This window comes from Chelon labrosus (assembly GCF_963514085.1).
Source record: "Chelon labrosus genome assembly, chromosome: 19".
NCBI classification, from domain to species: domain Eukaryota; kingdom Metazoa; phylum Chordata; class Actinopteri; order Mugiliformes; family Mugilidae; genus Chelon; species Chelon labrosus.
This window is the reverse complement of record NC_140352.1, coordinates 4,035,147-4,179,325: the sequence shown is the minus strand read 5'-3', so window position 1 is coordinate 4,179,325 and position 144,179 is coordinate 4,035,147. Positions and strand designations below refer to the sequence as shown.

The following is a 144,179-nucleotide window of genomic DNA, read 5'->3' as shown; positions in this document are numbered from 1 at the left end:
CATTTGTTAGTGTGAGGCCGGTTTGTCACCATCCAGAGAGGATAAAGGATGACGTGACCTGTGAAAAACTTGTTATTCGTCTCCGACGGAGCTCGCCAGACGTCAGGACGGATGATGACGGATGGCGGGGGGAGACAAAGAGACGGACGCGGATAGATGCTAGGACAGGAAACGCACATCTTTCATTCATTCCGGGCTGGAGCCTATCCCGGCTGTCATCGGGGCGAGGGGCGGGGTAACAGCCAGGACAGGTCTCCAGTCTATCTCAGGGCTAACACAGAGAGACACTCACACCTACGGCCAATTCAGAATCACCAATGAACCGGACACATGGAGAACATGCAAACTCCACACAGAAAGGAACCAGCCGGCCCATGGATTAGAACCCAGAACCTTCTTGCTGCGAGGCATCAGTGCTGACTCACATCTTTCACACCTAAAGTGGCAACCAATCACTTTGGTCCAAATAGACAAGAAAGATTTAATCCTTTAACTCTGGGAATCGCATAAAGACGGATGGTAATATAATGTTAGCAGAGGCAGACAAACAACTTCTTTTACTTTCTTTCCATACCTTCATTCCGCTCCGCTCCGTCCCTCCCACTCTTGCGGCTCCGGGCTGTGATTATAGCCAGCGATGGGGTTCAGGAGGGCTTTGTCTTGTGCAGTCTATATAATATGCTTCTTATGAGATATTACTAGTAAATAATTCATGCACTCGGTCACACAAACAGCTAGGACATTAGCATGCACGTACCGTACAGACGTTACACACACACACACACACACACTCGTGCATCCACATAATAACCAACAGCCGGCCGCTAAACAGTTTTCCAGTTAAAGGGATGATTCGGAAATTTTTCAAAGCAGTAATGCACGCGGCGGCCGCACCTGTAAAACTGCAGTCTAAGCTTTATATTTTGCAGCTTTATTTAGTTATTTATTTATTTATTTATTTGCCGTCTAGCGTTTTGCATTGCTTCAACCTTAAAAAGGGAAAAGCCTGCATGTGGGAAAGTGGGGTGCGTATGGAAATGAGAGTCCAGGGTTCGTATTAACCGCGCGGATCATTTGCATACGGAGGCAATTTACCTTTAGCGGCGCGCTGCAGAAAAGAAGCAGCTCCAATATTCACAGACCACTGAGTCCGTTTTAAAGTTGCTGCTACTGTATTGTTTCATTCTAATAAGGGAGATTTTCGACTCGGGCTCTGTCGGGGTGCACGGCCTTCACAATACTTTGACTTGGATGGTAATTAAAAGGATTTTTAAAGTAAGCGTGACTAATTTACATTCACGCGGGAGGGGGGGGGGTAACATTTCTCTTCAAATCCGAGCAGGTCGTCACCTCAGCGTGGGTGGCATTTTTAAAGACGAGACAACCGACGTTAATTCTTTCTTTCTTTCCTTTCACTTGTGTTTCGTTTTCTTCCTCTGCTTTGTGATTTCAAGCAGCTTCGAGAAAGAAAACAAGAGAACGCGCATGAAAGTCGGAATTAAAACGTCGAGGCCGTGCGTCGTCAGGTCACGGACGCCGTCATCCGACTTGAACTTGGCACCGAAATGCAATTTGTCTGTCAAGAGCTCAGGCGACAGGAGCTGAGGGCGTGAGACGGGGGAGGGGTGGGAGTAAGTGACAAGAGGCAAAAATAAAAACAACACAAAACGATGACAGCTTTAAAGACTATATATACGGCTCTGGAGTCACAGAGTCGAGATTAATCTTGTTTTCTTTCAGAGTAGGTTTCACTGTCACTGAGAAAAAGAAAATCAAATCACCCATTGCACTATGGTAAAAAAAGAAAAAAACAATAATACAAACATTAACTTCTTTAAATGAGATGCAGCGTCTCAGTAACACACCAGCGACAACAAGAACAAAAAAGTCAAGAAAAAGTCCTTTGCTGTGGAACGTGGAGAGTTTATTACTTCTTCAACTCACTTGTTTGTGACAGGAATTTGATTCGCTGCTAAACAAGTTTTTTTTTTAGTTTTTTTTTTTTACAGGTGACACATTTCTTCTCTCTCGGTGACAGTTTGCTTCAGGCAACACATTTTTGCGCCGCCGCGAATCCTCAGGGGTATCGGTTTGACACGTCAGCTGATCTGCCTTTTTCTGCTTTTTTTGTTGGCGCATGTCTGAAATTCGTGTGCGCGGACGACCCGTGGAAATGTGGGCGGGAAGGAGTCGGTTCAACAGCAAAGTTTTGGGAGACTGGTCGAATAACACGAGACAGGAGACGCTCAAGAGAGGAGACGAGAAAATCTTCTGCAGGACCTGGGTAGGTAGTCGTCTCCCTGACTCTGTCAGATGTTTAATACACAACGTCCAAGGTGAGGAAGGTAAACTTTGTTCTCTGTCAGCACGGAGGTGGCTCTCATTTTATAATTTATGTGCAGTGAGCAAACACACCTTTAACTCCATCTCATTAAACAGTAAGAAGTTGCTTCAAATCTTACACTGCATGCCTCATCGGCTCAGTAGACAATTGCACCGATCAGGCATAACATTATGACCACCATCCTAATATTGTGCAGGTCTCCCTTGTGGTGACTCATCAGAGAATGGACATGGGCCTTCTGAGGGTGTCCTGTGGCGTCTTGAAGCAGGATGTTGCTAGTGGGGAGGGCCTTTGAGGGGAGGGACCTCTGTGGAGAAAGTATTGACCAGCGAAAGTTTCTGACCATTGTGTAACCTTTTGCTTATGATATTAGAAACTACATTAGCATGGTTTCGAACATTTATTCATATAATAGGGAAATGGACACTGTCCCTGACGTCGAATTGACAGCTAACTGGTATTTAACTAACATCTAGAGTGTTTAATTGACATCTTATTGATATATAAGAGCAACATGAAGATGTACATGAGATTAGGAGTGGTTATAATTGTGGTAAGTGATGGATGAAAATGTATTCTACTGATGGGATTAATGTCTGTGGGTGGACACCATTATTGTCAGTAGGGAGAGCAAACCTGATATTAGAAGACACAGTTATTTCAAAAGCAAAAGTACCGTTATTTTTTGATGAAGGGCTGTGTCCAGCCCCGTATGTTAATGAAGCACCACACACTATAAAAACAGATGCGTGACACCATGAAATCACGGTGAACATGCACGGCTCCCAGAATCAGACTCGAGTTTGTATCTTTTTCTGATTCAACTCTGCCTGCATCAAACTTTGACCTCTCCAGTGATTTTATTTGACTATCGATATTCTAGACACCAGTAGACTCCAAGAACCTAAACTACGTGCTGAAGTAAGGAGATACAGGCAACAACTGGCCCTGACCGGTGCCTCGCACTTTTTCTATACTTGCTCAGTTTGGGATCTAGTGAATTTGGAGGCCAGGTCAGGTTTTAGTTGTTCCTAAAGTGTTTTTGTGTGTGTGTCTGTGTCAGGCTGCATCCTGCTGGGGATGGCTGCTGCCATCAAGGAGTGTCATTGCTATGGGGTGGGGGTGCCTGGTCTGGTCTAGGTGGGTGCTACATGTCTAAGTAACATCCACACCAATGAATGCCAGGTCCAGAAGTTTCCCAGCAGAACACTGAACTGTCACAAGATGGTCAATGTTATTCACTTCTCCTGTCAGTGGTCATAATGTTGTGGCGGATCGGTGTATGTGTATGTTATTATCTTAACTTAAAATGATTCATGTCAATGAACAGATTAACAATCAGTCATTAACAAAGTGTCAATTGTCTTATTATTACCGATGCAGTCATGTGTAAGAGGATTATGAGGTAGTGATTGGTTTTATCTACTTTAAAACAGTCCTGAAATAATATTTATTTTTTACAACGCTGATTGTTTTCATTGATTGTGTGAAGAGAGTGAGAATTAAATCACCCAGAGCAATGCCGAGATATTGCTCGTTTTCTCCAAGCAATGGTCCAAACTAAGGAAAGCAGAACATATTCACAACTGGGAGGATTATCAGTCTGACTCCACGACCAGACGGAGTCTACAGTGGACTGAGGGTCCAGCTGCAGTCTGGGCGAGGCATGTGCATAAATGGGTATTTCTTTTGTGAGCTCTACGCGGAATAAATAGTATAAATTAGCAAACGAGCAGCTGTCAGTCACTCGAACTACCCTTCATTTCTCTACGTGAGTCCATGTAGAGCTGGTGAGGCAGAGCGGTCACAAACGTCACTCACGTCCTTTTTCCTTGTTGTGGACATGACATGAAACCACCACAAGAAGACAGAGGGAAGTCATTTCATATTTCAGTGTTTCATGTCTGATATATCCATCAATAAAAAGAGAAAAGTAAATTTCAAATGAAGTCATGGTAAAAGACCCAGACCTGACAGGTGAGCTGCCTCCTGTACACTCATATTAGCTGGAGTTTGCCGTCGTTCTGCTGCTCTCTCTCTCTCTCTCTCTCTCTCTGAATGCTATTTTACATTAATGTACTGTCCTCTCAGGGACACATTGCTTTACCAAGTCCGGAGGACATTTTTCAATTATTAACCTTGGACTCAGGGCGCTCTCCAGCTCACATTGTAATCTGCACTACACACTTTCACTTTCAACGCACGCAAAAAGTGAGAGTGAGAAAACCTGTGTGCAGGTAGCGTCATTTGAGTTTATAAAACGAATGTTTGCAATGATGGAAACTGGAATTCTGATGTGTGGTTCAATTCAAGGGAATAAATATGGAAAGGAAGTGGATGTGTGGATGTGATGGCAGGGCCACAGAGAGGGAGAGAATACCTGTGACTACCTGTCGCATCTGTCACGTGTGATGGTGAGCAGTAAAACAGAGTGAGTGTGTCATATATGTTTTTATCTAACCCTAGTTTTCCGTTATCGATTAATATGCAGATTGTACATTTAAAAAACAGGGGTTTTGTTCATAAACAAATACAAAGCCAGCTTCACTTAGATTATAAGATGTGGAGTGGTGGTACAGCCACAACATTATGACCACTGACAGGAGAAGTCAATAACATTGACCATCTTGTGACAGTTCAATGTTCTGCTGGGAAACTTCTGGATCTGGCATTCATTGGTGTGGATGTTACTTAGACATGTAGCACCCACCTAGACCAGACCAGGCACCCCCACCCCATAGCAATGACACTCCTTGATGGCAGCAGCCATCCCCAGCAGGAACGGTTAAGGAACATCTAAAAAAAACATGAAGAACAGCACAAGGTGTTGACCTGGCCTCCAAATTCACTAGATCCCAAACTGATCAAGTATCTGTGGGATGATGATTCACAGAGGCCCCTCCCCTCAAAGGGAGACCTACACAATATTAGGAAGGTGGTCATAATGTTATGCCTGATGGGCTTATACAAAATGTGCATTATTATTTTTATTTATTTTTTACTGATGACAGTGCTATAGAGTTCAAATTTGCCACAGATGTATGTCGTGCAAAATATCATTAATTTATATATTCAACAAGAACAAAGTTCAGTTCACATTTTTTAATTTTGCACTAAGTTCATTGACTCCAAGTGAGTCTTCGGAGTGTTTTGTGCTGCTAAAAAATGCATTTGAAACATTTATTAGAGTAAAATTTTATTCATGGAGCAGAAGGTGGTGGACTTTAATTTACTGATTATATTCCCAGAATTAAAAGAAAAAAATGGTTTTACTGGATCGCTTGGACAACTGCTTTGATAAAAAGGCTTACTTAGTGAAAGTGACATTAGGTACATACAGTATTTGTGGAGTATCATACAACCTACAAACTAGATTTGTCTACAAAAATAATGGAAAGAAAATGTTTGTTTGTTTACTGTATGAACTCTACATGACCAAATCTATCTGTTCACCCAAGACTGTGACTGTTCACCCTGTTACAAATCTAAGGGCAACAATTGCTCTTATAACCTGACTGCAAGGTTTACTTCCATTCATCCACAGGAGCAGTAATCCCACTGATGGCTCTTAGTTGGCAACTTATCCTAAAGGTGTTGGCTGGTGGGTCGGAGCCCTGTGCGTCCATCTAAACAACACCATTAAATGCTTAAACTAAAAAGATAAACAATAAAGGCAAACAGAAATCCAGCCAAATGGGCAGACGCGAGCCCCCGTCGGGCCCTCGTTGTTCAAGGCACCATCTGCATGCACCCAGGGAGGTCAGCAAACACCAAAACAAACGCACCCTCCAGACACAATTAAAAACAGTCCCTTTCCGAGGGAAACTTTTAATAGATACAGACAGGCCCATGAACCTCCTCCGTTATTCTCCCTTTCCCTCTCAATCTGACACGCATGCATAAAAAAACGCACACACTGAAGAGCTTTACGCCAGTGGTGTAAACAAACAACGAGCAAGTAATATGTGCTAAGCTGCAACCGGTGCGCCACTAAATCTACTCACATAGGATTAGTGCAGTACACCAGGATTTAGAAACAAAAGGAAATAAATATAATAGAAACATCATGACTTGTTGAGTTTGTAGCTTTTAATTATATTAATTTGTGATTTTTTATTCTCTAATCTTTCTTTAAATACCATCTGTTGCTGAAGGGATTTCTAAAGATATTTTCACCTGCCTAGCTTGGCTCAGTATTCATTCACTATTACCATTTTTTATGACATTTAAATGGGAATGACTAGTCATGTGAAGGTAAAATACTGTTTATAGATCATCCTCTATTATAAAATCTACAAACATGTCCTATGGCGTACCCCAAGGCTCTGTTGTAGGCCCTATTTTATTAGTGCTGTTTACGCTTCCTTTGGAGTCTATGAGCCTTGCACAATCTGGCAAGTAAAATGTCCCCATTGTCCTCTTTTTTGTCAGCTTCCGTAGCCATCGTGCTAGCTAACCTAGTCACTGATCGCGTGACAGTAACAACATGGACGCCTCCGAGAAGACTGGTGAGGAAACTAAGCTGCGGTTCATCAACTGTGTGGAAATACTTCAACTAAAGATGAAGCCCATACTACAGCGACAAGTCACACCTGAAATACTACTGCAATGCATCTGAAAAGGCTAAAGCTAACGCTAGCAGAGGAATGGTCCAAATCCTCTGGACAGCAGTCAGTTAACAACTTCACCAAACGTCCTGTGGTAACAGAGAGAAGGAGGCTGCACATCAACTATTAGATAAAGTTATTAGACCTTTAGCGGCAGAGAAATACCTGGCTGTGGAGTGCCTGTTTTTATACAGGCTATACATATCTGAAGCTCACAGTATGTAGCACATGAGCATATGTATTCAGGTCAAGGACATAGATTTCACTTTAAAAAATCATGCAACTCCCAAAAGACACGTCAGATGTTTGCACTGGAAATGCATGACATATATACACAAAACAAATTGACAATGAAAATACAATTTATCATTCGGCAGTAGGGTCTATTTTTAGAAAATCTATTCTAATGTTACGCAGATGACACCCAGTTCAACCTTTGCTGTCACCCAAATGACGGTCAGTTCTCTCTAGTCACCGTTACTCTGTGCAGCATTGTGTTGAGGTTGCAAAATGCTATAAGACAAAAAAAATGTCCTACTGCTGAACAAAATGTTATTAAAACAGTTTCTCCTCACTTTGGTAACTGCTGTCCTCTTAACATAGGAATCAATCAGTCAGCATTACAAAGCCTCCCTTTACTTATCAGAGTGAGAAACAGAATTGATTTTAAGGTTATTTTTACTCGTTTTTAAAGCATTGCGTTGACTTGAACCCTTTTCTATCGCTGTAACCTTCAGACTTATTGAACCCAGTTCAAATCCAAAGGTGATGGGGCGTTTTCTTTTGTGGACCCTCAATTGTGGAATAATCTGCTGCTTGCTTACACTCTTTAAGAGCCGTCTACAGATACACGTCTGTCCTTTAATATTTTATGTCATCAGAAAGTCTTTTGTTTGTCTTTACAAGTTTTCTGTGAAATGTGGTAATAATAGGTTCATGCCTTTGCGTTATGAGTTTTACGCAACTTATGCAATGCTGGTGTTAAATTAAATTCCAATGTGATACCGAGGAGACCCGAGTTTTATTTGTATTTTACTCCAAGACTGAAAGATCTATCCCGGGGGATTTAACAAGATGGTGCCCTTGCCTCGTCTCATTCTGATGGGAGTGTGCGTGAAATAGACTTTGTTTTTCCAGAAAATGAGAGATGGATAATAATCGCATCACTGATCCATCTTCCTCACCTTGTCGACTCTACTTTGGTACATTCTGTCTAGCGCGGACCCAGGGTGACGATGGTATGCCCGATTGTGTTCTGCATTAATTATGACCGAGCGTGCAAACTGATCAGTGCACACACGAAAAGCGACAGAACTAATCTGCGGTGGAAATAGATAATTAAATATATATATATATATATATATATATATATATATATATATATCTTACACTCAGAGGCAGATGTGACCAAATGTCAGAAATGGATTTGCTTATTTTGCAGCTGTCAACGCGACACCAGGGCAACAGTTGTCACTTCTGCTGAAATCAGTGTGCAGCAGCATAATAATGACACTTGACATTAGTTATTGTGATGGCTTCAAGTCCTGCTGGAAATACTCTAATTACAAGTCATGTTCAGATGAATGATGCAGTCAAAGTGGTAAAAATAGTACGTCTTGAAACTAAGTTAACCAACTAAAAGTCGGATTAAAAATGTCAGCATGGCTGCTTTAAAGTAACTGGCTTATGACTCTCCCTTAGCACAAAAACTACACTGACCCCTGCACAGAGCCTGAACATAATCAATGAATAGAACTCAGTTCAGCGGTCAGAGGTCAGACGTATTAAACTGCCTCAATGAAAACTGAGAAGCAGCGCTGACTTCCTTTCATGAGTAGGGAGTAATAATTCCAAACAGGAGCTGAGAAACTACAAGAGATATTTATTAGGAGCCATAAAGGTCAAGGGAGAGCATTAGCAATATCTTACAATTGTGAAAAAGGTGACAATTATTATTTTTTCTGATTCAACAGATTACTCTTACACTGCTCAGTTTGTTCATTTGGTTTTAGGCAATACTCTGGATATTATACCGTTCTCTGCACACTGCTAAAATAAATTTGCAGTCACCATGCCCACCAATCAGGCATAACATTATGACCACCTTCCTAATATTGTGTAGGTCTCCCTTGTCCCTCCAGACCAGTTGGGCCTTCTGAGGGTGTCCTGTGGTGTCTGGCAACACAATGTTGTTAGTAGGGGGGCATTTGAGGGGAGGGTCCTCTGTGGATCGTCCCACAGATACTTGATCAGTTTGGGATCTAGTGAATTTGGAGGCCAGGTCAACACCTTGTGCTGTTCTTCATGTTTTTTTGAGTTGTTCCTAAAGTGTTTTTTGTGGCTGCATCCTGCTGGGGATGGCTGCCGCCATCAAGGAGTGTCATTGCTATGGGGTGGGGGTGCCTGGTCTGGTCTAGGTGGGTGCTACATGTCTAAGTAACATCCACACCAGTGAATGCCAGGTCCAGAAGTTTCCCAGCAGAACATTGAACTGTCACAAGATGGTCGATGTTATTCACTTCTCCTGTCAGTGGTCATAATGTTGTGGCTGATTGGTGTATTTTAATACTGTGCTGAGCCAATGCAACAACATTTGTTGCAAAATAAAGTTTCTTGTCATTTAGTAGCTGACAGAACATTTTCGGTTCAAACACAAAGATCGACGTTGTGTTAGAAAGTGATTTCTTATACTTTAAAGCGCTGCAGATGTAAAAATCAAATGTACTAAAGAGCTGCCAGTCCTTCTTTGCTGACAGTCTTTCTCCCTTAAAGTAATCATCCTAATTACTCCAAAGGAATGTGGTAATGATTTATTGATTTCTAAATGCTTCGAGTAGCGCTACAGTGAGCGGTTCGGTGGAAACAAAGAAAGGACAGGGGAGGGAACACAAATCCTTTGCGGTGTTCAGGGCATGGCTGTCTAAGCAGCGAGATCTTCAACCACACAAACTGATTTCATATGACAAGGAATACCCAGATGGGAAAACATGATGTGGAGACTGATCCATCTCTCTCTCGCTCTCTTTCTCTCTATATATATATATATTTATATATGTGTGTGTGTGTGTTTGTGTATGAAGGTCATACTGTGATTAGTTATTGATCCGACTGTACGCTCTGTATGTCTCCTCATAATTATTTAACCACGGACAACTGTCTCTCTCTGTGTGTTTGTCTATCCGTGGACGTGCCATGTGTACAAAACAACATTATGTCATGCACTAACCTTATTTTTGTTTTCCACTCATAATTATCCTCCATACAGACCGTATAATGATCTGTGATAGAGGGAGTGGAGAGGAGAAATGGAAAATGGAGGTCTGTGTGCAAGAGGGAGGAGATAAAACCCGGCGATGTGGCTCTTTGCACCTGGCCCCTTACACCTCTCTTAACACAACATAATGATTTTTGGAAAAAAAAGATAGAAAGATAGAAAGATAGAAAGATACTCAGACGAACCCCCTTCAGTACAACTGTGTCTTTGTGTGCCTGTGCTAGAAACTAAAATGTAAGTGTTTAAAAGCAGAAAGCTCTCCGATAGCTGGAGATCTTACGCAACATTAATTTATGGATGAAAAACACATGCAGGTCAAAAGTTGTGCATTTTAAAGAAACAGTTCTAACAGAGAAGCGTCTATTACATCGTTTAAGTCAAACCTCTAATTGGATGTATGTTAGGGGATGAACAGACTAGTGGACCAGCCAGTTTGACGCTTTAAGCATCAAGTCAGCTGGTCGCTGATCACGTGACAATAACAACATGGCCGCCTCCTACAAGACAGATGAGAAGCCCAGTGGGTCGTTGCAGCAAACTAGCGGTGGTTCATCAATTATGCCCATACTACTGTGATATGTCAGTCCTGAAATACAACTAAAGTACTACTGCAATGCATCTGAAAAGGCTAACGCTAACGCTAGCAGAGGAACGGTCCAAATCCTCTGGACAGCAGTCAGTTAACAACTTCACCAAACGTCCTGTGGTAACAGAGAGAAGGAGGCTGCACATCAACTATTTGATAAAGTTATTAGACCTTTAGCTGCAGAGAAATACCTGCTACACTATCCTTAAATGCTAGTGATGGTGCTGAGGTGCTGCATGTTTTTATACAGGCTATACATATCTGCAGCTCACAGTATGTAGCACATGAGCTGTCTGTTCTCAGCATATGTATTCAGGTCAAGAATGTAGATTTCATTCATCATCAAGTCGTGCAACTCCCAGTGCATACTTTCGTCATATGCACCAATATTTTTTTTGAAGAACAACAGTTCACTGAAGGACCTTGAGAGTTCTGATGCGTCTCTGCTAAACATCGTTTCGTCTCTTTCTGTTTGTTCATTTCTTAAAATCCTCTGTCATCATTTAACAAAGCGGACAAATAACGAGCAAATAAACCAAGCACGGTTTTGTCAGTCTGACGAAAGACAAACAAAGGCAGGGCCGCGGGGTAAACTAAACCTGTCAAGAAGTCCATCAAACCAAAGTGTAAACCATTTTGCCAATAATGCTGACAACCAAACAAATCCTTCAAACAGTGAAACAATATCTTTAACAAAAAGTGTTTTGAGAGAGATCAGGCTATTAATGATGTCTAAAAATAAAAAATAACATGAACTCCTGCAAAAGGGAGGGCTGTCAAAAATGTCTTTTGCTTTGACTCAAGTCCTTGAAATGCACATTCATAGAACAGGCCAACAATCTGTGCTGAATATGAACAGATTGATGGGGATAACTGAGCAGATCAGTGAGCAAGTTTACTGAAATATGAACTGGTTTCAGACTGTGACCTGCTGAAAAATTAAAATTCAAAAAGAAAGAGTCAAGCACCCATCATGTATCACATCACGGTCCTCCGGTCTCTGGGTCCCTGTCTTCACTCTTGATTGCTTTCTTTTTTTAGACTGTCACCCTGAATTCTTTGTTATCAGGGGTATTGGATAAAATCACTACACTATTGAGACTGTCCTAACCACCTGCATCACAGTGTGATACGGGAACTGCAACTCTATACACCGATCAGCCACAACATTAAAACTACTGACAGCAGAAGTAAATAACATTGACCATCTTGTGACAATTCTGGACCTGGCATTCATTGGTGTGGATGTTACTTAGACATGTAGCACCCACCTAGACCAGACCAGGCACCCCCACCCCATAGCAATGACACTCCTTGATGGCAGCAGCCATCCCCAGCAGGATGCAGCCTGACACAGACACACACACAAAAACACTTTAGGAACAACTAAAAAAAAAAAAACATGAAGAACAGCACAAGGTGTTGACCTGGCCTCCAAATTCACCAGATCCCAAAATGATCAAGTATCTGTGGGATGATCCACAGAGGCCCCTCCCATCAAAGCCCCCCCACTAACAATATCCTGTTGCCAGACACCACAGGACACCCTCAGAAGGCCCATGTCCATTCTCTGATGAGTCACAACTGTTTTGGAGGCCTGCACAGTATTAGGAAGGTGGTCATAATGTTATGCCAGATCGGTGTATGTTAGTATTACATTTATGTATTGTTATTGTAAAATACTTGTTCCTGTTCAATGGCCATAGCTTGTTCCCTGTTGTTGAGTTAATTTGCTATTTGCACTTCTGGTGGTGCACTTCTTCAATTACGTATTGTTAATGTATTTTGTATTGTTGTTGTGTCTTCATTGTATTTTATGTGCCAAATAAATGAAATGAAAATGAAAATATGTACCTGTTCTATATGCAATGACAATAAAGTTGAATAATAATATAATTGAATCGAATTAGAAACCGGATGCTTCTGAGATTTTTCCACCTCTCTCCTGATTTCTGTAGGGTACTCCTCAGCGCTACAGTCGCCCCCCTCTTCATCAAGTCTTCTGTTTACCTGTACCGCATTGCTAACATGAGAATGTCGCCACAGAAACACATAGATTTAGATTGATAGGCTTAATCTGCATTGTGTCAACGTCTGAGAAGCGCTCCAGCTTTAAATAGTTCAGTTTTAAACAGCTTAATGAAAGAAATGGCCAATTGACATGTATTTACCTGCCGCATACTGAACCATTACCTGCGCATGGATGCTCTGTTCACCATCAGTATTTAGATTAAACATTTAATTCCAGTAAACATCTTTCTGTCAAAATGAACTAAACCAAACTGAGCATTGTCTTTAAAAAAAATGAAAATAAAAAATCCCTGTCTGTACTGGGCCAGAAATAACTAATTCTAGATAAGAAAACCAGTGCCAGTATCATCCTGGAGCCCAGATAAACATGGCCGTGCATGCGTGTGCAGACACTTTCACACATTTGCATTATTTTGTGCACGTCTGTTCTCATATCCCGCAGCAGCAGGTGCACAAGAGCCTTGGGGTGTACGCAAGAGCGCACTTCCAATCAGTCTATATGAGGCGTTTACGTGTGTGTGCGTGTGTGTGTGCGTGTGCATGTGTGTGTGTGCGTACCAGCCTAATTATCAGTGTGTTCATGGTGCCGGATGAAAGAGGTGAATTACATACTCATACCTGACGTCTGACAGACTTAGACACAAACACGAACACACGAACGCACATGCACTAGAGATTACCTGGCAAAAACAAGCCTTTGGCGGAGGTTTGGTTTGCTTTAAGCCTCATTTAGAATCTTTTGTCTGTGCAAATGAGAAATGTGAAGAGGGAAGCTGAAACTCTAAATTGCTTTTAGAATGTTAAACCGGGACATGACTCTGTAAAATTAGCCCAATTTAGGTCTTTTTTTAAAAACAAAATACTGGGTAAACGGAGCAGGGAATAGCTAAAAGTTATACAAGTATGTACATCTAAGGGTTAAAATGAAGATATTAACTCGGAAAGCGATGATATTCAGACACCGTGGACCTCTAGATTCACACTAGGGTTCAAAATTAGGCCATTGAGGTTATTTTTTGTAGGCGAAGTAGCCTATGGCCTACTTCGTTCAAGTATTATACAAGGTAGGAGACACTGTACCTCAGAAGAACTGGATCAGTGCTCAACTGCTAAGAAAAACTCCATGGAGACAAACTAATGCTAAATTTTTGCTGTAAGGGTTAGAACAAAAATTTGTTTGGAGAGATGGATTTCATTGAGTGCGTGAAGAGAAGGGGATAATGTTCTGGGAAGTCAACCAAACTTGGCAGTACAGTAAGTAGCACTAGCTAGCTAGCATTAACAGCAGTGCAATCTCACAATTTGAAGTCCAATGCAGAATCCGAAGCGCCACAAACAAGTCCTGTAAATTTCACTGCTGCACAGTGGCCTATTCGGACCTTGTATTAAGATCCAGTCATGTAAAATCACCAATATCTAATCACATAAAAGGCAGGTTTGAGAGTTCTGATCTCATTTGACCTCAGTCCGTTGGTAGTGTGAACACCCCATGTATCCTGAGTCACACTAAAGACCTCCTACTGAACAGGGATGGTCCTGCGAGTTCTTCCTATTTCATTCAGAAAAAAAAATAAATAAATCACAAACTATTTTGAATGATCACCTAAAAAGGAGAAAGTATGAGGTGTGTGTGGTTTATAGTTTTGTGCAGGTCTAACTAATGTCAGGATGGAGATCAATAAATAATAACTTACAATGTGCTAAAGTAATGAGGCACACACATAAAACTGCTCTGTTCTTGGTTCTGAAACAGCAGTAGAGATCCAATAAAGACAGACGCTGTTAAAATATTCAACTGATGTCGGGGTTTATTTGCAAACAGAGAAACTGAGATCAGATCTGGAGATGCATGTTAATGCCAGGTGTGAACACACGTACCTAAAGCTGGTCACTTGCGATTGGATTACCCAGATAAGATCTTAGTGCGAGGTCTGAACAGGCCCACAGACTCAGAGCAACCAACCTCCATTACTCATGACAGGAAGTCATAGCTGAGTAGCACTACAGCATCGTGATGCTCATGAAAGATAAATTATCAAATTAAATTATTAACTCATTGAAAAACTGAGCAGATAAGAGATGCTTGACCCTGTCCATTGTGTCTTCAAGGTAAATATACTAGCAACTCCAGAATGTAGCTAATCAGTTGTACCAGCACCTTGAGATAAATATTTATACTCCATTTAAAACTACTACTAGACTAGACGCAGCTAAATCAGCCGCTGTAAGCCAACACATTCTACTGCAGTGACAGTTGCCATGGCTGTCATGTTGCTATGGTCACAACTGGCCCGATGTCACCATAAAAGGAGATGAATTGTCGTTGGTACCACCTGGACTACCTGCACCAACGGGCCAACCGAAGCCAACTATGGCAACTTGCTACTTTAACGAAGCTTTAACTTTATTATAATCCCAATAAAAGACTGAGGCCAGGGGGGAAACGAGCAGAGAACAGGCTCCTAGATCGTACGTTCATGTTTAGAAATAATCTGAACGACGGTAATTCTTTATATTCTGCAAGAACAGGACCAATGCTCGACAGCACAGATTTTTGATTCTTAATTTCATGGTTGAGGTGACCGGTCTCAGCACTTGGGGACACAATTTGAGCAAAGTGGTTTGATGCCTTTTTCTCGCAGACAAGTCCACACTAAAATCATTACTAAAATCTTTAGTGTTTTCACTTACACCCATTCGTGAACCCCCCCAAACGTTCCATATTAAATGTGGCCACTGCTTGAATGACTTACCCTGTTAATCAAACCAGCTAATTTTGCAGAACAAGTTCACAATATGATACAGTCCATTCAAGAGATCAGATCTGTTTAGTTTTTTTTTGTTTGTTTGTTTGTTTGTTTTTTGCAGAAAATGAACATTTTTGGAATAACTCATTACATTTCATGGTAAGAATGTTTTTCTTTTACAGAATTAACGATCATTTTCACCCATGGTCCACCTACACGGGGTGCTCTCCCTCATTTCGCCTAATTAGACCTCTTCCCGGGACTCTCGGGGCTCTCTCACTCTGAGCAGAGGTCTAATAAACCTGAATGATTAAAAATTGTGTGGGCTCACCTTTCTTTCCTTTCCAGACCTTCAGCTTTAATACCGGTCAGTCTGACTGAAAATTATAACAAACTGGCTAATGACCAGACGGGACTCTCTGTAACATGGTTCATTGAACTCCATTTCATCCATTACTTTGACCAAATAAAGAGAAAGATAAAGAGACGTGAACTTGTTTTGAGGGACGTGAGAAAATATCTGAGCACTCCTTTTGCTATCTCTATTAGATCTCCCCTTAGCACCGAACACTGACATCCCTAAATCCATTAGAAGGATTTGTCTCATGCAGCGGGCCTCACAGGGTATCTCTGATATATTATCAGCTGATTCTCTAAAGTTGTTGGAAAAAAATCTCATTTAAGGAGCCACTCCAGAGACTTTCATGAATACCTTCAAATTCATCACTTCACTGAATCTTTGCTGAATTTTAGATGTAAAAAATATACAGTAGCATCATCAATGGCCACAGTCCAGTTGGTTCCTTGTAGAGTCTTATCTCCTGAGGGACAAACATCCTCCTCAACCTGTCCATGGAGCAGGACAGAGACAGCAGCCTGTCACTGAACCAGCTTCTCTGTCTGACTATGTTGTCCTGTAGAGGGTGGTGGACATTGTTCATGATGGACCAGAGTTTCTTCAAGGTCCTTCCATCTACCACTGATGTCAGGGACTCCAGCTCTGTCCCTACCACAGAGTCCTCCTTCTGGATCAGCTTGTCCAGCCTCCCCAGCACACCACAGTGCAGAAGAGGACACTGGCAACGATAGTCTGGTAGAACATGTCCAACAGCTTCCTGCAGATATTAAACCACCTTAGCCTCCTGAGGAAATAGAGACGGCTCTGACCTTTGTTGTACACTAAGTCTGTGTTAGCCCACCAGTCCAGTTTGTGATCCAGATGTAGACCCAGGTACTTGTAGGTCTCAACCACCTCTACACACTCCCTGTTGATGGTTACAGACTGCAGTTGAGGCCTGGACCTCTGGAAAACTGTTGCGGCCGCATCTTCTGGCCTGAAACAAAGACTTGCATAGGATGACCAAGTGCACCAGCGTTGTGTCGGAAACCAAACGCCGCCGATTAAGATCATGTGCTCAGAACGGACCAGGATCAAATACCAAAGGTCGCCTTGAAATGGACCCCAGCTGGGAGGAGAAGTCAAGGTCACCACAAAACAACCTGGCGACAAACTGTGACAGCTGAGCTAAAGGAGATGAACGTTAACATGGGGCCAGCGGCTGTTAAACCAGTCTATGAAGGACTGATTCACATTGAGCCTGATGTTCAAAAAACAGTGTTGAGGGGAAATGTAAGTTCTCAGTTGACAGTTTTTACTGAGATGCTATTGTTTGGGGGAAAAAGCCCAAGCATGAAGATCTGTGAAAAACGACTGTAGATAAAATGAGCATGTGAAACAATAAAATAAATGTTAACTGAGAGCAACGAGTTCATCCTGATCTTTGATTGAAGGCACAAGCCACTTTTGAGGGGGTGTTTGTTTCATTTGATTTTAAGAGTAAATAAATATAAGAACACATTCTTGAACTCCGTAATATTCTGGGGGCAGGATGGAAAGCTCTGGGGGGCCGGTTGTGTTGAAGTTCACTACTGTATGCGTTGGCTAACCTTGTTTAAACATAAGCAGCTCCAGGTTTTGGTTTTGGATGGGGGTTTTATTAATTTATGTTTTTATTTTTCTAAAATTAGCTTTTTCTTGCCTCTGTGTTTTGCATCTTTAATACAGTGTAGAGCGATGTATTCATAGCATCGGTTTGACCAAAACTTCAGGCAATTTCTGTATAAACCTTCGACACACACACAACATTTAACTTTCTTTAGTCCCCCTCTTTCTCATTTTTGTCTCTCGTTCTTCCTCTTTATCCTCCGTCGCTGCCGCTCTTTGTCACTGACTCTTTTGTACTCAACAAGACGTCTGTTTGCAGACATAAGCCAGTGTTTGCTGACACAAACAAACATGTTCTATGGAAGATGGTAATTTATTTACTTATTTATTTTTTTGTGCACCAACTGTGTTCAAATGTGCAAACGTGTGTACGTCAGCCCAGAATTAAAGCACTAAGCCGGGGATTGTTATTCACACGTATTGCTCTTTGGCACAGGTTTAGCATGTTCAACACATTTATTCTTGAAAAGAAATAAATAAACAAGCATAGAATAATGCAAACTGCCAGTTTTATTGTGTATATTTGAATATTACTGCACAGTTTTACAAATAGTGCCGTTATCTGTTCCCGCCCCCGAAGAAAAAAAGAAGAATCAGACAAATATGGTTTCATTCATTTAGTGACAAATGGCAAATTGCTGCAGGCCAGTCCAATTCAAGGGGGAAAAAAAGAATCAAAATCTGTTCGTTGCACGTTCTTGGATTTGAAGAATAAGAGAAATACAAGCAAAAAATAAAAGGAGGGGGGAATAGACGGATGGATGGATGGATGGATGGATGGATGGATGGATGGATGGGGTTACAATAAAACTTGATGATAGGCTGAAGATTGCTGCAGGACTGTTCAAGTCACTGATCCTGAAAACCACAAAAACAAACCACATCTGTTTTTATCCTCCAGTCACACCAGTACTATTTTTTTTTCTCAAAATCTATTTTTCCCTGATCCATCTACCTTCACCCCTCCATTCTCTCGCTCCTTGCTCTTCATCTATCTCTCACCCCCTTTTCTTTCTATTCTTTTTTTTGCACCCCTCTCCCCGCCCCCCTCGCTTCTTCTCCTACGTACCGGTCCGTCGGGAAATCAGAGAACTCGAACAAGTTTCATGTCGCTGCCGGAACAAAAAAAAACTCACCCGATCGTCGTGGGAAACGCACTCATCCCGACGCTGCAGGAACCATTTCACTCAGTGGCAAAGGAGGGGGGGAAGAACGCAACGATTTCATGTACCTGCTTCCTTTGATTGGCTTGTCACGAGGAAGCGGCAATTAAATATTGCTGTGACCTCAGCAAAATTTAATGAAGTTGCGAGTTCTGAGAAACACAGACATGCAGAGATAGAGAGATTTAAACCTCGTAGGTTTACTTCTACTGAACTTTTCCACTACACCCAGTAAACTGAACTTTGATTTTCTCCAACGGATCGTTCCTAAAGCTAGTTTCAGGAGTTAGTACTAATCCAAGTCTCTGGTTCTCCTCCAAACAGTTGACACTTTATAGGGCGAGGAACCATATCTGGCAACTTCAGCACTCATTTTAAATTGATGATCTGATCCAGATATCCATGTGAACATTATGGGTACAGTGTTGGAGTATCGTACTAGTTCTGCTAGTCATACGACGTTTCCACTAGAAAGCCAAAGCATACTGACATTTTTATTTCTCTAAATGAATGAATTGTTTTGTTTGACATGTTCTGATTTGAAGAATCAAGGCATGTGATGGAAAGCATAGGAAAAAAAATCAAGTTTTTTTGTCCCTAGATTTTCTACCAGTCTTAAATGTCTTAAAGTTGGTCTCCTGCAGCTTCCTAAAGTCTTTCCTTGTCTTCTCCTTGAGTCGACTGGATTCAGTCCAATAAATCTTTCTGTCAAAGTTAATGTAGTGTGGGGAGGGTAGCTGGTACCTTGTGTTCTCTACTCCAGAAATGTTGTGGTCATCCAACGCTGCCATAAACTCCCTAACCCTCTCTGGAAGATTTTTCTCCTTGACGCTGTCTTCAGGAAACTTTTCTCTTCTTCTAAACGTTCAGTGTTTGTTGATGATGTTCCTTTTGGTGGTGAGTATTAAATGACGATCAACTACTACCACCTCACCAGAAGTCCACATTCAACTACTCACTAACTGCTGTCTGACTGACTTCATTTCCCAGAGTAAAGTCCTTCAATACAGCAGACATGTTTAGTTGCGGTTCTTCTTCTTCTACTCTGATTTTTGGCAGCTTTGACGCTAGGCAACCTCCAATAAAACAGAAGAAGAAGCAGCTTTAATGTTAGCCGTTAAAATAAGGGAGGAAGAAGACGTTTTGACGCTACAGGGACATGGTTTTGGTTTATGGCAGACCTTAAAATGAGAGACTACAAAAGACCGGGCATGGCTGAAGTCTGATACCGAGCCGATCATCCGACAACAATTGGGACATCACTATAAAGAACGATCTTTAGTCACAAGAAGAACAAGGAGTCTTGCAACAGATGGTCTGCCTCCCTACAGAGCTCCGGTCTCAGCATCACAGAGTCACTCTGGTTTTACATGAAGAGACAGAAAACACAGAGACTAAATTCACGGAAGAACTCTGGCAATTTCTCCAAGGTTCTTGAACAACCCAAGTGCCAAGTACATCCTCATCTTACACAAAAACAAATTATGTGAGGAGCAGTAAATCACAGTGATTGCCCGGAAAGCAGGATTCATAGACTGATGTCATGGCGGTTCCAGCTGTGACGCGTCACTTTATTTTTACACATGAAGCTGCTCATTAGACCTCCATCAGGTCGTGCTGTGATGCATTAACATGTCTCCTCTTCCTTTACCCCCGTCCCATCTCATTATGTGTTGAATCACCTGAGACAAATATGCGCAGCCACGTGCACGAGCCCACATCCCTTTTTTTTTCTTTTTTTTTCCCTGCGTTTGAATGTGTCTGTAATTATCAGTGTGATAATTAGAGCTGCATTTCAAATGAGCGCTGAGAAGTGTGGCTTCGGATAGAGCTGCTAACCTCGCCATGAACCCCAGACACACAAACACACCCGGCGAAACTGCACCCGGTGACACATGCACACAATTGCGTTGATTAATAGACATAATTTCTGCTCCAGTGGCTCCACCACAACATGACTCTGGTGCATGCGTGTCTGTGGGTGAATGTTCCAGGTTGTGTGGGTGCGTGTGTGTTTGCGTGTGTGTGCTATTGCCAGACATAGAGTAGAAGGAGAAAGAGAGAGCAGAAGTAATGCAACGCTCCAAGTAATTATCGGGCATGACGTTTACTAATTTAATATTCTGATTTAACATGTTTCTTGTTGCTGAGGGTGAAACGAAAAAGTTTACCGCATCCTTTTGCAACTTGAACTCTTAGAAAATTATTGCAGCCACTAAGTAATACATGATCAGCCACAACATTAAAACCACTGACAGGGGAAGTGAATAACATCGACCATCTTGTGACGATTCAATGTTCTGCTGGGAAACATTTAGACCTGGCATTCATTGGTGTGGATGTTATTTAGACATGTAGCACCCACCTAGACCAGACCAGGCACCCCCCCACCCCATAGCAATGACACTCCTTGATGGCAGCAGCCATCCCCAGCAGGATGCAGCCTGACACAGACACACACACAAAAACACTTTAGGAACGACTAAAAAAAAAAAACATGAAGAACAGCACAAGGTGTTGACCTGGCCTCCAAATTCTGATCAAGTATCTGTGGGTATGATCCACAGAGGCACAGGACACCCTCAGAAGACCCATGTCCATTCTCTGATGAGTCTCCACAAGGGAAACCTACACGATATTAGGAAGGTGGTCATAATGTTATACCTGATCGTGTATATACACCATAGTAATTGACCTGGAAAACAGCAAGGAAACACAGAAGTGATAGCGTGCTGTTTCTTCAGTCAGAGCATTTACTAGAATGAGGAAATTAGCGTGAACTCCCACTAACTGGAGCTATAGGCAAAAGCAATCGATAATAGAACAACAGATCAAGGCTTTCTTGCTGATAAAAGTTCCTAGCTTGTTTTAAACTTCGACAAAATTATTAAAACATGGCATTTTCCAAATCTTTTGAACTGGTTTTACAGTTCAAACATAGTTTCTCTCTCTAATGATGTAGTAACCTTCGCAGACTGACTATAAATCCAATATTCTCAGTTTTATATAGATACTTCATATTTGTCTCTCTCTTTTGCCTCTTATATTTTTAACTTGCCACACCTACTTGTGTTTATCCCGTCACATATTTGTGCCACGCCTCACCACTGGTGTCACCACATGAACACCAGGTGCGTTTCATTTAGAGGAGGTGCTATTTTTGTGCATGCTAGTTCACTGTGAAGGCTCACCAGGACGGTTAATGGAATTAAGCCACCGTTAAAGCACCTGAGCGTCCCCTACTGTGACGCATCAAAGTGTCTGCCTTGAAAAAGATCTGCTGCCCTTTCTGGGGTTTTGACCTCACATGATTAGTTGCCATTTTCCCACACATGTAGGGAAAGAAAGGACAGTGCATCACTTTTGGATTCTTGCTCCAGATCTGTGCAAATGCATTATTTGTTAGTTTCTTTGGGATTTGTATCACTGCAAATCACCGTGTTTATACGGACATGAATGCATCTCTTTTGTTGATGATATGCATCTTATATCTGTCCAACAACACCTCCAATTGTCCCACAGAGACACACATGTGCTGGTGTCACAGACTTCACAGGTGACTCATTACTTAACAGATGGCGTTGAGAGATGACAAACATGACCAGACGCACACGAACGTGGGATAACCTGAGCCTCCCGAACGTGCACACATTTCCAAAACCCTCATCTCCCTCTCGCCCTTGGCTGCCCTGTGAACTGAATTAAATAGCTGATACACAAACACAGACTCCCGAATCCTCAAATAACCTGTGATATTTTATAAAACTGCCACCTGCTCTTAAAGATGCATGAGCAATGTTGTCGTGTCGAGAGGCGACAAACACACAGGGCTGAGTCCACTCCTCTATTCCCTGCACACCCGCGACTGCACTCCCGGCCGCTTCTCAAACACCATCATCAATGACAACCCTGTGGTCGGCCTGACAACTGGAGGTGATGAGTCAGGGATGAGGTGAGGGCACTGTCCAAGTGGTTCATTGACCACAGTGGTCCCTCAACACCAAGAAAATAAAAAGAAATGGTGCTGGACTTCAGGAGAAACAGGACTGATCCTTCCACACTCTTTATCAGCAGGGATTAAGTGGAGCAGCAGGACGTTGGTGAAGAAGCCCCAGCAGAGATTACACTTTTTAAGACTGTTCCACAACAACCTGTGGGAATATCTGCTGGTGACGTCCTACCGCTCCACCATCGAGAGTGTGCTGGCATATTGCATCACTGTGTGGGCAAGAAGGCACTTCAGTGGATCATAAGAACCACTGAGAAAACCATCAGATGTCCTTCGCCTTCTCTGGAGGACACTGCCAGATGTAGATGTCTCAGCACAGCCAGGAACGCTTTAAAGGACACTACGACTAGTCGACTAGTCGGTACAAGCCCTACAGCATAGTAGTTTATCGTCATTTATTGCCCTTATATTTGTATTATTGTGGATATCGGTGGCTGTGTGAATGGGTATCGGTTATGTTTTTTTATCGTTGCACGGTTTAGATATGGCTTATACTGATGTACAATGACAACAAAGCATTCATCCATTCAAACGGATACTCTTCAGTATAAAGAGTTGCACACAGAGTCTCCATTTAAAAATTTAATTACATCCTATCTATGTGAACAAAGCTGTGTTCTCCAAACCATGTTTAATATAAGTTGCTGTTAAAAATGAACTAAAATACAACAGACTTCCGAATATACTTTGAATTCTGTCATCGTTCATTAATGTTTGTCTACGTGCAGCAAATCAAGCTCTTATTATGATTATCAGCAGACAGATCTGGCTGAATGCTAATCTTAACGTCTTCCAAATCAGTCCTGAAGGCCTTCCACCTCAATATCCGACTGCGACACTATGTCAGAAAGTAAATGTATTTTACAATTAAGTGTTTGCCAGAGTTGATCAATTTAAATTGCTCAATACGCTGCCTTTCGCCTCGAGAAAGAGCAGCGTCTGGCAGCAAACCAGAGACGACGGAGGGGCTGATGACTATTTGCTGCTATTTGTCATTTGTATTTCTGTTTTTTTGGCATTTCTGTTTCTGTGTGTGTGTGTGAGGTTTTTGTTATTCTTCCCGTGTCTGTGTGTTAATCCTAATGTTCCTCCCTTTGGCTGTATGTGTTCGTCTACTGTACAGCCTCATGCAGTGAACACAGAAACATACATACATGCATTTGAAGGAGTACAAAAAGCCATGGAACGAGGCTGCAAGGGAAACCACACACACGTTTATATGGCTATCTTTGTAAGGACATTTTTGACATAATGCATTCCCTAGCCCATCTCAACTACGTGCCTGACCCTAACCCTAACCTAATTGTAACCTTAACCCTCAAACAGCCTTGTAAAGAAGTGAGGACCAGCCAAAATGTCCTCACTTTGCACAATGTCCTCACAATAATAGAAAAAACTCAAGGTCCCCAGAAAGGTAGCTGTACAAGAACAATCGCACACACACACATATTGCCTCTGGCCCATTTCTCAGCAAATTAAATAAAAAGAATAACATTAAAATTAAATTTTAATAGTTGTCAAAACTAAATCCTGTGGCACAAAAATAGAAGCGATCTAATTTGTACCTTAACACAAAGGCCCAGTTAAAAGACTGGAAGTAAAATAAATAAATAGTCATTCCACAACCTTACAATAGTGAACTGAGCAAATAAATAACTAAATAAAAATATGTCTTTGCACTCCATGAACAAGAAGCGAGGAAGAGTTCATGAGGGTCACAGGGGTTGTGTTCAAATGAGTGGAAACGGCAGAACAAAGCCTGCTTCACATCTACAGTCTGTGGGTGTCTACAAAAGGATGAAGTATTATAAAAAGGAATAAAGAGAAAATAGAGAAGACATCCACGAGGGAGCAGCTTTTCCAGATAGATTACATTACGCTTCCTTCAATTCTAGGCTGTTTTCCCCCTGTAGGATGATTGTAAGGTCAGTGTCACCAAAAAAAAAAAAAAGGAAGGAAAAACAACAAAAACACCACGTGCTCCGAAAATATCAGGTAATATTGGGTCTCGATGTGGCGTCTGGATAAGTTCAAATGTTCCAATGTAAGAAACTCATCCTTTAAATGAATTAATGCCATAATACCCATAAGGTTTGAAAGTTTCTATTCTATTACTGTCTATTTCTTTCTTTATTGAGACTAAATAAACGTTTCGGTGGTGAATATTTTACTTCAGCTACTCTAACACCGTGAGAAACTGTGAAAGCTTTGGTTCCATTTGCACTCGATGAACGCCACCTTCCTGCTCTTTGGTGTTGCACATCAGTCTCCTTTAATGTTACCGTGGTCACAAAATGTCCAAAAATCAATAAGACATGAGTCTAAAAGAGCTGCCTGGCAATCAGCCACGGTGATGAATAGAAAACTAGCCACTCAGTCTCAATGGTTTATTCACACTTACTAAGTTGTTACCTTTAAAAAAAGCAGTGAAGACAGATCAGAGCAGGAGGATATCTAAAATATCTTGGACTCTTTCTGTATTGGTGAATTTTTGATATTCTACCTCTGGTAATCGTTTTGTAGCTGCAATTCAAATACACCAATCAGGCATAACATTATGACCACCTTCCTAATATTGTGTAGGTCTCCCTTGTGGTGACTCATCAGAGAATAGACATGGGCCTTCTGAGGGTGTCCTGTGGTGTCTGGTAACACAATGTTGTTAGTGGGGGGGCCTTTGAGGGGGAGGGGCCTCTGTGGATCATCCCATAGATACTTGATCAGTTTGGGATCTAGTGAATTTGGAGGCCAGGTCAACACCTTGTGCTGTTCTTCATGGTTTTTTTTTAGTTGTTCCTAAAGTGTTTTTGTGTGTGTGTCTGTGTCAGGCTGCATCCTGCTGGGGATGGCTGCTGCCATCAAGGAGTGTCATTGCTATGGGGTGGGGGTGCCTGGTCTGGTCTAGGTGGGTGCTACATGTCTAAGTAACATCCACACCAATGAATGCCAGGTCCAGAAGTTTCCCGGCAGAACATTGGACTGTCACAAGATGATCAATGTTATTTACTTCAGCTGTCAGTGGTCATAATGTTATGGCTGTTCACAGTTATTACTCTCGGGGCTCACAGTCACTGCACAGTGATTTGTGAATGACAAAGTGATGTACATGTTTAATAACTTTCATGTTTAACACTCACACTGGATTTACGGCACATTGCAGCATCCTTGAAGCAGATATTGAATCCACAACTCACTGCAGACTCACTACCTCTGAAGAAGAAGAAGAAGAAGAAGAAGTTCTTCCCCTGGTAGTAAAGAGGATATCACATTATATACACTGCACACACATAAAACCCCAGATGATTACCAGATTTGTGCATTACCAGACACGAAAATGAACAGCTGGGCAGACATTCAAGGGACTGAGAACCATTGTAATTCTGTTTTTTCATGTTCATCATGCGCAACCAATCGCTCCACTGCAGGTATTAAAGTTTTCGTATATAATGTGCTAACAAACTTTAAACGAGCTGCTCCCAAATCGACAAATTATACCTTTTTCTGACTCTGAACAATGTGCCAGACCAAAGAAAGTGAGTAACTCGCACATTTTGACAGTGCAGGTGCATCAACTTTTACCCCTTCATTTATTTTCTTATCACAAATACAAAATAAAGTCCAATACACTGTGCCACTCTGCTGAGCACCACAGAGCTTTTGCTTCCTGTCTTTGTACAATGAATTAGGTAGCTTTGAGCTGAATTTCCAGGTGTATGACAAAAGTTTGAGGACATCCCGGACAGATGATGAACATTTGGCCCAGATTTGAAGTTCTGTTGAGGAACACATCAGGCCTTGACTCAGGATAAGTCCAGCTACCTCAGCTCAGCCACAGCTCCAGCTTGTATGGACCAGATTTCATGAGTATTATGGACCAAATGTGGACCACATCAGTTTATTTTATCCTCACCTTATACTGTATACAACAGCAATGTTGTGGTCCAGGTTTGGATTTGAAGGCCAGCACCTCCAACAGATGTTCAGTTTTTAGATAATGCATCAGTATCTGGACAGTTTTTGGACTCATAATCAACATTTTTATTTTAAAATATTACATGAGTGGAATGGCCTGGTAGCATGGGGACTTAATGACTTGGACACACCAAACTAACAATCAAAGACCTATTGTCAACAAAGGATGACCGTGACAATGGTAGAATTTACTTGAGCACTGTGGCCAATTTCACTAATCTAGAGATCTTGATTTCTTATTTCTTTTTTTTTTCTTTTTCTTTTTTGCCCTGCAAACATCGATTTAACATTAAACTGACTGAAGCATAAGGAGACTTGACCCAAGATTTACTTTTTCATTACAGCCCTAATTAATCTTTCTAAGTTTTGGGCTTTTAAACTAAAAAGAAACTGAAACTCGAAAGGACTGAAATGAAAAGTAATAATACCAGTACTGTACAGGTTTTATCTAATAGTTGCATATGAATTGCAACATCCTGACGGTGTTAAAGCCTCGGGCATCTTTGTTTTACCCACGATGTGTTAAATAAGATCAAACTCTGTCTGACTTTTACCTCACGGTATTTCAGAGCGTCAACGACCTTGTCAGCGTAGTTTGTAACCGGCGCACTTTAATTCAAACCTCGCCGTGGCCACACCGTGTGTAAAACAAAGTTCATAACCCAGTGTCATCTGTATAAATGTATATTGGAGCTGCTGATCTTAAATCCTCTGTAGAAGCAAGGTTTTGACTTGACAGCAGTTTAGGCAGATCTCTCAACGTTCCAGTTTTAATTCAACGGGACAAAGGTGATCCCTATGTTAATATGGTTTAGGAAAGCCAGCACTTGAGAGGATTAGGAAGACAGCGAGCGGAGGGAAAGAGCAACGACGATACAGCACAGAGGCACATGAAAGATACGAGCGAGAAGCAAATCATTACAAGTTGGGGGTACAAAGACAGACGCATCGCTCTGAGCTTTCTAATCTCGTCTTCCCAAAGGTAGCCGACATTTCACTGCACCATAAGCCAGTGCTGCTGCTGCTGCCGCCGCCCAGTCGGGCCGAGCATTAGGGGGAGACTACGGGATCGAATCAATAAGATACACGAAAGAGGGCAGACCGAGGAGGCAGGGGGAGTGTGCCAGACAGAAAGTAAGTGATACGAGACTGGAGTACAGATAATCTCACAGACATAACCGATAAGAGAGTGTGGAGACAGAGATAAGATTGTAAATTAGTCAAAAATTGAAAATGAGGAGGGAGATAATCTGAGACCCCCACCAGAGCAGAAGAGGTGAGAAACTCATTCCCGTATCATTAGCATCGTTGAGGAGCCTCCTTTTTAACGGGTGTTAAAATGTTAAAAAGAAGCCATTCAGAATTTTATACAAAAAAACACAGATGATCTCACCCTCAACTAATCGTGTCATTTTTTTCTTCTTCAGTAAAAAGGTCCAGAGATAAATCCAGCATAGCAATAGTTTCATTTTGCTCGTAATCACATGATGTCAGTTTCAGAAACAGTTTGTGTACGGAAAGGTCAGGAGATTCAACTTCACTAATGTTGCACTTTTTCACTTTCGTACATGTAAACGCGCTGAGAAGCGTAATCAGCGTCTGAATAATGAGATGTTTTCAGTTTAAACCGTCTTCCTGACCTTTTTTTGTTTTGTGCATTTATTCTTTGTGTAGCTATTTATTTTTTTTTGCTTCCTGTTCTATTTTGGCATCAGTGAACGAGCGCTGTCATTCCTACAGAAGCGCCTTGCAACGGTGGTAACAGCCTTTTCATGACAGGAAGCGTCAGGGTTTGTTTGGTCGAGAAATACCTTAACATGTTCAGAATTGCTAATTGGACGGACAGTTTTAGACTGGGCTTGCTCACGTCTCCCTGCAGGATCCTGTCGCAAGCTGATGGCCATACGTTTACACACCAGTGTTAAGTCTGACAGTCATTAAGTCTTAACTCTTGTCTGTCTCTCCCTGTGATAGACTGGAGACCTGTCCAGTGTGAGCAGCTGGGATAGTCTCCAGCCCCGCCTTGACCCTACAGAAGACAAGCGGTTACAGGAGATTTTGACTTGGTCTTACTAGTCTCAGTCACATTTTAGTGATTTTTATCTTTTATAGTTGACAACGGCATCTTTACCAATTTTTAATTACAGCATTTAGTCAAACTGCAATTAACAACATTTTATATGTAAATAGTAATGATAATTTTTCTCACTTTAGATCAAAACACCAGCCTTCTCTGCTCTGTTATAATGTTGGATCAGACGTTACAGATAAATGAGGTAACATACACAAGGAGGATTAATTCCAGTTACTACATTTATGGACAACTTTAACGTAGACGCTGTGACTCAAGCAGGTAGCCTACACCGGTGCGAGCCATTTATACTTGTGTGATCTCTCTGTAAAAACACCACCCTAATGCTAGTCGGCGCCGAGTCTTTTTTTGCCGGTCGGGTTAATTTTTGTTTCTACTTCCTATTTCACTTTCAACAATGGAGACTGAAACTTTCGCCCCGAAGGCGAGTCATACAAATGTTTGTATCTTCGAACCTCTTCAGTTAACCTTTCCTCGATGTGTTCCATTTTAACGGATCAATCCCAAAACCATTTAGAAAAAGGCAACTGGACTTGTAGAGTTTTCTAAGAACTGAAGAAGTTCAACGACAGGTAAGTTCCCAACCGTTAATGGAAATTAGCTGCACCGGTTTCTGGTTGTTAACACAACAAGCAAGTTTCAGTGGGAGTTCCTGTTTAAACCACAAACTTCCCACCAGTCCCCTAGAACTGAAGAAGCTACTTCTCAAAAAAACTCTACAAGTCCAGTTTAAAAAAAAAAACACTTTTTGGATAGATCATGACCTGGATGACTGAGAACCTTCACAGACATATTTTAATTAATCCAAAAACAATTGATTCGAAAAATTGTGGTGATGGAGAAGTAGTTGGAAATGCTAAAGTGCAAACACGCTACCACCAAGCGGACCAATCACAGCTCTTGTGATAAATAGATACTTTATTAATCCCGAGGGAAATTCAAGCATCCAGTAGCAGTTACAAACATTGAACATAAAATACAAAAGCTATATAAAAAATAGAAAGTGACTAGAAATAAAATGTTTATACAACTATAAACTATGTTAAAAATATAAAGTGACCTGTTAGAAAATATAAATATAAAGTGACCTGTTAGAAATATAAAGTGACCAGTAGAAGTAGAAGGGTTTTTTTTTTTTTTTGATCTACATCTCCGTGACGCGTAGTTACATTTCTGGGGAGGTGCATGTCAGGCTACAACGTTAGGGTCCGCATAGGGTCTCTGCTGACGCCGTGAAATTGATGCCGAAGCATGAACTGCCTATTACTTGACAGCTAAGCTAGACAATTTTAGTTAAATGCTAAATGCTAATCCATTATCCACTCTACTGTCCACTAAATATGTGTCAGTGAAAAGTCAGAAGGCAATAACTTCATGTAGAGCAATACAGCAACTTTTAAAGTACTGAGATGAGACTAATTTAGCTTCATAGTTATCTTACTGACCGTGATGGAGGCTGCAGAAATATCAGGGTGATGATTACAAGAGTAAAATACAAGAGCTCTACATCTGCACACCGTCTGGTGAATGCTGCCAGAAGAAAGGGGTTTGTTTTGTGATTTGTTTTTTCCTCTTATGGAGTAAAAATCTGCTTTGGGAGCTCTTCCACAGCCTGTTCCTCAACCTTTTTAGGCTTTGTTTTGTATTTTTTTTTTTCTCAGCGCATTCCTTTCCAATCACCAAATTCTTGCTGCTGACAGGAGGTTTGCATCATGTTGTGTAGTCGCTGTAATTCTGTTGTCACAGTGTTGATTGTGATATATGCTCGCCTGGACTTTTTAGGCAATGTCACTGACTGTTGTTTTTTTGGGGGTTGTTCTTCACACTGACAAGGATTCTTCTGTCTTCAGATGCATTTTATATTTGTTGGGGGAATTGTCTTGTGTTTATTTTCCAAGTTGCTTCTTTATTCTTCTCAGGTTTCTACACTTCTGTTCTTGATATATCAGTTCTCTTTGCTTAGGGATCTCAGTGAAATTATATCTCTTCTTACAGAGGAGTTGTTTTTTTGTCATGGTTGCCAATTGCAAATTCAACAGATCAAAAAACACCCTTTTTAGAACCTTTAGCACCACAATGAATACAAAAAGAATCAAGATATTGGTTTAATTTGATACTAAAAAGGCTTTTTAACATACTGAATATGTCCTTTCCACAGTAATGGTATTACATGACCCCATCTTTCTGTGGTCACTTCACAGTTGGGTATATTTAGGACACTGCAACTGACTCTGCAAACAAACTGGCTGTTCACCAGCGAGTCTGCAGATTTAAACAGCCTCTTCTGCGGTCAAAGAGAGAGGTTTTTTTTTTTGGTTTTTTTTTGCAATTTCAACAACGTCATAAAATCTTTCAAATTGCGACGCTGACCATCTCCTCACCCTGACCAAAGAAAACTCTTTCAGCCACCATAGAAGGCTCTCGGCCCTCAGCGAGCCCTGTAATGAACTGATTTATAGAGAGCTTCACCTTCTCCCAGCTCCCTCTTCACCATTATAGTCCAGTTCAAAGCTTGCACTACCGCTGCGTCGCTGCTCGGGTGCAGCGACTCGCTCCCCAAACAGAAAGTGGGAATCCATCATTTTCCGGTGGCGTGTTGTAGCGGCAGACTCCGGGTGTGCTGACCCTCATCCGCACTCGGGTGCAGACCTCCTAACTGTGCTCTTTAGGTCACGGCCCAGTGAAGCAAGTGAAACTACATCATCAGCAAAAGGCTTCGATGCTCTGAAAGGTGACCTAATAGGAGTCTACAGCTACGGAAAGACTCTATCGATGATAAATTACATTTGTTTGTGGATTTAAACGTCACACTTTTTAACCTCCTTCACTCAACTGTGATTTTTTTCTCTTCTCTTTAAATTTTCAATACATGTGCATTTAAATGACATATTTATTTTTTTATGAATACCTACTTTACATGGAATATTTCGAGGCCAGTGTTAACATGTAAAACTGGCGATCTCCAGCAGGTTTTTGAATCCCGAGCGCCTACAGTCGCCACAACTCTAGTCTTTTGATCTTGTGATCCAATTTCAGATATCAGCGGGATTCTTTGCATCACTCTTTCCCCAACTCTCAGTTTCATGTACACACACACACAAACGCACAAATCTGGACTGAAACACCGACGACGACCTGTTTTCAGGAGGTGATTGACGTTTGTCAGTCCCTTTCTATGTTTGAACCCAGAACATTACACCGAGATTTCATCATTGTCTCCATTTCCTGTTTAACGGCGGTTGTGTGTGGAAAGCGAGGCGGCGTATCTTTTATTGTTTTTAAGAGTAAAGTACATCTCTATACATGTGTGTGCATGTGGGGAATGATAATTAAGCTTGGGCTTTTGTCCTCAATGCGAGGAAGCCTGGGAGATGTCAGGAGTCATGATGTTATGATGATGACACACTTGTTTTCAAAAAGTACATTAGTTTTTTTTTTACAAAATGCAGTCTCTTTGAAACCAGACATGACCACGTTCTCTTGAAACACATCGTATTCTCAGGGGACGACAGCTGACAACAAAGACCAACTGAACGTGGAAACTTTCCTTTTCGCTTCCTGTGCTACTTTGAGTTTGTAACACAAATATCTTATTAAATTCTCCTACAAACGAGCACGTCACAGTTAACCTGGAAACATCAGCTATCTCTAGTCTGACTCTAATTAACTCTGTCTGCCATTTAGTTGCTATTGGTTGCACAAGTTCAGATTTTTAAAAACCCAGTAGAAAGTAATAAAATCTAAATAGCTGACCTGAATACATATTGGAGACTTTTCTGCAAGTTTATTGAAGCATGAACACAAACTACTGTCGGCCGTAGACGACGTCAACACAAACTCTCAGCTCTACAATAACTTCCGTCTCTCACATGGTGTGTTCAATGACATCAAGGACAAAAAATCACGCTCTAAAACCACAGCAACAATGTCAACTAATAGTACACAACAGAACTGAACATAAACATGTGAGATTATCAATACTGTAAGCTGTAGATATGTATAGCCTTTATAAAAACATGCAGCACCTCAGCACCATCAGTAGCATTTAATAGTACTCCACAACGTGTTGTTAGATGGGATAGTGTAGCAGCTAAAGGTCTAATAACTTTATCAAATAGTTGATGTGCAGCCTCCTTCTCTCTGTTACCACAGGACGTTTGGTGAAGTTGTTAACTGACTGCTGTCCAGAGGATTTGGACCGTTCCTCTGCTAGCGTTAGCATTAGCCTTTTCAGATGCATTGCAGTAGTACTTTAGTTGTATTTCAGGACTGACATGTCACGGAAGTATTTCCAAACACTTGATGAATGACCCACTGGGCTCCTCACCCATCTTCTAGGAGGCGGCCATGTTGTTATTGTCACATGACCAGAGACTAGTCAACATGATGCAAGCCCCAAGTGTCTACCAAACAATTAAATTCATATATAATATTGTTTAGTGAACAGTTTATGACATTGTGTATAAATGTGCATGCAATAAAATTGCCAGTTTTTATCAGATTTGTCCTACTAACACTTTTTGCAATGTGACGGCATGAAACACCAGAAGTAGCTGACGTGAATGAATAATTAAACCTTGACCATTTGAAAAATAATCCTGAATTTTTCCCATTTTCCGTGGTAGTTGGCCAAGGTTTTATTTCTCCTCCTTGTTCAAGGTTTTGTATTTTGGTTGACAGCCTCCTCCTCTTCTTCTTCTTCTATTCCATTTATTATGCATAACTTCACCTATTCAGCCCCTTTCTGATGACAGAAGCCTTGTTTATTCACACTCAACCAGATGATGGAAACACACTGAACAATTAGATTTGTCTCCTTTGTAACATATCAAAAGGTTTGCTCCAAATCCGCTTGAGAATTGTACGGAAACGTCGCTGCTGTTCTGTACAAATTACATTTTAACACGAACTACTGAACCTCAGATGATGTTTTCATAATATATCTTTTCCTCTCTCTGCAGTTAAAGTTAACCCAACCACGTTGCATTGCTGGCTGCACCTCAATCAGTGATGCCAAGGTAGATATTTCCCTTTTGGCACCATGAAATTATTTTCTACCAGAAAATTGTTACTGTGCTCAAGAGGAGATAGGTGATTGATGATTACAGAAAAAAAAAAAAAAAACTTCGCTCTTTCTCTGCTTTCCACTTTGAACATTGTTTATTCTGTGGAGTCGCGGTGGAAAGTGTGTTTACTCATAAAGAGGAAATTACAGGCAGCCATCCATCCACAGACACACGCACAAAGTGGATTCAATTAATCAGTATCCACAACACTGACAGCGTGCAACAATTCAAAGCCAGAGATCCTCGTCTCTCGCTGGAAGCACTGAGTAAGAGTCTCTAAACGTTCCCTGAATATGTCAATATGATTTCTGAGAAAAATGAATGAACTCCAACAACAATGCCTCAATGGAATTAGCTTGAACCCTGACGCATGGATTATCACCAGCCATTTTTTTGAAAGTTGCCAAGAGTTAGATGAGAAGACTGATACCATAGATAGCTTCACCAAAAGACAGTAAACAGGCGTAACATTATGACCCCCTTCCTAATATTGTGTTGGTCTCCCTTGTGGTGACTCATCAGGGAATGGACATGGGCCTTCTGAGGGTGTCCTGTGGTGCCTAGCAACAGAATGGGGCCTTTGAGGGGAGGGTCCTCTGTGGATTATCCCACAGAAACTTGATCAGTTTGGGATCTAGTGAATTTGGAGGCCAGGTCAACACCTTGTGCTGTTCTTCATGTTTTTTTTTTTAGTTGTTCCTAAAGTGTTTTTGTGTGTGTGTCTGTGTCAGGCTGCATCCTGCTGGGGATGGCTGCTGCCATCAAGGAGTGTCATTGCTATGGGGTGGGGGTGCCTGGTCTGGTCTAGGTGGGTGCTACATGTCTAAGTAACATCCACACCAATGAATGCCAGGTTCAAAAGTTTCCCAATTGTCACAAGATGGTCAATGTTATTGACTTCTCCTGTCGGTGGTCATAATGTTGTGGCTGATTGATGTAAACGTAATAAAATAGTTAATTAGTAACTTCAGAGGTTCTGCCAGGTGACTTTGTTATCTCTGCACAGAGCCAGGCTAGCTCTGTTACCAGTCTTTATGCTAACAGCTTATTTAAAACTATTCCTTCAAGGCCAAACAGAAAGTCATTCAACAAGCATTATGATATGAAATACTTTAACAATAACTGCTTAATGTTACAAAGAAAGAAAGATCATATTGGAGCAGTCCTGAGATGCTCTAAGAGCCAGGAACAGTAGTTAAAATGACCAGTTTCAACACTGACGTCCGATCGTTAATATCAATAGTGCATATTATTAAAAACCTTGCTATTTTTCATTTCGGGCAGTCACCCTCCCTGTTGGACCGCCTCAGGAGACCGTCACTGCACGCCTGATGTTCAGGAAAATGTCAGGATGTTGGCCAAACAAGTGGCCAGTAGTTGTTTTTATTGAATTTATATGTAGATGTAGTTACTCCCTAAAGGCAATGAAAGTCAACTCCCCTGTACCAAAGTGTGCTGGATTATTACTGTTGATTAATGTTTACTTGACTCCTTCCATAATGCTCGGTGAGCACAGTCTGCATTTCCTTTATGCTTAAGCGCAGCTCTTTCTGCTCTGCGGAGCATAACCAACAATAATTCCTCTTAACAGTGTGCATTACAATAAGAGTCCACAGCCGAGCCGGCACCTCTGAGAGGCTGCACTTCAGCACCGCAGCGCTTTGACAGAAATACTAATGTCGGCATGGCAACACGCAGATGTTTAGCTGCTGTGAAGTAGACCATGTTTGCGGTCGTCATTTAGCATTAACGTTATGTAGCTACACACTTAATGGGAGTCTGTCAAATACTTCATAGTAGTGGTTGGACTGACGCCATGTCTTGTTCGTCTCACCCTCAGTGGTTACCATCTTTCTAAACCACAGAAAGCATTGCCTAAAATACTGTAATACATTTTCAAGAAGTTTTTTGAATATCCGATATCCTACTACTTGTCAAGTGAGTTGACTTTCATTGCCTGTCTTTAAAAATCCCTGTCATGTGATTGGATAAGGGCCGTTTCACTATCTGATCTCAGTTAGCATTAGCCGACCAAAGCTAGCAAACTGCCACAAGCCCTGTGGCTACAAAATAGGTGGAAGAATCATCACTGATATTTCTGCAGCCTCCATCACAGTCAGTAAGCTAACTATGAAGTTAAATTAGTCTCATCTAAGTACTTTAAAAGTTGCTGTATTGCTCAACATGAAATTGCCTTCTGACTTTTTACTGACACATACTTAAACAGTGGACAGTAGAGTGGCTAATGGCTTAGCATTTAGCATTAAACTAAAACGGTCCATAAATGTAGCTCCTGGAATGAATCCCTTTTGGGTACAAGTCCAACTACAAAGTAATACAGTAAACCATTCAACCTGCAAGCCTGCAATTTATTGTTTAAGATTTGAAATGTTAGTTTGCTTCCAAATGTGTTCACCCTTAATGGTTTTACCTCATTATGTTTGTACTTGAACTACCACAACAATAGTTATGAGTACCGTCCTCTGGATATATGTGTTCAGCCATCGTACTGCTTGTACTGTCATCATTCATGGTAAGGGATGAACTTGTTGCGTTTGACTTGAAGCATCTTGTCAAAAATCAAGCGCTACGCAGTGATGCATATAGTGTGTGGAGAGGAAATCCAGGTTACAGAGACCACGGAGAAATTAAAAAAGCCTTTATTGTCATTGTATGCATGATACGGCAAAATTGCAAGATGCTGATGACAGCGGTGCTTTTAAGAATAAAATATAAAGAGACATAAAAATAAATACATGCACTCTCAAACAGTACCATGCACAGACAGAGTAGGAACATAATAAATGTTAAATATAACACAATAGGCCGGGTATAGCTGAATAACCTGCAGTACTAGGCTCCTCCAGCTTCGTTTGAATGTTAGACGGGACTGGCCTCTGTAGGATCCTTTACTGTCCATGCAGCAGCTTGCCGCCTCAGTCTCTGATGTCTGAACCTGGAAGGCTACCACCCGACTCCTCGTGTCAGTACGAGCAGTAAGTCAGTAAGTCAGTCAACTAAGGCGAGCATCCACCAACTTCTTCTGAGCCTCAGCCAGGAGGCTGCAAGCGGCATTAAGCATGATGTCACGAGCAGACAGCTGCCAAGTTCTTTATTATCAGCACCCTGCGCCTGAGCGAGAGATGCGATACAGCAGGTGCTTACACTTCAGCAGCAGCACTGCTTCAATTGCGTGAGACATACTGTACGATGCGAGGGGCCCATTACTCAAAAACCATTCGCTGTCAACCTCACCCTGGGGCTTGCTGGGAGCTGTGGACAAGAAATCACACACACACCACACACACACCACACCACACACATCACAGGGCCTCAGTCTCACCAGTTGATCCCAGAAGAAAGACTTCCCTTTACAGCTAGGGCCCACAGTCCAAATGCAGCCTGTGGTTCATTTTTAATGTTTTTTGGTAGGCTATGACCCACACATGGAACTGACACTTGACTGCATTGTACTATTTATTATTAAAAATAGGTGGATTTATCATCTTGAACACTGCAGCTTCTCCACAAAACAAGATGAATCAAAGACAGCTAAAACCAAAAAGGGCAGAACACTTCAGAGACGATGGGAAATACATGAAATGAAACTGTTGCTGCGACGAAAGAGTAGAATATACGACGACACCGTGAAACCAAACATCGGACCTACACTGGTGCAGAACGAGAGCAGAAAGTTCACCTAATGACAGCTAGTCTGAAGCTCTACAGCTGTTTTATTCATGCAAAACACTGAAAAACACCACAATAGTCAGCTCCTACGTCCTCAACTCATTGCCCGACATGGGAAACCTTTTTCAGATGGTGGCTTCATAAAAGAGTGACTTGCTAAAGTTGCAGGATTAATGTTCCTCGGGAAAAAAAGGCAGCATTCGACAACTTTAGCAGTTGTGCTGTGATTTGAAGGCTTGTTGATTGCATGTGACGCACAGCTGATCTGAACTTTTTATCAGGAAGTTGATGACAACTTACTTTACATTAAAGAAAAGCAGACGTCAACATCTATCTCTGATGTCCTTCAACTTCCTCCTCCAACCATCCTTCAGTACAAACCATCACTGTGATAACAAAGAGTTAAATACATATTGCACAGTATTCAGGTGTTAATAAGTGCAGCTACTTGTTTGCATAACAAATGCTTCCTAACTAAGAAGCTGCCGTTTTGTGAATAAGCCGCCAACTCTTTTGTAATAATATAAATGAAAAGCCCTTAATAGAACCTGGGACGTAGGCTTTTTCTTTCTGAATGCAATATAATATGTCAAGTATCATTTACCTTCAAGTATTTGCTGATATACCTCACCTGAGTGGCACGACCCTTTGTATATTTTTTCCATATGTGGCCTAGAGTGAAAAAAGACTATGACGCACATCCCTCAACCCAAACGTCCGGAGCCCCCGCACGGACAGCTTGGATTTGAAATGAATCCTCCAAGCTCAGTTTTCACGCGTTATTAGTCTGAAAAAGCTTCGCTGAAAATCGATCGGGTCTGGCGGCTGAAAGCAAAACTGATCAATGAAACCCGCAGGGTGATGTAAATGATGACAACGAGCTGTATTTACATGCGATTTGAGCCTCGTGTTTGGTGTGTGCAACTTGCAATTGCAAGTTTTTGCGAGTCAACATGTAAAGAATCAACACCAACCACGACAAGTGCAAGAGTCAGAAAGGAGTAGAATGAGATTCAGACGCATTGAACAGCGACTGATAGACGTATAAAACAAATACAAGCAACATCAGTGGGAATGGAAGGAGAAAGGGTAGGAGCTCCACTAGTTTGTAGTCAGAGTCTGAACTATAGAACTGAATGACCACTATAGATCATTTTAGCAGTTTTAAACAACCCGAGCTCAGACATGACCTTCGCTGTGAGAGTTTTCTCTGGACATACTCGTCAAGACAGTATGGCAGGAATTTAAATGAACGTTTTGTTTGTTTTTGTTTTTCATAGTCACATCAACCCTGAAAACTTTGGTTTATTCTCTTTCTGCAGGACTATGACACAACGCCACGGCAACTTAGAAAAGATCTGCCAAATCTGTGCAACCGGTGCATGGGAGTTAATGTAATGACATAATGTTATGCTTGATCAGTGCACATTTATGTACAAATGCAAAGTTGGTGTGTGCATGCACTCCTCTCTGTAGATGAATACAGTAGGTCTGGGCATTTTAAGTCACTGCTGAATCTCACCAAACTTTTTTTTTCAGCTTGAATAATTCACTGTACCGTGTCCTCACTGTTCATACAGAATATTTATGAGGGCGTGCATGTGTGGGATACAAAGACTGTATACAGTAACAGCTGCGAATAATCCAAATGAGTGTCTCTACTACTGCATCATGCATGTGTGGACGCAGAATCCACAGGAACTGCTTCATGTGCATCTAGTTTCATATTCCTCACAGACACTGTCCTACTGTACACCAGTAAAATCAAAGAGGAACTTTGAAAGCAGACTGTGGTCTGTCATTATCAAACCCACACTGCGGCAAAAAAATGAAAATCAAAGGAAATTCCTCATCGCATCCCTCGTAGCCAATAACATGTACTGGAACACAGTGAAGGGATAGGAGCAGGTCGGTATTTGGAGGCAGTGAATGCTAAATATGGAACAAAGCGTCAAGAAGAATGGCAATTTTAAAAGAGCCCATGGCAATTCATATCTGGGGCCTCAACTACAGAATCACTGATGTGAATCATTTCCAGTTTTATAAATAAAAATGATGCATTTCACCTTACTTTGTTCATAAAAGGTGGATTAACGACACAAATCACCTCCCTGAAATACAAATTTTGTTGGAAACTTCAACACTCTTACTGTGAGTCCTTTTTTTTTTTTTTTTTTAATACTCTTATCCCCAATTAGGGGTGGCTCGCCTTCAGATCTTTAAACTTGATGGTTATGTGATGAAATCTATATTCTTGACCTGAATACATATGATGAGAACAGACAGCTCATGTGCTACATACTGTGAGCTGCAGATATGTATAGCCTGTATAAAAACATGCAGCCAGTCAGCACCATCAGTAGCATTTAATAGTACTCGATGGAATAGTGTAGCAGGTATTTCTCTGCAGCTAAAGGTCTAATAACTTTATCAAATAGTTGATGTGCAGCCTCCTTCTCTCTGTTACCACAGGACGTTTGGTGAAGTTGTTAACTGACTGCTGTCCAGAGGATTTGGACTGTCCCTCTGCTAGCGTTAACGTTAGCCTTTTCAGATGCATTGCAGTAGTACCTTAGTTGTATTTCAGGACTGACATGTCACGGTAGTATGGGCTTCATCTTTAGTGAAATATTTCCACACACTTGATGAACCAACGACCCACTGGGCTCCTCACCTGTCTTCTAGGAGGTGGCCATGTCGTTATGGTCACGTGATCAGCGACTAGTCGACATGATGCTTAAAGTGTCATGGTACAGCAGTGAAGTCAACTTGTCTGTGCAACCCCTACTCAGAATATCAGTGGACTATCTTGCATGGCAGCTCTACTCCTCTCCTCTATCGGACAACACTGTGAAGTACTTTGAGTACAATTAAAGTAGAAAAGCCTGATACAAGTGCAGGCTATTTTCAATATTCTGAAAGTGACAGATAAGGATACTAAAACCTTGATCCCTGGTATGATCCAGCTCCTGCATTTTAAAGCTTGAGGCTTGGAGAAGCTGGAAACAATTCCATCAAAACCTCTGCTGAAGCTTTTACGTCTTTAGCAAAAATATACATGACAGGTCAGAGACTTCTGGTGAGACGCCGCAACCGCTTGAAATTAAAATGTGTGGAAATGACTTCGAAACGGCTTCTCACAGTTTATCAGCAGAGACGCAGACCTGTCAAACGGCAAGATCTGGAGTCTTAAGGTTCTGATTGGTAAGAATACTAAAACTATCCACGCCTTCCTCAAAAGAAGCCAACGCCATGATTAGATCTTTTCAAAAGACTAACAGTGACAAGAAAAATCTCATTCTTAATCACACCGTGGCACTGTGAGACTCTAACCTGCCATCTTTCTCTTGATATTACAGATTTCTGCCTTTTCTCTATGCACCTGAAGGGGTTTCATTTCAGCACGGGAGCTGGTTGGCGTGTAATTATTTTAAAAAGTATTGAGAATCTAGTTAACGATGCTGGATTAGCGGGCCGAGTGTTGCAGAAATGATCAAAACACCAGGTGCTGGAAGCTGACAGCAAGATTTTTTTGACCTTTGCAGACGACCAGATCATCTCGCTGTAGGAAAAAAAAAAACAGAACACGAAAAGGTAATGACTCAGTAATTCACTCTTACAAGAAAATATGAAACTAGAATTAGAAATAAGATTAATTTCTGTTCTAGGCTTCTGACTTGCAGTTTGTATACTCAATACAACAATCTGCCACAACATTATGACCTCTGACAGGAGACGTATATAACATTGATGTTCTTAAATGTTCTGCTGGGAAACTTTTGGACCTGACATTCATTAGTGTGGATGTTACTTAGACATGTAGCACCCACCTAGACCAGGTGGGGGTGCCTGGTCTGGTCTAGGTGGCAAAACGCTTTAGGAACAACTCAAAAAAACATGAAGAACAGCACAAGGTGTTGACCTGGCCTCCAAATTCACTAGATCCCAAACTCATCAAGTATCTGTGGGATGATCCACAGAGGCCCCTCCCCTCAAAGCCTTAACCCCCACTAACAACATTCTGTTACCAGACACCACAGGATACCCTCAGAAGGCCCATGTCCATTCTCTGATGAGTCACCACAAGGAAGACCTGCACAATACTAGGAAGGTGGTCATAATGTTACGCCTGATCGGTGTATATCCTCCTGCAAATCACTTCCCTCTCACCAACCCTGTGACAGATGAGAAATTGAGCAATTGATATTTCTGACAGAAACTCAATTTCATCCTGTGGCCATTGTCAAAAAAAGCTACACTAGACATCTGGGACCATATGTTTTGATTTTTTTTGTTCGTTTCATAAAATCCCACATTCGTGCATTTGATTAAATTCCTACTATGATCCGTTTTGTCACAAGAATCTTTAATGATATTCTTATCTTTCTGACCACACACTTCTTCTCTATCTGCCAGCGGGGACTCTGATTACTTTAATTCTTATAAAATGAACTTTTTCCTAAGCTGTTGTGATTACATTTGTATTTGACAGACAGAGAAGGGCGAGAGAAACGTAAAGGACGGGAAAAGAAACACGACTGTGCAAAATGCAAAGAGGGAAGCAGGACGAGTGAGGCGAGATGAGAGAGAGAGAGAGAGAGAGAGAGTAAACGAAGGGAGAAGGGACAGAGACAAGCTGCCCCTGTGGCACCATGTGATAAGGACATTATGTAGATTGAAATGCTTCATGTAGGTTGAAATCAGCATAAAATGGGGTTGCAATTTTCTTTTTAAACTCACGTCACGGCTAAACCGTCACTTTTAAAGTGACTTCAATGCAAAAAGAAAAAAAAAATGGTTTCTAAATCTGAACTCGTGTGGAACATTTGAACTATGAAGTATCCAGAAGGTTTTGGCAGATGTCAACATCTGAGTGAAACAATAAGATGTTGTTGTCTCAGTCTTTTGACAAGGTGCATAGATACAATTCCTATCTAAAGTACTCAGCTTGGATGTTTCACCTTTTTGTTGCTTTTATACATGAAATCATGGTCTGTATAATTTACGTTGAGATCTGCGCTTTGACAGAACAGTCACCTTGTTCTCTTTGAACCATTTCTGTGCAGCTTTTGACGTTTGCTTGGGGTTGTTGTCTCGCCAGAACATAAATCTTGTCCCAAGTCGTAGTTCTCTTGCAGACTGTCAGATTCTCCTCCAGGATTTGCCGATATTTTTCTGCATCCATGTTCCCCTCTATCTTCAGGGCCTCTTCCTGAGAAGCATCCCCGGAGCGTGATACTGCCACCACCATGCTTCACGGTAGAGAGTGTTTGTGGTGATGTGCAATGATTGGTGTTCGCCAAACATAGGTCACTGGTCACTCAGTTTGTTAGGACGGTCAGCTCTAGTCAGATTTAAACACTCACACCTACGGCCAATTTAGAATCACCAATGAACCTAACTGGCATGTCTTTGGATGGTGGGAGGAAGCTGGAGAACCTGGAGAGAACCCACGCAGACACAGGGAGAACCTGCAAATCAATGGATTGGAACCCAGAACCTTCTTGCTCTGAGGCATCAGTGCTAACCACCACCCCATTGTATATACGTTTAAACTGAAATGGTCATGTTTGTAAAACTGTCATTTAATACAGTATCCATGTAAACCCTCAAATGGCAAACCAAAGCAAAAAGAAGGACGTGACGTACACTCTCTGGAATTATACAAGAAACAGAAAAGAGCAGAAGATGATGAAGGTGGAAAGAGACATGAAAGCTGCCGGTCCGTCAGTAACAACGCAAAAAATAAATAAATAATGAAAAAATGGAAAAAAAACAGGAGAGATTCTGTAATTACAGATTTCCAGTGCCCCACCGTGCAGCCAAACTATTTCTGGGACCCCAATCTCATAATCCCCTCCCCGCCAACAAAGCATTTTCAAACTCATTTCCTGAGAGCGTCACGTCAGCCATAAAACCACAAATGGAGCAGTAAATAGCCTAATAACACCCGACAGTTTGTTTATTTTTTCCCCCTACACCTACATCTGCCTTCCTCCTTAGCGATGGGCAGCCTGACTCGACTCCTTCCTGGAAAACATTCGGCCTCGTTCTGTTAAATCACCAGCAAATGAGCAGACAGGTAAACTGTGGCGCGTTTGGTTCCTCGTGTATAAGATGGAGGGCGTACATCGAGCGGCCAATCGACTTTCAAATGGTGTGAATGAGCGTCGGAGTGTAGAATGATGTCTGAAGTGATGGAGGAGGAGAGTGTGGCGTCCGTGCACCGTGGTTAAGAGGTGGAAAGTTGTGCTGTGCACCGCTTCTTCTGTCGCACTGAAACCGTTAAACACCTTGATGATTTGGCACTTTGCATTTAAACATCTTCTTTAAATTGCAGCACTCAGACGTATGCGCGCTAAAGCTGAGCTCTGGTTTATAGCTCCATCCTTTGCACGCATCTTCTTGCTTTTACAACACTCTTAACATGTGTAAGTGTTCCCTTATTTATTTCGAGATTTATTTCAGTCTGCATCAAACTTGCATCAAGATTCAGACGTTGGGCCTGGACACATATTGCTACCCTATAAACAGAATGGTTAATGCACCTATTGATCACTGCGATAAAGATCTTTGTAAACGCTGACTGCATTCGTGCAGGATTATAACGGCCAGTTAAACACACACGGGCCATAATCACATCCACTCAGCTCAAGTAAAAATACATCTTTTCACTCTGTTACTGAATACATCAGGTGCACGTCTTAAAATTGGATTTTTAACAGTAGATTACAGCCAACATAATGGATTAATTGTGTATTGTACATTTATTTCTTACTTTACTCATCACCTGCACCTATTCTGCTTTATCCTAAGACTCGTTTTAGCTCAGGGGGCCATGTCCAGCCCAGTTTGATTCCAGTTGAACCAGTAACCATTTTATGAACAACCTGCAATTTCTTCAGAGAAGTAAGTTACATTTTAAAAATATTATGTCTCAGTTTACACAGTGGGGTGGTGGTTAGCACTGATGCCTCACAGCAAGAAGGTTCTGGGTCCAACCAATCCATCGGTTTGCATGTTCTCCCTGTGTCTGCGTGGGTTCTCTCCAGGTTCTCCAGCTTCCTCCCACCGTCCAAAGACATGCTGGTTAGGTTCATTGGTGATTCTAAATTGTCTTCCTGTGTTAGCCCTGTGATAGACTGGGATAGGCTCAAGCCCCACCTGCGACCCTCAGAAGGTCAAGTGGTCACAGGAAATGAATGAATGAATGCCTCAGTTTATCATTGACACAACTTCTAGATGCAAACCATTTATTCTCATGCATCTAAAAATGATTATTAGTAATGATTATTTCACTTCATGATAAGAAGATCTAGATATTATTTTAAATTTACATACATTTCCACATCTGTGCCAAAAGCCAGAAGCTCAGGTATCAGGCTACTCTACGCACAGAGTAAAGGCATTAGAGCTCACAGGAACTGGCCGATGCCCCTCGACAGGCTTTTGGAAGTTGGCCAGACACAGAAAAAAAAAAAAAAAAAATGGGGTTTTGAGGAGCAGGGCCTTAGAGAGAACAAAACCTTGTTTCAGACAGAGGAGGAACTGAGGGCTGCATAGGAGAGGCAGGTCAGGAGAGGATAGATTAGGATTTTTTATTTTTTTTGAACCGTGAATCAGGAAGTACTACTCTAGTGGAGTCTCTGGGAATGAAATAAAAGTAGTTCCCTGCTGAGAGAATACAGAGCCCAACTCAGTTGACCTGATTGTTGATTCACGATATGTAAACTATTACCATCCATTAAGCCAGCTTTTAACCGAGGTCGGGTCAAGGTGCCAACAGACCTGAGGTGTTCCCAGGTCAGACGGGGTACATTATCCCTCAAGTGAGTTCTGGGTCCATCTCAGGGTCTCCTTCACTTCCAGAGGGAGGCATCAGATGTCCAAACCACCTCAGCCGGTTTTGATGCGAAGGAGCAGCGGCTCTATTCTGCACTCCTCACCCCATCTCCAAGGCGGAGCCCAGCCACCCGTCAGAGGAACCTCATTTCACTGTAACCATGACGCCATCCTTTCGGTCACTACCCACAGTTCATGAACACAGACGAACTAAGATCGAAATGGGAAATCGAAAACTTGGCCTCACAGCTCCGCTCCCTTTTTTACCACAACAGTCCATATAGCAGCCACATCAAACCATCAGTCCAGCTCCCCTAACCCCCAACTATATCATGTCAGTACTTAATTGCTTCAATCATTAGTCAAGCAAAGAAAAATAAAATAGAAAAATAATTCTTCTCATTCTCAAACATGAGATTTCACTGCCATGGGTATTTCTCACATGTTTCTGCCATTTTAAACACCAGAACATTAATAATTAATAACATAATGATCCATTTAATCTATAATGAAAATAACATACACCAAGACTACTCATCTACTAAACAGTCGACTTGTAATGAAGCCATTTTGATGGTAAATGTATGTTTGGAGACTTTTACTTTTCCGAGGGGTTTAGGATGCAGTGTGTAGCTCTAGTTTATAACCAGCTCTATATGTTGATGTTGTGAAGCTGGAGCCGAAGCCGAAGCCGAAGCCGCATCCTCAAGAAAACGCATTTTTCCTGCACATTCATTATTAGTATTCATGGGTTTTTATACGCCAGCCTTTCATGCCAGCTCAAAAGCTTTGTGTAACTCAACAATGCACTAAATGTCTGCACAGTTCTCTCGCAATCTCTATCGGACGCGCACACACACAAACAAACAAACACACAACGCTGGGTCAGACTGAATATCTTTAATCATTTATGAGTCTGCAGCACTGCGAACACAAACGGCCCACCGATACTCGCTTAATAATTAAAGCCTCAAATTGATTGTTGCATTACAATGCTTGCGTTAAGGGGCATTAGTCAGCGCCGCTGATGATAATAACACGGCTGATTCCCTTCTATAAAAGTAGATTTAATTGAGCTGGTGAACAGAGATCGAACGGGGGAAGGGAAGGGGAACAGGGGAGGTGAAGGGGGAGGGGCGTTGAAATGATGCAGAGACCGACGGAAAGTCAGAGCGACAAAAAAACAAAAGCAAACTATTGAAACTAAAGACGGTGACCGATCTGTAATTGAAGCCAGTAAGGAAGAGAAGGTAAATAAATCAGTTAAATGTGGTTCTAACGTTCTTAGATAATGATGTGACAAAGTTTAACTGTTCCAGAGATAATTTCATTGATTTACTCGTGTTTTTGAGTTCAAACGTCCTCTGCCTGTTGGTGTGTGAACGCTCTGCTACGAGACACAGACTTTAGATTAGAGAAGAAGTTGATATTATGCAGAGCCACGAAGCATTAAAACGTTGCCAGGAAAATGGAAATATGGCACGGAAAACATTCACAAGACCTGACTTCAGCGCCTTCTGACGCATGTCTCCATTTGCCGACTTATAAATGAGTGTCAGAGACATTACAAGTAGGTAAGCTGTCAAACTAATGGACATATTCTTCAAGGATGCAAAGTGAGGGCTTCCTTCCGACACCCTACATCGTACACCGGTCAGCCACAACATTAAAACCACTGACAGGAGAAGTGAAGAACATTAAAACCATCTTGTGACAATTCAGTGTTGTGCTGGGAAACTTCTGGACCTGGCATTCATTGGTGTGGATGTTACTTAGACATGTAGCACCCACCTAGACCAGACCAGACTTATTATTTTAAAACTGAAGACTTGGATGAAACATCTTAAAGAAACTCGTTTTTGGATATAGAGTGCATTGCAAGGGAGAGGGACGTCTGGAAAACCATTCTTGTCATAGGACCCAACTTCAGGTATCAAGGAGTAGTTTGCGAATGTTACTGGTCTTACACAGGCCTGGTGTTATAATAAGGCATTGTTTGCAAGGTTTTGACGAGTTCAACGTCACCTCACAGTTTGTATGTATGGCCAACCTTTGCATGGTGGTGATGTCTGGCAGCAGACTCTTGTTCATCACATAACACTCTGGGTATTTAATAAAAACTATATCTCTGTTTCTGTGTGCATCCGGTCTGACTTGTAAAGTTTCTGACATTTTTTTCCATCTCAGTGGATCTTCTCCGATGAGGCCAGCCTGCTCAGGATTCAGAATCAGGACGCCCAGATGCTACATGTAAAAATTCATCACATACAAACACGTGGAGGCGAGGCAACGGTGTGCGTTGGGTGTGCATGTGCGTACACGTGGATATTAGTGGGGGGGGGGCTACATGTGCGTCGTCAGTTTGCTTGTGAAATCACGGCATCACCCCAAAGATGTGGTATCTCTGAAGCTGACAGCCAGCTCTTACGCCGATGCCGCTCCTTTGGAAAGGCTAAAGAAAAAAAAAATAATTCCCCCGGTAGCGCTACATCATTTATCATCATCACCTTTATTTACCGCCGCGTGGCTTGACTGAGAGTGCTTTGAGGGCCTGGAGCCAGACGTAAGAAGGGTTTGGAAAACTATAGAAAAGAAGCAAAAGAAGAAAAATAAAAAAAAAAGGAAAAAAAAGGATCAAGTCGTTTTTAAGATTATAATGATGTCAAATAAACACAAATGATGAGATACTTTTCACTGATAAATCGATTTCTTCCAGATATTTTATTACATAGGTACTCTAGGTCAAATTAATCTCCAGCACCCACTCGGCGTCATGCCCTGCACTTACTCTAACTTCTACAAGTGGACCATACATTTAATTTAAATATTTTAAATCGGAAACAACTCCTCATATACCAATCAGCCACAACATTAAAACCACTGACAGGAGAAGTGAAGAACATTTAAACCATCTTGTGACAATTCAGTGTTCTGCTGGGAAACTTCTGGACCTGGCATTCATTGGTGTGGATGTTACTTAGACATGTAGCACCCACCTAGACCAGACCAGGCACCCCCACCCCATAGCAATGACACTCCTTGATGGCAGCAGCCATCCCCAGCAAGATGCAGCCTGACACAGACACACACACAAAAACACTTTAGGAACATGAAGAACAGCACAAGGTGTTGACCTGGCCTCCAAATTCACTAGATCCCAAACTGATCAAGTATCTGTGGGATGATCCACAGAGGCCCCTCCCCTCAAAGGCCCCTGCACTAACTACATTCTGCAGACTCAGTCCGTTTGTTCTCCAAGAGACTTCAGTTTCAACTCAAGCAGATCTTCTCTAATAATTCCTGCAGCCAAATGGCACTTCAGTGGTTAAAAGGTGGTTTGCCATCAGGGTGGGACGCCTGACCCGGTGAAGACTGGTTCCTATTAATAGCCACACCCCTCAATTAGACCCGACAGCATGCATTCAAATATGCCTGTATTATGGATCCTACACGTTCACCTAGACATTTAAGAGTTAAACATCTCAAACAGTTCACTGACTCCTTCCACTTTTGCTGCAAAGCTCTTGAAACATCTTTCAGCTTTTTGGCTTTTAAAATGTTGTTTAAAGTGGTTTACATATAGGTAAATAATGGACACTTTAATTTACATTTAGATGGAAGACATTCTTTCATTTATTGTCTGAACTTCAGATACAACATCTCCACATCTTAAAGTCGAGGACAGTCATCGGTCTGGCTGCTTAGACAGCAGATTGTCTGCGTCTGGTCTCTCATACGCATCTCTAAGGTACGTCTAAAGTTCTGACCTTTTGGTGGCCACTTAAAACTTTTAGACAAGAGGCTTATTGACTGTCAGCGATGATTAATGTTAGTAAAGACGGAGGAGGAGGAGGAGAAAGGAAAGAGAGGGACTGAGGAGCGACAAACAAACTGTCAGCAACTAAGATGTGTTACAAGGACAAGACTACATTTGCTTTGCACGTATTTGTGTTATTGCTTGCTTGACTTGATCCATAAAGCTCGTGTTAACTTGTGTTTTCTTTTTATCCTTTGCTTGAACTCAAAAGGTGAAGATGCTTTTTGCTCACATCATCGTCCATGTTCCAGCTACACCCACAGAGCTCCACTGAACAGACATGACCCACTAACAGCCTTTTAAGAGACACTGAAAATGACTTTGATCTCCGTTCCTAAAAGTATTTCTCACTTTTCTGTCCCTCTGTGCTCCTCGTCCTCCATCCATGTCCACATTTTTGTGCGTTTCAAAAAGACACAGTTCACTTGTTGCACCATGTCATGCAGTAGGGTTTTTCTCAGGCGTCTTTTCATAGCATGTAAAAGATTTCGGATATCTTTAAAAAAATTTAGTTTTAAGCATATAAATATATTCTGGAGAATGCACATTAAAGTACTGATACTGCTCCTTATTCTCAACGTCCTCCTCTTCCATCTCGGCCTGCAGCTACATGTCCATTCAAATTCAGCTCAAATAAAAGAAAATGAGGAAAAAGGAAAACATGAAGGTGCAGACTAACAGTCGGTTGTGCTAATTTTGGAAAGAGTTGGAAGTCCAGCATGTGTTTGTTGGAGTACTGATTTGAGAATATTTTCATCTGATTCTGGTTTTCATCAATGGATGCTTGTTCACGCTGCAAAGTTATGCAACTGCCAAGTGTGGCTAACTTCATTGTTGGAGATTCAAGGTTGAAGTGTTTGTCAAGCGTTGGTGAGATGATGTTTGACAAGTCAGTCAGAAAGAGTAAATTATGCAATGAGGCAGTTTGGTGAGGTGGTAGTAGCTGATCGTTGTTTAATACTACCACTTGATTTGACACCAAAAAATTAAAAACGTAAATAACTGTTTCCTTGAGACAAGGTCAAGCTAAAAATATTCCAGAGAGGGTTAGGGAGCACTTACTTGTTGAAAATAGTCATGGGGTACCTTCTCCAGGATAGACCTTCCACCTTCCAGTCCTACGACATCACCAGTTCCCAAGGCAGAAGTTCAGCATCATGGCACAAGCTGCTACCACCTGAAATATCATATATACATTGTACACTGTATACCTCTGTAAAAATAATTAATCCTGTTTGAGTTACTCCAAAATCAGTGATTTCTTACATGAGGTGCAAAGGTGTGGTCCACTTCCAGTGCGTGCAGAAAGATGGAAGCCTGGGACAGCAGGCTCTAATATTATCAATGCTCTGCAAGGATAAAAACCAATAACCTGCAGGATTACAGGTGGGTCAGCTCGTGAGGGAGGATTGCCAAATCTCGCGGCTTGAATTCAGACACGGCAGCTGTTGATTTGCTCCGTCTGCTGCCAAAAAGAAGCCCAGCGTCCTTCCAGCCCTGCAGACCCACGGGTCACTACCAGGAGGTCGTGGATCGCTTTGTGGCGAACGGCCGCTGCCTCCTCGTTGACTCTGCGGACAGCGCAAGAGACGGCCCTTCCACACAATCTGCAGACCACCCTGTGTGCTGTCCCGATCCCCAGCCAGCAGAGAAAACACCTGGTCTCAATTGCGGTGAAGCCATCCATGTCGCCGTTCAGTTTAGAGAAGGTGCCAGCCCTGAGGCTTAAGGCTCTGCTGCTGGTCTGAGAGAGAGAAGAAAAATCATTAAATAACCAGCAAATCAACTTATCTTCCTTCTACCATGATATTTGCAAATGTTCTACACCACTCTAACAGATTTAGGAAATTAAGAGGAAAGTCAAACAGCTGCAGGTCAACAGTTGTATGTATTGTGCACTGTGAAAACACCGCAACTGGCGAGCGCAGACACATAAACCTATGCGTCAAGCACATGCAAAAACTGACAGCCGAATGCTGGCATACATTTATCGATCGTGCAAGTAGCTTCTCTGAGAAGAAACACACACGGAGCAGCTGTTAGTAGTAAATGGCTTTAATGGAATTACCTCCGTTAGTGGAAAAATACAAAAAAAAACAGAAGAGTGAAATGCCACTTCGGCCATGATCACAAATCAATAAACCGTTCTGATGACTTCAGTGTGTGCTTTCTTTTCCCCAACAACAAACTGGTGAAGTATTTGTTCCGCCTCTGCAGCTCCATTCAGTTTTTCATTCATTTTAGTTTGTTCCCCTTAAACGTTCCTGAGCCCACGCTGATAAGATCAGATGCAACTTTATTGATCTTCGGTTGAAAACATCTTGGCAGCAAAGAAAAAAGAAAAAGTAATATATTAAAGTGTCTTAATTTTGTTTCTAAAATAGAAGGAATTAGTGTTTGCTTTTTGCTGAATTTTAGGCCAATGCTTTTCACACACGGTGAGTATACACACTGCCTGGGCCAAACAAAAAGTCTCCACCTGGATTTAACTAAGCAAATAGGTACAAGCCTCCTGTTGGATAATAACTACATGGGTGATTACCTTTCAGCTGGAAACAAGTTATTTAACCCCAACTGATGCAATGAGTAGCTTCTCATTTCTTAAACAACCATGTCTAAAGACACATCCTGTGGTCGTGGAAAAGATGTAAGTCTGTTTGAGAAGGGTCAAATCATTGGCATGCATCAAGCAGAGAAAACATCTAAGAAGATTGTAGAAACTACTAAAACTGGGTTAAGAACTGTCCAACGCATTATTAAGAACTGGAAGGATAGTGGAGAACCATCAGGGTAAGAAGAGAGGCAGATGAAGTGATGCACCCATCATGCCTAGTGTCTACTGTACAAGCCTGTGGGGGCAGTGCTATGATCTGGGGTTGCTGCAGTTGCTCAGGTCTAGGTTCAGCAACATTATGTGTCCAAAGAATGAGGTCAGCTGACTACCTGAATATACTGAATGACCAGGTTATTCCATCAATGGATTTCTTCTTCCCAGATGTTCACGGGCATATTCCAAGATGACAATGCCAGGATTCATGGGGCTCAGATTGTGAAAGAGTGGTTCAGGGAGCATGAGACATCATTTTCACACATGGATTGTCCACCACAGAGTCCAGACCTTAACCCCATTGAGAATCTTTGGGATGTGCTGGAGAAGGCTTTGTGCAGTGGTCAGACTCTCCCATCATCAATACAAGATCTTGGTGAAAAATGAATGCAACACTGGATGGAAATAAATCTGGTGACATTGGAGAAGATTATGGAAACAATGCCACAGAGAATGTGTGCTGTAAAGGAAGGGTTAGGGTTTTTAAAGGCGTCAGAGAGTCTGAAGAGGAGTTTATTTAAGAGTAAACTTTGGTATTTCAGAAAGATTAGCAATGACATGATAACGGTGTGCAGCAGAACATGGATCTAGGTGTAAACATGATTCATTCAAGATAAATCCATGCTGCCTTTGTCATAATTATCTGTATTCCACTTTCTGATTAAGCCTTTCATTCATTTATATTTTTTTTTTCCCCTCTCCTCGCTTCCTTTGCCGCCCGAGTTCAACGTGTCACTGAACTCCAGCGCGGCAATGAACGCCCTAATTTCCCCGGGGAGAGGTTCGTGTGCTCAGCTAATGGTACGATCTCTTTCCCGAGGCTTCGGGGGAAAGAATGAATAATCCCGGCGGCGACTCGAACTCGATGTCCGCGGTGTAGAAGGAGGCGCTGGACGCGATACGTGCAAATGCAAGTCCAAAATAGATTTATTGGTTACGCCGCCTCTGTAGGGATCTTCTGCTGTAGCTTTTCAAATGCTCTAAATGGATGGCTTTTTTTTTTTTTTCCTCCTTCCCAGAACTGCCTCTACTATCCTAAAATTTAATGGCGCCCTCAGACAGGACAAATTTCTGAACTCTGGCTGGATGTCCTAAAACAGTGGCTTCTACTTGTTCATTAGCATTTTTAAAAAAAAATGACGGATGGGTGCCGTGTCCTTTGAGATCGCACCACTCTGACCGATGTCAGATTTTTATATATCTGGGGGAAAAAAAAAGGTCCAGACACGTCTCTGTTCCCCCACTTAAAAATATCAAAGCTCAGTCGAGGACTTCACTTTATGTACTGCAGACAAATAATAGTGACTAATTGCTGCAGCAGCTATGTCTCCGTGAGGTGGAGGCTATAAATCTCTTGTGCATTATCTTGTCAGAGGATTTAAAATGGTGGAGAGTAAGAAATCAGAAGCAGAGCAGGTGAGCTCAGAGGCAATGATAAGATGGTAGCTTAATTAATATCTATAATGTGGCGTCAAAACGTCTTCATGACGATTTGGACAATTTGGACTGGTCCAGGCCCCTGGAGATCAGGGGCCTCATGTACGAAGACTTACGTGGATTTCCTTCTAAAACGTGGCGCATGCTCAGATTTAGAAGCATTTTTACGACCGGCACAGTCCTGATCGGTCGGAGTAATAGTTTTCACATTTATGACAGTTTCCCGGCATCACCTCTAAGTGTCGCCAAAGGATCGACATCTGTAGAATCCAGCGTACGCCAGCCACGGCGTTGGCGTAGGCACGTACAAAGTTCCCGGACATTTCACTCTTGATACATCAGAACTTTTCTGTGAGCGAGTACGTACGGAACGTTTTTGTACGTACGGAACGTTTTTGTACGTACGCAACTTTCGTACATGAGGCCCCAGATTGGGCTGTAGGTGCACCCCGCTGAACTAAAACGACGTCGCCTGATGTCGTCTATTATCAAACGCAATATTTACTTGATTTAGAAGTCATATTATCCAGCAAAGTGATGAGTTAACTTTTGCATTGTTCAATTATTCAAGAGAAGAATCTATTTTCTTTTAAAAAGCCAGTCATTTTACACAAAGAAAAGAAAAAACTGCGGCGTGATAAAACTGGACACTGTATCAGCCGCAGTTTGATTTTCATCAAATCTTCTCAGCTCTAATATTTTTGTTTGTTACAATCTATTCAAATGGAAATCGTTCCCATTAAGCTACTGATCAGTAATCTCGTGCAAAATAGATAACAGTCTGGATTAAAAAAAAAAAATCCATTAACCAGTCCGTGCTGCTGCATTGTTCACATTAAATACTTGTTTTTGCTCATTTTTATCCTTTCTGGATCCAAATATGGGCGCATCCGATCTTCCCGTGTGTTTTACTGCCGAACTCTGCTTCTCTGACACTAATTGAAGTTTTTATAGTCCACATCATCCACCGGCTCCACATACAACCGAGACATGCTGCTTACAGAGCAATTATCTGTGGAAAAGCACTTGTGCCATTATTTTCTAACTGGCTTTACCCCCGGTATGATGCATTGGCTCAACGTCAGATCCATTCAGGGCGGCTCGGGTGCACAGGTGGCGTACGAATGACAGGTGCCGTGTTCGGCGTAAATAAGATCCCGGCTCCCTTTTCAGTGTTTTGTGCAAATGCCAACGAAGTTATGGTGAAATTAACATATCTGCAGTGAGCGAGGAGCTCTGGGGGGGAAGTCTCAAGAGGACGGAGGCAGAATGAGCTCAGTTGGACTGAAAACAACCACTACGCTCACACCAAGTGGGTACACATTTGGAATTCATGACCAACAGTGATTTGCTGATAATACACACACACACACACACACACACACACACCTCCCCCCAGGAGCCCATGCTTTCACACACAGCGCAACAAACCTAGTTTTACCCCGTGGAGGGAAAACCAATCACGTCCGTCGATTCATTCGCTATTCAATTGTCAAACAACGTCCTTTGCCAGTACCACAAATGTTGCCCTGCTCGTGTCTCATGTCCCGCTATCTGTTGGGAGTCCCCGAGTCACATCAACAAACCATCATCGCCTGTTCAGCTCCTTGTAAATCAAACAGGCTCCAGTGAGGGCGATAGTTGACATCGCTGTGCTGCACCAGAGCCAAAGACGCTGTTCTTTTTTCTTAATTTCCTTACTGGTTGCGTCTTCTCAGAGATAATACTACCCCCTAAGGGACACACTGGACATCATTGTTGAGTAAAGTGTCTGAACTCCCACGGTGTTATGAGTTTAGTGGTGAGACAGGACCCTAACACGGGACACGAGGGCAGGCAGGAGAAGGAAATAAAAGAACTTCGAAAAACTTACAAAATCAGGAAGAAAAGACACTGCAGGAGAGTCAGGGTATCCACAAAAATGAATCCAAAAACTGGTGACATCCAAAAAAAAACTAAAACCTAGACAAGAACTCAGGAACACAGAGAAGCACGAAGATCTGAACATAAACAGAGGAGAACAACTTGACAAATGGAAAGGCACAGGAGCTGATGGATTAACGAGACACAGGTGAAACCAATGAGGGGAGGGGCTTGAAGACAAGAGGCACAAGGCAAGACAGGTGAGTGGAATCACAGGGGGTGGGAACAGACAAAGACAGGAAGTAAAAGTTCTCCTCCAACAGCAGGCTGGAACAAGTATCTAGTTGTGTTAACAGACACTAGTGATATTTTTTTTGGGAGTCTGCACAAGGTCTGCATCGTTGAATAGGTGTCAGCAGAGACTCTGAACTATTTCAGGTGTCCCACAGCTAGCCGACTATGAGTCCACAGTTCCTTTGCCCTGTCAGTCCTTTGTCTGTGTGCTCGAAATGCTTTTGTGCGTCCCTGACATCTTTTCAGGTGGCCCCAGTCGGCTGTACCTGCACTCTCCTTACTGTACACCTCATAAATATGGTCAAAAATGATGCTTTTTCAGCCAGCGCACGAAGCACACCAGTGTTCGTTCTGCTGTAGTGTGCAGCGGAGTGATCAGTGCGCGGTACGTGGCTGTGTGACAGTCAAACGGCATGAAAGCGTCGAGAAAGCGTCTTCTCGTGCGGATGCATCGCGCTTCGGTTTGTGCAGCCTGGAGCGAACCTGCGACTCGCTCACATCTTTCCTTTGGCGCGCATACGTAGGAGTGCTTTCCCTAAAATCCGTCTAGTATTCCCTGTGAACACACTACCTTAAGGTCTCAGACATTTTCTGGCACAATTCTACAGAGTTTTGTTTGCATCTCCCCGTCACCAGCGCTGGGGATTTAATGGGCAATGTCAACTGGGGGATCATAGCTGTGACCTGGATCCACTACACTGAGTCTATTTCACGCAACGCAAGATATATGACATTTGAAGAAAAAGTAAATTCTCTGTCTCTGATCCCTCTGCTGTGTCCTCAAGAGTATATATTTTCAAAAATCCATATACAATAAACTCTCTGTGTGTTTTTCTCGCCATCCCCGGTTGCCTCTCAAACCGTTTGGGCTGGGCTAGGGTAGGGGCCGTGTCCAAGTAGTGGTTATGATGAGGCTTAGACTCAATGTAAAGTTGATGCGGTGTCCTCTGAGGTGGTGGAAACAGATGGAAGCCGTATGTATGTGTGTGATCGCAGCCTCTGGTCCAGTTGTTTGCTCGTCGGCGCAGTCACTGGCAAATTGCAAATTGTGTCAGTGTTTCAAAAATGAGTTTGAAGATGTGTGACTGGGTGGAATGTGTGTGTGTGAATACAGTGTGTGCGCATACGAGCATCTTGTTGCACGATTGCAAGTTTTTAAAGTCGACTGTTATGTGAAGAAAGCCGAGTCAATACCGAATACATATGCTGAGAACAGACAGCTCATGTGCTACATACTGTGAGCTGCAGATATGTATAGCCTGTATAAAACATGCAGGCAGTCAGCACCATCAGTAGCATTTAAGGACAGTGTAGCAGGTATTTCTCTGCAGCTAAAGGTCTAATAACTTTATCAAATAGTTGATGTGCAGCCTCCTTCTCTCTGTTACCACAGGATGTTTGGTGAAGTTTTTAACTGACTGCTGTTCCTCTGCTAGCATTAGCTTTTTCAGATCCATTGCAGTAGTACTTTAGTTATATTTCAGGACTGACATGTCACAGCAGTATGGGTCTTCATCTTTAGTGAAGTATTTCCACACACTTGATGAACCAATGACCCACTGGGCTCCTCACCTGTCTTCTAGGAGGCGTCCATGTTGTTATTGTCACGTGATCAGTGAATAGTCGACACAATGCTTGAAAAAAGCGCCATGGTACAGGAGTGAAGTCACCAAACTGACCAGTCTGTACAACCCCGAGCAGCTACGGTGCAAAAGTCCTCACGCATTACCGTCAGGGAGGTCTCTGACTCGTCGCAAATTCCCCCAAACATGCAGTTCAGCAACAAATAAAACCCTCTCACGGCACAGTACTGTCACTGTGTGTTTCATATTGTATTTTATTACACCAGTGCATTCGGTCTCGTCCAGCTGTACTTCTCCTCCTTACAGTGTTTGTGCAGAAGAAATCAACTGGGAGCCGAGGAAGGACAAGGATCCCCTCTCCTTTCACTGAGAACTAACTTTTATTGCAGGAGAATATCTGCACCCGAGCCACAAAACCTTCTAACGTTTCCAGTTATTGTGTTCGTGCTTCAGTTCAAATTTCACGAGGTCTTGCATCCATGCATTTAAACCAAAGAAGACCAAGAATTTGAATCCTGTACACTAAACAATCTTACCAGAAAACCTTCCACTTACTGCATAATCCTGCCTGTACATGAGGTGAGATGAGTTTGCGGTATCTACAGACTCATCAATATCCACGTGTTGTTATTCAAATAGAAAATATAAATGAAACCATTCCTGTTAAAGAGATTGTTTGAATTCCAAACCTTGCAGCTTCTCTGGTCTCATCAAAATTTTACAAATGAAACGTGAAGGTGACAAAATGTTGAATTTATGGAAGCAAATAGAGCCCAATTACTGTTGTGCACGCTGGCAGCATATAAAGTTTTCCTAAGTTCACTGTGCAGCTGACTCCTGCTCAGCAAGAACGCCCCGGGGTTTAAGTTTACCTCAGCTGGAGTTGGAAGAAGTTAAACTCAATTCACTGTATCATAAGAGTTTCCCTTATCCCTCCCAAAAATAAATCTCATTCTCATTGTCACATTCAATCACCTTGTGCCAATCCCTGCTTGTCTGCCAGTGCGTCGACCAAGCATTGCCAGTCCCTCTGTGCCAGCGCTGGCTCAGCGTACAAGCTCCCTGAACGTGCTGCTCAGCCCGTGCATGTGTGTGTGTGCAGATGAAGGTCCAGTACCTGTTTGCATGTGTCTGCATATGTGTCTGCTCATTTGTATGCACAGGTTTAAGTGCACGCCACCTGATCCCGTTTTCCTGTGATTTCCTTTCCATTTGTATTTGCGGGAGCGCGACGGCAAGTTTTTGGCTGAGATGCAAATAATGACACGCTGCCCGGCTCTCTCCCCTCTTTCTCTTCGTCAAGGGAATGGCTTTGTGGCTTGGCCAGTTGCTCAGCTTGTCAGTCCATCATTTCAGCCCGGGGGCAGTGCAAGCAACAACTTGCTTGTGGTGAAAATCAGATCTTAATGATCTGGTTGACATTTTTATCTTTTGCTACCAGCAGAAGCAACTTCTGCCAAATCTTTAAAGGTGACCCATTCAAGGAGTGAATTAAATGGAAATTAACTAATTAACACTGAGTAATGTATTGACGCGGTGTTGGCCTTCTGATTGGTCTGCTGACCACCAAGCAGAGGGTGCCTACCCTTTGTCAAGTCCTGTTTTCTTATGGCCCTGTTCAGACCTCACATTAAGACCAGATCTTGGTAATCTGATTGCAGGTGACCAGCTTTAGGTACGTGTCTTGACACCTGGTCAAGACACATGCATCTCTAGATCTGATCTGTTTCTTTGTTTGCAAATAATCATCTGGGGCGCAGTAGAATATCTTAACAGCTGCCGTCTCTAATGGATCTCTACTGCTGTTTCAGAACCAAGAACAATCTCCATCCTGACTTTAGTTAGACATGACAGACAAAACGACTATAGGTGGTCTTTAATGTGACCGAGGACTCACTGTGCGTTCACACTACAAAAGGAATGAGGACACATGCGACCCAAACCACCTTCACATGTGGTCAGAGAGCAGATTTCAAATCAAGTTTATTTATAAGGCACTTTTCATACCTATTAAAAGCAATACAAAGTGCCTCACAGAGGCTAAAAACAGCAAAAACAAAATAAAAAAACCAACCCTCCCACCCCATAAGAACACAGAGACATGAGACACACACATACACCCCACCCCCACCCCCCACCCCCAACACACACACACACCCACACACACACCCCGCACAAGAGAGACATGGCCAGACACCGAGACCTGGAGCAAGGAAAGAGCCACCTTTGGGGCTACAGGGAGCACTGCCATAGAGAGACAGCCCCGACCCGGGTCGACAGGAGGCCCCACACCAAGGTGCAAAGCCCTCCAGCCACCAGGGCCAGAGCCGCCCATAGGACAGCACCCCCGTGAGTAGACCAGCAGCAACTCCCAGTGTGGTCGGCCCCCATGAGGAAACACTGGGGCTAAAAGCCAAGGACTAAAACTGTAAAATAGGACAAAATGACCAATGTAGATAAAATGCTTTTCAGCTCATAAAATTAAAACATGTATTTGTAACATATAATTAAAAAATAAAAATGGAAAAGAAAATGATAAAAAAGTCTGATAAAAACTACTAAAAGCTAAAAATTGCTAAAAACTGAGGGACTAAAACTAAAACTGTAAAATGGGATAAAAACGTACAATATAGATAAAAACATGTAGCTAAAGCATATAGTTAAAAGGTTGATATGTTAATTTCATTTCCCAAATTTGTCCCGTCCTTTTGTGGGCCCGTGTGATTGGATTGTCCAGATTGGATCTCAATGTAAGGTCTCAACAGGCTATGTTATTGTCGCTAGGTTACGTTTGTATTTCTGGTGAGACTACACCTGCTACCAAGGTGCATAGAGGATTAAAAGAAAGATTAGAAGAATCCAGCAGCTACTGCTATGCGTGTCGGTTCCTGACAAGCTCCCTCCCCACAGGACGCTTGGCCAGTGCATTTCGATCTTTCCGACCCATTGCATTTTGCAGGAATGTCCTGATTTCCACCTATATCTGCTTACATATGGTGATAGTACTTTAGTGCAGGCCCGTCTGGAACCCATGCAAATGTTGCAGAGTCGGCTGTTCAAGAACAATTGTCTTAATTTGCGAGTCAGTGACAGTGGTTTGAAGCAGTTTTGAAATTGCCCCAGAAGGGGTAAACCATCAATATTCAATGCAACAAAGCTTTACGTTGAGTTGACTATCACTGGGTTTGAGTGTCCCTTTCTTTTTGCCTTCTGGTGTTGCATCGCCTGATCTCCCCAATGGGTAGAAACCATGACAAACAGCAAGTCAGAATATTTTATAACGTTTCATTAAATTTGTAATCCAACTGAAATTCACAGCTGTACATGCAAAACTCAAATAATGCAGAACCCTCCCCAGAGGATGCACCCTTTGGATTTTTAATGACCCAACAGCACCATCTGCTGTCAGCTTTACAACTTATATCTATTATTCTAAAGGGGCAAGGGTTTTACTATTGACCATCCTCTGACCCTCTCACCAGCACCGAGCTCAGGGCATCATTTACGCTTCTCACATTGTGATACTCCCTCCGTTGGTAAATTATTAACAAACCTGGGTCAATACTGTGACACATTAGCTGCTGATATATTTGTGACAATATTGATCGAGGTGCATCCTCTGTCAACCATACCTCCAGACAGAAAATACTAAAGATCTCAAATTACAACGGGACTCTGGCTTCACTGAACCCTCATAGAGAATATGGTGCTGGATTGACTCTGTCCTGCCCGAGTATGTTTCAGAGAGGAAACGGTTGTCAAGACTCGTAGAAGCTAGCAACACACTGGGTCACCTTCCTGCTTCCGCCAGAACTTCATACCTTAATGGACGTGTTTTGAAATACACTGGACAAACACTGAATGTTCACTGGTCCCTTAAATGCTACATGGTGTGAGTTAGCCTTCCTAACGTCGTCCTGGTCAAATTTGACACTTCTCAAACTTCTCTGTGTCGTCTAGATTTTATGTTTTAAAAGTTGAAGATGTTTCAGTGGTTCAGTAGGCTGATGGCCTGTGGATAGAAACAGTTTTTTTTTTTTTTTTAGTCTGGTTGTGTTTGCTCTCACACTCCTGCAGCGTCTGCCAGACGGCAAGAGTGTGAACTGTGGTTCTTGATGATGTGTTGTGTTTTGTTACTTGGATTATTATAATCCACGGGGATCGGATTTTTCCGAAATGTATTATTATAATTATTATAATAATCCCACAGCAGTAAACTAAAGTTCTGCTCTGTTTGGTGATGATAACACTAGATTAGAGCGAAAAGTAAAGATAGTGTTAATCCTACTTGGTGGTTTTTGCCTAATATTAAATACAGGATCACCCATTATGGTAAACAGATTGGATTGAAAAGTGTGGGTTCTGAGTTTCACCTTGAGGCGGATTCAGAATCTGAAAACCATCTTAACCGCACAGAAAGACCAGCGTGTTCTGATTTCTTATTTTCCGACAGAAATGTCCAACCCCCTGGCTGAAATATTTCATTTTATTATTTCAGGCTTTAGAAATAGTCAAACAGAGGAGACAAGTTGCACGGGTCAACGGGAAAACAATACGAGGGTCAGAATTCAAAGTGAGCAGCGCAACAAAAACCAGCAGTGATTGAGTGTTTTGTGTTGTTGTTCTGTTGTCTTCACTCTGACCACTCTCTCTCTCTCTCTCTCTCTTCCTGTGTTTGTCTCTGTCAGCAGCGGTTACAGCTTGAAAGGCTCTGTCTTTGTCTTTGTAGATGTTAAAAAAAAATCTTTTTTTTTTTTTTATTTATGTCTTGAATCTCGTCCAATAAGGAAAACAGAGCTGCTGTCTCCTGCTCCATCGCTCTCTGTCCATCCCTCTCTCCTGTCTGTTTTCTCTCCTTCTCTATCTATCTCTGTGTTTCACAGACGTCAGAATGACATTTGTAAGCTCTGAATGCGGAGTAGAGGGGATGCTTTAGGTGCTTTGAAGCGGGGCTGTCCGTCTAACTGTCTGAATGCACGCTATTGAGACCTATTGACTTCTGGATCCCACTCACTAACATTCGGTGACAAGCCTTTCCCCACAGCTACACTAAGTCCTGGAAATGCTGAGGCACAAACAGAGAATAAAAGCAAGTTAAAATCTGAGTTGAAGGCTTTCGACCACCCCCATACTCTTCCTGATTGCCATTGACTGGACTATGCGTAAGACCACCTCAGACAAGCCCAGAGGCATCCAGTGGATTCTCTTCACCCAGCTAAAAGATAGTGATTATGCTGATGACATTGCTGTTCTTCCCACCAATCACATACCCACCTACAAGAGAACACTGACAGGACTGACAGATCTGCACAACAGATTGGTCTGAACATGAACACCTCCAAAACCCAAGAGATGTGCATGAACTCAACACCACACGCCAACGATCACTGTGTCTGGTAACCCTCTCGATTACCTGAGAAGTCTCCTCAGTGAGGATAATTTGTGCAGCAGGGGCATCAGTATAAGGCTTGGGAAAGCTCGCAGCACATTTGCAAGCCTTCAGACCATCTGGAAATCCAACCAGTATAGTCTCAAAACCAAGATCCAGCTGTATAACAGCAATGTTAAGTCAGTTCCGCTGTATGGTGGATGTATGTCGCTTTTTTTGGCCAGAAAAGATCTCCAATGACCTGTACCAAAACACAAACTGTCGCAATGTGGTGCCAGAAATTAAACATCGATGGCTCGGACGGCTCGGACATGTCCTCCGAATGGAAAGAGGAAACGAGGGAGGCCAAAAACCACCTGGCAGAGAACAGTGACTTCAGAACTGAAGACGGCAAACCTACCGTGGGGCGAGGCACAGCATGCTGCACAGGATAGGACCAAATGGGAAGCAGGTAGTCGCAGCCTTATGTTCCTCCGAGAAAGAAGAGGATTAACTAACTTAACTAAAAATCCGATTGCTCTCACGGAGGATCGTGACTTTTACACTGAAGGAGAAGCAAGTATGTGTGAAAACAAACTCAGAGTTCACTCCAGGTCATAACTGTAGAAAAGAAATGGGCACTAAAGAAGGGTGTCTCTGCTAAAGAAAGGCAACTGGACTGTAGAGTTTCTTGTTCATTAGGGTTAGGGTTAGGGCTTTGAGGGGAGGGGCCTCTGTGGATCATCCCACAGATACTTGATCAGTTTGAGATCTAGTGAATTTGGAGGCCAGGTCAACACCTTGTGCTGTTCTTCATGTTTTTATTTGAGTTGTTCCTAAAGTGTTTTTGTGTGTGTGTCTGTGTCAGGCTGCATCCTGCTGGGGATGTCTGCTGCCATCAAAGAGTGTCATTGCTATGGAGTGGGGGTGCCTGGTCTGGTACATGTCTAAGTAACATCCAACTTCTACTTCTCCTGTCAGCAGTCATAATGTTGTGGCTGATTGATCGGTGTATGAAAACAGATGTGCAGCAGACAAACTGATCCACACCTGACACCCAAGATGATCAGATGAGTTGTCTCATGATGACTGAAGTGATTTTAGAGACTGGCAGCCTGACGTTCCCAATAACAGCTCTCCTCTTTTGTTAATTCTCTCCCGTCGCTCTCTCTCTTCCAATCACTCCTCTTGTTTTTCTCATCCCATTCATCTATCTATTTTGCCCTCCGTCGTGACGACTTGTTGTAAAACTCAGATAGCAGCCATCTCTACTGAATCAAATTGAGACTGTCAAGTTTTACTGAAGGGTTGTTATCATGCTCTGGTGTTTAAATTGAATTAGAAAGTTGATGTAATCGCAGATTCTGTCAAATAATGCGCTGATAGGATAAATCTTTGTGGGACGTTTTTATTTTATTTTATTTTTCTAAACCAGAGAACTTAGTAATAATGGGGAATAGGAGGTATGACTAAGTGTTGCATCTTCTATCATGATGGTTAGTGATGAAATGGGGATGAAATAGTTGTCCCAAATGGAGCCAAAACTGTTTCCTGAACTTTAAGTGAAAGAGTTATCCGTATGACCCCGAGTCGGCTGCTGTCAGAGCAAGAATCGTTTTCCTTCAAGCCTTTGAGCTTTGGCAAAAACTGGTGCACCCCTCCCAGAGTTAGGCCACTGGCTGATTTAACTGGGTTACCAAATTAATCTGGAGATATTTGTGTCAGACAAAACGTATTTATAAAATTCTTTTCCCAAACAGTCTTGCAGAGAACAGAGGATTATAAATGCAGGTAAGAGAAGGAGACAAAATGAGACAGATAGGGTGAGGGAAAAAAAAAAAATAAAATAAAAACACAGCAAAGACGACAGGAAAAAAGAGCTGGCAGGTTTTAGTTTGTGATGTTGCATCAAGCGCCTGTTTTCATATTCTCTCCAGGTGCGCTGCATGCAATCAGTGAGGGGAAAAGTAATGCGAGAAAACAACCAGTAAATACTTGTACATTTGAAAAGCCGTGTGTACGTCGCCGCTGTGGCAGGTATCCAACCCCGCGTATGGAGTTTCACTTAAAGTGCAAAATTAGTTTGGCTGGGAGAATAATAGAAGTGAGTGATGAGTTTTTGGAACGCACAAACCGGTGTGGCAAACATCCAAGGGAGGATTTGTTTTCCCCCGGGAGCGCAGTCGAGTGGGACAGGAAGTTAGTTGCTTGAATAGACGGTATTCAGCACATACATGCTGCTGGATTAGTCCCAGGAGTCACAGATGGCAAATGGGTTCACGGTGAAAATTTCATGGCGAAAGCTGTTGAGGAAAAAAGGTCAGTTGGAGTTTGTTACCATGAAAACAGAAAAATATAATAAGTAAATACTTGCACCAAAGAACAGATGATTAGACAATTAGTGGCCAGTCATTTCTTGTGATAAATGTATTTTATGTGGGCAGGTGTAAAGATTCTGTGGAGGGTGGTCTTCAGCAGTGGTGGATACCTACCAAGCAGTGATGTGAGGAGGGAATACCACTGACCTGCAACAGGGTGTCAGGGGATGTGCTAAAACAAGCCTGAGCCACGGCTCCAGCCTCACAATTTGCAGGATCTTAAGGGTCTACTGCTGGGGCCACAGGGCACTGTCAGAGGTCTTGCGGTCGGTAATACCGTATTCTGTGAAGAAGACAGAAACAGAAGCCACTGAGAGAGAGAGAGAGCCTGGATTCAAGTGTGGAGCAGCCTACCTGTCAAGTAACTGTACCCAAGTGTACTGTCGTAGAATAAAAGTCATTGTATTTGGAGGCATATTTACTAAAAGTAGATAATGCATTTCATTGGATTAGATAGGGAGTATTTGCTGATCTCAGACAGTTGACGATAGCCTGCCAAAACTATCAAGCTGCCACAAGGACTGTGGCTACAAATTAGGTGAAAGAAGCCTCACTCTGATATTTCTGCAGCCTCCATCACGGTCGGTAAGCTAACTATGAAGTTAAAGAAGTCTCATCTAAGTACATTAAAAGTTGCTGTTCAGCGCTACAAGAACTAACTGCCTTTCAAAGTTTTACTGACACATATAAGAGTGGACAGTAGAGTGGATAATGGATTAGCATTTAGGAAACTAAAACTGTCCAGCCTACCTGTCAGTTAATAGGCGGTTTATGCTTCTGACCCTAACGCTGTAGCCTGATGTGCACCCCCTCAGAAATATAACTACGCTACGCGACGCGACGCGGCGACGCAGACCGCAGTAGCTGTGATTGGTCCACTTTGGTAGTAGCGTGATTTTTATTATTTCCGGCTGCTTCTCCATCGCTGCGATTTTCAAATTCATTGTTTTTGGATCAACCAAAATGGAAACCACCGAAGAAAGATTCACTGAGGAGATTCGAAGGTACAAGCATTTGTGAAATTTAGGCAAAAGCTTAAGTCGTGGTTGTTGAACGTGAAGCAGGAGGTTGAAACAAAAATGAAAAATGGTGTCTGGCAAAAAAAAGACACAGCGCCAACTAGTGTTTGGGTGGCGTTGTCACAGAGTGAACCAGACTGACGAGTGCACAAGTATAAATGGTTCACACCGACGTAGGCTACGTACGTAGGTTACAGTGTCAAGTCCCGCAGAGGTATAAACCGTGCTTAACTGTACCCAAGTGTACCATAGCTGAGCATGAAAGTATTTATTTAGAATGCATGTATTTAGAAGCATATTTACAAAAAGTAGATGAGCAATTCAGTAGTGTCTGTAGCTTGCTGGCTTAGCATAGCATTCAAACTGTATTTGGCTTTGAATGCTGGCCAAATACACATATTAACATCAACCCTAGCCCTCTAATCTCTACCTGAAGATTTAATGTTTTTGACTTGTGATGGGTGGATTTTGCGGTTCCCACAATGTGATTAAAACAGTTACTTCACTTCAGTAGTTTCGTCATTTTCCCCAAAGAGTAGTAGTGTGCAATAGAAGAGAAAGTTAGATAACCAGGTGTAGGGGGTGAATGACAGAGTCATATTCTGTCTCATTCCTTTATGTAAACAGATAAAGCAAAGGGATGAGGCAGAGAGAGGAACACAAAGGTAAGCAGAAAGAAAAGGTAAGGGTGGAAGATGACTGTGATTGTAGGTGGAATAGTCTTTATTGTAAAGTTAGTGTTTTGAGCTCCCACAACAGCCAGTATGGCCAATAGTTATCCACCGTGCCCTTGAAGACTCTGAATCTGTCTCGTCACTGCATGCCCTAAATATAACATTGTACACAAATGACAAGTTGCCAATAACTCCGCCGACTAGCTTTAATATTCAAAAGGCATTCTTCTTCCACAACAGAAGGGGAAAGCGGAGCACAAGACAAATGCAAGTATTGTTGTGGCGTCCAATTATCAAGGCCAGCAACATGGCCAAGTAACAAACAAGGCCCTGTGATTGCATGACTTAAGAGGGAGGATCCTCTAATCAGGACAAAACCAAGCTTTTCATTTTCTGAGTTGTTGGCAACATCAAAGTAGCATCCCGGACGCTTTGATGAAAAGATGTTGATTAGGACCCAAAAGCCAGGGCTCCGCTAATTCTGCTGACGGGGAAGAGAGAGGTGCTGCCGTCTTCAATTTAACCAGAAACTTTGACCTTGCAAGTATGGTTTTTATGTCTAATCCTGGACAGGTTCCTACTGTCTGGGATTTAAACTCACAGGCCAGCTTTTTTTTTTTTTTTTTTTTTTTACTTATGTCAAAAACAACAAAAGGCACACAAGATGTATTATTTATCAATATAAGTCTGTCAAAATCAGTTTTTTTATTTTAGTTTTAGCGTCAGCCTTGTGTGGAACACGTTGGCTCAGCCTCAGGCTAGACACATTTCCAGGCGAGGAAGTCTATCAAGATGAGTGATGAGTGTGTGGATGGAAGTGCAAAAGAGACAGCACACTTCACACCATGAGCATAGCAAACATGGACACTGATACTGGATGATCCTGCAGAAGTTTTATTTTTTATAAGGCCACTAATATTCCACTGATAATCTGAATAATAGCCCAACCTGTACTAGGGGTTGTTCACTGGTCAGTTTATCAACTTCGCTGCTCTCCCATGACGCTTTAATCATCGAGTCAACTAGTCACTGATCACGCAACAATAACAACATGGACGCCTCCTAGAAGACAGGTGAGGAGTCCAGTGGGTCGTTGCAGCAAACTAGCAGCGGTTCATCAAGTGTGTGGAAATACTCCTGCAATAAAAGTGACTACTTCAACACATTCACTATAAGGAGGAGAAGTACAACTGGATGAGACAGCATACAACTTGGGAAGTCACACACACTCACACAGCAAGGTACAGAATGCACTGGTGTAATAAAATACAATATGAAACACACAGCACTGTGCCGTAAGAGGGTTTTATTTGTTGCTGAACTGCATGTTTGGGGCAATTTGCAACTAGTCAGAGACCTCCCTGATGGTAACGCCTGAGAACTTTAGCACAGTAGCTGCTAGGGGTTGTACTGACTAGTCAGTTTGTCGACTTCAGATGCTTTAATCATCAAGTGGACTAGTCACTGATCACGTGGCAGTAACAACATGGACGCCTCCTAGAAGACAGGTGAGGAGCCCAGTGGGTCGTTGGTTCATCAAGTGTGTGGAAATACTTCACTAAAGATGAAGCCCATACTACCGTGGCATGTCAGTTATGAAATACAACAGTTAACAACTTCACCAAACGTCCTGTGGTAACAGAGAGAAGGAGGCTGCACATCAACTATTTGATAAAGTTATTAGACCTTTAGCTGCTACACTATCCCATCTAACAACACGCTGTGGAGTACTATTAAATGCTACTGAGGGTGCTGAGGTGCTGCATGTTTTTATTCAGGCTATACACAGTATGTAGCACATGAGCTGTCTGTTCTCGGCGTATGTATTCACGTCAAGAATGTAGATTTCATCTTTGCAAAGCAGAGACTGATTTCAGTATTCTGATTTTAGTTATTCTCTCTGCTGTTTCCTCTCTTTGTGTTGGTCTGACTGGTCAGTATATAATTTCCCCTTTAGTCTCACTTTGCAGGTCAGTTAGTTGAGTTATAATGCTGTTAGCTGTATTTTTTTTAATTTTTTTTTTTTAAATTGACCTCTTTTAAGGGCCCTGAGTCATCCCTTGAGTTGTTTGTTAATTACTTTTGTGCTTTGGGTAAAATAAAACCAATTCTTTTCTAAAAGTAAACCTGTGCCTGTTTGTCCTTGACTGTCCGGTCCCTGACATCAACACACATCTTATCCAATCATTTAATTCAGCATTCACATAAACAGTTAAGTTGGAATTTCTAATCAGGATAACTTCATTCTTCTGTGTCCTCCAGTCACCTTCCCCATTACCATAATCTGACCTTGTTTCATGTCTCATTATTCTAAAAAGAAGATTTAAGGGTAACAGGGGCACCGTGGTTGAAAATCACTTTTGAGCATTATAGTCAGACGGCCAAGAACTCGACCTTTTGCTGCGTAGTACTGCATGATAGCATTGAACAAAAATTACAAGCAGTAGTGTTGGGACATTAATAGTAATTCCTTATGTGACAATGATGTCTTTGAAGACTGACTTTGGTTATTTGGAGAATCTCCAAAATTCTACAAATGTTTTGTTCTCCTCCGAAGGATAGTTGATTTTATATGTTACCTGAAAGGGTGTTACAGCGGCAGGGAACAACAGTGCAAGATACAAAAAAATAATAGAATGAGGTAGACAAGAGAAAGTAAATACGTTATGGTACAAAAAATATTTACATATTGCATCAGGTTTTAAGTAGCTAACCAAAAGCTGAAATAACCCACTAGTGTAAATTGAGGGTTGAGGTGGTAAAGAGGCTGAATATACATAGTGACGTTAATGAATATCATGAATAAAAACAAACTCCAATAGGAGTTGCACCAAATATTGCACGAAAAAGACATGAGGATATGACAGGGATGAGGTGGTATAGACAGATGTATTATGCTCTTGTATGTCCAAGAAAAGAAGCTCAGCAGCAGCAGAGCTGAGAAATGCTGATGTTGAAGACTCTGACTGCTGATAGGACAAAAGACCTCCAGAAGTGTTCCTTCTTACACTGAGGGTGCAGCAGTCTTTGGCTGAAGGAGCTTTCTAAAGTGCCAACTGTCTCATACAGGGGGGTGAGAGGGGTTGTTCCTGATGTTTGACAGTTCAGCCAACATCCTCCTCTCCCCCACCTGCTCCACTGAGTCCAGAGGACAGCCCAAGATGGAGCTGGCCCCATTGATCAGTTTGCCCAGTCTCTTTTTGTCCCTCTCTGTGACTCCGCCACTCCAGCAGACCACAGCGTAGAAGGTTGCTGATGCAACCACAGTGTCATAAAAGGTCCTGAGTAGTGTCCTACACACCCCAAAGGACCTCAGTCTCCACAGCAGGTGGATTCAACTTTGGTCCTTCTTGTATAGGACATTAGTGTTGTCCAAACAGTCCAGTTTATTGTTCAGGTGAACACCCAGGTATTTGTATCCATCCATGATGTTGATGTCCTATCCCTGGATGTTCAAAGGTGTGGTTTGTATTGCCTTCCTTTGGAAGTCAATCTTCAATATTCAGTATTCAAAAAGTCAATCAATTCAATATTGCATGGCTTCCATGATGTTTGCCTCTCAAAAGAAATCAAACCACCCTTTTAGAGTTAGCAATGCACTGGGTAAATAAAGCTGTATTGCAAATATTACTGACTCAGACAGAATGCAGACTTTTTCACTCTTGCTACTATTATTTTCATATTTTAGTCCCACAACTTCACGCAAAAATTAAACCTGCAAAACCTCCAGAACCTCACTGCAGGATGTGCAGGTTAACTATTGGAGTCAGGTTGAATGCGTTGATGATTAGAAAGAGATTTCTCAAATCTGACCTACAGATCAAACTAAATCAAACTGGTAGATGAGTCCCCACAGATGGCAAATGTGTTCTCAATGAAAATTTCATGGAGAAAAAGGTCAAATGAAGAAAAATACGATGCTGACTCACAGTCACAACAACATGAGAACTAATGACATCCATCAGACAGTTAGTGAACAGCGTTAATTTCGTTAGCAAAGACATTTATGTGCGTGGTTGGTTGGTGAGCTACGACTAATATCTGATGATAAAAACTATGTCCTCTGATTGGATAAGGGACGTTTATCTATCTGATCTCAGACAATAGTCGACCAAAACAAGCTGCTACAAGCCCTACGGCTACAAATTAGATGGAAGAATCATCACTCTGATATTTCTGCAGCCTCCATCACAGTCAATAGGCTACCTATGAAGTTAAATTAGTCTCATCTAAGTACTTTAAAAGTTGCTGTTTAGCTCTACATGAAGTTATTGCCTTCTGACTTTTCACTGACACATATTGGACAGTAGAGTGGTTAATGGATTAGCATTTAGCATTAAACTAAAACTGTACATAAATGTACTTCCTGGAATGAATCCTTCTTATGTTTAAGTCCAAACACAAAGTAATACAGTAAACCATTCAAGCTGCAAGACTGCAATTTATTGTTTGAGATTTGAAATCTTATTTTGATTCTAAGTGGTTTTACCTCATTATAAGTATTTTGTATTTTCCACCATGACACAGCTCGTGTGCTTGAACTACCACAAATGCTTTTACTGTTTATTGAACTTTAATTTGAAGTGTCAGAAAATAAATTCTCTATTTTGTCTAGCTGCCAAATTAATATTGTTAGCTGCACTTTGACTAAATGTAATAATTAAAAGTTGACAAAAATGCAATGACTTTTCATCATCTAAAACTATGAAGGATAAGAATGTGTACACTACAGATACAGAAGAAGACCAAGCTTTGATGGGACAATGCGCTCGGGATGGACGCATCAAATATCCTGAGCTGTTGGCGTAACAACAGGTAAGTACCCAATCGTTAATGGAAATTAGCTGCACCAGTTTCTGGTTGTTAGCATAACAAGCAAGTTTTCAGGAGGAGTTCCTATTTAAACCTCAAACTTCCCACCAGTCCCCTAGAACTGAAGAAGCTACTCGGATGAGTGGTGAAACGTCTTCTCAAAAAACTCTACAAGTCCAGTTGCCTTTTTTGAACCTTTGTTGGAAATACGTTTGATGCAGATCAAAGAGAGAAGAAGTACACCTGTGAACCGTGGCGGTGGAACGGCTTAGGGCAATCGTTGCAGTCGATGATCCAACTATGAATCTGCATCATATCAAACGGCGCTTAAGATGATTTGGGGCCATATGTGCAAAAGTTGAACCAGAAGTGAACCCTTTCGTCAGGGTGATGATCCTATAAGCTCACTGGAAAATCCACTAGGGAACGGCTCAGAAGTAGAAGTGAGTGGTTGTGGAATGGCCTGGTCAAAGCCCATATCTGAACTCCATTGAAATGTTGTGGGGGGATTTGAACTTGGAAGTTGATGCATCTTCCTACGGATTACTCAAAAAAAAAAAAAAAAAAAAACATCTATGAGAAGTTATTTCTGCAAAATTTGCCAATCCAAGCTTCTGATGGCAAGGGGTTTAGTTTCTTTATCTTGATGTTTTTGCTGAATAAATTATTGAAAAAGCCACATTTCCTTGTTTCAAAGGGGATCGCAGAGGGGATGGAGCCTATCCCAGCTGTCATTGGTCTAGAGGCGGGGTCCACCCTGGGCAGGTCTCCAGTCTATCACTAACACAGAGAGACAGACAACCATTCACACTCACACCTACGGCCAATTCAGAATCACCAATGAACCTAACCAGCATGTCTTTGGACGGTGGGAGGAAGCCGGAGAACCTGGAGAGAACCCACGCAGTCACAGGGAGAACATGCAAACTCCACACAGAAAGGAACCAGTCGGAATCAAACCCAGAACCTTCTTGTATCAGTGCTAACCACCGCACCACTGTGCCAAAAAAAATATTTAAGAAAAAGGCCATACATTTCCGCTTATTTGTTTCACATGGCTGGATCTTTATCCTCTTAGAATGACATTGAAAGAAACAAACACAATAAAAGTGACAATTACAAAAAAAAAAGAAGATCCTCTGTGTGATTATTAAAGCTGAATGCATAGAGATAAAGCAGATGTTTAATTCCGCAATCTGTGTATGTCTTTAGAAAATGCCCGCATTGTGTTCGGAGACCTTGACGACTTGTTTGACAGTCACGGCTGCCGAGGAGAATTGAGCCGAGATGAAGAAATGAACGAGCGAGGGAGGGGATGAGACAAAGGGTGGTGGGGGGGGGGGGGGGAGAACAACGAGCTGGAAAAGAAATCTGAGAGAGACAGTGAGTCAGTGAAACTAAAAGACAAGAGTCAGCAGAGAGAGAGAGAGAGAGGCAGAGATTGTTGCTCATTCATCCAGTCTCACAAACAACAGAGCAACAGACGCCGAGACAGATGAGGGGGAGACGTGGAAGAAGAAGAAGAAGAAGAAGAAGAGAAAGCGAGGCAGAGCGAGGAGGATCTTGTTCGGCAGAGAGATCACAGAAACACAGATCTATTTACAGATTAGTAATGGTTCTGACTGTGTGTGTGTGTGTGTGCGTGTGTGTGTATATATACACTAACAATACACACACATCCTACACACACATCCTTTCACACACATAGCAAACATACCATTGCCTGGTTATCCTCACATTCCCTGAGCAGAAACCAACAACCTGCCACTCTGCAGTTTGTTGTTGAAACTGGGGCTGTAGGTGTTTTTGCGCCATCTAGAGGTGACACCAAAAAAAAGCACGTTTGCTTCCTGTAAAAGGTTAAACATACCTACTGTACACCATTCAGGCATAACATTATGACCACCTTCCTAATATTGTGCAGGTCTCCCTTGTGGTGACTCATCAGAGAATGGACATGGGCCTTCTGAGGGTGTCCTGTGGTGCCTGGCAACAGAATGTTGTTAGTGGGGGTCTTTGAGGGGAGGGGCCTCTGTGGATCATCCCACAGATACTTGATCAGTTTCAGATCTAGTGAATTTGGAGGCCAGGTCAACACCTTGTACTGTTCTTCATGTTTTTTTGAGTTGTTCCTAAAGCGTTTTTGCCACCTAGACCAGACCATGGGGTGGGGGTGCCTGGTCTGGTCTCGGTGGGTGCTACATGTCTAAGTAACATCCACACCAATGAATGCCAGGTCTAAAAGTTCCCCAGCAGAACACTGAACTGTCACAAGATGGTTTTAATGTTATTCACTGCTCCTGTCAGTGGTTTTAATGTTGTGGCAGATCGGTGTGTATGGTTAAGCACTGGAAATAGAGTTACATAAGGCGTGGTCTTGTAAGTCAGGACTACAGCTCAGTTACGAGAACACATTCTTTGATATCTAGCATACCGAGCTCTGCTTCCTGCCGTCCTGCCTCCAGGGGGTGCAGCAGTTTTGGTCATCCTTCCTGCAAACCAACACTCAGCGCTTCCTGTACTCCTCTGTAGAGCATGCAGTGTGTTGTGTTGTATTTCGTCAAAGCACCTGAACCTCCAGGGGTGCACGCTCCTCCTGAGCTGTGTCATCAAATGGTGCAGTTGTTTATGAGTTTTGCACTAACTCCGCCCTGAAAGGTGGCAGGTGTTAGCAGCATCCTTCTCCTGCTGGCATTTAGCTTTGAGTGGCAGGATAATAACACAGAAGCATGAAGCCAAAATAGGCTCCAGGCTGCACTTTCAAAATAATAATAATCTTTAAAAAAGGGGCAAGGGCCATGTCTATTTTGCACTGTTAAAAACACTGGGATCAAAGCAGAGTGAACCACTTATAGCTCACGGTTACACCACCTGAATTGAGCCTATGAGATGCGATGCTCGCCAGGCGGCTCCACGGGGACTGCTCTAAACCCTCCTGAGGGTACGTGCACGATGCAAGAGGTGTCACAATTATGATTCACAAATGTGGCATGAACGATCAGCAGGAAAGTATGGACGGATGGTTACATAAATGTATCACTCAAATACATATAAAATGAACATATATTCATTGCAGACATTACAAAATGTACAAGGAGTGTCATTGCTATGGTAAATCTGGACTCATCAGACCACATGACCTTCTTCCATTGCTCCTGAGTCCAATCTTTATGCTCCCTAGCAAACTGAAGCCTTTTTTTTTTCCAGTTAGCCTCACTGATTAGTGGTTTTCTTAAGGCTACACAGCTGTTCAGTCTCAATCCCTTGAGTTCCCTTCACACTGTACGTGTGGAAATGCTCTTACTTTCACTATTAAACATAGCCCTGAGTTCTACTGTTGTTTTTCTTCCATTTGATTTCACCAAATGTTTAAGTGATCACGATCAATCAAGATTTTTTTCCGACCACATTGCTTCCTCTAAGACAATGGTTCTCCACTATCCTTCCAGTTTTTAATAATGCGTTGGACAGTTCTTAACCCAGTTTTAGTAGTTTCTTCAATCTCCTTAGATGTTTTCTGCTTGATGCATGCCAATGATTTGACCCTTCTCAAACAGACTAACATCTTTTCCACGACCACAGGATGTGTCTTTAGACATGGTTGTTGAAGAAATGAGAAGCTACTCATTGCATCAGTTGGGGTTAAATAACTTGTTTCCAGCTGAAAGATAATCACCCATGCAGTAATTATCCAATAGGAGGCTCCTACCTCTTTGGTTAGTTAAATCCAGGTGGAGACTTTTTTTTTTTGGCAGCGTATGTCACTTGGAGACAGCTCTACCAGAGCATAAGGAAAAGCCAGCTCATTTCTTAAGGAAAACACAGAGTCTGTTTACAAAAGCTGCATCTGTGAATTCAAATGCTCAACTCGCCTCATATATAGATGCCTATACAGTAGGCAGTTTCAAAAAACCACACCATGGCAGAGGAATGAATCCTTCCCTCTGCTATTGATGTGGTTTCAATGACGGTTGAGAAAGCAGCCACAAAAATATTCTAATCTAGAGAAAGCAGGCCTTGCAGAAATAGTTTAAGACAAGAATTTGGCCAACAATGGCCTCCTAATTCCCCAGATCTCAAACCATTCGAGCATCTGTGGCATGGTGACCCCACCTCAAAATTTGCAGGCCTCTGCTGCTGACGTCTTAGAGTCCAAGCCTTGACGGGTCAGGGCAGTTTTAGTGTCAGAAGGGAGAACTTACACAATAAGTCTCAAATCTCCTTTGTCTGATAATCATAAACACAACATCTGAACTGAATTGTAAAATGACCTTGAAGTCCACAGCTACATATAAAGTTAAAATGGACGACTGCATGTGAACCCTGCAATTAGACAACAGCAACCAATTAGACACCACTGGTGCAAGCTGCTGCAAGTTCTAATCCGCCAGAGGGCTCAATTCAGAAATTCAGAGTCTGTCTGACATATGACGACCCGTGAGAAGTTATGTTTAATTGCTGCTATTGTTCTCAGTTATCTGTCAGCTGGGTGGGAGCTGGGCTGGGTGGCTGAGGCGAGGCGGTCACTCTCCTCCCCTCGCTGCAGGACGAGATAAGAGCAACCGCACAAGTGTCAGAAAACACCCTGTTCAGCTCGAAAGAGCCACGCTCATTTACTGACTCAAAGTAATTGGAAGTAACATCCATGCTCTCTGCTTTGAGTGGACTGGAAGTTGAATGCACGAGGATACACGGCAGGAACGCCAGAGCATGAACATGTCCTCTGGTGATAAGAAGCTGACAGACAACGAGAGTCTTAAAAAGAGTAAGAAGAAGCAGAAGAAGGAAGATGCCTGGAGACCAGAGGGACCCAGAGACCCATTTGCTTTGGTTTGTATCTTTGTGTGGGTGCTTCGACTGAACGCTTAGTGTACGCTCAGACTTTTGATATTACTGTACTTGTGTTTGTGTAGCACATTGAACAAGTTTGTTGGTCCATTTAGAACAGATTTGTGTTGCCGTGGCACTGTTAAACCTTCCTTAGCATGCTAATGTGTCCTTTCCCTGTCTTGTTCTGCAAAAAAAAAAAAGCTGGACTCCTTGCCAGAGAAGAAGCAGCAGGAAATCCAGAAAGCCCTTCACCTCTTCTCTTTGAGCTCGGACCTACCCAAGACCCTGCAACAGGCCAAGAAACACACCTACCGCTTCTGGGACACTCAGCCTGTCCCCAAACTGGGTAGAAAACAATTCCTCAGTCAGAAATATTCTATTTAGCATTGAGTGTTTAGAATAAGTTTGACTCAAACTTCTGATTTAAAACAGAAGACTTTACCCCTGTCATATCAGGTTTCAATATGCATCCCCAGACTACCGATATTAAAAAGAGTCTGTGTTGGCCACTGGGTCAAGAAGCCTTTGGGTGGACGACACCTAAAGGCTGAACAAACGTGTTCAGGAGGCTGGCTCTGCACAGCAAGTGCAGCCGGAAAAATCTGCATGCAGCCACAGAGAGAGGAGGACGTTGTCTAAACTCCTCTCCATCATGGATAATGTCTCCCACCCTCCGCACAGTGTCCCGGTTAGCCGGAAGCAGCTCGCTCAGCCAGAGACTAAGGATGATTAAACGCTCCACTGAACGCCACGGGAGGTCCTTCCTTCCCGTAGTCGTCCAGTTATTCAATTCCTCCTCGTTCTGCTTGATTTTACTACTACCACACTCTTAAGCAGCTGTGACGAAGCAATTTCCCTGCAGGGATTAATACAATTTTTCAGATTCTTAAAATATTGAGAATCAAACACCTCATTTGGTCCAAAAATCTTTTTTCTTTCCTGTCCTCAGGTGACAGCATTACGACTCACGGCCCGATAGCAGAAGGTGAAGCCAATATCCGTGAGGAGCCTTACTCCCTGCCTCAAGGTTTCTCCTGGGATACTCTGGACTTGAGCAGCCCTGCAGTGGTGAGTGATCAGTCAAGTTGAATTGTTTCAGAAGTATGGAAGTTCTTTCTTAGCTTTTGTGCTTCTCTGTCATTTCAGTTGGGAGAACTATGCAGCTTTCTGAATGAGAACTACATGGAAGAAGATGACAACACCATCAGATTTGATTTCTATCCGGATTATCTGCAGTGGTAAGCTACAAGACGATGCATTTAGTGAATTTTGGATTTTTTTGATCTAGTGGAGAAGTTCACGCTCTGCTTCAGTCCTGTTTAATGTTTACAGACTCGTGGCTGGAAGGTGTTCGGTGTAATCGCCGTGCGTTGCTTTTAGCTCACCCGTTACACTGAATTAGGACACCATAATATTCCTCGCTCAACCATCCAGTCTGACCCAAGACGTCGTATCAGTAACAAGCCAGCTCCTCTAATCTCTTTACTGCTGCCTTTTTTCCTCATAAATCTCCGTAAATGGTATCGCCACCTTCGGGGACACTTGCATCAAAACATAATACCATTTACTTTGCAATGAATAATTAACATTATCTTTCCAAAAACTGGCACATGTTTGGCCCTGAGGTTTAGGAAAGGTTCTTTATCCATTCAGCCTAGTCATGCTCTGTTAACTTTTTGTTTTTTGGGAAATGTGATTAATCAGAGTTTATTGAACGACCTCCATATTTAATCAGAGCCACTCTGCATACGCTGTCATTTGTCTCCTCTTAAGGGCTTTACAACCTCCTGACTGGCTGGCCCAGTGGCACTGCGGCGTGAGAGTAGACACCAATAAGAAGTTAGTCGGCTTCATTGCTGCCGTTCCTGCAGATGTTCGAATATATGAGACGTGAGTGGCTCGTAAATGTATGCAAAGATATGTGTTCAGTCATTGCAATCAGGGCAATCAGATGTTAGTATTCATAACACGAAACCACTACAATTTTCGAGCTAATGTCTGGAAGATGAGACTGAAAATATTTATCTGCAGGGAGAAGCGAGTGGCGCAGGTCAAATTCCTGTGTGTTCATAAGAAGCTGCGCCTCAAGCGGATGACTCCAGTTCTGATCCGAGAGCTCACCAGACGGGTCAACCAGCAGGGCCTGTGGCAGGCCGTCTACACGGTGGGCGCAGTGCTGCCCACACCACTGAGCTCCTGCAGGTTGTAGCTCCCCTTCATGCCTTATTACCATACTCAGCTAGAGCATAATAACTCTGCACAACTGTTGGTGTTGTGAAAAAATGTCTATCTTTGCCCTGCGTGCCAAGTAAACAAACAAATCCCATTAGGTACTGGCATCGTCCTCTGAATCCCCGTAAGCTGATGGAGGTCAACTACCCAGGTCTGAGACTGAACATGAATCTGCAGAGAGCGCGCAAGTTCACCCGTTTGCCTGAGGTTAGTCTGTGCTGCCATCTAGAGACTCAACGGTCATAGAGCATATAGCAGGACTGAATAGAAATTACAACATGTTCAAGGATACTGACTCCTGCATCAATAATTTGAGTGAAAGCATCCTAAAGGTGTTTCTTTCCCCAAAAGGTGACAAAGACACAAGGCCTGCGCTTGATGACAAAAGCAGATACTCAGGGGGTACTCTCACTACTCCAGACAAACCTCTGCAAGTTTCACCTCAGCCCCATCTTGTCTCTGCAAGACGTTGAGCACTGGCTGTTGCCAAGAGAGAACGTGATTGACACCTACGTGGTGGAGGTCAGACCTTGCTGTAACTGAAAAACTTTCTGCTGTGTTTTGTTAAAAACTGAAGCTGATTTTGTCGTACAATATTCATGCACCTCCTGTCGTACAGGGCGATGATGGGAGCCTGACAGATGTGGTGAGCTTCTACAGCGTCTCGTCGAGAGTGCTGAACCACCCCGTCCACACGAGTCTCAGAGCAGCTCGTCTCTTCTACGTTGCCTCTACTGCCACGGAGCTGGTCGACCTCATGGAGGACGCGCTGGTCCTGGCTAAATCTGTGAGTGCTGCAGTTGTGGAGATGATTAAAAACTGGTCAACGAATTTCACAGTGTGTCTATTCATCATGGTCGATTTACAGTTGCAGTGCAGTGCAGTGACACTCTCTAAAGCAGCCTCTAAAATAACTGAAAGTAAAGGAGGAGATAAATAAATAAATAAACGATAACTTCACATGTGCGCTTTTTCTTTGCACACTCAACAAACAGCGCTGTTCTTGGTTCTGAAACAACAGATTAAGAATCATTGTTTTGTGACAGGAGCTGTTTGCACTTTAACTTACAGCGGACGAAGTTTTTGCCAGATGTGAACACACCTACTCACCCTGGATGATTATTAATACAAATGTGAACAGGGCCATAGGTCAATAGTGTTTCAGTTGACTTTATATTAATAAATAACTTCTTCAGTTCAGTAATCCACTAGAACATAACAACATTCAAATAACAAAGCTGAAAAACCTCAGATTTATGTTGGAATACTTTGCATTCTGTACATTATGCAGTTAAATGTTCGACATCCAAACGTAAATAGGATCGTTCACATAAATCTGTATAAATTAGCTTTTTGTGCACATGATGAATACCATACAATACAAATGTTCTTTTCTTCTCACTAACAGAAAGGTTTCGATGTCTTCTCTGCTCTCGACCTGATGGACAACACGAGCTTCGTGGAGAAGCTCAAGTTCAGTGTCAGCGACAGGACTGTTCACTACTACTTGTATAACTGGACGTGTCCCAGAATGAGGCCAGACAAGGTACACAACGTAGTAAACGTCCCCAATCTCCTCTGACGACAGCGTTTGAAACCTGCAGCTGATAAAATACGCTGTCTGATCTTGATTCATGACACTGAATGCAGATTTTGGTTCCAGTGGGCCTGATTGTAGCTGCCAGTCATCAGTAATTTATATTAATCAGCGTATGTTTTACAGGTGAGCGTGGTGCTGCCCTACTAACTTGATGAAAGGATCAGAGTGACTGACAGGAAACGGCATCAACGTTAATGAAGATGGACTTAGGATGAAAAAAAATGAATTGACAAACTGGAAAAAACGAGTACAGAATAAAGATAAATCTGTATTTGTAAAGTCTGAGTCAAGAAAATTAAGCGGTTCAGGGTGTGCACTGTGTACATTGTTTGTGCACTCATAAAAAATTCAAGTTCATGCAAGTTCATTAATCATTCTAACTCAGTTAAATTGTTTTTTATTCTTTGTTTTAAATCATGCAACAGATTATTACAACTAGGGTTACTGCTACATACAGTACATATTTGCCTGCAGGCTACAAAAACAAGAGGTTTATATGCAGTGTCCAAACATGAGCAGTAGGGTGCGCTGCAACATAAAATGGATGCAAGTCTTTGCACGGTGAACGAACAGCTGTGACCTGCAGATACAGAAGATTCCCTGCCTTGCAGTGTATTGTTGGATGTTCGAGGAAATCAACATGTTGACAGTGACAAATACATTTATAACCTCTTTCAGGCTGTTGCTGACTCTTTAAACTTAAACCCTAAATTTAGATGGGAAATAACACAGAGGAAGAAAGTGGCATAAAAAGTAAAGACTCAAGTAAAATTGGAGAACCTCGCCTTTTTTTTTAATAGGACGTATGCAAGAATCTCACTGCTGCAAACACAAAATGCAGTTTGACACCAAACCAGAACTGCAAATAGCAAAAACTTCTAAATTAACTCGATAACAGGGAACAAGCTACGACTATTGTACTAAATAAGTAGGTATTTTACAATACTAGTGTATATAATAGTAATATATGGATCGGTAAAAGCAGTGTGGACAGTCAGCGTACCCACACATGTATACACATACACGTGCACATAAGTAGATTCATACAGATACACATATAAACATCAATAAATACAAATGTATATACCCGCAAAAATGTACCTACATGTACATATACATATATACATAATATATCCTCCTGCCTTCAAATTTGTCCTTTGTGGAGGATGTTTGTAAACCTGAATATGTCCCAACTCCTTTTGCTATCTACAGAGGACATGTAGATATCAATGATAACAAATGTGAAGGGGTGGGGCTTTGTTACCTTTCTCTTTCTCCATCAGTTATAGGATATCTTAATTCAAGATTCAAGATTCAACATTTCTTTATTGTCAATTTCTCAATACGTTCACAACATACAGAAAAATAAAGTTTCTCTCTCTCACACACACATAATAATAAAAGAAAACCTAAATAGATGGAAAGTGAATGAAAGTAAACGTTACAAAGTAAACATTCTGTATATATATATATATATATAGTGAATAAATAGACATTTCTATGTACAACAGTGCAATGTATGGTCACAGCTTGGATTTTTTCCAGTAAAAAAAAGGTGCAGTAAGGTGCAGATTACTGTCAGGTTAGAGTCCTATACTTTAATATTTAAAAACAAAAACAAAAAAAAAAAAAACAAACAAAAAAAAACTTTTATTTTTTTTAAATAAAAATGTTCAGTATTCTAATTACCTTACAAAGATTGGGGATTTTTTATTTATCTTTTTTTTTTTTTTTTAAATGTGATTGGACAATTTTTTTATTTATTTTTTTCCTGGTCGTCAAGAGGTTATATGTTCATAAGATAAGACAAAATAACATAATCCTTTATTTATCCTACAGTAGGATGTGCTCTGTTCGTGGTTCCGAAACAACAGTCATTAAAGATCCATTGTATTGTGACAGGAGCTTTTTTTGCACAACATTCAACAGCATTTATTGTTGTGTTGCCACTTCGTAGCATACACGCGAATGTTGGGAGGAAAGCGTGTACGTAAAAGAAAATCTGTTAAAAACGTTTTAATTTACAACTTTTCCCCGCTTATTTTATATATATATATATATATATATATCATTTTTACTGTGTTGCTTCAAAACAACAACCACAGCAATGTTAACGGAACTTCACAAACATTGCACAATCACAGAAAGGGGGCGTTTACTAGGAGCACCTGAACGCAGCAAGCGCGTTGCGTCTCGACCAATCAGAATCGAGAAGTCTTTTAAAGTTTGAACAGCGAGGACCTGCCAGTAACAGCCGCAGCCGCAGCTCAGTCAGTCAGTCAGACAGTCAGTCAGACAGTCAGTCACAACCCGGACGGGACTGAGTCGTGTCTCCGCTCGGCTTCGTTCGGCGGAGGAGGAAGATGAGAATTTAGAGCCGGACTGTTTTCTGAAGACAAGGCAAGTGTTGGTTAATATTGTTTCTGTCGAGTGCTTCACGTTGCCGGTTGAAGCTGCGGAGTCGCCCGAAAAAAAAAAAAAAAAGAAAAACATCTGTTCGCGTTTTGTTTTCAGTTTAAACGCTTGATATTCTGCCATATTGTGTCTTTGCTGACGCTTTAAACCTCCATAAAGCCACTGCAGGTCATGTTTCGGTTTAGCGTGGGTTAGTATTTGGATGTTTTTGTGCAGTACGTCGCAGAGGAACCTACCTCCGGTCCTGCCCGGTGCTGCGCTGCGCCGCCGCCGCCGCTGCCGTTACTACTACAGCCGCCGTGTGCTTCCTGTGGAAGGTTTGAAGTCATCTGATTGGCGTTTAAGGAAATAACTCATCTCTGCCAGTCATCATCATCATCATCATCGCTGCGTACAAAAAAAAAAAAAACGTTGCATGCGAGGATGGGTTGCGTCGAGAAACTGCTGCCATGCACGCACGCACGCACCCTCTGCGCAGCTGTTAGTTGCCAAAACATTAGGTACAGTAGTGTAAATAAATGACGGTAACCTGTTATTATGTTGGGTTCACGACAACTAACTGTCCTAGATTGAGCGCAGGCATTTGTGCTATGTGGCCTGACCCCTCCTGACTGAAATAACAGAAACAACATGCGTCAGTTGCAACACAAAGCAATTCAACAGAGCTTAAAACTACAAGCCTCCAAACTGAAAGCGAAGTAGAGTCTGGAGCTTTCTGTTATTTTAAACTAATGCACCAAGCTATTCATTTGCACTTGTGCGCCAAATGAATTGGTGATCGCTCTTCACCTTTAAAGCCTTTTGCACCTCACACCTCCTTCTCTCTCTGCTGAACCTTTCACACAACTCTATCCTTTCCTTTTGTGTCGTCCCTGCGCGACGGCTGGATTCGTCCCTTTTTTCTTTTCTGTTTTTTAACCCGCTGTCTTACTTTAGGGCTTGGCAAACACGGACTTGTTGAGGTCTTTCCCACAGCGCGCCCCTGAGCAGTCCCTTTGCAAACAGTGACAGAAAGGAGCGAGCATTCGGGCCTGCGTCCTGCGAAAACCACCTGTGAAAACAAAGTGCGAGGAGGCTGAGATGCCTCCGTGGCCCCACCGCCGGGCTATTGCACGCGCTATTTGCCCCGCTGGGCCGCGGCGAAAACGACCGCGGTGATGCAGATGAGTAATTTGGCACGAAATCATAAGAAATCTGAGTTTATCTGTGTGAAACGACCATGACTGTGCAAACAGTTGCATGCTCTGTGGGTAATGTTGTGTATATCAGGTGACGCACTCTTTGTGAGTCATGCCATCACTTGTCACCAGGTTGAGAAAGAAGAAAAGGTGACAAATCCTCAAGTTTATTACGCCGTATCTGCACAGTTGTGTGTAAAACTTTTAAAAAATGCGCCCCCCACATACTTCACTCCAAGTTTCCTGCTATCTGTCATTTCAAGAATCGCTGCTCCTTTCTTTGAAAGGATGAATAGACTCATTGAAGCCTCGTATCCAAGGGCTATGGTATTTGAGGCTTGCCAGACTGTAATTTTCCCCGCTGTGAGGCGTCTCGATGGGCCTGTGTCACAACAGGCTTCCCAGGGCCTTCCTCGGGCCAAGCTGCCGTTGAGCAAGACGGAGAGGAACTGATGCATGCGATAAGACACACCGAGGATCTGTGGTGTCAGGACCTGAGCAGGACAGTACACGTTAAAGCTGCTCATCGCTCCTGCGTTGTGTCATAGCGCTGGGAAACAACAGAATGCAGGGATCATATCCTGCGTGTGCAGAGAGGCTTAAAGAGCCGGAGCAGGAAATGTCCAAGCAGGGAGTGTCTGCATTTATTTTACTGTCTCGCCTGCATAATCCGTTTGCTCTTTGCCTGCCTCGTCTTCGTCACCATGTAAAGACCCCAAACAAAGAGAGAGAGAGAGAGGCTCCTTTGTTGTCACGTAGAGTGTTATGTGGTTTCTTGTAGGTATTAGCATTCACCTGAACGCCTCGTGTCTCTCCTGGGGCGGTGTTGCATGGCCCCTGCATGGATCTTGTTACTCAGCATTGCTGAGAAAAGACGGCCTTTGGAGGATGGAGGAGCGTGTCGTGGATGAGGGCCTCCCCTGCACAGGCATGCCTCTGCAGATATCAACCATCTTGGTTTTTTTTTTTTTTCTTTTCTAAAAGATTTGTCATAACTGTTACTTGGAATTAAGTTGAAGTTGATGGGTTATAAAGATAAACAGCGCAAGGCTCTGAATCACAGGTCCTGATGCGACCATGCAGCGGTTTTTGATTTCGACAGACATTTGTGACGTAGCCATAGTCATCAGATGAAAATACGAAATAGTCTTAGTCAGTTTTAGTCAAACTGCAGCTAACGTCATTCATTTTGTTTGTCGTCTTTAGACAAAACAGAGGATTTCTTTTCTGAAACTTTCACATTAAAGTCCAATAAACACAGATGTTCAGAAGCAGGGCGATGGCTCAACACGTACTCCAGAGGACGGTACTCGTAACTATTGTTGTGGTAGTTTGAGTACAAACACATTTGGGGGCAAAATAACATTTCAGGTCTTAAGCAATAAACTCCAGGCTTGCAGCTTGAATGGTTTACTGCGTTACTCTGTGTTTGGACTTAAACACAAGAAGGATTCATTCCAGGAACTCCATTTATGGACAGTTTTAGTTAAATGCTAAAAGCTAATCCGTTAACCACTCTACTGTCCACTGTTTAAATATGTGTCAGAAGGCAATAACTTCATGTGGAGCAATACAGCAACTTTTAAAGTACTTAAATGAGACTAATTTAACTTTATAGTAGCCTATTGGCCACGATGGAGGCTGCAGAAATATCAGAGTGATGATTCTTTCACCTAATTTGTAGCCGTAGGGCTTGTAGCAGCCTGTTTTGGTCGACTATCGTCTGAGATCAGATAGATAAACGGCCCTCATCCAATCAGAGGACAGGGACGCACATTATTAAAAGACAATCAGCCCGTGTGAGGCGATCACGTATCTTGATTGTCCGATAATCAAAAAACATTCTGTCTTTGTTCACATTTCCTCATAGTTTTTATCATCAGATATTAGCTCGTCACCGTCTCGTCTTAGCTACTCGTCTTCAGTTACTAAATTAACCCTGCCGTGCATAATCAAACGCTGTGGGACTAAGACACTGGCTCGTTGCGCGGTGCCTGTGTGTTAATGCTTAATTTTTGGCTGCCTGGCCGTCTGAGGGGGTTTCCCTTCCCTTTAAACTGCAGACTGGGTGAAGAGCTCTCATTAGGCCTTTTCACATGTCGTGCTGCCGTTTCTCCAGCGCGCTGTCAAAAAGATTTTCTTGGTGCACTGAGTAAATGTACCTCCCACGGTGTGCTGCTCGGCTCGTGAGTAAATTGAAGGGATGTTAAAAACCCCTCTTGTTAAATTAGCATTGTGAGTTAGATTTATGTGGGCAATTAAGGTTTTTAACAAGGCTCTGAAAGGAAAGGGAAGGGCTTCAAAAATAAATGTGCCGGGATTGAGTCGTTGTAGATTCAGCTGAGCACTTTTGATCCACTTTAGTTTGTTTGTGATTTCCTTTTCAGTAAATCTCTGCTGAGTCACTACCTTTTCCCTGATGAGGTCATAAAGCGGTGATTGAGACTGGGGCAGTTACACAGAATTCCAGTTTGCAATAGTGTATCAGACGACACATGATTCATGACCCAGTTGTAGTAATAGTAGTAGTTTTGAGCTGCACAGTGTTATTTAACAGTTTAGTAACATGTAGATGTTGAACTTCTGAAGCTGGCTGCAGAAACCCAGGCATGAGATCCGCCCACTCGAGCCCCGTCTCTCCCCTCTTTCTAGATCTGACCTGTCCTCTCGTCTCCCCGCTCTCGGTTTGAAGTCAGCTGCACAGCCAAGAAGTCATGGAGTACAAATATTTATATAGAGCAGAAGGGATGTGACAGTGTGAGGGATAGGAACTCCACGGGGAAGAGTGCTAGGGGTTAGCCTCGGGCTAATCTCTTCTAAGACATATTTATAAATCGTGCTAGCAGTTAGGGTGGACCGCTTCCAGCTTCGACACCAAGACGCTAACTGTATTTGGTCAGCGGCTAACGCTCCGAGGCCCACTTCAATGACGTCTTCTAACCGTTTTTATTTTATATATATTTGCATGGCACATAAACATATGGTTGTACTTCAGACTTGCATTTGGTTTGCACACACACACATAATAGTTTCCATGCGCCGGGGCACCACATGGCCTTCCTCCGTGCCGCATTTCACTTTGTTTTAGCTCCGCGTCAGAGACGAATTTCATCTGACACCGTAGGAAACCGAAAACAAAGCCTCAGAATAAAATAACAGACTGTTTTGAATCTGTCCTCAAAACAAGTGACTTAATGGGGAAACGCTTTCTGTGCCTGTCAACCAGGGTTTTATTGACTTTATGCCCATGTGAGTGACAGATGTTGCCGCGAAACGTCCATGAATTAAACACGCACCAACAAATGTATGACTGGTAAACCATCTGTAGGGACCGAGTTTAATGACACAAACACTTTGTTAGTGGCTGCTCTGTAGTCACCAAAGAAAATCCAAATAATGCTACGTGCCTCGTATTATTGTTAGCTTTATTGCCATTTCTCTGTGCACCGTATGTTGTAGAATAGTGCTATTAAACAAGTCACTGAAATGAGGAACAAGCTCCATGTGGGGTTGGTTTTAACTTTTGCATTAAAGGGGAAATGTCTTAAAACCACCTGCAACATCTACCACAAAAACCTCCCTGCAGCAAAGTTGGCTTGGAGTCAGGGTACGACGAGAAGTTTGGTTCCACATGCATGTTTTTGTAGGTTTTTATTTAAACTGTTGGGCACTCTAGATAGTCTGGCATCAAATGGTTAATACCACTACTGTTAATCTCTCATCTCCCAGCCAAAACCCAACCCCCCTACAAGATAAGAGCCCCCTTTAACCCTTCCACCCCCCTGCTTGGTAGCATTCCAGCTGGCCAGATGGTGTCTGCTCTGCACTGTGGACACGAGAGAAACCCCACCAGCAGGATTCTCTGGATGAAACATTCCACCCCACTGATCGCCACCCCCCTTCCTGCTCGGTCTTGTCTGTATCTTACAGGCCTCCGTTCTGGGGGTTGAAGTCCATGTTGATAAGTCAGTGGCGAGCAGAAAAAAATCTCGTTGCAATGGCAAAGTTCAATGTTTGACCCAGAATTATTTATAGAAATTTGTCATGCACCAGTCACAATAAATATGTAGGTAGAGATTAGGGGTGTCCCTGATTAAGTTTATCCGACCGATCCAAGTCCCGATCCGATCTTAAATAAAAAGAAACGTCCTCCCCTGTAGATCCCTAAAGGCTTTTCTTATCTTTCTTAAGCTTCTAGATCACGTGTGCACCGTGCGACTGGATTAAGCCCAATGATTAGGGCTGTTAAAGCTAATGTAGCAAGGAGAGGGTAGCTATCCTCCAGAATACCTGTGTCCTGTACTACAGAAATGGGCTGCCATAAACTCCCTAACCCTCTCTGGAAGATTTTTCTCCTTGACGCTGGCTCCAGGAAACTTTTCTTTTAAACTCAGCGTTCAGTGTTTGTTGTTGTTTTGGTGTATTCCCTTTTTTTTTTTGGTTTAGGTAGCAAATCCATTCAGGTAATACTGAATGAAGATCAACTACTACCACCTCACCAAACATCCACATCGCATTGTGTCCTAAAGGAGCAGAGAAGATCTTCTCCTCATGAAGAACGATCCAGTCTTAAATGTCTTTCCTTGTCTTCCTCATCTTCTCCTAGAGTCGACTGGATTCAGTCCAATAAATCTTTCTGTCAGAGTTAATGTAGTGTGGAGAGGGTAGCTGGTACCTTGGGTTCTCTACTCCAGAAATGTTCTGGTCATCAAGCGCTGCCATAAACTCCTTAACCCTCTCTGGAAGATTTTTCTCCTTGACGAAACTCCTCTCTTCTTTTAAATGCAGCGTTCACTGTTTTGTGAAAGTTGGTAGTAGTTGGTAGTATTCATGATCAACTACTACCACCTTGGCAAACTGGCCACATTACATACTTTACAAATTTCTTATTTTCCAGAGTAAAGTTCCTCCACACAGCAGATGTGTTTAGATGATTTTGACTCTACTTCTATTTAGATTTTCAACAGCTACAAGGACGTGGTTTTGGTTTTATGACTAACCTAAAATAAATAACTACTAAAATTCAGGCTTGGCTGAAGCCCGATACCGATCTGATCATTTCAAAAATGCCTGGATCTGCCCCAATATTGTCCGATTGCCGCCTCGTACGCAGTTATGTTCACTGTGCAACCATACATGCCAGTGCATGTTTGTTAGATGGGGGGATTAGTAAACAAAGCATCCCTTTTCCTCACTGTGAGAAACCTGGTTCAGGTTTTGAAATGGTTGCCGCAGCTTTGACGCCGGGTCTGCTGATAAACGCCGTGGTTAATTTGCACGTCTTCCACGGCGAGTTAAGAGAAATGGGTGCACTTGAAATGTTTTTGGAACGGGGCAGTTCTTTCTGTAAGTTGGTGTGAGGGGCCGGAGCTTTAACACAATGCATGTGTTATAAATAAAAAATAAATGTGGGTTCTGGCCTACATGGAGTCTTTGAATACAGTCCAACTTAGCACACTGTGTGTGTTGTGCATGTGTGTGTTTGTGTTTGTGTGCACATGCGTACGATCCCCCGGCTAGATAAAGAACCATAAACCCCACCCTTGCTACTCACTCCAGCTTCCATGATTGCAGCCTCTCTAGTTGTGTGTCAGTGTGCCCTGCCGTGTGTGTGTGTGTGTGTGTGTGTTTATGTGTGTTTGTGTGTGTTTATGTGTGCGTGCGTTTTTACTTGTTTGCTTTCCCATACGTCACATTTAATGGTTCCTCTGAATGCTGCAAATGGAAAGACAGGAAAGGCTTGGACAAAGAGCTAGCTTGTAAATAGAGGGAAAGACACACATACACATGCTCTCCTGTGTTTAACTTTGAAGCTTTATTGAGTTTAAATGACATAAGCTTTTGTTAAGGATTTAAATAAGGGGAAGCGACACACACATATATTTTTTGTGTGTGTGTCTTTCTGTTGACAGAAGCAACGTTTTTACAGTGTCGTTTACGGAGGCAGAGCAGAGTGCAGGCATGAGTAACTGGGAGGTTGTTATGTCAACTGGTTTTTGGTTGACCGGCTACAGTCAGCAGGACTTCTGGTAAAAGGGATTTGAGGGAGTTTGTGTCATTGTGAGACAGAGGGGAGAGAGGGAGAGATGGATTAGTCTCAGGCCCTGTTTTTGCCCCATCCTCCTCCTCCTCCTTCCCCTCTGCAACAGCAGATCTTCTCCTCCTCCCTCCGCCCCCATGTCAGACCGGGGCCCCATGGCCCCCCTGGAAACACATGCCCTACAAAGCCATCACATCCACCCCCACTAAAGCCCATTCTCTGCAGCTCTTTCTTTCCTTTCCCACCCTGCTCTGACCTCTGCAAGTTCTCTTCATTCTCTTGTTGAATTCTCCGAACTCATCCTCCATACTCCTCTTCCACCTTAAGTGTCTTTTCCTTCCTTCCTTCCTTCCTTCCTAAACCCTGGCTCCACCCTTTTTCCCTTTTTTTTTCTTCCCTTTCCTCGCAGCTCAAAGCCAAGAGAGAGTCGAGTCATGTGAATGGATATCCTGCGTGTGCCCTCTCCGACAAACGCACCCTCCTGTCAGAATCGTCCTTTGAAGCTCTCTATTAGCGGAGGCCAGTATCAACAGGATGAAGTGCTGTGGCTCTCTGCCGTTGCAATTAAAAGTTTATCCAGCCAGTTAAAGCGCCTTAAGTGTTTGAAAGATTGTTATTTAATGAGGAACACATTGGCCACTCAGTATGTGGTTGATTGTTGGATGGAGGTGGATTTTTTTTGGACACACCCTAAGTCTGCCCCTCTCCCCGGCCATTTTCTGATTTGTTTGGTAAGAAATCGGTTTGAAGTTTGGAGTAGGCCGTCCCCGATCAAGTTTGCCAGCTTTTTAATATTCAGTATCAACCGATCTGATCTTAAATGTCCTAGAATTGGTCTCCTGTAGCTTCCTAAAGTCTGTCCTTGTCTTCCTTGTCTTCTCCTAGAGTCGAATGGATTCAGTCCAATAAATCTTTCTGCCAAAGTTAATGTAGTGTGGAGAGGGTAGCTGGTACCTTGTGTTCTCTACTCCAGAAATGTTCTGGTCGTCCAACGCTGCCATAAACTCTCTGGAAGATTTTTCTCCTTCTTGACGCTGTCTCCAGGAAACTTTTCTCATGTTTTAAATGCAGCGTTCAGTGTTTGTTATTGTTGTTTGGGTGCAGCCTTTCCTGAGTGGGCTATCCACATTGCATAATTTCCTCCATACAACAGACATGTTTAGTCACATGATTTCGGGTCACCTTCTTCTTCTTCTCAGATTTTTGGCTCCTTAGAAGCTAGCCAATCGCCACTAAAACAGAAGAAGAAAGTGTTTTGATGCTACTGGGAGGTTTGCTAAAGATCAGGCTTAGCTGGGTCCTGATACCGATCTGATTATTTTGGGGGGGAAAAAAATGCCTGGATTGGCCCCTGATACAAATCGGGACATCCCTAGTTTGTAGAAGATGGAGTTATTGGATTAGGGAATGCTGACCTGTACTATCTACTTCCAGGTTTGACACATGAAATGGTTGCAGTCATACACGCAGGAAACCTCTAACATACGGTTAACAAATCATCCGACACATGCCTTTTAATGCTTCCTTAGCAGTTGTGTGGTTAGATTTGATTAGCCGACGATTGCTTTAGTATTTCTTGGGATTAACTGTATATTAAACAGGATAAAGCTCAGATTCTGGTATTACTATAACACCAATTAAGAACCGTATTATTGTAATTGTTTGGCTGTGTTGGATTTACACGTTACGTGAGTCATTCAGATATCCTGTGCGTCTCTTGCGTCTGCATTGTGTGTTTTACTAGATACTTCCATCTTTTGTTTAGCTCCTTTGTGGTTCTTGGAACTGGCTGAAAATTTCTCACGACTTCCCAAGCTGAAAATACTTTTTTTCAAAATGCTCTGCCAGCCAGTTATTTTTTATTTTTTTGCATTGGCACCTGGTTTTCTCAGCTGAGGAAACTTTCCACTTTCCGGCCTCTTCCCTGAGGAGGAAAGTATGTCAGCAGCTGGCTCTGTCCGAAACTCTGCTCTTTTTTTTTTGGTTCAGTGAAGGACAGTGATTAAGGTCTCCCTGATGCTTGTGATAAATTCATGTGGATTCCCAAAGCTTTATATGTGAAGAAATGCCTTTCCAATGCAAATCCGGGGTTTACGAGTAGGGTGTCGGCCGCATTCCTGCTGTGTCCTCTTGTGTGGACATGTGGATTTCTGTGAAGAATACACAATCTGGTGGCCTACAGGTCAACGTTTGAGGCGACTTTCTGTCTGGACCTTATCTCAGAATGAATCGGAGCTCATGTGTATGTCCTCCTACGGCTTTGTATGACAGGTATTCATTTCCAATAAGACACCTGCTTCCTATTGCTTCACCCGAGTAGATAATGACATCAGTAGCCTGTAACTGTCACAATGAAATTTCACTGGTTTTCCTTCCGGTGCTTTAGTAGACTCCGGTTATGAAATTTTTTTAAAACGGATCAAATGACCAGCCAGAGCACATAGTAGTGTTAAACATTTAACTTTAGCATAAAGAATCCTGTCTTTCTAACCAAGCTCTGGAGATCCATCAAATCATCCACCGTCATTGGCATAGATTTGAAAGAGCAGAAACTCTCCACACAATTCAAATCGCCCTTGAGCTGTCTCGAAATGTCTCAACTTCCGCATTTGTGGCCTACTGCCCTTGCATTAAACAAGTGTTATGTAATCTAAAGTAACTACTTAGCATCACTCCAGGTCTTTGGAGAGAAGTAAATATTTAGAAACGTGACCGTCACTCAGAAACTTACACGAGGAAATAATGACACTAAATCCGAAACTGCTTTGACTGTAAAGGAGACGTCTTGCAGTCGAGACAGTTATGCTGTGTCACTGTCTTTACCCGGCCCGTCTCTTGACATCTCTGGGACGTTTGCCAGCTTTGATCAAGCTCTTCATAAAGAAGGATATGGGGCATGGTCAGGAAGTGACACACTTGGCCTTTGTTGAGACAGACCTTCCTCTCGTAGCTAGTAACTACTCCCAACGGGCAGCAAGAGGTCAGAGAACACGCCAGCTTTTGGAAACAGAGGATTTAGTTTGTTTACATGTCCTGAATGAGCAGAGAAGATATTCCCCTCATGAATTACCAGGTAGGAGTAGAAAAACTACATACTAAGCAAATCAGATGCTCCGTCACCAGTAATGCAAACCATTCTGTCAGATATTTTTCTCTCTCCAATCGTCAAACTCCTCAGTTGGGATGAATGTGCAGCAGAGTGCATAATTTGGATTTATTCACTTTAATCTGAAGCAGATATGTCGTTTCCCCTCCAAAACCACCCATCATCTTGTACTGTTATTACTGTCATTCAGAGCTGTCTTCATGTTTTCGTGATCCTTCATGTTTCTGGTCGCTCCACTTAGTCTGTATTCCAGAAGAAATAACCATAAATAGGTAACGAGGCGGCGCAGTGTTTTGGAGCGGCGTAAATCACCACCAAACAAAGCGAATGTTCTGGGTGAGACCACATTCAGCTGATAGGGGTGATGATTTTTAATCTATGACTCACAAATGTGTTCTCAGTCCCCCTTGTTGCTTAAAATAACAGAGACGGCTTCCAAACAAAGCAGCCTCCATGTTCTGGGTCTCTGTGGATAGGCTTTGGTGCACCGTGTAGCACTCCTTTTATAGGTAGTGATTTAGGTGAATTATGTAAGCGTGCGTGCATAGTCCCGAAATCAACATCTAAGCCCAGGGTCCTTTTTGCCTTCATAAGGCAACTCTTCTGTGGAGTAATGTTCAGTTTAAACCCAAAAGGACAAGAAGTCAAGTTAAAGATATGTATTTTTAGTTTTTATGGGGGATAATTACTCTTTTGACATGTCAGGGATCATCACTACTGTACTTCAGCTACATATTTCGGTAATTTTACTACAGTATTGCATGTCCTGAAGTTTTTCATCCAGGTTTACAGCTTTGGGGTGGTGGTATAGACCTATTCTATAGGAAAGGTAACCTTAAATGACTTCTGTTGTGACCTGGCACTATAAATAGAGGATAAAATTAGGTGAATATATTACCTAATTAGGCAGGAAGTCCTCCTAATGTTAGGGGAAACACTGTGCTGTACAAACAAAGTAAATAGGGATGTCCTGGTCTACCATAAACCAAAACTACGTCCATGTAACATCGAAGCATTTCTTCTTTTTCGTTGGCTAGCGTCAAAGCTGCCCTATTTATTGGACTGAATCCAGTCACATCTAGGACAATACAAGGAAGACAAGAAAAGCCTTTAGGAATCTCCAGGGGAGGAAGTTTAGTTTATTTAAGATCGAACTGGGGGGCAAAAAAGACTGGCATAGACCTGTTCTATTGGAAAGGTAACCGTAAATGACTTTGTTATGATCTGGCAATATATATAGAAATTAAAATGAATTTGACCTTCAGTAGGGGAGCCGGGGATGTTGGGGGGTGGGGTAGCACCTAATGTAATGGTAGGGGAAACACAGCACTGTCCCGATTGGTATCTGGGCAGAGCCAGGCTTTTTTTAAATGATTGATGAGAAGTCGTTATTGTTTTCGTATATATATTTTGCCAAATTCTGTGCTACTGTGACAAGGAAATTTCCCATACGTGAGATTAATAACCATGTCTTATGTCTTATGTCGTATTGAATCGTGTCCAACTTCAGCCAAGCCCGACCTTTTGCAGTTATTTATGTCAGGTCTACCATAAACCAAGCCTTCTTTCTCTTTCTCTTTGGCTAACATCAAAGCTGCCCTATTTTATTGGACTGAATCCAGTTCAATCCTTCTAGGAGAGTACAAGGAAGACAAGCAAAGACTTTATGAATCTCTAGGGGAGGAGCTTTAGGACAGGGCAAACAAGACATGATCGAGACGTCCCTAAAGATAAACCTTGTTTTGATTTTTATGACTACTACTGCTATCCTTTACTTACTAAGCTGTGTCTCACAATGAGGATGATTCTGGCTCCGTAGTAGTGGATTCACTGCTACCTATTGATTAGGCATGCATATTCAATGGGCCGTTTGTCAAATTAAACAGTAAACTCCATTAGAAAAGCTTCAGCCTCACATGAGTCCTGGGCACATACCTGGAATCTGTTCTAGTTTCTATTCTAGCCGAGTGGAATCAGTTGTGGACGCTTTCCACTGGTCCCATAGTGGCCGCCATGTATCGTGTACATTTCTGAGATGGTAGGAGTGTTGGACTTCAACCGCTTCATGAGAATGAACAGATGACAAATACAGTAGATCAAGGACTAGGACGTAAGGAGGCAGTGTGGTCCCTGAGTGTTTAGCCAGTGTTAAGTGGAGCAGAGATGGTACACACATGTACTCTCCTGTATTTCTTAACATATACACCGTTTTCCTGTGTAATATTTCAAAGGGGTATATTTTTCTAGCCGGGGGGGGGGGGGCGTGCAAGAGTCCTTGTTCTGGGCTGGTGTTTATAGACCAGCAGGTGGTCAGGGGTCACAAGGGGTGCGCTTGAGATCTGTTCAAGCTTGTCATCGTTTCAGAGTAGACTTTTGGAGGCAGCTCATTTATTCCACCTTATGACCAGACTCACTTTTATTTTCTCTCTCGCCTTGACCCATTCTTCACTCCTCTTTCATCTCCACTCTCTCATTACTAACAATGTCCAGACACGGGCCTCTCGTTTCTTTTTTTTTTTTTTTTCCTCTTTGTCCCCATGTGCCATAAATGTGAGAACGTTTGCGGTAAATTATTAACTCATGCTCCGTAATTGGATAGAGACCGAGGGGCTACTTTAATCCCATGCCCCTCTTTATCATAAATATATGTCCGTTTATTCATAACCCCTCTTTCTCTTCTCCTCGGCTGACCCGGAGCATGGTTAGGCATACTTTAGCTGTGAGAAACGTCTGTGGAAAAGCCCCTGTGCTCAGAGACGGCACACGCATAAAGATTATTGCTGCTGTCAGCTGGCGAATGCATCGAAGTGAGTTCAGCTTTTAAAGCCCCATCTGAGTCATGTGTGGTTTTCAGCTCTGTGAATACTTAATGGAACAAAATGAGCTCAAGTGAACCTCCTAATTTTTCACCTCTAAGCTGGAACTCACTAGATATTGAAAACCCAATTAAACAGTGCCATTTTTATTGTGTTGAAAGATGTGGAAAGTAGATGTTTAACACATTATCCCTTTCACCGACGTGTGGCTGACGATCGTCTCAGCATTCATTAGTTAAAAGCCTATATACACCGATCAGGCATAACATTATGACCATCTTCCTAATAGTGTGTAGGTCTCCCTTGTGGTGACTCATCAGATAATGGACATGGACCTTCTGAGGGTGTCCTGTGGTGTCTACCAACAGAATCTTGTTAGTGGGGGGCCTTTGAGGGGAGGGGCCTCTGTGGATCATCCCACAGATACTTGATCAGTTTGGATACTAGTGAATTTGGAGGCCAGGTCAACACCTTGTGCTGTTCTTCATGTTTTTTTTTTAGTTGTTCCTAAAGTGTTTTTGTGTGTGTGTCTGTGTCAGGCTGCATCCTGCTGGGGATGGCTGCTGCCATCAAGGAGTGTCATTGCTATGGGGTGGGGGTGTCTGGTCTGGTCTAGGTGGGTGCTACATGTCTAAGTAACATCCACACCAATGAATGCCAGGTCCAGAAGTTTCCAGGCAGAACACTGAATTGTCACAAGATGTTATTCACTTCTTAGTGGTTTTAATGTTGTGGCTGATCGGTGTATATACCCCTGGATAGGTTTAAAGCCTATGAAATTTTGCTCTAAATGTTTGACCTATGTTCAAACAGAAGAACACGTTCACGTTTCTGACATTTACGGACAATTTAGTTGTAAATACACATTCATTACGAGGTCCGATCATTTTCTTTCAGGTACAAAGCTTCAACTAAGTAAAGCATGAAATGGGATAAAGATGTTATTTGATATGAATCCCCAATCCCCCCCTCCCCACCTCCTCCCTCTTTCCAACTGGCTCATACTGGGTCGTTGGAATAGAGGTTATGTGAGAGTCTCGCTGCGGTGGTCGGCCGCCTTTGAGCGGGCTGACATCACTTTCACAGGGAGGTGGAAGGGGAAGGGCTTGGCCTGGAGATCCACAGCTGAGCTGATTTTTTCAAAGCTGGAGAAATATATGCCTCTGTGCATCATGACACTGTACTCACTCATCCATGGTACTAATTATGTCTTCCTCCTTTGTTTGCAGCACTGGGATGATTTTGGTGGAGTGACACATCGCTCACATCTCATTGGAACAAAACAGCCTTGCATCTCATCACTTTAAACTGCCTCAAAATAAACTGCAAAATGGACGGAGTGGACACCTTGCAGAGCTCTGCCCCAGAGACCAAGGCCGAGCGGATTGCTCGCTACAAAGCAGAAAGAAGGAGGGAGCTGGCCGAGCGCTACGGCAACATGGAGGACGTCTCCTCCAGATACGTCCGCAAGGAGAGGAAAACTGCCGACGCGTTGGAAACGACGTCTTCCGTCGCCAAGGAGAAGGAAAAACGCGAGGATAATGGGTCAGAGCAGACGTATACGAGGAGGGGCCTCCGGAATAAAGTGTCAGAGCCTGTGGAGCAGGCTGGGAACGAGCAAGAAAAAGATGCTGATGTTCACATCAAAGCAGTTTCCAGCTCGACATCTGAGGTTTATTCCTCCACAAGGACGTCCTCTTATACCCGGTGAGTTTAATCACATCGTTAAAAGATTAAAGCACCATTTTCGATGCAAGACCCGTCACATTGTTCTTCTCAGTGTGACATGAACTTGGTCAGAGGCAGGAGTTGATCTGATCAGGAACTGATTGCAATGAATTTTATGTTCAGATATTCTTAATTGTATCTGAGATGCAGTTGACTTGCATGCATTGTATCTACTATAACTTCTTTTTTCACGTATCCTGATTTAGAAAACATTTAGAGCTGGTAAAGACATCTAACAGTTTACTGTAAAAGGGCCTGCTGGCTGCCAGTGAGAGAAGAGGAGGAAACGATTCTGCACATTTGGAGAACACTTGGTCCTATCTCCCGTTTGAAGTAAACACGACCGCGAGCATTTCCAAACTTGGCCATGTGTGCGACGCACTGCAACACTTATTTTACCGTGGTATGTTTTGCTGCTTGTTTTAGTCTTCCAGTCGTATGGGGGTTCACGCATATTTAGCAAGAACAACAAACAGGTATTGTTGGGGCTTTTTTTTTTCTTTTCCCCTGAGTTGTTCATAGCTGGACTAAAACATGTCCTGTCACAGGTCTGGGGATGTTTGAGCTATAATCAAGCAGGAGGTTATGCTCTGTGCACATAGCCAGACTTGTCTGTTCCTGAGAAAACTGCCCGAGGTGAGCAGAGTGGAGAGATAGTGTCACGGTTTGGGGCTTGTGTAGAGTTATTCAGCTCTCCCAGGTATTCGTGCCTTGTGCTTAATGAAGCAAAAGATGTAGAAGAGATGTAGATAGATGTGATTGATTCATTGCCCACTGGATATTTTACAGAAAAGGCATGTCTGTTGTTGTGATCGACCTAGAAGGAAAATGCAGCTCACACACACACACACGCACACACACACACACACACACACACACACACACACACACAGAGCATGGCATGTTACAGCAAATCTAAGACGTCAAGTTGTCTACTTGGCTGTGCTAGGATGCACACCGAATAGCCACAACATTACGACCGGAGAAGACAGGAGAAGTAAATAACATTGAGCATGTTGTGACAATTCAATGTTCTGCTGGGAAACTTTTAGACCTGGCATTCATTGGTGTGGATGTTACTTAGACATGTAGCACCCACCTAGACCAGACCAGGCACCCCCACCCCATAGCATTGGGGTGGGGGTGCCTGGTCTGGTCTAGATGGCAAAAACACTTTAGGAACAACTCAAAAAAAACATGAAGAACAGCACGAGGTGTTGACCTGGCCTCCAAATTCACTAGATCCCAAACGGATCAAGTAACTGTGGGATGATCCACAGAGGACCCTCCCCTCAAAGGCCCCCCCACTAACAACAGACACTACAGGACACCCTCAGAAGGCCCATGTCCATTATCTGATGAGTCACCACAAGGGAGGCCTACATACTATTAGGAAGGTGGTCATAATGCTATGCCTGATTGGTACATTTAAGCGCAACATTTAGTATAGAAACCTTCGGGTGCATCTGCTAAACACAGAGTCCCACACCAAGTTATGGACTTCATATTTGTGATTACAGAGGACTCAAACACCGGCTGACGTGTTGATCGTTTGTCTGCATGCCTTTCACGCCAGCTACTAATCTTAACAGTTCTTGTGATGACATTCACTGCATGTCCCAGTCCAGCTGTGCAGGCTTGTATGCAGGCCACACTTCTAACTTCCATCTTAACACAAACCGTCCCAAGTTTCGTGGTCGAGCTGCTTGTATGTCATTATTAGAGCTCCACACGCGTGTTCGCCGAACGTCATAAGCCACATGTTTGCGTGTCTGTTACAGGAATAGCACAAAGGAAACCGGAGCTCAGCTGCTCTGGAGATAATGAAAAACTGTCAACACGTTTATCTGCCACAGACAGGAATCCTTTGCTCGTAAAGAGTTGAAGGGTGACATTCCAAAAACGACTGCGTTTTGACTTTTACATTTACAACTAAATCTCACTCTTACAGATTCTGCAGCTGACTTAGTTATCGGCTCATTTGCAGGTTAATTTAATTTACAAAGAGGGCACAGCGATGTCAAGTATGCGTGAAGATACGTACACCAATCAGCCACAACATTAAAACCACTGACAGGAGAAGTCAATAACTTTGACCATCTTGCGTCAGTTCAGTGTTCTGCTGGGAAACTTTTGGACCTGGCATTCATTGGTGTTGATGTTACTTAGACATGTAGCACCCACCTAGACCAGACCAGACCAGACCAGGCACCCCCACCCCATAGCAATGACACTCCTTGATGGCAGCAGCCATCCCCAGCAGGAACGGTTAAGGAACATCTCAAAAAACATGAAGAACAGCACAAGGTGTTGACCTGGCCTCCAAATTCACTAGATCCCAAACTGATCAAGTATCTGTGGGATGATCCACAGAGGCCCCTCCCCTAAAAGCGCCCCGCCCACTAACTCCAAACACCACAGGACACCCTCAGAAGGCCCATGGCCATTCTCTGACGAGTCCCCACAAGGGAGACCTGCACGATGCCTGATCGGTGTATCTACCTCATCGTTTTTCAAGAAGCCAGCCTTTCAGTCAGTTTGTATATAAATGACGTATCTCACACATGTGTAATTCGGAAAAGCTAATGGGAGTTGGATGATGTTTAGTAAACACTGACCTGATGGGTTTGATGATTCACGCTGAATTAGAAACAGGATTGAGAGCTAATTATTGTTAGCATGGCCGAGCCGTTACAGAACTAAAGCACTAAATGAAGATGGAACAACAAGTCATGATGATGCTCTTTTAATTCCTCTTTATTTTATTGCCTCGCTGAGTGCTTTGTGTGTATGACATAATTTCGTGGAGCGAGAGTGCGGAAGTTTTCTGCAAGTGTGTGATTAATGACGGACCTGCCCGCATGTGAAAGTGTGTTTAACTTCACTCTCTCTTCAACTTCCACTCCGCCCTCCACCCCCCACCCCCCCTCCGCTACCCAATCTGATTTGCCGTTCCTCGTCTTGTCCTCTCTCTGCACTCTGTTCTTCTTCTCCGAGTTAGTTTTGGCAGCCGTTGACTGTCAAGAGTGTGGGTGGGGCAGCTGAAGTGTCGCTGAGCCCTGTGGCTGGTGGTGGTGGTGGGGGGTGTTAAAGCAGAGTGAGAATGAGAAGGTTTCAAATGCAAACGGATTTTAAATTTGTAAGTTTAGAAAAGGTGTTCTTGCGTATGTAGTTGGTGGATATCGCATCGCTTTATTCTTCCACCTGCTTCTTTTCCATTGCACATTTCCTTCCATCTTTAACTCCTCCATGTTCACATGCCATAAATACCGCCGACTGGCATCGTCTGATTTCCACTGAAGACGCACGCCAGCCCAAAGCCGACCAAAAACTTTCCTTGTAGCAACCGAGCCTGGAGTCACTCATAATGACATCCTGCAGCAACAATTACTTTTTAACAGTATTTTAGGAAACATGACGACACTGCAAGGAAAAAGCCACACAGCACAGAGTGAGATCCAACATTTAAATGTCCTTTTTATTTATTTTCTTGGCACGATACAGCTGCACAGTCCTCGATAACAAGGCCACAGCAGACATTTAGTCAGGTAAAACTCACTCAAACAGGATTATCTAACTAGAATCCAGTCTGCATGAATTCACCTGAAACCCCTGACTTCATCTGACAATGTGCGAAGCCCATTAGAGAGCCTCTCTATTTTTTTTTTTCATATGAACGTGTACGCAACACCGTCACCGGCTCAGTTTGAACATGTGCAAAACAATTTCACAAATGCACACAGAGCAGTTTAAACAAATATTACTATTTTGTGCTTATTTTCTTTTTTAAATTAATTAAAAATTCACAAATCTGATCATTCTTGCATCTAAAAGACCAGGTTGGACACTGTTTTCATGCTTCTCAGATCCGCACAGATCCCCTAAATGCATGGTGCATTTAAGTGTCATCGGAAACCTGGGAATTCTGGGCTTTTAGGGGCCCTGATGCGTATCGTTCCTGTGGTGAAAATGCATCTTTACTGATTTTACTCGTCACTTCTCGGTTAGTAGCAAGCTGCTGCTAGAGGACGGACTTGTCCTGCTGACATCCTGTCGGGACCTCACAGTAGTTTGGTTTGAAATGAGTATGACTGTAAACCAATTTTAATTTGCAGATACTGCAGAATAACACTTTGTCATGAGCTTCATGATGATGGATGTTAATTCCATTCACTGATAAATGTGACGAGCATCAATGCTAATGCTAGCCTAACTAGCAACCAACCAGAAACCATTACAGTTTTATGGTTCAGCCTTTCATGAAATTACACTGCATGTGCAAAGAAATGTGCACAAATTAATATTTATTCAGACAGCCATTAGGGATGCAGCAAAAATTTTCGGCCGAAAATTGCTGCGGTTGTTGCTTGCATCATCACAACATCCTGTTTCGGCGATAAACTTTCTGCCGGAAATGGCCCGAAAGTGCATTTTAGGTTTTCGGCCGAAAATTTTTGGTGCACCCCTACAGCCATGTGTGCATTTGTGAAATTGTTTTGCACAAATCGTATTATGCATTTTGAGAATCATTTGAGACCAGTTTCACTCCATGCTACTGCAGCTTTTTTACCGAACTGAGCCGTTACCAAAATGCATTCTGCACGTCAGAGCTTTCGTTTGTGCTTGACGTAGCGTCTGGACAGATTCTCTCATCGCGTCCAAATTTGTCTAAACCGAAAAAGTGAGAATCAAATTTATGCAAAAATCACCCAAAGTCAGCTCAGCTTCCACTCCCCGGCGTCCTGCATCAATCTGTAACCGCTCGCTGCTGTTTGTTTATATCATGACATGTTTGAACGGTGCACGGTTGGATGCACGTGAAGTAAACGCAGCAGCGCTACAGATGGCCTAATTTAGCCAATTTCAAGCACTTTAAATCCGCCTAGGTTTGGTATCGAATGCGCAGCTTGCATCTGTCTCCCCCTTCCTTCAGTAACCTTTGACCCCTCCCAGATGTCCTCCATGATTCCCTATTGTGCTAAAAGCAGTCCTCTCCCCTCCCTCCTGTTACATCATCGCTTGCTACCCCACAGGCAGCTGCTGTGCCCATCCATTTTTAACGCCCATTACTTAGAGATGAACGGCCACCTTCAGATGCTGCACACACTCACTGCTGTTATATCACCGCCAACGTGGGACTTGGAGGAGCAACACTGAGCGAATGTTGGCATAAAGATGCATGGTGTCATACGAGGCGCAGACTCTCCTGTAGCTGACTTTATGTCGGAGCGTGAATTTTTCCAGTTGCGGATTATAATGGTTCGCGTAAAGACTTATTCTTCTTTCTACTTTGCAAACATCAGTGTTAGCAGACGTGTAATTTCTGTCATCACTTCATTATGTTAGAGGGTGATCTCATTTGTCTCTTTCTCTCTCTCCCTCTCTCTCCTAGGCGGCTGGAAAGTGGTGACACAGAGGAGCCAAAGGGTAAGACGACCTCTCCGCTTTCACTGCACTCAGATCCTCTATTGTTCCGCACGCCGCTCCGTCCCGACACTCATTCAAGTTCTTTATTGCTCGCTGTGAAAGGAACACCGAGCTCATGGCTGATGTCAGATTACCTGCCCTTTATGGATGAGCTGCGTTTAGCCACCTGCGAGGAGTGAAAAGAGAAAGCAGACACGCCGACGAGCCCGGCTCAGCTTTGTTGTTGCTGCGTGATATGAAGTGGAAGATTTACCTCCGGTGACGGGAGATGAAGTTTGGCGCGCGTGTTCGCAGACGTTTTGTTTAAAGACCGCGTCCGAGAGTGTGATTGATCCACGCAGTTACGCTGGAAGCTTATTTTAGCTGGATAGCTTTACAAACTAATCATGCACTAAAGAGAAGAAAATCCAAAGTTAACAAACGGAGCGCTGCTTTCTGAATCTTTTACCGACTGGTTCAACCACCTGTATGTTCTTTCTGCTTACATAACATTATGGCCACTGTTGTGCAGGTCTCTGTTGTGGTGACTCATCAGAGAATGGACATGGGTCTTCTGAGGGTGTCCTGTAGTGTTTGGTGTTAGTGGGGGCGGGGGGGCTTTGAGGGGAGGGGCCTCTGTGGATCATCCCACAGATACTTGATCAGTTTGGGATCTAGTGAATTTGGAGGCCAGGTCAACACCTTGTGCTGTTCTTCATGTTTTTCGAGTTGTTCTTAAACCGTTGCTGCCATCAAGGAGTGTCATTGCTATGGGGTGGAGGTGCCTGGCCTGGTCTAGGTGGGTGCTACATGTCTAAGCTACATGTCACACCAATGAATAACAGGTCCGGAAGTTTCCCAGCAGAACACTGAACTGTCACAAGATGGTTTTAATGTTGTTTACTTCTCCTGTCAGTGGTCATAATGTTGTGACCGATTTGTGTATCTTCTGCCTTGCTTTGTGCTCACTCACATGCCAGCTGGTGATGTGTGTGCTTGTGCACAAGAAAAAAAAAAAAGCCCCAGACAGATAGGACGGTTCATTGAGCAACACATGTTGTGTAATATCTTATTTGCTCAACACAATCTGTTATTTTTTTTTTAACCCTCATTGTAAATCAGGAAGTTCACAAGCCCAAGACTAAATAATAATTATCTGAAGGTTACATGGTATGATAGTTTTCTATCTCCAATCTTAACGTGCCCAGTGATGAATGAATTGTAGCCGACAGAGCCGTGAGTGTAAATAAATCACAAGCTTTATCTAAACACCGATTAGTGTGTTTGACTGAGGTGCTCACTCGACAGCTGCCACTGGTATTGACTTTGCCATTGCAGCAGCACAGGATATGTCTTCCTTCTTCTCTGTAAAGGCAGGGTTAGGGTGGGGGATGGGGGGGGGGGGTTGGCCTGTGATGAGAACTGTGTGAATGTATTAAAAGCAGGAGGACAGAAATGAACATTAAATCTCTGTGGTCGGTATTCTCACTGTCACGCAATATATTTCACATGACTCATACTGAGCTTTTCTGTTCTGTGTTTGTTTTGGTTTTTAAACCATTAAGATTTTAAATCACATGGTGAAAATGTGAAATTCCTCCTTTACTTCACTGACTTAAATGATTTTATACTTGAAACAAGCTACGTTACTGAAGCAGACGTTTGCTTCAAGCAAATAATGTGAATCCCATTAGATTATATTAATATTGGGAATAAATGCTGAAAGTTAGCTGATGGCTGTTCCCGTCCAAGCCGCAGACTCTAAGAAAAGTGGACGTCATGACCGCTCCTCTTAGAGTGAAGCCAAAGCATGTGGAGGTAGCGCCCCCTGGTGGCTGGCTGCAGTATAGCTCTTAAGCCCTGCCCCCCTCCATGTTAGTGAATGGGACTTCACAAGCCAAATTAAAACACTTTTTTTTTTCTCTTCAAAGATGGTTTCTGTCATTTTAGGTGGTTAATATAATCAAGTTTTGATTTAGTCATTTTTAACCCTTTAAAAACAGGATGTGACATCATGATGATTGACAGTTGCCACTGACAACTGCTCCATGAGCCATAGACTGTATATAAAGATGTATGACGAAACTGCTCCTCAAATGTGAAGCCAAAGGAAGTAGAGCTCCCCTTGGTGGCTGGCTGCAGTATTGCTCTTAAGCCCCGCCCCCCTCTATGTTAGTGAATGGGACTTCGCAAGCCAAATTAAAACACTTTTTTTTCAAAGATGGTTTCTGTCATTTTAGGTGGTTAATATAATACTGATGTATGTTCAAGTTTTGTTTTAGTCATTTTTAAAGCTATAAAAACAGGATGTGACATCATGATGATTGACAGTTGCCCCTGACAACCGCTCCGTGAAGTAGGAACGAGAGTGTAGTGTATAATCAATCCATAGACTGTATATAAAGATGTACGACGGGACTGCTCCTCTAAAGTGAAGCCAAAGGAAGTAGAGCTCCCCCTGGTGTCTGGCCGCAGTATAGGTCATAAGCTCCGCCCCCTCCGTGTTAGTGGGCGGGACTCGGGCCAAATTAAAACACTAAAATTCTCGTCAAATGAAGGGGAAATGAAGTTTCGTGTTAGTTATTTGACGCTATAAAAACAGGCATGATTATTGGCAGTTGTCGTTGACAACCGCTCTGTGAAGTGGTCCTGCAGGAACTTTAGAGTAGGAAAAAATAAATAAATCTAGCATTTCTGTTGGAGGTAGAGCAGAGCACCACTGACTCCAAACTCACCCAGTGTACCCGGGACACTAGCATCGGTTTGGACAGTGGGAGGAAGTGAAGACGCGTTGTCCATTTTTTTTTACAGTCTATGCTCCAAGCTGGTCGAGGGCCCAGTACTATTTATACAAACATTCAGCTGGTTAATACTGAACACAGGTTGCAGACGTGCTGGTACCCTCGTAGTCATAATACTGTACGTGAAAATACCCACTCATATAATGCAAATGAGATATTTTGATGCTCTGAAACTGGCTAATATTTACATATCGTCCTCTGGCTACTTACGCAGTTCAAAGGCGGCTCCAACAAGCTCTCACCAGCTATAAGTGAGCTGTCGTTTTAAGATGGATTAAAACACTTACGGAAGACACTGTAAACTCAAGTGGAGGTTTTTCCATCTCTTGTGTTTTTCTTTTTCCCTCCACTTGTCTTTAGTTTGGACGGTGAGCGGATGATGATGTAAAAGAGATTGGACTGAAGTCAAAGCTATACGAGTGAGGTCTGAGTGCAGTCACCAGTCTGCAATGCTTAATGTTTCATCATCTCGGCTAAATCACGCTTAGTCCCGGGCCGCAGGGGAGCTTGGAAACATAAATCAAAACTGGAGCTTTTTGGGTTTAGGTTTTTTTTCCCCCTTCCACTGGAAACACTGAGTTTGTCAGAGACGTGCTATTATTTTGGCAAGAAATGTCACATTGTCGAGGCAATAAAAGCAGATTTAGAGCAGGATAATGGCTGTGAGTGTGCTGACTTAAGAAATTTGTGTTGTTTTGGAATACTATTAAATTTAATGTTTTCCTCTCGATCAGATTAGAGGACTTGGTTGCTGGTTTTGATTAGACGGCTCACATGAAATGTAATTCTCTTTCTCTTTAGCATGTACAGTATGCACAAACACGAGGTTAACTTATTCCATACTCTAGTTGGATATCTCAGCATTCATCTTTTGCATTACTTTAACAGTCGGGGAGTTTTCAGATGCAACCCAGAACTGTTCCATCTACATTTCTGATCCTGAGACGTCTTTGAAACCGGTCACGTTGATTAAATTGTCAATTTTCCCGCCTGTATTTTTTTTAAACCTGTTGAACCTTTAACGTGAGTTTGGTTTGTGCATACAGCTCACTTAAAGGACAACTCCGGCGCAAAATGAACCTGGGGTTAATAACACATGTGTACCGAGTTCGACCGTTCTCTGGTATTTGTTTTCATGCATTTGTTTTGTTAGTCAAATGTGACCAGTTTTCTTGCAAACCGCTATTTAGCGTATAACGCTAGCCTTCAGGGCACACCGACACATAAAAAGAAATCACTATTTCTATACCACTAACAAGGCTCACAATATCACCACACTTACACGGTAGCATAACTAGGGTCTCTACATGTAAACCGAAGCATTGAGAACTTTGCAAGTATACAGGCAGTTTATTAAAAAAGGAACACAGTACCGTTCATGTCTGGCTCGCTTATCCAGGCGGGCGCCATCTTGGGGAAACTGAACTGTCTGTTGCCGGAAGAAAGCACTGAGAGCATAGAGAAGCCCTGAACGAAGAGAGTTACTTAGACATGTAGCACCCACCTAGACCAGACCAGGCACCCCCACCCATAGCAGTGGGGTGGGGGTGCCTGGTCTGGTCTAGGTGGCAAAAACGCTTTAGGAACAGCTAAAAAACATGAAGAACAGCACAAGGTGTCGATCTGGCCTCCAAATTCACTAGATCCCAAACTGATCAAGTATCTGTGGGATGATCCACAGAGGCCCCTCCCCTCAAAGGCCCCCCACACTAACAACATTGTGTAACCAGACACTACAGGGCACCCTCAGATGAGTCACAACCATAGACTGTATATAAATATGGACTTCACTTCCTCTCATTGGCCAAACTGACGCTATTTTCCCGGGGATACCGGCGGCGCCATCTTGCAAGTTTGGAGCCAGAGTCTGATCAGTACGCTCCGAAAGGGAAGCCACGCAGAGTTGCGATATCAGTGACCTGACCTCACTTCCTCCAGACTCGCTTGTGTTTTCATTTAATTACCAGTTACAAGGAAATGTTGGATTATACACTGTACAAATTTAAAAAGAAAATTGTCACATCCTGTTTCTATAGCGTCAAATAACCAAAAATACTTGAACATGCATCAACATTATATTAACTGCCTAAAATGACAGAAACCATTTAGTTTGGCCCACGTCTCATCCACTAACATGGGGAGCTCTGCTTGCTTTGGCTTCACTTTTAAAGGAGCTGTTCCACCGTCCATATTTATACTATAGTTTATAGTCACAACTGTGTGGGAGGTGGTCATAATGTTATGCCTGATCGCGTGTATGTCTGCACACAGAAGCACTGAATTACCACCTTTCTGTTTACAGTCGCATTGTCTCGTGACAAAGTGCGGTCGGCTCTCCCAGACCACCAGCAGTAAATTATGTTGTGGACACCGAGCACACGTGGTCCGTCGTATCAGATGTCACCTTGACTGATGATACGTTATACTGGCAGGTAGTAATTTCACTGCATGAGCAAGTGTAATCTCACTGTTTTGTGTGTTTTTCCCTTTTTCAGCTGATGTGAAGACTGTGGAACTGATCACGAGGAGCATGACTACACAGATGTCTCATTTTAAGGTATAACACAGCTTTTAGTGCATTTCCGTTGGCAATCTTTCTCTCTTCCTTTTTGTGTTTGAACAGCTGTTAATGTAACTATAATCCTAGAGAAAGCTGTTTCTAATCGGGTATGTGACCATTTAAGCAGGAGGAGTCATCTATCATAACATCACAGCACAGAAACAGCTCTGGTTAAAGTAACCTCAGACGACAGACCCGTCTTTTCACTTATTCTGTTAGATCCTGTTAGTGCTGCATTGACACTGTTGATCCAAAAACACATCATTAAGATTTAAGAAACCTTATTAGACTGGTTTGGATCTTATTTATCAGATAGATTTCAGTTTGTCTTCCTTGCCACCATCACCTTAGGGCTTATTCTTGGGGGTTTTAGGGTTTCTAAAACATTTCAAGGCAATTTAGATTGTTATTTTCATTTAATTTGTTGTCTTCTGAAGCGATGCAAACACTATTTGTACTATGTGACATTTAATCCACTCAAATATTATTATTATATTTTATTTTATTTTTTGCAAGTGTGACGCCCAGTTTGTGTTCTATACCTACGGAAATATGGACTCACAGGAGTGCCACAAAAACGTAATAATCTGTACAAGAATAGGGAAATAAATCAGGCAGCAAAATATAAAGAGGAATGAATAAAAAAATAATACGTAAGTGGGAAAATATAAAGAAAAATAAATAAATAAAATAATTGATGAATAGGGAAATAAAATAATAAATAAATGTGAAAATATAAAGGGAAATACATAAAATTATAAATAAAAGTGGAAATATTAAGGGGAATAAAAAAAATTATAGATATGAAAAGGAGTAAAAAAAAATATACATAACAGATATAAATAATTCACAAATAAAAAAAAAATAAAATAACATAAAACTGGAAATATATATACAGTATGTGAAGGAAAATTATATATATTTTCTTTCCCATTTTCATTGTCATGTTTTTTGCTTTTCCATTTCCTTATACAGTTTAGTCGTTGACTTTTTCCCAATGAACCAAGCTGTCAATCAGATCGTTTTCCAGGCTAGACTGAGGACTCATTCCTTGAGTCCAGTATTTGCAGGTGTTTACTTCTACAGAAAGTAGAAGTGAAGCACCTTCCCTTCCTCATCTTCAAACGCTAGCAAGATAACACACACACATCACACGCTGAGGCAAATCCATGCGTCCAAACATCAGTTTATAAATTTTGTTGCGGTTACCCTACTTCCAGAGCGATGGTGAATTCTTTTCAGTTCCCTCTCTTGATTTACTCTCGGCCTTTGCCAGTGCAGCTGGTGTACACTTCAACTCCCCTCTGGAAGTTTGCTCCATTAATAACAAATTGAGCTGTTCCATACGGCACTGAGCTGTCCTGCACCTGGATGCACGCTGGGCCAAAGTCATGACTTCAGCTCCCGTAGTCCATGGAGGTCTTAAAGCAAGTGGTGGGAAGAAACGTCTAGAGATGCACTGAGGAACAGAAACTCTGGTAATGTCCCCAATCCTAAGGGGAGATCTTCACATGTGTGCTTAAGAAAAAAAAAAGTGCTGAGGATCAGGCTTTCCCAGGCTGCTTAGGTTTCAGAAGTGGTTGGGTTTCATCATGTTTGATGTAAATAGCTGTGCTAACTTGGCCTTAACAGACCAGGAGCTGTGCCAAGGTTGGCCAAGTGAACCCAGATGGCAGCAAGTTGCTCCAACCAAAAACTCACTGGGAAAACTTACTCCCTCAAATCTTAAAATCACACGACTCCGTCCTTTGCTCCGACCAAGAGCTCTGTTATTTTAAGGTGTCTCACCACCAGCAGGGACATTCTCTGCCGTTTCTCTTCCACGGTCCCCGTTGAGAACCCGGTGAGTCAGTGTCTCCGTCAGAAGAGACAGAGTAGGGGTGAGGTTACAGTGTGTCTGCCTTCCAGGACGCATGGAGCCAATAAAATGTGTTCATGGAGACGTCTGGAGGGGGACACAGCTCATTTATAGTTTGATATTTCTGACCCGAATTTCCTGAATGTGCAAAGATCTGTTTTAACCAAAGGCAGTACACACATCACTGAGTTTGCAATAGCCTACAAATTGTTTCATCCAAGGTGAATTTCATTTCTGGTATTTTCTTCACAGCTAAAGATTATCTTTACTTGGGTCACTCCAGGGCCTCAGTAAAGGTTTATTCATCAAGGAATTATTTTGGGAAATAAGCTATTTTGATTTCCTGGAGAAAGATGAGAAGATTGATACGTCAGTTGCAGTGGCGGGCCGTGAACTTTCCACCTAGGCCTTCAGTGACCTCCAACTTTATTCAAAACATCTCTTAATGCGATCGTTGTGACAAAACCATCAACATCATATGTAACATCGTAGACGGGTATCTCATATAGATAGATGAATGCCATGACTAATGCAAGAAACTCACTTAGAACAATTTATAAAGTCTCCTCTCACTCACTGCTGCCATAAAAGATGTAAATATAACTAATTTTACCCACCAAAACTTCATCTTCATCTTGTGTAACCGCTTATTCCTGTTAAGGGTCGCGGGGTCTACTGGAGCCTATCCCAGCTGTCATTGGGCGAGAGGCGGGGTACATCCTGGACAGGTCTCCAGTCTGTCGCAGGACTAACACAGAGAGACAAACAACCACTCACACTCACACAATTTAGAATCACCAATGAACCTAACCAGCATGTCTTTGGACGGTGGGAGGAAGCTGGAGTACCTGGAGAGAACCCACACAGACACAGGGAGAACATGCAGACTCCACACAGAAAGGCCCAGTCGGCCCATTAGAACCCGGGACCTTCTCGCTGTGAGGCATCAGTGCTAACCACCTCGCCACTGTGCCACCCCACCAAAACTTAAGAAACTATTTAGAGTTCTCCTCAGAGCCTGTCAACCAAAGGGTAGCGCTCATAGTTGCTGACCCGAAAGTTTCCCCGGCTGGGTCAGGCTAGCTAGCTCCAGGGTTGGTCGACCTTTCCTCACAATATCCAGCTTCTCCTGGAAAGTCCACCATGAAAATGTCTTTCTAAGAAGATCTGCAACTAAATCAATAATGTGTTTCAGGCTTTAGTCGCCTGCAGTTTTAATTGTGAAGGCCCAGTCAGGTGTCTTTGACTCTTTAAATCTGACTTGATTAGATAAAAGCTCTCATGCAAAGTTACACTGCACCGCAGCACCACAGCCGAGAGATAGATAAGCCATAAAATGAAAATAATAGGCTACTGGGAATAATTTAATAAGATTAATGGGAAAATAGTCTGTCATTTTGATAAGCTTTAGGCCAGCAGAGAAGGCTTTGCTGGCCAGCGGGAACCACCACTGGTCAATAGTGTCATTGTCAAGGATGCAGCCCATTAGCTTAGCATAAGAAAATAAAGAAATGGCTAGCCTGTAGCTCCTTTAAAAGCTCAAACATTACATGATGATTAATTGATGATTAATGATGATATTAATTATGCTTAAAGACTTGTGCAAACAATGTGATGCACAAATAAAAGAAAAGAAAGAGGAGGGTTAGCTGTTTCCCCGTGTTCATGCTAAGCTAAGCCAGCTACCTGCTGCACGTAACCTGATGTTTCACATGCAAGAAGGTGATAAAGATGTTTTATTATTCAAGTTCGTGTCGGGGCTGGAGTCTATCCCAACTGTCAGTGGGTGAGAGGCGGGGGTGCACCCTGGACAGGTCGACAGTCTATTTAAGTAAATATAATAAAATCATACGTCACGCAGTGTTTTAATTTTCACAAATGTCAGAGAACAACAACAACCCTCTGTTGTAAACGGTGTGTTTCCTAAATTGGACAGTGAGTCAGATAGACAGACGGTTGGCCGTCTGAGGGAACATTTGACCACGGAGAATGCAAAAACAAACAATAAATCACAACGATTCATGTTTATAAGTGTATTACCAGCACGGCTCACCCTTTACTATCTTCACTTTAACAGTGTATGTATTGCACTTTTCACCAACGCCCTGCTTTACAATCACTCAGTCACAGCAGCACTGACCTCTGAGCAGCTCAGCTGGAGCGTTGCAGGGGTTAACTGCCTTTCTCAAGTGGAGGGGCGGCGCCTTATTCATTCATTCACTTCCCTTAACATCGGGATATTCTCTCTGGCAGGTGTGGGACTTGAGCAGGATTTATTTCGATCTCAGCATTTAAGCTACATCCTCTCCTCTCCCCTCTCTGTCTCTGTGCCTGTAGGAAGTGGAGAGAACGCAGGATGGACGGCGCAGGCGGCATGCCGATGGCAGAGTGAAGCATCAGCTAATCAGCAGCGACGAAGAGGAAGCCTCCACAGTGTGAGTAGTTCAGACTGGTCCTCATGCCAGCCTGCTCAGATCACTTGATCAGGCTAAATTAGCTAGTAAAAGATTATTTATAATGTGTTTTACAGTAAAAGTACATGGTACAGATATACCTTGAAGCCAGCTGACTCAATGCAGCACACAGGTAATCACTGAAGCAGTGTTTAATGTTGTAAACAGCTGCAGAGATAAACCAGATAAACCTGCAGGGCCACGCTCTGCGTACACGTAAACACAAAACACTCATGGCTCTGTGGTAGCTATGGTGATGTAACCAGGCTCAAGTTGATGGCTGTAGCGCCGAGAGCCAGACTGTACTTAGCACCGTAACCGAACCACACACACAAAGTCTCTGTGGTTAAAGACATAAGAGACTTCATCCTAGTTTGTCTGTGTGGAGTTGAAACGGACTCACACTCTTCATTTGTCAGGAATCTGTTCAGTAAACAGCCTGTAACCAGCTCCAGCTGAACAAAACACTGAAGGTCAGATGAGATCAGCGTGAATTTATGGTTCTGGGTTCCACAGATCAGCCACAACATTATGACCACTGACAGGAGATGTAAATAACATTGATCATCTTGTGACAGTTCAATGTTCTGCTGGGAGACTTTTGCACCTGGCATTCATTGGTGTGGATGTTACTCATCGGCGGTTTAGACTTCTGCGTCCAGTTGACGCCATAGCTACGGCGACAGTTCAGACCTTAAAGCCGTGGCTAATGTGCTCCTCGCCAGAAATGTAACCGCAAGAGCTGTGATTGGTCCGCTTGGTAGTAGCGTGTTTCCGCTTTAGTTTCTTCTTCTCCATCTCCGCAGTTTTCGGTTTGATTATTTTGGATCAATAAAGATGGAACACAATGAGGAGACGTTACCTGAGGAGGTTCAGAGATACAAACATTTGTGTGATTTGTCTTTGGTGAAATTTCAGCGAAAGTTTCAGTCGTCATTGTTCAAATTGAAGCAGGAAGTAGAAACAAAAATTAACCCGACTGGCGAAAAAAGACACAGTGGTAGAGGGTGACAATTTTTCGGGACTCCTGTGGGTCACGGTATTCCCGCGGGAGTCTCGCGGTACGAGGTACAATTTCACTGTTGGTAACGTGATAGGGACGGGATAGAGCAAATAATCAACCGGGAGCGAGACGGGAAGATTGTGAGGCATTTCGTTTTAGAAAAGCGATCAACCAAACATGCTACAGGGGGGCAAGTTGGGCAACAGAGCCTGATAACATTAGACAACAACATAGGGAGCGGGACGGGATTTGGGAGTCTTTTGCAGGACGGGATTTTTTCGGGGGGCAGTCACGTGATCGGGGTATGACGAGAGTATTTTTGTGGGCTCGGGATGGGATGGGAACGACAATTGATTCCCGTGTCACCCTCTACACAGCGGCGACTAACGTTTGGGTGGTGTTTTTACAGAGCGAGCTAGTACTATAGCCACCTAGACCAGACCAGGCACCCCCACCCCTTTGCTATCGGGTGGGGGTGCCTGGTCTGGTCTAGGTGGCAAAAACGCTTTAGGAACAATTAAAAATAACATGAAGAACAGCACAAGGTGTTGGCCTGGCCTCCAAATTCACTAGATCCCAAACTGATCAAGTATCAGAGAGGCCCCTCCCCTCAAAGACCCCCCCCCCCCCACTAACATCAGACACCACAGGACACCCTCAGAAGGCCCATGTCCATTCTCTGTTTTGGAGGTCTGCAGAATATTAGGAAGGTGGTCATAATGTTATGCCCGATAGGTGTATATGTGCCTACATTGATTAGAAGCCTCCCAATCATTGACTGACTATTGATTTTTAGTAGAACGTCCTGTTTGTTTGTAAAATGGGATACATCTATTCCCAGCTTTACCATTGCGTAATGTTTGGATTGTTTTTCTTTCTTTCTTTCTTTGTGTCTGTTTTTCCACCATCATCCTTTTTTAGCCTCCCTAAAACTAACTCGGCCGACGCAATGGAAGAGAAGAAGTCTGCAGATGAACCGTCACTTAAAGAGCAGCATGAACAAACGGCTGCTGCAGAGGAAAAGAAGGTTGGTTTCCTTATATTTTTATATGAAAAGTGGTGCACGTTAAATGTTTAACGTTACAGAAGAGCATCTTAAAAAAAAAGAAACGAGGTTCATAAATCTTCGTTTGTGTATTGGGTCTTACCACCACGTACACGAGCCAATACCACAACTCTTACTCACCTTGACTCCGCTGGCTTTGTTTCCCTCCGGTCTGGTACAGTTTAGTTTATCCTTCCTGAAGTTGATGTTCAGTTTATAATTCATGTCACCGATGCCCAGGTTTGCAGCACAGACGCACACATTCTGTAACTAATCCGGACACAATGGTGTTATTACATCACCCAGATTTTAAACTGAAAGTACCAAAATTATGTACACACACTCCCCCAGCTGCCCCCAAAAGACGTCACACGAGATCTGGTGCTCGTTAAATCCAGACCACCGGTTTAGAGTTGAACTTTCACACCCAGCCGTCCTCACGATCCGCTCCGAGACCAGCGCTCCCTCGTGACCTTTGACCTCTCTGAGGGGGTGTCTGCTGTTGTTCCAGCTGCTGCTGTGTGATTCAAGTGACAACATGTTGAGCATACGCAATACAGCCACAGCATTATGACCACGGACAGGAGAAGTGAATAACATTTAAACCATCTTGTGACAGTTCAATGTTCTGCTGGGAAACTTCTGGACCTGGCATTCATTGGTGTGGATGTTACTTAGACATGTAGCACCCACCTAGACCAGACCAGGCACCCCCACCCCATAGCAATGACACTCCTTGATGGCAGCAGCCATCCCCAGCAGGATCTCAAAAAATATCCTGTTCCCAGACACCACAGGACACCCTCAGAAGCCCCATGTTGTACTGCACCTTTAATGATATTATAAATATCACGGCTGGTAGTAAAAAGATATTTCCCTCTCTCTTTCCTCCTCTCCACACCAGTCTTCCAGTCTCCTCTCTGACACGGTTCTCCCACTCAGCAAGAACAGAGACGCCTCTCCTCCTCCCAGTCCTACATGCCAGTCCTCTTCCTCCTCTTCCTCCTCTTTCTCGCTGCAGCGCCAAGACTCGGGACCTCATGGAATCAAGGGAATCTTAAAAAAGGGCCGCTCCACCAGCGTGGAGTCGGACCACAGCGAGGGTTCGACGCCTGATCATGTGCCAGTCCGGCAAACCAGCGTCACCCTGAGCCACCCTGAGAGTGAAGAGGAGGATGTGTTGGAAGAGGAAGAGGAGGAGCAGCACCGGCAGGAGGAAGAGGAGGAGGAGGAGGAGGAGGAGGAACGGGAGCAAGAGATGGAGGAGGAATTCGACAGGGAAAACGACAAGGAGGATGAGTCGTTGACAGATGATGTCACAGACGGAGGGGGCTTCAGCGTTCACAGGAAACGGGGGGAGGACAGCGTCAGTAGCAGTAGAGGGAGCTTTGAGGAGATGAGGAGCCCGTCGCCTGATGAGAGTCTGGAGAAGGGCTCGTCGATGTCCGAGGATGTTGAGGATCTGGAGAGCAGCCTAGAGGGGAGTGTGGGCTCGTCTCTGAAACAGAGGTCAGGATGCACTCTAACATGCACATGAGGGGTTTTATAACGTGGACATTATATCTCAAAGAAGAGTTTTCACTAATAGGAGGCCATTTACCGTTACTAATATTTAGTTAAACACGACAAAGATCATCCACTGTATGCATCCGATCAATATCTAAACCTAAACGAGAAGTTTGTTCTGGTTCCTCGAGCTGCAAGAACAAAATGATGTCATTTTGTTCTTGCAGCCCTCGTTGGAGAGTTTTTGCAGCTTGTTCTCGACACATCAACTGGGCAGAACTCTTTTCTCGTGTGGTGTCCGGTTACTATTCTGCGATTTGACGTATGCTGCAGTGGGAGGGGCCTATGAGGACTTCACCGGAGTTCAGCGCTTGACCTGGCCAGAATGAACTTTGTTCTAGTTCTCAGCCACTCACTGCGAGAACAAGAACAAATTTCTTGCTTCTCGCAGAGTATGTAACAAGCTTTACAGGTCATTAACGGATGCAAGCTACCAGTCATTTACAGCTGAAGAAGCTGCTAGGATGAGTGGTCCAGTTTCCGGATGACTGAGAACCATCAGAGACTTTAAGGTTGCAGCATTGATTGATTGAAACCGAGAAGCGAGAAGTTTGTTCTGGCTCCTCGGGCTGCAAGAACAAAATGACGTCATTTTGTTCTTGCAGCCCTCGTTTGAGAGTTCTTGCAGCTTGTTCTCGACACATCAACCGGGCAGAACTCTTTTCTCGTGTGGTGTCCAACAACTATCCTGTGATTGGTTAAAAAATCGGTTAATGGTTAATGCAGGAAAAGCAGAAATGCTAGCGTGATCCTACGGACACGACCGTCAAAACTCCCACAATGCTTGGCACGTGTGACGTATCCTGCTAAGGTTGCAGCATTGATCCTATGCATACAGTAGATTGTCTTGTCTTTGTTGTCATAGACAGACTTTATTGATCCACAAGGGAATTGCCCGGTCACAGTAGCTCAGTTGCACATAAAAAACAACACTCTTGAGAACACTCCTGACTGCTAGCTATGCGCCAAATTGGATTTTTACCAAATCCCTAGTGAACTATGTGTTTTGCCTTTTTCCAGACTGGCAGAGTTCACCAGTGGAGAAGGTGAGAAGGACACACCGAAGAAGACGAAGGCGTCCAACCTGGTCCACACGCCGCTGGTCGATCGCTTCAACCAGCTTCAAGGAGCTGAAAGCGCCTGGAAGAAAAAGGTGACTTACCCAAGTGGTGAACAAACTGTCCACCATGCTTTTATGACGGCATCAACTCTAGAGAAACAGCTTTTTAAGAGGCTGGTAAAAACTGCTATACATTATGCTGCTCCTCACTGCTTTGTGTGCAGAGGGAGGACGAGGGAAAAAAAAGAACTTGGCTGTGGATGTTTTTCTTCCTCTCATGCTGAATCAGCTCATTTCCCTGAGTCGCTGCCAAGAGGGTGTGAGGTTAGCAGGGCTCGGGGTGCAGCGCACATTTGGGAGTGTTGAAGCCAAAGCCAAAGCCAGAGATCCAGGGCTAAGCTAACCTCCCAGAGAGAACAAAGGGCACACCTCCTACCCCCTTAGTAAAAATAAAATCCTACACCATGACCAAACACCTGCAAGCCTTCCAAGCGAAGCCTTCCTTCCTTGGGCGACTTCTGCGCTCTCTTCTCTGAAAGTTAGAAAAATAATTCCTTCCACAAGCGAACTATTGTGTTCTTTATAGACCTCAGTTTTTCACACAGACTGTATATAAATATGCAGGCCATAGAGTTTTGCACAGGTCAGCACAGAGGCCTAAGACAGCTGACATACATTAATCAGCCACAACATTATGACCGCTGACAGGAGAAGTGAATAACATTGAGCATCTTGTGACAATTCAACGTTCTGTTGGGAAACTTCTGGACCTGGCATTCATTGGTGTGGATGTTACTTAGACATGTAGCACCCACCTAGACCAGACCAGACCAGACACCCCACCCCCACCCTCACCCCACCCCATGGCAGTGACACTCCTTGATGGCAGCAGTGGTTTAAGAACAACTTGAAATACACGAAGAACAGGACAAGGTGTTGACCTGGCCTCCAAATTCACTAGATCCCAAACTGATCAAGTATCTGTGGGATGATCCACAGAGGCCCCTCCCCTCAAATCCCCCCTCAATAACAATATTCTGTTGCCAGACACCACAGGACACCTTCAGAAGGCCCATGTCCATTCTTTGATCAGTTTTGGAGACTTCCACAATATTAGGAAGGTGGTCATAATGTTATGCCTGATTGGTGTATATTGACTTGGTGATGGCAGTGTGTGCAGGTCTCTACATGCCCTTCTCCTCCTGTATAAACACGACCACCCTTGGTCAACACTACCTAATAACCTTTGGTGCGAGTGCAGGTGGAAAAACTTCCACGTCCCTAAAACAGTCAATAATGGACTGTAAGACTGAGGTGATGTCATGTTTATTTATACCGATCATCCTTTGGCAGGGTGTCTGTCAAGGTAAAGGGGGGGGGGTTGTCTTTTGGTTTTGGATTCAGACTCAGTCCAAAGATGAGCTAACCTTACAATCAGTCTACTCCAAGTCTCCAAGAGGATACCGCTGCACAAGAAACTACAGGCGGCCAAAGCTCCAGAGGTGATGTCATTCCGTATTCCTGTGGTTTTTCCTCCATAAATAATGTTATTTCACATTAATGACACGAAAGCTTCATCCTGAACATTCACGCGTGAGTGAGCGCCAAGCCATGTGTCCTGAGAGTCTCCGCTTTAATTCTCTCCGAGGTTATTGCCTGTGAATTGGAAACGTCTGTCTACCGCCGGCTGCTACTGTAGCGCTCTGGGGGGAAAGCAGCGTCGCGCTCGCAGATAATACGCAGCGCATACGATGACAAGTCTGCATTAGCTCTTAGTTGCATGTGACATTTCTTCTTAAAGGAGAGGCCGCTTGTTTTCATATTTAGTTCTTGTTATCTTGATGTTTTCTGCTCTTTGGTTGACAGAGCAGACCACGGTCAGCTTCAGATGTTTCCTGTTAGTCCTGCTAAGCTGCTCCGTGCACCGCGGCGTTTTGAGTTTAATTTATAGATCGGTCCTGAAGAACGACCGTTCATAAGTCATAACCCGTCTTAATTCACTGTCCCGTCCCTTAATAATTAATCATACTCCACACTAACCTGTTGCTGTATGTGTGTGTGCCTCTAAATGTAGTTCTGGCTTAAGTGTTCTTTAAAATAACGTTTGAAATTCTTTGGGGATTTGTTCAAAGTCTGGTTTTCATATTCCGATGATGACTAAACTGGGGTAGTTTGACATCCCTCCAAGAGCCACACAGCAACTCTGGCGCATTAAGACTAATTGGTCGTCCTTGGTGAGTTGATTCTCAGAAAGTGCATTAGAGATAATCAGCTGAAGTTTATTATCTCCACTACATCGTTATCTGGTCGGGTCCAAACAACACGATTAGAGGATAATTGAAGGAACCTGTCTTTTGTACTTATTTCAGACCTCCACCTGGAAGCTGGATCCATGCGCTCATAAATATGAATGACTCATGCCTCCTGTAACCTCCTGCTTTGTCTTAACGCTGTTATAAACAGCCCCACCTTCTTTATGCCAAGCAACTGATCCAAGCCTCTTCTTTAGCCTCCCCACGCTAAATCCTGCTCTTTACCTCCAGCTCCAGTTTAATGTTGCCCTGCTTCTTCTCAACTCTCAACTTATACTTTTCACTCTCTTCTCCTCTTATTCCTGTTTCCCCCTCCTCTCTCTTTTTGTCCTCATCTGCAGACCCCTTTCTTTGACACCTGCTTGTCAACCTTTCCCCAACCCTTCAGGTGAGTGTGTGCACCTATGTGCATGGACTTTTCTACTTTTAACATCGTCTCTCAGAGCTTGCACCCTGGACAAGCTCTCTCTCCAGTTTCCTCTGAGAAGCTGTCGACAGATTCGCGGTCTGGTGGTCCACGCATGGTCGGTATCTGTATTAGTGGTTTGGCCTAAAGCAAAGCGCTGCCCACGGCGTGCGTACAGTGAGAAGGCAGGGCTGAGAAAATCTGGTTTCCTGTGTGGTAGGGTGGGGGTTGGTGTGGGGATGGGGCTGAGGCCGTTTCCTCTCCTCCTCCGTCTCTGGGGTCCTGTCAGGCCGAGGTATTTCCCCTCTCTGATTGACTCCAGAGATGGCTCGCTAGCCGGAGGGGGCACCGTCAGTGGTGTGGAAGTGTGGGAGAGTGCTTCGGAAATCTACGATGAGACGGATACTGCAGATTACAGCACACCGTGGCTTTACGCACGACGTAAAAAGTGATATTTTAGAGCATTTAAAGATGTTTTAAACTGATCTTTATGATGTGCACGGCATCTTTGTTCCCAGTCGTCGTGTGTGTGAACTAGAGTGGGATCGTTTCAAGCTGAAAACTGCTTCAAAGTGCATGCCAGCATGATTCAACATATCCCTTTTGAAGGTTTCTCTCACAATAGGCTGATATTTGACCACATGATGCAACAAGAAAGAGAAAGGAAAAAAAAAGAAGAAGAAAGGATGTGTGTGTGGTTTGTTTAAGCCGGTGATTGTTTGAGGCTGTCAACACACTTTGTTGCTACGTGAAAAACTGCTGCTGCTTCATGAATGTTTGTACAAGGTGTCGCTGTGGTTCAGGAGCACAGCGCGTTTGATTTGATGTGATTAACTTTTATTTGTTGTGACCATTTTAGGCTGTGAGTTAAAATTTGCTTTCTTGTTTTTGTGGGTTTCTGAGTGTTGGAAACAAGGAAGGAAGGAAACAAGAAAGGAAGGAAGGGAAGGAAACAAACAAGGAAGAAAGGAAGGAAGGAAACAAGGAAGGAAACAAGGAAGGAAGGAAGGGAAGGGAACAAACAAGGAAGGAAGGACGGAAGGAAACAAGAAATCAAGGAAGGAAACAAAGAAAGAATGAAGGAAACAAGGAAGGGAAGAAGGAAGGAAGGAGACAAATAAGGGAAGAAGGAAGTAAACAACAAAGGGAAGAAGGAAGGAAGGAAACGAGTAAGGGAAGGAAACAAACAAGGAAGGTAGGAAGGGAACAAACAAGGAAGGTAGGAAGGGAACAAACAAGGAAGGGAGGAAGGAAAGGAAAGAAGGAACGAAGGAAGGGAGAAAAGAAGGAAGGAAGGAAACAAACAAGAAATCAAGGAAGGAAACAAAGAATGAAGGAAACAAGGGAAGGAAGAAGGAAGGAAGGAGACAAATAAGGGAAGAAGGAAGGAAGGAAACGAGTAAGGGAAGAAGGAAGGGAGAAAGGAAACAAACAAGGAAGGAAGGGAAAAAGGACAGGAGGAAGGAAGGAAACAAAGAAAGAATGAAGGAAGAAAGGAAACAAAGAAGGAAGGACATGTATAAGGAAGGAAGGAAAGTAGGTAGGAAGGAAACGGAAAGATTGAAGGAAGGAAGGAAACCAGGAATCTGCCAGACTTTAATTTGTTGTGACTATTTAGTCTTTGTTTTAAATTTGCCTTCATATTTGTGGGGTTCCTGACGACTGGCCACGTAAAACACACTGTTTGAAGACGTAATGTTAATCTCTAGGATTATATTCTGATTATATTTCACTGTGATTTTTAACGAGAAGAGAAGTCGGTCAAAGATGGAAACGTAGACTCTTAATATAAATATTTCCGTACATATTTTTGAACATCATTTAGCCAGTTATTCTCTTTATTATTATTATTATTATTATTATTATCATTATTGTAGAAGTCCTGTTCTGGTTTCCGATGCCAAGCTGCAGCTCATCACCCGTTTCAAGCCAAACATCTTTTTCTCCTTAAAGCCGTCGACATCTGTGAATGTTTAAGTCGATTCTTCAGAGCTGAGCGCGTCAGAGAGCCCGCTGCTGTGAGTTACAGAGTGACGGTCAGCAGAGCTCACAGATCGTCACTCAGCCAAAAATCTGAATTCCTCCCCGACTTTAACATCTACTGTATTAGATTGTTCTTGGTATCTCGTGGTATATTACACACTCGTTATCAGTGAAAGGAGCAAAAACCCACGTAGGGCCGTAGAAAGCTTCAACCGTTTATGAGTGGAATATCATTAATTACCGTAACGCAGCCCCTGGGCTCCAGTGGGATAGAGGGTGGTGGGGGTGTCATTAAACCGCTGGTAATTTATTTTTAATGGTCTGGTTCAGGTGCAGAAATGGCAGCAGGAGTAAATCACACCAGGAACTCTGTGCAGAATAACCATGTGATGGATGACCTCAGTATATATGTTTTAGTGTCAGGTCTCTTTAGTGGCACATTCACTGTGTCTGGTGTTTTTAGTAGGACAGTTAAAAAATAAATAAATAAATAAATCTCTAAATGGGGCTTTTGTTTCTGCCTTCATGGTTGATTCAGTGTCCTTCACCAGAGATGCTGTTATCCTCGGGCAAGATTTGTTTTGGCTTCATCGCGGTTACTTCACTGCATCCTCGTAATAGTCTGTTCATGTGTGAAGCAAAGGGAAAGGAAGGAAGGAAATAAACAAGGAAACAAGGAAGGGAACAAACAAGGAATAAAGGAAGGAAGAAACCAAACAAGAAAGCAAGGAAGGGTAGAAGCAAACAGGGAAGGAAGGAGTAAAACGAAGAAGGAAAGAAGTAAGGAAACAAGGAAGGAAGGAAGGAAACAAACGAAAGCAAGGAAGGATAGAAGCAAACAGGGAAGGCAGGAATGAAACGAAGGAAAGAAGTAAGAAAGCAAGGAAGGATAGAAGCAAACAAGGAAGGAAGAAAGGAAACAAGGAAGGAATGGAACAATCAAGCAAGGAAGGAAAGAATGAAACAAGGAAGGAAACTAACTAGGTAGAAAGGAAGGAAAGAAGGAAACAAACAAGGAAGGTAACAAGGAAGGAATGCATAAAATGAGGAAGGAAATAATTAAGTAAACGAGGAAGGAAAGGAGGACAACAAAGAATAAAGGAAGGAAGGAAACAAGAAAGCAAGGAAGGATAGAAGCAAACAAGGAAGGAAAGAAGGAAACAAGGAAGGAAGGAAGGAAGGAAGGAAACAAGAAAGCAAGGAAGTAGGGAAACAAGGAAGGAGGAAAGGAAACAAACAAGGAAAGATGGAAGGAAACAGACAAGGAAGGAATGGAAATAATGAAACAAGGAAGAAAACTAACTAGGTAGAAGGGAAGGAAACAAGGAAGGAAGGAAGTAATTAAGTAAACAAGGAAGGAAAGAAGTAAGGAACAAGGAAGGAAAGAAGGAAACAAACAAGGAAGGAAGGGAGGAAGGAAATAAGTAAGTAAACATGAACCGAAAGAAGAAAGCAAGGAAGGATAGAAGCAAACAAGGAAGGAATGAATGAAACAAGAAAGGAAAGAAGTAAGGAAACAAGGAAGGAGGAAAGGAAGGAAACAAGGAAGGAAGGAAGGAAAAACAATAGTAATAAATCAAGTCCTAACACATTGACGTAAATGTCCCAACAGAAGTCCAACGTAGACGTGGAGCCCAAGATGTCTCTGGCAGAGAGGATGAAGATCCTCAAGGAGAAGGAGGAGCTGTGGAAGAACAAAGGCAAAGGAGCCGCCAACGACTCGGTCCAGTTCACCGTGGCGGGACGCATGGCCAGGAGAGGTGAGAGGAGAGGGGCTAGTTGATGACCCGATGCTCCGGGACGACTTTAGTGACAGGAACCAAAGTAGCAGCTGACATAAAAAAAGTGGGAGTGGCTAATACACGCTGACAATGTGGTGTTCCTTCAGGTGTGACGTCAGAAGAGACGCCCATCATCTCCCTCAAGAAGTGTAACGCCACACCTGTGAAGCCCCATGACGGTACGGTCTGATTAATTAATTAATGAATTAATTATATTTGTTAAGACACCGTTATATTTGACTGAATATGTTAAATATGTCTGTGTTTGTGTTTGGACAGAAATCTCCAGTAGAACAGACATGAAGGTGGAAGGAGACAAACGCCTCGACAAGCTCGAGTCCTTCCTCGACAAGCTCCACAATAAAGGTACAGTCCTCCTCGTTATCATCCTGTCCCGTTCACCGTACCACGACCCCGTCTTTGCCCCGTCCTCAAAGTTCTCTGTCCCCCGTTCCTTCCGTCCCGTTTCCTGACCTCGTGGTTTGTGGCCGTCAGGCGTGAGCAAAAGCAAGACGTCCACCATCGAGGTGACGGCCCAGACCGAGAAAGAGGTGATGACGCTGGACGACGACGAGACGTTCGGCAACTTCTACAAGTCCATCTCCTCCTCCACGTCCCAGGACTCCAGTGTGGTGGTGACTGACGAGGACCTCAGCCAAATCCAAGCTGATACGCCAAAGTGAGTTTATTAGAATCATAAGTTCATAGATGACGTTTTATCTTTACAGGTGGATGGAAAGATATTAACTGTCTGTCTTTGTGTATTTTGTTTTATCTTTCTTTCTGTAGTTCTTTTGTTCATTCATTCTGTTTTTCTGTCTTTACTTCCTTTTCTCTTTCTTTCTTTCTTTCTTTCTTTTACTTCCTGTATTTCTGTCTTTGTCTTTCTTTCATTTTTTCTTTCTTTCTGTCTTTTGTTCTGTCTTTGTTTCTGTTTTTCTTTCTTTTTCTTTTTCTCCTTTTCTTTTTCTTTCATTCTGACTTTTGTGTTTTCTTTCTTTCTTTCTTTCTGTCTTTCTGTAGTTCATTTGTTCAGTCATTCTGTTTTTCTGTCTTTCGTCTTTTCTTTGGTCTTTTCTTTCTCTCTGTCTTTCTTTCTTTCTTTCTACCTTTCTGTCGTTCATTTGTTCATTCGTTCTGTTTTTCTTTCATTGGTCTTTTCTTTCTTTCTGTCTGACTTTGTCTTTCGTTTTGTCTTTCTGTGGTAACTATTGATCTGAAGATAAGCTGAAGTGTTTCACTGAGTGTTTATTAACGCTGGTGTGTGACGCATGCAGCAGTTTAATTTGTCTTCCTCTGTTTTACGTCGACCCCGTCTCCAGACTCACCTCAGCTGTAGCAGAACACAAGCGAGCCGTGCGTCCCGCCAGGAGGAACCAAGGCTCCAGGAACCCTCTACGCGCTCTGGCCGCCCGCAACGACATCCGGCAGGTCTACACCGAGCAGAGGCTGAACGTGGCCTCAGTGGAGACCAAGAGGATCCAAGTGGAGAGAAGTACGCACGGCTGCGTTCAAGAGTCCCAGATAATGGACCAATAAACGTTACCTACAGAAAAATCAATAGTTATTAACGTGCACTCTCAATGTTTTAATGCATGACGCACCTCAGTTTCCCATCAGGCCATGCAGGAAATGAGACGAATGTGTTGTTGGACAGATATCTTGTGTAGAAGACGAGGTTACTGCACAAAATGAACACGGTTTTAGAAACAGCTGATGCTTTCTACTAGTTGTTTGTACTTAAATATTCTTAAATATTCAAGCAGCTGCATTGTCTACTTGTTATTTATTTAGTTCTATCCTAGTCTAATCTGCAGCTCGCGTATTTTCTGCGTTCAGTTCCTCTCTATATAGATATTCTTCTGCCTAGCCTGACCTCAGTGACCTTTTTCAGTGTTTACACAAGAGGAAGTGTGCACCACAGCTACGTTACTGCTGTCTACTATAGCTCACATGAAAGAAGAGACACGTCCTGTCTCTGCCAAACCTCGTCTCTGTTACGTTTGTTCGCAGCCTGCCAGGTCAAGCAGCAGAGATCGGTGATGACGTTGTGCTTTAGTTTCACTTCAGCGTTTAGAAGGTAAATGCTGATAACGGTGTCCCTGGTCTTCTCGGTCTCTTTCCCACACAGTGGCAAAACACTCCAACTTGGCTGACGTGGCCTTGGCGGGGCTCGCCAGCAAGGAGAACTTTCGCAAGGTCAACCTGCGCAGTGTGAAGTCCACAGATGTTGTGACCAACAACAGCGCGCTGCCTTTTAATAAGCTCATGCTTATTCGCATCAAAGGTGATAGATTGTTTTCTGTACATGTTAGTTCCAAATAGTTATTGAAAATAACTGTTTCTAATCACAAGCAAATGGCGCAAGAGTATGAAGGAGGTCAGTTACAGATTCTTGTCGTCTGCAGGTCGGAGGCACGTCCAGGTGCGCTTGGTGGAGCCCACCACTCACTCTCTGAACAGCGGTGACTGCTTCCTGCTCATAACACCGAAGCACTGCTTTATGTGGAGCGGGGAGTTTGCCAACGTCATTGAAAAAGCAAAGGTAGAATAAAAAGAAATCGTCCTTTGGCTGCAAATCAGAGTTTAACTCCTGTGAATGAATAATAATAAATCAAGATAGATAGTCTTTATGTTGTTGGTGCAACGCAATCATCCAGGTCACACCAACACGTCCCAGTGACAAAACGTAAGAGCAGCACAGGCAGATGCTTCATACTAGGGCTGTTGGGCCCTAGCCCTAGTATATACCGATCAGCCACAACATTAAGACCACTAACAGGAGACGTGAATAACATTTAAACCATCTTGTGACAGGTCAGTGTTCTGCTGGGAAACTTCTGGACCTGGCATTCATTGGTGTGGATGTTACTTAGACATGTAGCACCCACCTAGACCAGACCAGACACCCCCACCCCATAGCAATGACACTCCTTGATGCGAGCAGCGGTTTCAGAACAACTCGAAAAACATGAAGAAGAAGCACAAGGTGTTGACCTGGCCTCCAAATTCACTAGATCCCAAACTGATCAAGTATCTGTGGGATGATCCACAGAGGCCCCTCCCCTCAAAGGCCCCCCCCACTAACAACATCCTGTTGCCAGACACCACACGACACCTACATAATACTATGAAGGTGGTCGTAATGTGTGTGTATGTGTGTGATGTGCAGGCATCAGAGATGGCGTCGTTCGTCCAAGCCAAGAGGGATCTGGGCTGTAAGGCCCCTCAGGTGACGGTGCTGGAGGAGGGCATCAACACAGAGAGCAAATGGGCTAAAGAGTTCTGGACCCTGCTGGGTGGAAAGACCAAGTACAGAGGTACGCTCACTGTGTTCTGAAAAGACAAACAAATACGCCCACACAGGTGCTGATCTCTGTTCAGCTACACTCTCTCTTTAGGACTCTTTAGCTCCACTTATCCTTTTTAACGCAGAGGTTTTGCCCACACATGCTCAGCTTGTCTTTTGTGGATGTGCTGTAGGGGCCGGGGAGCCAGACGAGGATGAGCTGTATGAGAGCGGCATTGTAGACTCTAACGGGGTGTACAGACTCCAGGGGGACAAACTGGTGCCCCATGAAGACGCCTGGGCCTCCATCCCGAGCGTGACCTTGCTCGACTCTAAAGAGGTAACACCACTCACATGTTTGGGAGATGAAATCTGATGCATTTTGCACGATAAAGTGTTTCTGAATGTTTAAACTGCCATGGATCCTAGATAATTGTTTCTATTGTTTTGCTTTCTCTGTCTTCTTTATCTCTTCCTCCTGCCGCTAACTCCTCCAGGTCTTAGTGTTTGACTTTGGCGGTGAAGTATACGTGTGGCATGGGAAAGACGTGCCGCTGGGCGACAGAAAAGTAGCTGTGAAACTGGGCAAACAGCTCTACGGCGGCAGCTACGACTACAGCACCTGCAGAGTGAATCCTTTAGATGCCTCCTGCACCAACAAGGATGTGCCTCAGTGAGTATGAGCTGCACTGAGAAAGACAAGTTTGCATGAATGGATGGTAGAGTGTCGGGCTATCGATTGTGTTATTATGACCCCTAGTGGTTGTTCACTGTTACTACTAGTGGTTGCACAGATTAGTCAACTTCACTACCTTAAGCATCACGTTGACTAGTCTCTGATCACATGACAATAACAACATGGACGCCTCCTAGAAGACAGGTGAGGAGCCCAGTGGGTCGTTGGTTCATCAAGTGTTTGGAAATACTTCACGAAAGATGAAGCCCATACTACCGTGACATGTCAGTCCTGAAATACAACTAAAGTACTACTGCAATGCATCTGAAAAGGCTAACGCTATCAGAGGAACGGTCCAAATCCTCTGGACAGCAGTCAGTTAACAACTTCACCAAACGTCCTGTGGTAACAGAGAGAAGGAGGCTGCACATCAACTATTAGATAAAGTTATTACACCTTTAGCTGCTACACTATCTCATCTAACAACACGCTGTGGAGTACTATTAAATGCTACTGATGGTGCTGAGGTGATGCATGTTTTTATACAGGCTATACATATCTGCAGCTCACAGTATGTAGCACATGAGCTGTCTGTTCTCAGCATATGTATTCAGGTCAACAATATAGATTTCATTACTTTCTACTGGGTTTTTATTTCATCACGTAACAGTTGTCTTTTGTGTGTGTTTTTTTTGTTATTATTGTTCAGGCAGGGGGAGGGTCGTCCAAGCTGGGCTCTGTTCGGCCGTTTGTCGGAGCACAATGAGACGTCCCTGTTCAGAGAGAAGTTCCTGGACTGGGCCGAGAGGAAGAAAGAGGAAGCGGCTCAGGCGGAGGAAATCAAGGTAGATGAGATTAGACCTGGACTTTATCGATCCACAAAGAAAGCTGCTCGGTCGCAGGAGCTCAGATGAACGTAGAAAAACACTGTTGAAAACTGCTACTAAAAATAAAATAAAAATAGACGTAAATAAAAGTAATAGTAAAAAAATAAAATGAAGAAAAATAAATAAAATTAAAAATTAAATAAAATGAAGAAAAATAAAATAAAATTAGAAAATATAAAAAATGAAATGAAGAAAAATAAATAAAATTAAAAATTAAATAAAATGAAAAATAAAATTAAATAAAATTAGAAAATATAAAAAATGAAAGAAAAAATTAAAAAATAAAATAAAAAATAATAGTAAATAGTAAAACAAATATATACAAGCCTTGCATATGCGCAAATCTACAGGAAATAGAAGTAGATATACTCTATATACATATGAAGGATAAATAATCCATTCCCATTGTGCCACCAGTTACAGCTTTCATAAATGTATTTAGGTTCATTTGTAGTTTTACTCATGGCTTATAGATTTAGATATTTGGGCAATTTAATGTCAAAGGAATTTAAAACTAACTAAAACCCTTGTGTCTGCTCAGAGCCCAGTTCACTCCACCACGCGTTCCCCTCTGGAGTTGGAGCTGCATCCGTGCGACGCCAAAGCCCTGCTGGACAACGAGCCGGAGCCGGTGAAAACGCTTCTGGAGGGGGTCAACGTCCAGCGGGGCCACGGCCTGGTGAGGACGGAGGACGGACGGCAGGCGGAGCTGGCTACCGTCGACGTGGAGGCGTGGCACATCAAAGAGCACGGGGAGGAGGAGCTGCCTAAAGAGAGTCTGGGCCAACTGCACGAGGGCGACGCCTACATCATTCGCTGGAAGTACTCCATCACTACACTCGGTGAGTCACGCTTTCGGCTCAGAGGTAGAATAAACGGTGTGCTGCTGATTCCTTTAGTCATTTCTATGGTTCTGTTCTTTTACGTCAGTGGGGAAGCGGCAGAAACCCGGAGAGCTGAGTGCCGGAACTCCTGGAAGAGAGAGGATCGCTTGTTTTTTCTGGCAGGGCCGTCACTCCAGCATCAGCGAGAAAGGAACCTCGGCTCTGATGACGGTGGAGCTCGGCAGCCACAGGGGCTCACAAGTGAGTGCTGAAACATTCATGAATCTAGTCGACTCTAGGAGAAGACAAGGAAAGACTTTAGGAAGCTACAGGAGACCAACGCTAGGACGTTTAAGATCTGATCGGCCGATGCTGAATATTAAAAGATTGGTATCAGATAGAGGGAGCAAAGTACCTCGATCTGGACGTCTCTAGTTAGTAGTTTAAGTGTCTCTTTCCTCATCGTGTTTGTTCTCTTCTTCTTCTTCTTCTTCTTCTTTGACTGTCCAGGTGCTGGTGAGTCAAGGCAAAGAGCCTCCATGTTTCCTGCAGCTCTTCCAGGGAGGTCTGATCATCCACAAGGGGAGTAGAGAGGACAGCGTTAACAACACAGGTATAAAAAACAAAACAAGAAGAAGAAGCTCAGTGTTTCTGCTTATTGATGTTAAATCCTGCTTCAAAGTTATTAAGTGACAGTCGGGTTGAAGAAATGTTCTCCATGTAGACGTAACCATCGATGGATTCAGAATGTCGTTGTCTAACTCAACACCACATGTTGTTCACGGTCCAGGGTCCTGGAGGTTGTTTTGTGTCCGTGGGGAGGCAGAGGTGGAGGCCTGTCTGGTGGAGGTGGGCTGCCAGCGGGCCAGCCTGCGCTCTCGTGGCAGCCTGGTGCTGCTCAACGCTCAGACGGGACGTCTGTACCTGTGGCATGGATGCAAAGCACACGTAGGTGCCAAACAGGTGGCCAAAAGAGCTGTGGACAAACTGACCCAGAGGTGAGACACGGGCAGAGAGGAGCTGATGACCCATTGGTGGATTGATTGGTTAAAATCTGAATTTACTGTGTCTTCAAGGTGTCCCTCAGAGTTGGGACTGAGCAGCAGCAGCAGCGTCAACGTTGAGGAGGTGGAGGAGGGATCTGAACCTGCAGAGTTTGTGAAGGCTCTTGGCCCACAGGACAAGAAGGCGTACGACTGTATGCTTCAAGGTACGGACCAGAACCCACAGACGGCTTCAAACCACCTTCAGCTCACAGAATAATAATCAGCGAGTGTCGTTCTTCTTCTGTAGATCCAGGAAAATACAACTACACTCCCCGGCTCTTCAGGCTGAGCGCCAGCTCTGGGGTGTTTGAAGGGGAGGAACAGCTGTACCCCGCCCGGGTGGCAGAGGGAGTCATGGCGCTGCCTTTCCTGCAGGACAACCTCTACTCGGTGCAGCAGCCAGGTAACATACTCACGCCTGGAGCAGCGCTGCACCTCAGCCTTTAGCATATTCAACTTAAATTCAACTTAAACTTCATATTTAATTCTTTTTCTGCAGCCCTGTTTCTGCTGGACAACCGTATGGAGGTGTATCTGTGGCAGGGCTGGCAGCCTGAAGACGCCCAGTCCACCGGATCGGCAAAGATGCGCTGGGACAACGAGAGGAAGTGCGCCATGGAGACCGTGCTGCAGTACTGCAAAGGTTAGAGGGACCGGACATGATGACGGGCCCTTTTAAATCAGCGGGGAACGAACCTTGAGCTGCTTTTTGATTCAGTAAATGTGTGATTGTGGTTTTAATGTTCCTCACCTCTCCAACTCTGCCTTGTGCTTTATGATTTAGAGAAGAATCCTCGGCGCCCCCCTCTGGCCTATCTGGTCCTAGCAGGCTGTGAACCCCTGACCTTCACCAACATCTTCCCGTACTGGGAGAAGGACTCCAGCGTCGCTTCAGGAGTGGGTGGCTTTTCTTCCTCCATCACAGTGTCTCTGTCTTACTGTTTTATCTCTACCTGTTCTAAGTTTTATATATATTTATTACATATGTATGTGCGTTCTCAGGTGGACAGCGCCAAGAGCAAAGTGATCCTGGTGAAGGAGGCGCTGTCCAAGCTGAGTAAAGAGCAGTACTCCATCGAGGAGCTGACCAGGAAGCCGCTGCCAGAGGGAGTGGACCCCCTACGTCTGGAGGATTACCTGTCAGACCAGGACTTCAAGGTAGGAGCATGATACTGATCACCTCAGTGAGTCAGTGTGCTTCAGCTAAACTAAAGTGTTTATGTGGATAATAAAGGCATGACCCAAGTGGCAGCCCACCGTTCAGAGTACACACTACTGGATAGGTCATTACACCATGAAGGATCAATAAAGGAATAATTCTGTTCTACTTCTCATTAGGTTCTCATATATTAATATTATTTATATATATTTATATCATAGTCCAGATTAATAACATTACATAATATTGAAAGCTTTACGCCCCTCTCGTATCATTTAATTTCAAATAACTGTGCAGAGATTATTAACCCTTTAGTACCTAAGCCTCTAAATGTCCTCCTGACCTTTTTAAAACTTATTTTGACAATAAAAAAGTTAGAAAGTGTCCCGTGAGTTAGAGCTTTTGCCCATTTCCTTCCAGAATATCTGGTATTTTCAGTATCTGCCAGTTGTTTATAATTTGCTGCAGGTTATAAGAGTGTAATGACCTTCTGGGAGAGGAGCAGGTGAATTTACGGTAATGACACCATACTGGCTGTAAAGCTCAACCTCTCAGCTCTCACAAAACACTGTGGGATTTTTCCTGATAGGGCAAACTGTGACGTAACCATGGTGATCCAGAAGTGTGCAAACATGGCAACGGCAACACGTAGACATAGACTCCACAAGATGAGCTGCTTGGTCACAGTAGCTCAGTTGCACATGAAAATAAAATTAAATAAATAAATTAATTAATAGGTATAAGACAGTTAAAAAAAGTTATTTAATTAATTAATAAAAAAATAAAAATAAAAATGTAATAATAATAAATAATAATAAATATACAATAGATATAAGACAGTTAAAAATTTTTAATTAATTAATAACATAAAATAAATAATAAAGAATAAAGAATAATAATAAATACTAAATTAAATATAATAGCATATATTCTAGATCTGAAATGTCCCAAATGTTATAGAAAGAAATATCTGTAACACATTACCTTTGTGTTAAAAAATAAATAAATATAAAGTCTTTACTTGTAATCAGCTGGTTCTGACATGAACTGAATGTTTTGCAGACGCTTCTTGAGATGAGTCGTGTTGAGTTCAACGCCCTGCCAAACTGGAAGCAAAAGAACCTGAAGAAAAGCAAAGGGCTCTTCTAAAGAAAGCTTTTCTACTAAGATCTGGGTTTTGGTTTTTGTTTTTCTTTCTTTTTTGCAAAAAAAAAAAAAACAACAAACACTTTGTAAAGCATTAAGAGAAAAAAAAGCAAATGTACAATTTTGTTCAAATGTTGATCTATTTTTTAAACCAGTGCCATTTTTAAGGTTCCCCAGTGTCTCTGAAACATGTTAGCCAAGAATTATGTGCAATTGTTAATCTCCTATGGATAACAAAAATAATAATACGTTACCCTCACATTATAAATATGTAATATACCATGAATGAATGTGTTATTTAGTTTGTGTCTGTGGTTTTAAAACTGAGGGAAGTTTTCATCGTTTTATTTTTATTATTTTAACGTTTCATGGAACAAGCTCAGCTCTGTGACCTGAATAAAGAAACAACACATAACCGCACTTTGAAGATGTCAAAGATAAGAAAAAAGGGCAGGAAGTGTGCAGAGGTGTTAGGACAACCTGCAGAAAAACCCAAAGACCCTGTTAATAACCTGCATTAATCACATGTTGGTACTGAATACTTCCTGGTTCTTATAAATAATAATTGCCTGTGCTCCAGTTATCATGAATTCTTGGACCAAATTGAATCTCTTTGTCTCGTTCTAATTGTTTATCCATGTGCATTTTGAGTAAATGTTCAACTTTAAAAGTATTAAGCGTGTGCAGGAGAGAGAGTGTGCAGCATAAACTGCCTTTTGTAGCCGCGCTCCTGTGTGATGCCGTTAATACGACGGCCGCCGGACCTTCTCTGCACCGTGTTCTCTAAATATGTAAACCATCATGTATTCATACGTTGCAATCAGAACTGTATTATACACAGACCTCCTCCTCCTCCTCCTCCTCCTCCTCCAGCTGCAGGGGGCTGCTTCCATTTCTCGGCACATAAAGTTGGCGGTGTGGGAGCGAGATGCTAACGCTCAGTATTCCCTTTTAAATAAAATATTTTTTAAAAATGGAAGGTGTCGGGTCGTCTTTTAACGGCTTTCAAAGGGTCACTCGTCTGTCAGACAAAAATAACTGAATTTTGACCTGAATATACTGAATGGCCAGGTTATTCCATCAATGGCTTTTATTTTTATTCCAAGATGACAATGTCAGGATTCATGGGGCTCAGATTGTGAAAGAGTGGTTCAGGGAGCATGAGACATCATTTTCACACATGGATTGGCCACCACAGAGTCCAGACCTTAACCCCATTGAGAATCTTTGGGATGTGCTGGAGAAGGCTTTGTGCAGTGGTCAGACTCTCCCATCATCAATACAAGGTCTTACGAACTCCGAACTACGAATGCAACACTGGATGGAAATAAATCCAGTGACATTGAAGAAGATTATTGAAACAATGATACAGAGAATGTGCTGTAATCAAAGCTAAAGGTGGTCCAACGAAATGTTAGAGTGGGACCTTTTATTTTACCCCGGCTGTGTATGTTTTCCTTAATCTCCACCAGAGGGCGCTATTTGTTCAATCTTCACTGTTTTTTTTATTTATTTTTTTTCTATTAAATCTCTGCAGCGTTTTAGGATCATAAATAGTTGATGAGCAGAAAATGAAACCTTTAAAACAAACTCGTGGAGCAAGAAAGAATCGTGTGCATTAGCTGCAGGTCTAAACAACACCTGCTCATTTAGGATGCATCACGTCCCTGTTTGAACAAACATTGCAGACAGGTGTGGAGGATGTGGAGACCATGTTTATTTAAAAGAAAAAAAAAAAAAAAAAAGTAGAAAGAAATCAGCCTCTCTCTGTATCCTCGTGTCATTTTGAAGTTAATTCCACAGCAGATGGCGAGAGACCGCCGCCGCCGCTTCCTCCAACGACAACTGGGCGACTGCTTTGTTTATTTGTTATCAACACACCCAGAGCCCCCCCGTCTCCTGCAGGCAGCAATCACCTGCTTGGCTCCGGCTCCCGGCTCAGGTGCCATAGCAGCCCACGACCCGGCCCCGGCCCCGGCCCCGCTAATGCAAGGCAGATTATCTCAAGCAGTAATAACAACAACACACTGGATGTGAGAGGAGGGAGGGAGGGAGGGAGGGGAGGAGAGAGGGGACCCGGGCTTTGATCAGGTCCCAGATTCTGACTCAGCATGAAGCCTGGAGACACCAAACTCAGTCTGAACCCATGCTTATTAAAAAAAAATTACTTTATGAAGCCAAACATCATTCTGTTTGTGATGAGGATCCATCAGGGCAACCAGTCCCTGTAACGCTGATGAGAAGTCAGCAGTGGGACACAGTCCTGTTCTAGTTCTTGTTGTTGACACACAGATTAAAGACGTAGAATGACATTTGGGAAATAAGACCAGTTTTATATGAGACTAGAGTAACATAGCACAAATACTGGAAACAGAGACAAAGCTTCATGATAGAGGCTCAGAGTTAGACACCAATGCTCACGTATTTATTACTAGAAATGTCTACAGTTAACTCTTGTATGACTTTCTGAGCCCTGATCAGCCATAACATTATAATATTGTGCAGGGGAGGGTCCTCTGTGGATCATCCCACAGATACTTGATCAGTTTGGGATCTAGTGAATTTGGAGGCCAGGTCAACACCTTGTGCTGTTCTTCATGTTTTTTTGAGTTGTTCCTAAAGTGTTTTTGCCATCAAGGAGTGTCATTGCTATGGGGTGGGGGTGCCTGGTCTGGTCTGGTCTGGTCTAGGTGGGTGCTACATGTCTAAGTAACATCCACACCAATGAATGCCAGGTCCAGAAGTTTCCCAGCAGAACATTGAACTGTCACAAGACGGTCAATGTTATTCACTTCTCCTGTCAGTGGTCATAATGTTGTGGCTGATCGGTGTATGTATCATGGGAGTGACCTCTGTCTGATCTTCAGGTATCTGACTGCTGTGGTCTGGATCACCTGTGCTGCTCTTCTTTCCAGGAACCTCACATTCAGTTTGATTTCCGTTTGTTTCCATTCCTGTCGTGGCCACTTGAGTCGGGTCATGCCAGCGTACACCTTAGACCCTAGAGCCTTTGTCACGCTGTAGATGTCTATTCACGCCTTTGAATGAAGAGACGTGAGTCCTTCAGCTTTTCATAACTCTAAAACTCAAACTGCCAGGCTCATTTGGAAAGAAACAATAAAAATAAAGAAATAAAAAGAACTCCTGTTTTCATGTGTGAAATCCGAGGCCTTGAAAGATTCATCGCTCGCCTCGAGTGCAGCGGCTGATATTGAACCGAAAGAAACCAAAGCAATAACCTTGGACGCCGGCGCTCGTGTCGATGTTTGCTCCGAGGAGAAACTGTACGAGTGGAGGAGATAATCTCGCTGATCAGTGTTGCTCCCCGGCTTCCCTTCCTCGGCAGCTGAGAGGAACCTCTGCAGGATTAACTCTGGTGTTCTCTCTAGAACATGCATTGATCTTTGAGCTGTGATTCACATCAGAAACACCTCGAGCTCTGTGAAAGTTCGAAAGGTTTTACTTGGCGAGTCTCTTTTCTTCACGTGTCCAAACAAACCTGAGCTGAATCTATCTCTCTACCACGTCTTACCATGTATATTTTCAGATAAACTCGGCTCTAGTGAGGTGACCTAAGCGAGAGTCACGTAGTAAATGACACAAAGAGTGAGGAGCGGTTTTATGGTCCTAGTTTATGAATATATACAAGTTTCTGACTTCCTGGATGACATTCAGTGGGTTACGGAGGAGTTACGTAGAACTAATGGCACTCTACTGACTGCATGTTCGTCCTTGAATTTGAGGCGGTTAATTATTTAAGGCTGACGGGAATAGATCTTCTTTTAAAACACTTAAATGCAACGTGCAGCAAGGAGTTCAGGATCTTATGATCGTACCAAGCAGCAGATGGAGGATGTTTGCTCTCTGCGTGGAGCTGTAGACGGTTAAATGTGCAGATTTCTTCTTACCTGTGTCTTTTAAAGTGGTGAGAGTATTGTGATATTTATATGTTTGCATTGTAATAAAGAGACGTCTGGACGTGAGGTTGTGGTCAGACGATGGCAGATGTGTTGTCTTGATTTATTTTCTAAGTCACTAACTTAGGCTGCGTTCAGACTGCCAGCCAAAATCCGATTTTTAGCCCATTCAGATTTGAATCGGATCTCGATTTTGAAGTCTGAACAGTGACAGATCACATGAAATCCGATTTTTGCCAAACGGTTGCAAACCACATCCAGAGGTAGTTTCATATCGCATTCGTATCGGATATGGACAGATGCGTCTCAGTCTGAACAGCTCCCAACACTCAGATGGGTTTTGACTGTCCGTGACGTCACTTACGCGACGCCAGGCCAGAACCAATGCGCCAGACCGCGTGCCTATTTCCGTTGTGGAGGAGCCACGTTACGGCCGCGGACAGTGATATTACAGCTATCACAATGGAGGAGGACTTTGAAAACAATTCGCCTTGGACAGAGGAAGAAACTGCATGCCTTATAAACCTTTACACTGACGTGACGTACATCCATCGTGTTGTTTGTTGTTGTTTTGCTTGTCGCTGTCGCAATTATATGACGTCTGACAAATACACGTGCTGAATGACGCTTCCGCTCGTTGCTACAGCAACCTATCAGACCGGTGAAGAATGTGGCCCAGTCTGAACAGAACCATATCCGATTTGGACACTTGCTAAAGGCAGTGTGAACAGTCAGCCCTAAAAAGCGGATATGAGAAGGAATCAGATTTGAATCAGATCCGTCTGCAGTCTGAACGCAGCCTTAGATGTCTTCACGGCTCCTGATCGTTAGCTGGCCCCGCCCTGATGTATCTCACCTGTGCCTCATTGTATTTAGTCTCTGGGTTTCCTTCCCACTCTGCCAGTTCGTCTCTGTGCTTCATGACAGAAACGTCCCAGTTTTTTTTGGACTTAAGACCTTCAGTCCACCACCTTTAACTGGAGAATCACAAGCTAACTTTGTTATGAAGCAAATAATAAGAAGTAATCTGCAGCTCCACAGCAAATACCACATGTTGAATCTGTGGAGATGATCAGAGAGATCCCTCTGATCTGCTGTTCGTCTTCACCAAACGGTGCACGAGAAGAAAAGTTGTTAACAGAAGGGTTTCTGTCTTCATTTGAACATTGAAGCAGTGAGGGTGACCAGAGTCAGATTTACAAATATAATCCCAATAAAGTGCCTTAAACTCACCATTTAACTGGCTGCTTCCACACTGACTGGTCAAAGGAGAATTCTTTACGCACAGTTGATGACAACTCCACAATTCGTAGGTGGCACAGCGGTGGTGGTTACTGGTGCAAAGTTCTGGGTTCTAATCCATTCTGTGTGGAGTTTGCATGTGTCTGTGTCTGCGTGGGTTCTCTCCAGGTACTCCAGCTTCCTCCCACCGTCCAAAGACATGCTGGTTAGGTTCATTGGTGATTCTAAATTGGCCGTAGGTGTGAGTGTGAATGGTTGTCTGTCTCTCTGTGTTAGCCCTGTGATAGACTGGAGACCTGTCCAGGGTGGACCACGCCTCTTGGCCCGAGAGGACAGCTGGGATAGGCTCCAGGTAGCCTTAGGGTGTATTCACACCTGCCTTGTTTAGTTCGATTAAAACGAACTCAAGTTCGTTTCCTTGCTTGGTTCGGACCTTTTTGACTGGTGTGAATACAATCACTCGAACTCTGGTGCGGACCAAACAAGCGGACCGAGACCCAGCTGAGGAGGTGGTCTCGGAGCGGTTCCTACCGAACCCTGGTGCGGTTCCTTTATGGTGTGAAAGCAGCCCGACCTCGATCCGACCCAAGTTGCAAAAATCTACCTTTTTGGATTTGACGAGCTCCCGTAGTTTCCCGTAGTTTTCGCGCATTATGGGAAATGTAGGATAGCCCAGTGACACACACAACAGAGAGAGACACGTGAAGCAAACAAACGCAGGTAGGTTAGGTAGAGATGAGCCGTTGCAAAATAACGAGCATGATATGGTTAAACTCATGTTGCATCAAACGGTCTTGACGCTCGAGCACAAGCTGTAAGTTTATAAACCATATTGCTAGCATAATAACAAGTAGACCTACAGTTCGCAAAGTCTCCATTGTAGCCTATTTACGTGGGACATTTGGCTTCCTTCTTTACCCCGCCTATACGTTTACCAGCCAATGGCTGAACGACCTTAGCACATGTGTTTTTGTTTATAAATTCTGGTCCGGTTGCAATTAATCACAGTGTGAAAGCGAACCGCACTAAAAAAAAAAAAAAGAAAAAAAAAATTGGTCCGGACCAAAGCAAGTGAACTAACGGACCTTCCTGGTGTGAATACGCCCTTAGTTTATGTCAGACCTAAAATAAATAACTACAACACATCAGGCTGGGCTGAAGCCTAGCTACAGATCCAATCATTTTAAAAACTCCTGCATTGGCCCTGATACCAATCGGGACATCCCCTAGCAAGATGAGAGGTGAAACCTGGAGGTTCACAAAATAAAAACAGATCAAAGCTCCAGTTAGTTCTGGACATTATCTTTTTCAACCTTGACTTCAAAAACATTGTTCCATTCTTATCTAATGAACAGTCGACGATGTAAAATAAGATGCAGAGATGAAACGATCGCACCGTTCACGCACATGTTTTGGATTAGGAGAGCTGCCCCCACCGAGCTGGCTGCTGAAGTGAGCATTTACATTGTGTGATGTGTAATGTTGGCGGGTATTTCCAGGTGGCAGATGGTGACTGTTTGCCTGCTTAACTCCAGCGCAGCACGTTTGAACACACTCGCACACGTACACAGGTCTGAACCAGACAAGCTTCCAGCGCGCACAGACAAAACAAACAAACTCATACCGCTCCTATTTGCACACCGGCCTCCGACTGTACAGCAGGTACTGTAAGCCACTCGAACACAAACCCACATCTGCCGGCAACAAAACCCCGCCTGTATCGACCGTGGCATCAGTCCCGCAGATGAGACAGGAACTGCGGATGAAAGATTGATTGAAAGATCTCCCTCCCTCTCTCGTCCATCATCGTGTCCCATTTATCATCAGCTTGCCGCTCAATCCGTCTGCCGGGAAGAGAGAGGGAGAGAAACCATTTAGGCCAGCCTTGACCATCAACTCACCCAGAGGGGCATTAGGCAACGCACAGCTGGGGCTCTTTCAAACTGGAACCCTGCTCAGCTTGGATTAATTCCAAGTGATATTTACTTGACCTTGTCTCTCTGAACAAAAACGTTTCAGACCTCCTCCTCCTCACAGCGATGAAGATAACTGAGCCGCTTGATAATCTGAAGCCGAAAGTTCTGAAGTTAGGAGAAACCCAACATTTAATCTCGAGACACGGAGGGATTTGTCTAAGCTCCGCAAAGACACGTCTCAGCTGACGGTGCAGGAAGTCCGGATCTTTAAATCTATTCATCTTCCCAGTAAATACAAGCCTGAACGGAGGAGGAGGAGGAGGAGGAGGAGGTAAAACCCCCTATCTCACTTATTTTGCATTGAACCACCAAACAGACAAACACATATTGGTTTTGTTTGATGATAAAAATTTAAACACCCACACATCCCGACAAACACAGCGGGCGGCGAGCAGAAACTGACTGAAATTTAAGGCTTTTGTGTTGGGTATGTTTGCTGTGCTGGCACATTTACAATGACTCCCATGGTACAGCACTTGCACCCCAGAGGGTACTTCTATAGATATGAGTGGAAGAAGTAGAGAAACTGGTCGGGGCAGTACATAACGACGGGTAATTCCTTTTGTAAATTTATTGCAGCAATAAGTTAGAAGCTATGTGCTAACAGCCGGCCACATTAACAACACAACGTTAAAAAAATTAAAGTAGTTGTGACGGTCAAAATAGGAGAAACCTTTAGGCTAAGGTGCAAATAGCTAAATTCATTAGCTGAGGAGAAGCAGGAAAACCGGAAGCCAAAAATCAAAGGATAAATTATTAGCTAACATTAAGGGATAGCAGTTCAAGTATGCTAGGGGGAAAAATGCAGAAACATTTGAAATAGTTCCCCAGTTAGCCAGAACCAAAGGATAAACTGCTAAGATGGTTAGCTAAAAAAATGAGTTGTTACTGAAGCGAAAATACAAACAGCTAAAGCAGTTAGCCAAACGCAAAGGGTGAATGTCTGAAATAGACAGGGAAAATGAATGGACAGATATGTGAAGACGTTAACTAGTTAGCCAGAACCAAAGGATAAACGATTGAAATGGTTAGCTAACATTAACAGACAAACGTTTGAAAACATTACCTAATTAGCCAAAACCGAAGGATAAAGCATCTCAACTAATTACTTGATTAGCAGTTCAATTATTTGCGGAAAATAAAACATAGCAGCTTTTGAAGTCAAAAGCTAAGGAGAAATGGTGGAAAAGGTTAGCTAACATTAGCAGTTTAAATAATTTACACTCAATAAGCAGTTCAGTTACAGCCTATTAGCAAAGAAAGAAATCAAGAGAAACAGACATTTTAAATAATTATGGATATATATTGATTCAACTATTAGCAAACAAAACAAAACAATTAGCAAAATAGCTAAAGATTGACGGCTGAAATGGTTAGCTAAGAGACAAGCAAGAAAAAAGGTCAAACATTTACAATAGTTTAATGGACAAACATTTGAAATAATACATACAAATAAGTAGTTATCAGCAATAAAATAAAATAAAAACAGAAACAGTTAGCCAAACTGCTAAAATGATTAGCTAATGGACAAGCACTTAATAATTATCTCTGAGTAGGCTAAACATAAAAATGTAGCTGAAACAGTTAGCCAAAAGAAAACAGGATAAACAGATGAAATTGTAAGCTAACAGTAGACAAACATCGGAGGATAATATTATTTACCAGCAGTTCAACAAATTAGCAAATAAGCATGAGACATTTAGCCAAAACCAACGGATGAAGAGTTGAAATGTTCGGCTAACATTAAAAGATGAACGTCCTTATTCGGTTTACTCGTCCGAATAAATCTTGAGTAAACCACAATCACTACAATAAAAAATGCTCAGTAGGTTGAGGTCTGGTGTGTCTCACTGGAGGCACCCATAGACTACTGTATATACAACGACATAATCATATTGGTGTCATTGGGCTCTATAATCACTAACTAATAAAAAGGGTCAGGCCAACACGTGTCTGAGGGATTTTAGTAGAAAAAGCCGTCTTTGTAATTGAACTATCATTTCTGTGTAATGATGGGACGCCTGCTCTCCCTGTTCTGTCTGTACTGATTACCGGCAGAGAGCTTTTCTGCTGCTTGCCGTCTAATTCTTGCTAAGCCACTGGGGCTCTGTGGCACAGCTAAATGGGGTTGTCCAATGTCTCATATGGAGTGACCTTCCATGTGACAGAGGAAACTGAATTACTTCTAAGAGGGCGCGGCCGTTGTCCTGCCATCATTTTCTCCTCTCGCCCTCACCTCCAGTGATGATATAGAATATTGCCTCCTCTCCCGGGAGTTGAAGTGTCACCCACTCCTCTCTGGATGAAAGGAACAATCTGTGAAACTAAATGTCAAAGGGTGACAATATTTCAGTGCTTTTTTTTTTACTGCAATCCACTTTCTTTTGTTCCTCAAGCACAAATCTTTAAATCTTACATTTTGTTTTTGCATTTTCATTAAAACGGTTAACAGCTGACAGTTAGCTCTAGGGATGAGGCGATCCAACACTACCCAAAATCACTGGATATTTGGGAACGAAGAGGATAATTTGATACAGTCCATTTGTCATGTAAGTTAATGTTGTTTTGTTTTATTGATGTAATGGTTTTTAATAGTGTTGATGGATGGCAGCCGCTTTGGAAACTACAACACCCCAATACTTGTATTGATTAAATACTTGCATGATGGAAAGGTTCATCCAGACGAATGTATCATTAAAGGGGAACTACTGTTTTTTACAACCTGGACCTTATTTCTGGCATAAAATACGATCGTTTACTCACCCATATAACTTTTGGTGTCATTTGGAGTCATTCGGACGATATTTAGATCTGCGTATATCCATATAGTGGGATTGAATGGGGCACCGAATGCAGCCTCTAAATAACGCATTATCTGCCGTGAAACGCGTTCATTTCGCCAATGTTTTGTTATGATACGCTAGTGCTATTCCCCGTTGAGTCCGAAGTTACCTATTATCATCATTCGGGGTCTCTGACCTGGATGATGTCATCTCTGAGCGCTGCATGGCTTGTTTACCTGTAATTTGCTACTGCTATTTTTTTTTGCAACATGGCTGAATATTTTTCCGATTCTGAGGTTGTGGACGACGACTTTGTTTATGATGGACGTCCTTACCGTTTTGAGCCAGAGTATACGGATGAGGAGCTCGTTGAAAGGAGGAACGCGGAGGCAGAGAGATGAACAGCTGGCCAAAGAACAACAAACCGCTGCACGTCCGCGAATAGATAACAGATAACTCCGGACTCAACGGGGAATAGCACTAGAGTATCATAACAAAATATTGGTGAAATGAACGAGTTTCGCGGCAGATAATGCATTATTTAGAGGCTGCGTTTTGGTGCCCCAGTCACTCTCACTGTATATAACTTGCGTCATGTGCAAACCACGTGTTTCTAGGCATGCTAACGATGTTGAATGCTGCCACCTACTGTCAAAACTAAATAGTACAATACAGTCAAGTGCAAGTTCCATGTGTGGGCCATATTCCATTATATGTTTAGAATTTGCTTCAAATTCTAAATCTACTATCTAGTCTATGATAAGTTACTCACTCTATGGTCCATTTCAAAATGGTCTCCAACCTTGAATCCACACTTCTCTTAGATCTTTCACATATAAAAATATGAATAGCAACCCTTCAAATACAAATCGTCTGAACCTCTCCAAAATAAAAACTAATCAGCACTTCAGCAGACATCCTTGGAACAAAGGCAGCAGCACCTTATTCCAGTCTGGAGTGGTGAGTGCCAACCTGTGATTGGACGCCACTTCGTTCTTCTGGACCTGGAATGAAGCTGCTGCTGAGGGTCTGATGAGGGGGTTGATACTGAGCTCGGACTTCACAGAGGACATTTTCAGGTCACCTCATCCGTGACACACATGTATATGAGCCAGGTGGTAAAAGGACCAGTAGATTGGAGTCTTAAATGAAGTTCTGTATATTTTTTTATCACCACGGTATGTGTACCTCCTGTGGTTTTATACAAACTCATTCTCCTACGCATGTGCTGTGAAATTGCTTTTACAGTTGTGTTTACCTTTGCCTGCACTGCACACACACACACCTGCACTCACAGACCTGCATGTACGTACTTATACATGTGATTTCAAAGCGTTCAGAAATAAGAATAAGGCTATTCTCTGCAGGTTGTGTGCATCATCTTCAGAAATGTTTTCCTCATCTTCCCACCACCACCACCGCTACCACCACCACCACCTCTTTATGCATCTGTTTATTTTCCCTCCTGACAATCTGTCAGCCTCCCTTTCCCCTCCCCTCCATCTTTTGTAAATCTTTAACAATCAGCAGAAGGAAAACGGCTATTTTCCAGCTC

At 43.0% G+C, this 144,179-nt stretch overlaps 2 protein-coding genes across 3 annotated transcripts; both read left to right on the top strand.

The window, feature by feature from the left end:
- The first annotated feature begins 76,089 nt into the window (after positions 1 to 76,089).
- LOC311504072 (glycylpeptide N-tetradecanoyltransferase 2-like) lies at positions 76,090 to 81,555 on the top strand. 2 transcript variants are annotated; one of them, XM_084567027.1, is made up of 11 exons: positions 76,090 to 76,330; positions 76,532 to 76,676; positions 77,280 to 77,398; positions 77,477 to 77,568; positions 78,104 to 78,220; positions 78,362 to 78,532; positions 78,661 to 78,769; positions 78,914 to 79,084; positions 79,182 to 79,349; positions 79,971 to 80,108; positions 80,286 to 81,555. In XM_084567027.1, the coding sequence occupies exons 1-11, from the start codon at positions 76,178 to 76,180 to the stop codon at positions 80,307 to 80,309; spliced, it is 1,407 nt and encodes a 468-aa protein (XP_084423153.1). In that variant the 5' UTR covers positions 76,090 to 76,177; the 3' UTR covers positions 80,310 to 81,555. The 2 variants fall into 2 exon arrangements, with proteins under 2 accessions (XP_084423153.1, XP_084423152.1); XM_084567026.1 differs by having other exon boundaries at positions 79,971 to 81,555.
- An 866-nt stretch (positions 81,556 to 82,421) lies between these two features.
- Positions 82,422 to 133,676, top strand: svild (supervillin d). Its single transcript, XM_084567642.1, has 29 exons — positions 82,422 to 82,562; positions 96,947 to 97,424; positions 102,838 to 102,872; positions 108,148 to 108,209; positions 112,408 to 112,505; positions 114,448 to 114,553; positions 115,476 to 116,080; positions 117,158 to 117,290; positions 123,511 to 123,658; positions 123,787 to 123,858; positions 123,959 to 124,045; positions 124,175 to 124,358; positions 125,002 to 125,174; positions 125,811 to 125,966; positions 126,088 to 126,224; positions 126,852 to 126,999; positions 127,163 to 127,308; positions 127,466 to 127,641; positions 128,354 to 128,489; positions 129,073 to 129,373; positions 129,462 to 129,616; positions 129,866 to 129,968; positions 130,146 to 130,353; positions 130,432 to 130,565; positions 130,649 to 130,804; positions 130,901 to 131,044; positions 131,186 to 131,298; positions 131,404 to 131,559; positions 132,623 to 133,676. Exons 2-29 carry the CDS (start codon positions 97,048 to 97,050, stop codon positions 132,707 to 132,709), a joined length of 4,536 nt encoding a protein of 1,511 aa, XP_084423768.1. The 5' UTR covers positions 82,422 to 82,562; positions 96,947 to 97,047; the 3' UTR covers positions 132,710 to 133,676.
- The last annotated feature ends 10,503 nt before the right edge of the window (positions 133,677 to 144,179 follow it).

Excerpts from the sequence above, each read along its gene's own strand:
- svild (XM_084567642.1), top strand. The coding sequence starts at position 97,048 with ATGGACGGAGTGGACACCTTGCAGAGCTCTGCCCCAGAGACCAAGGCC. Across the intron at positions 125,967-126,087 it reads CATGCTTATTCGCATCAAAG|GTCGGAGGCACGTCCAGGTG; the intron begins GTGATAGATTGT and ends TGTCGTCTGCAG. Across the intron at positions 130,566-130,648 it reads GTACGACTGTATGCTTCAAG|ATCCAGGAAAATACAACTAC; the intron begins GTACGGACCAGA and ends CTTCTTCTGTAG.
- LOC311504072 (XM_084567026.1), top strand. The coding sequence starts at position 76,178 with ATGCACGAGGATACACGGCAGGAACGCCAGAGCATGAACATGTCCTCT. Across the intron at positions 77,399-77,476 it reads ACTTGAGCAGCCCTGCAGTG|TTGGGAGAACTATGCAGCTT; the intron begins GTGAGTGATCAG and ends CTGTCATTTCAG. Across the intron at positions 78,221-78,361 it reads GATGTTCGAATATATGAGAC|GGAGAAGCGAGTGGCGCAGG; the intron begins GTGAGTGGCTCG and ends ATTTATCTGCAG.